Source organism: Dromiciops gliroides, chromosome 3 (genome assembly GCF_019393635.1).
Source record: "Dromiciops gliroides isolate mDroGli1 chromosome 3, mDroGli1.pri, whole genome shotgun sequence".
Taxonomy (NCBI): domain Eukaryota; kingdom Metazoa; phylum Chordata; class Mammalia; order Microbiotheria; family Microbiotheriidae; genus Dromiciops; species Dromiciops gliroides.
Genome location: NC_057863.1, coordinates 331630562 through 331774740, shown reverse-complemented (window position 1 = coordinate 331774740; position 144179 = coordinate 331630562). Strand labels below are relative to the sequence as shown.

The 144179-nt window shown below is 39.0% G+C and overlaps 2 protein-coding genes across 2 annotated transcripts; one reads left to right on the top strand and one right to left on the bottom strand.

The window, feature by feature from the left end:
* Window positions 1-43096: 43096 nt before the first annotated feature.
* GTF2E1 (general transcription factor IIE subunit 1) lies at window positions 43097-75209 on the bottom strand. The gene is made up of 5 exons (XM_043990822.1): window positions 75084-75209; window positions 69578-70057; window positions 51440-51641; window positions 46623-46864; window positions 43097-44293 (listed from the first exon to the last, which is right to left on the bottom strand). The coding sequence occupies exons 2-5, from the start codon at window positions 70023-70025 to the stop codon at window positions 43869-43871; spliced, it is 1317 nt and encodes a 438-aa protein (XP_043846757.1). The 5' UTR covers window positions 70026-70057; window positions 75084-75209; the 3' UTR covers window positions 43097-43868.
* Window positions 75210-75394: 185 nt separating this feature from the next.
* RABL3 (RAB, member of RAS oncogene family like 3) lies at window positions 75395-135601 on the top strand. Its single transcript, XM_043998802.1, has 8 exons — window positions 75395-75517; window positions 89457-89548; window positions 101572-101701; window positions 107408-107522; window positions 121679-121829; window positions 129946-130017; window positions 134490-134528; window positions 135347-135601. The coding sequence occupies exons 1-8, from the start codon at window positions 75472-75474 to the stop codon at window positions 135410-135412; spliced, it is 711 nt and encodes a 236-aa protein (XP_043854737.1). The 5' UTR covers window positions 75395-75471; the 3' UTR covers window positions 135413-135601.
* The last annotated feature ends 8578 nt before the right edge of the window (window positions 135602-144179 follow it).

Here is a 144179-nt window from a genome sequence, read left to right as displayed (position 1 = left end):
AAAGCTCTAACTAGAAAACCAGAAGTTTCTTCCATTTACTAGTCTGGGAGATACATTAAGGGAAAGGTTAAAGAGGGGAGATTTATGCTCTAATATCCAATTTTAAATCTCACAGTTGAGGCCCTCATCACCCCTCACCTAAATTATTGCAATAATTTTCTAATTGCTTTCTCTGACTCAAGTACAATCTATCTACAATCAAGTACAATTACAATCTATCTTATACACTGCTACCAAAATGATTTTCCTTGTGTACAAATCTATGTCACTCCCCTAATTTATCAATACCAGGGGCTCCCTATTGACCCTATGATAAAATATCAAACCTTTTGTTTAACTTCTACAGGCCTTTACAGCCTGGTCCCAATTGATCTTTTCAGCCACACTGAATATTACTCTCTACCCCAGACTCTGATCCAGCCAAATTGGCCTTTTCTCTGTTACACACTCAAGTTACTCCCCCCACCTAGAGTATACTCCCTCCCAGTCTCCACCACATAGAATCTTTCTCTTCCTTCAAGGCTCAGCTTACACACAACTTTCCACAGGAAAACTGTAGAATCATTTTCTGTCCCTTTACACAAATTTGTGTAATATCTGTATAAATTCCAAGGGGGTTATAATCAATTATCCCCTAATCCCTGCTAATCTGAAAGGACACAATATCTTCAGCACTCATGGTACAATGGTATTTGTTTTTTCTTTGTTATAAATTCTTTTTAAGGTTTAATGAAATGTTTTTACTATTCAGTCTCTAAATAGAGTACTGCATTTGAGGTGCTCGGGCCATGATTCATAAAGCTGATTACCTAAAATAGGAAGAAGGAAGAGGAGGAGGAGGAGGAGGGTTTATATAGTACCTACTATGTGCCAGAAACTACACTAAGCTCTTTACAAATATTATCATATTTTAAACTCACAACAACCCTGGGACACAGGTGTTATTATTATCCCCATTTTGCCATTGAGGAAACTTAGGCATGGCTACTAAATGCCTGATATGAGCTCAGATCTTCCTGACTCCAGCCCTACCTCTCTATCCACTGCACCACCTACTATTTAATGAAGCAAGATTAAGTAGGGGTAGCATTAAAAGCCAAGTCTCCTGATTGAAATTCCAATGTTCTTTCTACTATATCCTGCTGCCTCTCACCTGCATAAAAAGAGCTGCCCATCAAGTTTGCTTGGTTATTTGCCATGTGTGCCCCACATTAGAAGCACAACTTATTAAAGGCTTCCTTTCCCCAAAGCCTGAAAGCACAAGCCTGTGATTGGCAATGACAGAAAAAATAAGATTGTTGAGCAGCAACAAGATCCAGGTTGAAGCTGACAGCATGAATATGTAATGGGCATCTTCTACTTTGAAGTCCAGAGGTAGGAGCAGAGAGGGCAGGTAGTAGGTACGACACAAGATTGCAGTGAATTTAATGTGTTATAGTATCTCATCAAAAGGTCAGAAAAATAAGGAAATCAAAAGTGTTGGGAAAAGGGAGTCATAGGATGGACTTGGGAGAATGTGAGCTGGAGGCAAAGTCAAATTAAAAGGCAGAAATGGGTCTGTGGGTGGCAACATGAAACAGTGGCAATGATTGGAAGTGGGTGATAGAGATTGATGGCATGGACTCTAAATGATGAAAAGTGGAGACAGGATAATGAATCAATGATCTGGAATTATCCCTGGGAAGCAAGGAGAAGGGTAACTTTGGCATCTTATAAAAGAAAGAGCTCTGAAATTACAGTAAGATGCAAATGAATAAGGAATCTAAGTATAAAAAGAAAATCATATCATAAACTTAGAGGGAATGGAAGGAAGTACTTTCGCCAATCATGATTAGGAATTAACAATCAGACAAGGGATTGAAGTGATTTCAAAAGGCAAAACAGATATATAACAGATATAAAATTAAAAAGCTTTTGCATTAGGGCGGCTAGATGGCACAGTGGATAGAGCACCAGCCCTGGAGTCAGGAGTACCTGAGTTCAAATCTGGCCTCAGACACTTAATACTTACTGGCTGTGTGACCCTGGGCAAGTCATTTAACCCCAATTGCCTCACCAAAAAAAAAAAAAAAAAAGCTTTTGTGTGAATAACTCGGCATGACTAGGTTAAAAAAGAGAGGTTATTCAATCAAGAAAAAATATTTGCATTAAGCATATATGATAAAAGCTTGATGTCCAAGATGTATAGGGAACTGACAAAAATTTATAACACTGAGTCATTCTCCTATAGATAAGTAGTCAAACAATAAGTACAAATAGTGTTTTTTTAGAAAAGCAATGTAATCAACACCCACACACAAATGTGTTCAAAATCACAAATGATCAAAGAAATGCAAATTTCAATTACTCTGAGTATCAGTATCTCATCTCCGACAAGCAGGAAAAAAATGACAAAAAATGAAAATGCTCAGTGTTGGAAGAACCGTGGGAATGTAGGCACACCAATACATCATCGGTGGGACTGTGAATTAATTCAGTCATAACAGAAATCAATTTAGGGCCATGGGAGAAGTTCCCAGATTCTTTATACCTTTTGACCCAGCCATCTCACTACTGGGAATATACCCCAAAGATGTCAATGACAGAAAAGCCCCACAAATACTATTTATAGAAACACTTTCTGTAGGAGCCAAAAAAAAAAAAGCGCCAGACAAAACCCCTAGAAATAAAGTAGGTGTCAACAAATAAAGATGGCTGAATAAATTATGTTATGAAAATGTAATGGAAAATTATTGTGGCACAAGGTTCAATGAATACAAAGCCATCAAAGAAACATGGAAAGAGTTGAAAGAGCAAGAAAGTAAAACCAGCAGAATAGTATACACAATAAACCTATAAAATGACTATAAAATAAAATACACAATGAATAAAATAACATATTTGATAATCACACTAACAGATATCAGAACTTGCACTGATGAGTCATGCTTCTGATGACTGATATTTGGTCTCTTAACCCTGGGGTGAGTTATTTGACCTCTATCTGCCTTAGGTTTGACCTCAGCTGTAAAATGGGAGTAATAATACCACCTACATCACAGGATTGTGTCAAATGAGATGATATTTATAAAGCTTAACAGTGCCTGGTATATAGTAAGAGCTTAGTAAATGCATGTTTCCTTCTGCTTCTTCTTGGCAGAGGAATGGTGGATTATTGGTGTAGGATGTTAGAGTCTGACAGGTAAAGTTACTATAGTGAATAGTTTTGCTTAAACGTTTGAGGTTTCAATTGGGAGTTGGCTTTGGGGGCATTGTTCTAAGAAAAGATACTACTGGATGTATATGTGTGTAGGGAGGAATTAAAGAATTATCTAAAGAGTGATTGGAGTATAAGAAAAAAATTTTTTAAATATTAAGAAAAATAAGAAGATCCCTGGTTTTGAAGTCAGAAGACCTAGACTCAAATCACACAGTTCTATCGTATACTACCTTTGTAACCCTGGGAAAGTCACTTCTATTTTAGAAGTTTCTGTTTCCATATCTGTAAAGTTGTAGAATTCAACTAGCATTTTATCTCTAACCTTTTGTGATCCTCTCCCACTGAAGAAATGTCAGAAAGTAAGGTCTTGTTGGAAGAGGGCAGTAGCAGATGAGGGATCTGGGGAGAACAAGGTTTGTTTAAGATAAGGAGATGAAAAGGTCATATGTAGGTTAAGGCCAATAGGGAATAATTTTTCCTAAAGAATAGGTCTGATCATATAACTCTCCTACTGAAAAATATTAAGTGGCTACCTATTACCTCCATAATAAAATGCAAATTTCTATGCCTGGCACTGAAAGCCCTCTACAATCTTTCTAGCAACTTTGCAGCTTTATTTCAAATTATTCTCCTTTAAATGATATGTTTAAAGCATTTTGCATACTTCAAAGTGCTATATAAATGTGAATCATCATAATATTCTTCATCATCATGGCTGACATTAAATTATGTGTGCACTCTGTGTTACAGCCAAACTGCACTATTCACTGTTTCTATCACTCAACATACCATTTTCCACCTTTTCTCATTCCCTCAAGAAAATGCCTCCTGGGGCAGCTAGGTGGCACAGTGGATAGAGCACCGGCCCTGGAGTTAGAAGTACCTGAGTTCAAATCCGACTTCAGACACTTGACACTTACTAGCTGTGTGACCCTGGGCAAGTCACTTAACCCCAATTGCCTCACTAAAAAACAAAACAAAACAAAACAAAAAAAAGAAAAGAAAATGCCTCCCACACCTGAGAATGGCCTCTATCTTCACCTCTGCCCCTAAGAATTCTTAGCCTACTTCAGTGCTCAGACAGGTGCTTGGGGGAAATGTTGCGGAATGAAATCTCATCACTGTGCTGCTAACTCAGCCTTAGATATTCAACTCTCTCAGTGTCTTCTCCCCTTTGATTGGAGGACTGGAGGGTAGAGCATTAAACTCCTCCCAAAGTGTTCCTTTATAGAGGGCAGGTTTCCAGCTCACCCTCCACTTTCCATCTGCATTTCTGCCTGATTTTAACTCCATGGAACAAGTTGCCGCAACCCTGATATCTCCTGGTGTCCCCCCCTCTACCTTTGCACCCTCTTTCTATTATGTGTTTTCTTTCCCCATTAAATTGTAAGCTCCTTGAGGACAAGAGCTATCTTGCCTTTTCTTATTTGTATCTCCAGTATTTAGCACTGTTTTTATGGGGCTCTTGGACACATCTTGTTGTATGTTTTTGGAGTCACCCCCTTATCTTATTATTAATGCTCAAGTCTTGAACTATCTGGATTGATTATCACCAAAAATGCCTTCTGATTTGAGTGTCAGAAGATGGAAGGAGTGAGGAAGGAAAAGTTTTAAGATGTAAGCCAATTTGTTATCAATATAGAGCAGGCATTTCAAAGTATGGAGTGGGACATTTGGGGGCAAAGGTTGAGGGGTAGGAAATATGTATTTATATATAGCACCTACATATTATATACCAGGCACTGTACTATGTGCTTTTGTTTTGTTTTGTTTTTTCAGGGCAGTGAGGGTTCAGTGACTTGCCCAGGGTCACACAGCTAGTAAGTGTCAAGTGTCTGAGGCCAGATTTGAACTCAAGTCCTCCTGAATCCAAGGTTGGTGTTTTATCCACTGTGACACCTAAGTGCCCCCTATAAGCCCCCTATATGCTTTACAAATATTATGTAATTTGATTCTTAAAACAGCCCTGGAATATGGGTGTCATTATTTTCATTTTACACTTGAGGAAACTGAGGAAAATAGAGGCTAAGTGACTTGGCCATGGTCACATTACTCTAATAAGTGTCTAAGGATGGATATGAACTCAGATTTTCCTGATTCTAGACCCAGCACTTTATCCAGTGCATCAACAAGCAGGATAGGAATGAAGGAGGGTATAGTTGAAGTGTGGTTCAGAATCCCTAGGGAAAATATGGTTCATCCTTTGCTTTCGAAGAGGACCAATGGCATCATGGTCTTCATGAATTGGATTTAAATGAGGCAGAGTTGCACAAAATTATCAGCTTCACTCTCTTTTCCAAAATCATCAAAGTCCACTAGCAAGACAAAAGTCAAGGTGCCTGGGGATGGCCCAGGATTACCTTGCCCAATTGTGTGTCTGTTTGAGCTCTAAGCTCCACATAGCACTTGCTTCAGCCATCTTTGTGGCCACTGGATCAAGTTGTTCCCATCCACCCATTCCACCATTCTTCATATGCTTGGGGTAGACATTCCCTAACTCACCAATGAGCTTGAGGTCTGTTGATTACCTTCAACCTGGTTTAGCCTGCCTGCTGAGATGGTTTTATCAGTGTGTGGCACTTGAACTAAGCCATGAATATATAGAGGCAATCCAAGAGAAAGGAGAGAAAAGGGAGCAATCAAAAGTGGCAGACAACCTATGTGAGGGTATGGAGGTGGAAAATGGCATGTTGAGAATAGAAAGCAGACCAATTTTGCTGGAATGTGGGGTATTTGAAGGGAATATGAAATCAATGTGAAAACATGGGTTGGAGCCAAATTGTGGAGGACTTTAAAATGTGGAGGAATGTTCTGACCTGTCCTTTAACAATATCAGTTTGGAAGCTGTGTGGAGAATAGAATGGAAAAGGGAGAAGATAAAAGTGAGAAGATAAGTTGGAGACTATTCAGTCATTCCAGATGAAAGGTTAAAAGGGACCAAACTAATATAGAAGCCATATAAGAAGAGAAACAGGAAATATATAGACAGAATTGTACTCCAAATCCCTAATAATTAGAGAGATGCAAGCAATTCTGAGGTACTATCTCATAATATTGACAAAATCAACAAAAAATGGGAAATGACATGTTGGAAAGGTTGTACAAAACAGGCACATTGATGTACTGCAGGTAGAGTTGTGAATTGGTCCAGCCATTCTAGAAGGAAATTTAACTATGCCCAGAGAGTTACTAAACTTTTCATTCTTTGACCCAGCAATACTATAACTAGACCTATATTGCAAATAACTCAAAGAAGAAAGAAAATTACTCATATGATCAAATGAGATAATTGCACATTGTCTGGCACATAGTAAATGCTATGAGAATGTTAGCTATTATTATTATGTACAAAAATAGTTATAGCAACTCATTTTGTGATGGCAAAGAACTAGAAACAAAGAAGGTACCCATAAATTTAGAATGGCTGACCAAATTATGTTATGTGAATATAAGGGAATACTATTGAGCTACAAGAAATGATGAAAGGACCAGTTTCAGAGAAATCTGGGAAGATGTGTGTGAACTGATTCAGAATTAAATGAGCAGAACCAGTAAAACAACATATACCACAACAACAATATTGTAAAGACAAAGACCTTTAAAAGATTTACAAACTTTGATCAATGCAATGACTAACTATAATTCCAGAAAAGTGATGATAGAATTGCTACCCACCTTCTGACAGAAGTAGCAGACTCACAGTACACATGTACTTTTTTGAAATGACCAATGTGGGAATTTTTTTTTACTTGACTATGCATAATTGTTAGAAGTGTTTGTGTTTTCCCCCAGTGGGATGGAAGGAAAGTGGGAGGAAGAAAAAAATAGTTTTGTTCATTGAAAAAATTAATTTTAAAAAAGAATGAGGGGCAGCTAGGTAGTGCAGTGGATAAAGCACTGGCCCTGGACTCAGGAGTACCTGAGTTCAAATCCAGCCTCAGACACTTGACACTAGCTGTGTGACCCTGGGAAAGTCACTTAACCCCCATTGCCCCGCAAAAAAAAAAAAAAAAAAGAATGAGGCTACAAAGAAAACAACGAAGAGACAGAAATGCAGATCTGTTGAATTCTATAGAAAACTAATTTCTTCATCACTGACAGTAGAACATTTTGGGGGGACATCATACGTCCCTTATATACTACATTAGGAAATAGAATTGAGGGGCAGCTAGGTGGCGCAGTGGATAGAGCACCGGCCCTGGAGTCAGGAGTACCTGAGTTCAGATCTGGCCTCAGACACTTAACACTTACTAGCTGTGTGACCCTGGGCAAGTCACTTAACCCCAATTGCCTCACTAAAAAAAAAAAAAAAAAAAGGAAATAGAATTGGCACTAAAGAAAACAAAATTAAAGATGACAGGTGTATTAGACCAAGTATACACATATTTAAGCTAGGAGTAGTAAAATTTTTAAGTATCAAAGGATCTTTTTTCAAGATATTGAGGAGAGGATTTCACTGGTGTAGGGAACTCCCCCCCAAAAAAAAACCTGATCCCCCTCCTAATTTACTGATTTCTGTTGAAATCTTTGCTGCCGTCTTTCCAGTCACAAAAAAACTTGACCTCTTAGTCATCTTCAATGTTCATCTTCCTCATCTGCTGTACCTCATCAGATTATGCTGTTTCATTGAGGAATTAATCCAGGAAGTGTCAGTATGGAGAGAAGTCGACTGAGGGAAAGCAGGTGACTATACTGTCCAAGGCACTTTCTGTCTATCAGGTGGTGATGCTGTGTCCTGAGAGGACCAGGGGGCTTCCCTCACACTAGGAAAGAGTAGCCAAAGCTAGGGCTTGGGGGAGTCTGGTTAGAAGGCAAGAACTCAAAGTTCAAGTTTGACCAGGCCTGGGAGTAGCTCCCAGAGAACCAGAGAAGTGATTGGAAGGAAGAAGACAGGGGTGAGTAGCCTGGATGGGAATGTTGTAGGGCTTCCTGGGAAGTCTCTATAGCACAGAGGCCAGGAGGTGGGTGGCCTGGCTCTGGGCTAAAGTAGGTCGGGGACTATTGTGTTTCTATCTTTGTGCCACCATTACCTAATAATAATAGCTAACATTTATATAGAGCTAACATTTATACAATAGCTAACATTTATACAGAGGTTTGCAAAGCAGCTATGTGACAGCACATGGAGTACTGGACTGGGAGTCATGTTTAAAACTGGTCTCATATATTTACTACCCATGTGACCCTTGGCAAGTTACTTAACTCTATCTCAGTTTCCTCATTTGTAAAATAAGGGTAATAATAGCACCTACCTGTCTCCCAAGATTGTTGTGAAAGTCAAATAGGATAATTTCATTAAGTGCTTTGTGAACTTTAAAGTTCTATGTAAATGCTAACTATCATCATCTTAAAATCACTAAACTGTACACATTTTCTGACCTAATCATCACACAACCAGAATATACTCCAAGAAAGCCAATGATCAAAAGAAATGTCCTGTACATAACAAAATATTCATGTTCAGGATGTTCAGTTGTTTCAGTCATGTCTGATTCTTTGTGACCTTATTTAGGATTTTCTTGGCTAAGATACTGGAAGGATTTGCTATTTCCTTCTCCAGCTCATTTCACAGATGAAGAAACTGAGGCAAACAGGGTTAAATTACTTGACCCGGGTCACACAGCTAGCAGGTATCTGAGGTGGAACTTGAACTCAGGTCCTCCCAACTCCAGGTCTAAGCATTCAATCCATTATTTCAGACTGCCTCAGTGATGGGAGGCTAAGGAAGAATGGCAGGCATAAGCAACAAAGCTCAACAATACGACTTTGAGTAGATGATAAAAATAAAATAGAATAAAAAAATACAGCAATTTGGAGATGAAAGTGATACTAATAATTTTATTTTTATATTTGGTTCTAGGCTTGATGGAAGTGCTAGAAGGAAGGTCCATATAGACCAGGAAGAGCCAGATTTGAACTTCGGCCCTGTGTCAGTCCCAAAGGTAGCTGGTGGTACAGTGGATAGGAAGGACATAGGACCTGGAAGTGGAGTTCAAATCCAGAGACCTGAGTTCAAATTTAGCCCCAGATACTTACTAGCTGTGTGGCCCTGGGCAACTTAACCTCATCTGCCTCAGTTTCCTCATCTGTAAAATAAAGAAATAGCATATTTGGCATACCAAAAAGCTATTTTTCACAGATGTGTAGAAGATGGATTGACATGAGAATCTCCAATCTACCTAACTTCCTCCCAGGGTTGTTATAAGGATCAAATGAGATAATAATTGTAAAGCATTTAGCACAGTGCCAGAAACAAGTTAGCTATTTTGAGGTCTGTTTTTTTTTTTGTGGTAGGTCACCTCTGTTCTTGACCTCTACCTCTTTTTCTATCTAGTATCCTACCATGACCTTCTCTGGAATCTTGTTTAGAGACAGCCTTGCTGGATAAACCCTGAGCATCTTCTTGACTCCAGCATCAACAATAGGGAATTCCTTAGACTGGCTTGAGTAAGATCCCAAGATCCAATCAGTTGCCAAATCTTGTTGTTTCTGTGTAGATAAGCTCTCTGTCATCTGCCCATTTCCCTCTACTTATGTGACCACTGCCCAGTTCAGGCCCTCATCCCCTCAACTGTTGCAATAGCTTCTTAATTGGTCTCCTTTCCTCAAGTCTAGCTCCTCACTCCATTTCATCCTCCAAAAAGTGGCCAAAATGATTTTTGTAAAGTACATCCCTGCTCCAATTTCAGTGATTCCCGATTGCCTCTAGGATCATACCCAAGAGCCTTGGGAATATCATCACCTCCCTGACTCTGGTCCTGCTTCTAGCCTATTTGTATCTCCAGAACTTAGAACAGAGCGTCACACATAAAAAATGTTTAATATATGCCTTTTTTCCTTCCTTCCTTCTTTCCTTCCTTCCTTCCATCCTTCTTTCCTTCCTTCCTTCTTTTCTTTCTTTCTTTCTTTCTTCCTTCCTTCCTTCCTTCTTTCCTTCCTTCCTTCCTTCCTTCTTTCCTTCCTTCCTTCCTTCCTTCAATAATCCCTATAAAACTCATGAACCTTCACTAGAGAATTTGATTAGCCCTTTCATGGTGGTAAAGAACGAATCGGGCATCACATTAATCTACTAGGAGGAGTAATGGAAGCATGGTGTTATCTCCATTTACCAAGTCCCTCTTGGAGGATCATCACAGAACCTTATTCTTTCTCCTGCCAAAGCTTAAAGACTGCTGTGTTCAAGACCCAATGTTACTACTCTATTCAAAAATCTATGATGGGAGCAGCTAGGTGGCGCAGTGGATAGAGCACCAGCCCTGGAGTCAGGAGTAACCTGAGTTCAGATCCAGCCTTAGACACTTAACACTTACTAGCTGTGTGACCCTGGGCAAGTCACTTAACCCCAATTGCCTCACCAAAAAAAGAAAAAAAAGACCCAATGGTGCGCTTTCTTCAGGACCCCTCTTCTCTTTCCTTGTCCCTGTTCCCCCATAGCTCATGCTGGGCCTGAAACTTTTCCTTGTGTGAGTTAAAATACATATATTAATAAATGCCTATTGCTTTTAGCATTGCTGACCTGTCTAACTCTTTTGTGAAAGCCTTTAATTCTCATGTCTGTTAGAGTGGACTGGAACAAGCCTTTAAGAGTAATAATTATTATTATAATGATAATAATAATAGCTAGTATTTATATTGTGCTTTAAGGTTAGCAAAGCATTATATATATATTTTCTCATTTGATCCTCATAACAGCCCTGGGAGTTAAGTCCTATTATTATATCCATTTTATATTTTATTGTTTTATTTTGCATTTTATTATTATATTCTTACAGATGCAGAAACTTAGGTTGAAAAAGATTAAGTGATTTGCCCCCACATCCAAATATCTGAGTCAGGCTAAAAGTTTAGCTCTTCCTGACTCCAGGTCCAACACCCTTTCTGCTATACCCCTAAGCTGCCTCTGTAACATTTCTAGTAGATGCAGGTATTCCCCAAATTCTCCTATTTTATCCATTAATGTACCCCCAGAAGTACTCTGCAAAGTTACCAGAAACTGAAGCCTGTCTAAAGAACTGTGAAATGTACTGGCTATACAGAGTGATATATTTATCAGCCAGCCACCCACCCTCCCAATTAACAGGACTGCCCCACCTGCTCTTTCCTCAACCTTCACTCCCACACCTACACACATACACACAGAAGCATGAGAGCAAAAGGGGGATTATTCCTTTCGATGGCTGCCAGGATCATTCTTTGGCCCTCCCAGGCGGTTCGCTGCTCCAACATAAAAGGCAGCTGGCCTCCAGCCTTGAAGCTGGTGGGGGAAAGCCTGATTAAAGGTTGACTCCACACTGTGCAAATCACCGTGCCTAGCAGTTTGGTCCTGCTGAAAGGCACCGCATGTCAGTCAGGATGCTTGTCATCAGCGCTCCCGATGCTGGGAAGGCTTCCAGCAAGGTACAGACCAGAGAGAAATGGCCCGTGTTTATGCCATCATATCATGTTTGGATAGAATGAGAGTGTGTGTGCTTGTCTGAAGTAGGACTTGACAGCTTGGCATCCCTCTCCCATGTTGCAACAGTAGAAAGTCTAGGGCACAGTGTTAGGTTAGGGCCCTGAGATTCCAGGGCTTATCTCACAGGTGACCCTTGAGGAAGGACAATTCTCTGGACCAGGGGTGACTTGTTTCCTTCTCTGCATTTCTGTGATTTGATTGCCCCAGTGTCTACTCTCCTTTCCCCAATGAAAATACCAGCTCCTCCACTACATGATACAGTGGCAAGAACACTAGATCGTGAGTCTTGAAAGACCTTGAAAGTAGGTGGCCTTGGACACCTACTAGTTGTGAGCAAGGAGGGCAATTCACTTAACTTCTGCCTCAGTTTCTTCATCTATAAAATAGGGATAATAATAATATGTATCTTCCAGGGTTCTCGTGACAATCAATTGAGATAATATTTGAGATGACAGAATTTTATAAACCTTTTGTTGTTGTTGTTTGTCCTTCATTCTCCAAGTGGACCTTAACATCGGGGTGATGTCATGACTTGCACTGAATTGGATTTAAATGAGGGAGGGCTGTGCAAAGTCACCAACCTCACTCTCTCCTCCAGAGCCATCTGGGTCCAGTGGCAAGATATATGTCAGGACGACTGGAGATGGCCCTGGATGTTTAAGGACATTGGGGTCAACTGACCCCAGGGTGACCAGGGTCACACAGCTAGTAAATGTCTGAGGTGATATTTGAACTCAGGTCGTCTTGACTCCAGGGCCAGTGCTCTAGCCACTGTGTCACCTAGTTGTCTCTTGTAAACCTCAAAGCACTATATAAATGCTAGTTGTTGTGATTATGATAATTAATCAACTTTGTGGTCAAAATAACTCATCACTTGATATCTAGCTTTGTGCTGGGGAGTCTCTCTGAACTTACGCAGACTGGTCCTCGGACAGTAGCTACTTACTCTGTGTAGCTGGGTCTGCACTCATATATCAGAATCTCTTAGAACTTGTTTCATGACCTTTGAAAAGCTGGGCTAACCACCCACCACAATGGATTGCCACAAGAGGAAGGATTTAGTGAGTAAAGTGTATATGATTCACAGCCCATCTCAGGTTTAGATTCGTGGATAAGGTTGAATTATTACCAGTAACAGGTATAACCACAGAAGGGCTGCTTAATGTAGATAACAACTCATGCCACATCCACCAGTCCTGATCCAATCTCTTGAAAAGTCCATCATGGAAAGGAAGCAGTATGGCATATTAGAAAGTACACTGGGGGGGGGGGGCAGCTAGGTGGTGAAGTGGATAAAACACTGGCCTTGGATTCAGGAGGATCTGAGTTCAAATCCAGCCTCAGACACTTGACACTTACCGGCTGTATGACCCTGGGCAAGTCACTTAACCCTCATTGCCCCGAAAAAGAAAGAAAGAAAGAAAGAAAGAAAGAAAGAAAGAAAGAAAGAAAGAAAGAAAGAAAGAAAGAAAGAAAGAAAGAAAGAAAGAAAGAAAGAAAGAAAGAAAGAAAGAAAGAAAGAAAGAAAGTGTTAAGGGCTAAAATTCTAGCTAAACTGTCTAAACTATTTAATGAGTGGTCGCCAATAAATTATAAGCTTTAGCAAGAGTTAGGCTTTTAAGCATTTATTAAGGAGAATAAGAATTTGGTAAAGAGAAAGAAAGGCCTAGATTCCTATCTATTAAAGGGAGAGCACATTTCTAGCTCCGCTCTCCGCCAGAGTCCAAAAGGAAGAGCCTGAGACCGAGCGCCCGTCTCTTCCTTCCTCCTCCCACTAGTCCGCGTCACTTCCTGAAGCCTGGTCTTGCCCTCAAAGACCTTTGCTTCATGGGCAGAACTCTTCTACAGTAAGTATCCAGCAGGTGGCGTCATTCCAATCGTTACAGTCCCCCCTGTTGTTCCTCAAGAAACAAAATGTTTCCTTGACGGAACAGTAAAAACAATATAATAACTATTGCTAACTAATAATATGTGAACAACAATATAGAAAAGGAAGAGAGGAAAGTTTTGTCCAGAGGGGCGATTTTTTTTTTTTGTCCTCATGAACCGACGCTTTGACATTGGTCTTGCAAAGGGAGGGCCTCTGCAGAGAATACATGTTACAGATGGTGTATATTATAACAGAAAGAGAAAAAAAAACAACAAAAACAAATCAAAACTGTTCATTTAAAGTCTCTGAAAGTCTTTTCTCAGATGTCCTCTAGGTGTAGTCGTGGAATGGAAGTCTTTTCAGGGGTTGAGGTATGGATGCTGGTAATCAGCCAGGAAATTTCCTACAAAATTGAGCTTAACACAACTTTAAAATAGCTTTGTCAATAATAAAATCAAACAATGAAAGTTCTCAAAAACATGTCTAAGGGAATACAGAATCTTAGTTGTTAACACGTGAAACATACAATAAAACAAAAATTGAACCATTCTTTAAAATTACATTATTATTATAGTCCCCCCTTATGGAGAGTAATTGAGAAGACAATTGCTGCGATATTAATTTTTAAAAATAATTTTTTTATCTTTGTTTCATCACTTTTTGCATCATCTGCCTAATTATCCTCATGCCATTATGAGAAATTAAAAAATCTAATATAATTGGTAACAGGTGTCAAGGCCAAATTCAACACTGTATTTATCATGACACCTGAGATAATTATGGGGGTTACCATAAAAGAACAGAGAAATGATGGGATATGAGCATTCCCACACTTGAGCAATATGTACTGCTCATACAGTATGCCAGGCTTAAAATAGGTGGATGGAATATACGTCCATGCCACCGAACATATTGGAGGAAACTGAGTCAGACTTAATCAGATCCATGGGATTAAGATGGTCCATGGCATCAGGCATATAGGAGGGAGCATAGAAGCCAGGTGTAGAAGTGAGATGGGTGGGATCAATACTTCCAGCCATCTGTACAATATTGTGGGGAAAAATAAAATAAAATATTAAACCAAGAGAATCCAACCTCAACATTAGTCAAAAGCCGTTCCCTCGGCCATACCTTGACTTCATGCATGTCTCCCCTCATGTGACAGTTCAGTGTCTGCTCTTGCATGTATTCCTCTTGTGATTGGATGGCATCTTGGCCAACTGGCATCTGATAACTCAGAATAAAGGCAATTAATGTCTTAAATGATAAGTTCCCATAATCCAAGTCTCATATGGATTTAAAAATTGATGATAATAAATGATTGCAAAAAATGTGAATACATCTTGACTCAGAATATAATATATAATTATGCAACAATTTCAAATAATACCTTTTTTTTACTTAGCATACAATTACTTTTTTGAAAAATCTGAACATATTTAAATACAAGTTAAAGCACAACACAATCTCAAAGACAACTTTTACAAATGTTCCCCTCTTTTTTTTTTTTTTTGAAATATGCTTATCAAAAATAATACTTCTAGAATCAATTTACACTTGCCATGGCAAACAATTTGCTAGGGAAATGCTTTAAAGAGTTTGATCAAATAATCAGTTGAGAAAAAATAACAAAAACAAACAACTCAGAATATGGGAGCACAATACTCCTAGAATTAACATTGTATTATGAAATCAAAACCATCTTGCAATGTTTCAAAATTAGAGAGATGAATAAATAGAAAAAAATACACACGGAACAATAAAAGACAATGAAATTCAAACTAGGGAAATCTAAATGAATATGAACTTAATATTAATAAGAGTATTATAAAATATAAACTTGATCATATGACTATAAAAAGCTTTACAAATATTCTCCTTGTTTTAGAAACTAAGTATAAGTCACAATCTCAAAAGCATGAAAATCTCTATGAAAATAAACCCATACCATTAATTTCAAAATGTATATATAATAGCATAGAAATCCTATGTAACCTCTGAACTGATACTATTACTCTGAGTGAATTCAGAACACTTTTGATTCTGATATCTAAAATCCCCAATACTCATATCAATACCTTGCTGCTTACTTCTACATTTCTGTAAAATATATACCCTTCCATGGCAAAAGAGGCAGAGTCTTGAACTATGTTGATTGTCATTCTTATTCAGCTTAAGTTTTTCTTCTTTAACCCCTCTATGTTGTCTGTCAGTCTTTCCACCATACAAATGCTTTATAAGATTACTAATTAAAGACAAAAGCAGGTTAGCAAAATTATGAACAAAACGAGCATATCTGGAATTTAAAGAGTTTTCTAAGATTGTCTCAAAAGCACAGCCAGGCCAGGGAAGGGCTGAGCCTGAAGCTGCAAATGCAGGTAGAAAAAGTTGAGCATGCGCATCAGATCTCTGGACTTCCCAGGCAGGGGAAGCTATGGGCTTGGCCATAGGAGGAGTAGAGGGTGGGGTCTGGAGAGGAGGGGAGGGACCAGAGCAATTTGAATCAGACTTGATTTTGAACTCAGGCCTGGATTCCTCTTCCCCCACTTTGCCTCCAGGTGCTAGGGGATTAAAAGCTTCTAGAGGGTGGGTCATTGCCTCCAGGCATGCAAAATTAGAGCAACAATTAGTGTTAGAATTGGGAAAAGCTGCAGGAATCTCTTCAGGTTTCTCTGAAAAAGCATGGTTGGGAGAGGGAGTGATATTTCCTTGTGTGAGTAAGTTGCTGGCTCTTTTAACAAAAATAAAAAGAAAAATAGAAAATCCACAAAAACAAAGCATTAACATGATCTTATCTCCCATTTGTCTGGTTAAACAGACTAAAATCAAAAATAGGGTAATTAGGGAGTTTAAAAGGTCCATTCGAAAAAATTTAAAGGGAAAACACAGCCAGTGCGCCAGTACTTAGCAGTTTAAAGGGTAGGGGAAATTTCTTACCCAACCGGAAGATCAGAAGTGAGGTTCAGCTTTCCTCTTCGTGGTCAGCCATCTGTTAAGGCTAAAATTCTAGCTAAACTGTCTAAACTATTTAATGAGTGGTCGCCAATAAATTATAAGCTTTAGCAAGAGTTAGGCTTTTAAGCATTTATTAAGGAGAATAAGAATTTGGTAAAGAGAAAGAAAGGCCTAGATTCCTATCTATTAAAGGGAGAGCACATTTCTAGCTCCGCTCTCCGCCAGAGTCCAAAAGGAAGAGCCTGAGACCGAGCGCCCGTCTCTTCCTTCCTCCTCCCACTAGTCCGCGTCACTTCCTGAAGCCTGGTCTTGCCCTCAAAGACCTTTGCTTCATGGGCAGAACTCTTCTACAGTAAGTATCCAGCAGGTGGCGTCATTCCAATCGTTACAAAAGTACACTGGGACCAGGCATCAGAAGGCCTAGGTTCTAAACTCAGCTGCCCCACTAGTAGCTGTGTAGTTTTGGGAAGTCACTTAGGCTCTCCGGGCCTCAATGATCTCACTTTTAAAATGGGGGATAGGGGGCAGCTAGGTGGCACAGTGGATAAAGCACTGGCCCTGGATTCAGAAGGACCTGAGTTCAAATCCAGCCTCAGACACTTGACACTTACTAGCTGTGTGATCCTGGGCAAGGCATTCAACCCCAACTGCCTCACCAAAAAAAATGAGGGATAGAGAATAATGCCCAGATTATCTATCTTATAGAATAGAGTAAGATCAAATGGGATAACATATGTAAAGAGCTTTGCAAACCTTAAAGTACTATAGAAAAGCTAGCTCTTGTTGTTGTTACTGTGAGGCAGTAATGTATACATATATAATCATAAAGTCATATCAAAATTTAAGGTAATATTGTTATTTTGACCTCAGGTATAAAGATGCCCTTAAGTCCATAAACTTTGATCTTAATAGGGAGGATATAATCTGTTTGGAAGTTCTTGAGCTCCATTATTCTGCATCACTTCTTACCTCACTAATAAGCATTTGCAGCTCCAACATGGTAGCTTGTTAGCACCTGCAAGGCAGGGATTGTCTCACTTTTTTCTGTGTTCCCCCCAGTGCCTAGAACAGTACTTAGCATATAGTAGGTAGGCACCATGTCCCACATAGAGAAAAATGGAACCTGCCTTAATCCTCCTCAATGCCCAGATGGTAAACTGATAGACTGATCAATTTTGTTGAATTTATATATCGGTATAGTAGAAACAACATGGAATTTAGAATCAGGAGACCGGGATGACCTTGGGTAAGTTATTTCACCTCTTCGGGTCTTGGTTGCTTCAGTTGTAAAACAAAGGGATTGGACTAGATGATGTCTGAGATCCTTTCTAAATCCTATGATCTCACTTTTTATTCATTAAATTTTTTATTCATTAAATCAGTTGAAACGAATTGGAGAAAATCCTGAGTAAGGCAGTTTAAATAGACCATACCTTCTGTAAATAAATATATGAATCTTTCTGGCAAAAACAATCCTACGTGCAAAGTGGGATAAGGAAATCCATCCACACGTCATTTCCTCAAATTTCTCAAGATCCCTAAGCAAACCACTGATTTTAGATCTTTGGTCTGGTCTAGTTCCAGAGCATGAGATCCTTAGTTACCTAGTTCTAAAGGGCAGAGAACCATTGCCTCCTGGGCTAAAATGGTACCAACATAATGAGACTCTACTTCTAGATAGGAATCTTTGGGAAACCCTGGAGAAAAGGAAGAAACAGAAATATATGACTCTAGAGATCTGACCAGTCAATGGTTAAAAGATCTATAGCGATAGTATACTTAATAGCAGTGGTTTCTAACTTTTTCACCTCAGGATCCCTTTTGCTGTTGTTGTCCAGTCATTTCGGTTGTGTGCAATTCTTTGTGACCCCATTTGGGGTTTTCTTGGCAAAGATATTGGAGCAGTTTGCCATTTCCTTCTCCAGCTCCTTTTACGGATGAGGAAACTGAGGCAAACAGGGTGAAGTGACTTGCCCAGGGTCACACAGCTAGGAAGTATCTGAGGCCAGATTTGAACTCAGGAACATGAATCTTCCTGACTCCAGGCCTGGTACTCTATCCACTGAGCCACATTGCTGCCCTACTGATGTCTCTTGTAATTCTCAAATTCTATGATTCTGTGATATATGTTGAGCAAGATATCTAATGTGCCCAGACTTTACCTTCTCTTTTATCTTTTTTATAGAATATTCTTTCATTGTTGGCATATTTAGCTAAATGAATGTTGGTTAATTTTACTAAAGAATAAAGAACTCTTTTCTAGAACTGGTTTACAAATAATAATAATTCACATTTATATAGCATTCTACAGATTGCAAAGTGTTTTCTTCACAACAACCCTTTGTACCCAGTGCAAATATTTATTCCCATTTTTTTAAGTGAGGTAATTGGGGTTAAGTGACTTGCCCAGGGTCACACAGCTAGTAAGTGTTAAGTGTCTGAGGCTGGATTTGAACTCAGGTACTCCTGACTCCAGGGCTGGTGCTCTATCCACTGCGCCACCTAGCTGCCACCCGGCATGCTTTTAATATAGTTAACATCCAGTTTTAGTCTCCTCATTTTAAAAATGTACAAACTGGAAAAGAGCAATAAAAATGATAGTATGTAAAATGGTTCTTTGGGGTAAAGAATGAAAGGAGTTGGAATTGCTTAAACCAAATAAGACTCAGGTACCCCTGACTCCAGGGCCGGTGCTCTATCCACTGCGCCACCCTGCTGCCCCTATTCCCATTTTAAAGACCAGGAAACTGAGGCTCTTAAAAATTAAGCAATCTGCCCAAGATAGAGGAAGTAAATGTGAGAGATAATACTATGACTCAGGTCTCCTGAATTATTTTGGATTCTGTCTAAAATAATACATATTTATTATAATAAATCTGCCATCCATAGACAAAATCTTTGGACAACAAATGGTAGGCAACTAGTGATCACAATGAAAATACCACAAAGGATGCTCATGAGGATTCAAGTCGTTGGAGCTCTCGTGACTACTGGGAGTACTTGGATAAGGGAACCCTACGCAGAGCTGATTGCTGCCACATGATTCCATAGCACTTACTCATTTGAATTGGCTGAGACCTTAGCAATTGATGTGATCTTCAGAGTTAGCTGGGCCACAAAAATAGAGTCACAGGAGATAGAAATGGAAAAGTCTGGAATTGAACCCCCTTGTTTTATAGATGAGGCAGATGAGGGTTGGGGCAGGGAGTGACTTACCTTGTGGTCACACAGGTGTGTATCAGACGCCAGGCCTCCCCCATCTGAAGACCAGTATTCTTCCCATTGCATTAAGCTGTTTCTCTGATAGAACATGAAAAGGATCATAGGGAACTCCTAAGGTAAGACTTCTCAACAGCTGAGGGATTGCGACCGGACTCAGTAGCTAAATCACAGGTAGTTGTCTGAAACATCTAGGGATTAAGTGACTTGTCCACTGTCACATAGGTAGTTAGTGACTGAAGCAGCATTTAAACTCAGGTATTTCTGGGGCACAGTGAATAGAGTATGGACTTGTGCTCAGGAAGACCTGAGTTCAAATCCAGCATCAGAAACTTCCTAGATGTGTGACCTTGGGCAAGTCACTTAACCTCTATTTGCCACTGGAGAAGGAAATGTCAAATTACTCTGTTATCTTTGCCAAGAAAACCCCAGAGACAGCCAGATTTTAAAGGGTCATAAAGAATTGGACAGGATTGAACAACAACAATTTTTGGCTTCAGCACCCACACTCTCTCTAATACAGCATCTATGTCAGCCAGTGGGTATTGAGTCATGACTATATTTCATTAACATTTAATGACAGCTATATGTATAAAATCATCCCCTATGAAGTCTCTTCTGCATGGCCTCTCTGCCTCTGGCTCTCTGAGTAGGTTTTAAGTGTCTAGACATCCACAGTGATCTCTGATAGCAAGCCTTTCATGGCTATTAGCAATATTAAAAGACTGAAAAGTCTTTCCGCCGGCTTTAGCATTGCACTTTGGCAGAATTAATGGAAGTAGCGGGAGGAAAAGGTGTCCTCTCACCTCCTGTTACTGTTTTTAATGTATTCCTCTGTTGTCCCATTGGTGGAAAAAACCTTGGACACACAAAAAACAGTGTATAATCTGTCTTCTAATGATAATAATAATTCACATTTACACAATGCTTTAAAATTACCTTAAAGGAAGACTGGCAGACAGCATAGGGTGGTGAAAATCCATCCAGATTAAATGATCTCAAGAGATCTGGTTCCTAGTTCCAGCTTCACCACACCAACTAAGAATGATTGGGGGGAGGAAAATCACTTCACCTCCCTACCCTGAGTTTCCTTCTCTATGAAATGAGTTGGTGCTGGACTTGCATAATTTCTAAGGATCTTTCCCGCCAATGCACACAATCCCTCCTGCATGTGAATCTACCAAGAGAACAAAAGGCATCCAGCAGAAGGACGACTACTGGGGGCTTTCAAAAGATCATTGACAGAGATGGAAAGGACACATGTCCACTTTGTTCTGCCAGGGAACCTGAGCCAGCTGCATTCTTGCCATCTGGAGCCTGCTGGGAGGAAAGGGATATGCTGATATCTTGTTTGTATGTTCCACATGGTCAGTTGGTATGTCTGAAGGGGGGAAAAGGGGGCAAACAAGATAGTGGGGAAGGAGAGCCAGAGAATATGGTGTGAGATAAGGAGGGAAGGTAACAACAAAAAATATATGCACCATGATGGTCCTCTCTTGCAGATTCTCAGATCTGAGGACCTTGTCCTGCTGCCCTCCACTCCGTACCATTGGAGCAGGTTTGGGTATACTGTCTGAGACTTCTCATTTTACAAAACCCATTTACAGGGTTGGGGGGAAAGGGGACAATGAAAGATCAAGAAAGGAAAGAAAGGGGTGTAAAAAGGATTTTTTTTCATTTCACAAAATCTTAATTTAAAAAACATTTAATTTAACACAATGTTTCATTGTTACAAAGCAGGGTTCTCATTGCAGGAGGGCAAGGAAGTCACTGGGAAATGACAGTAATGGAAAAAAGGAAAAAAGAAAAGAGCATCAATAAAGCAATTAAAAATTTTTTTTCCAGGGCAATGAGAGTTAAGTGACTTGCCCAGGGTCACACTGCTAGTAAATGTCAAGTATCTAAGGCTGGATTTGAACTCAGGTCCTCCTGAATCCAGGGCTGGTGCTTTGTCCATTGCACCACCTAGTGGCCCCTTAATTTTTGTTTTTAAATGAAATATAAGGTTGAATATATGCTACCAATCAACAAAAGTTTCATAGAATCTAATGTAGAAGATGGAATGAATCTTAGAGATCATCTAATACAACCTCTTTATTTAGTTGGTGGGGAAATTGAAACTCAAATAGGTGAAGTGACTTGCCCAAGGTCACATCATCAATCAGTGGCAGATCTGGCACTAGATCCAGGACTCCTGACTCCTTTTCACTGTTCTTCTCATTCAGTAACCCTGCCACCTTATTCCTTTCTCTCCTTTCTCCCCACTCTCATTAGCATCCCAGAATTATAGGATTCTGAAGTAGAAAAGATTTTAGGCAGCATCTTATCCAAACCCCCTATTTTACAGATAAAGAAATTGAGGCCAGAGAGGGCAACTAATGTGCCCAAGGTCAAACAGGTAGTAATCTTAGATTCAAACCAAGGTCTTATTACTTCAAGACCAGTGCTCTTTCCATTACAATCCTGTCCATAATTGAGGGAGGAAAGAGGCATCCTATATCTTCTGCCAGGCATGTGCTAGAGCCAGCTCAAACCTGCCAAAGTAATTGTTAAATTTTCAGTGTGAACATTTAGACCTCTAAAGTCAGCAAATCAGGACTTGATTTTTGTGTTGTTGATTATCTATAACTTACAAAAGTGATGAAGAAAATGTTGATAATGAAGATTAAACCCTGTTGGGGGCAGCTAGATGGCACAGTGGATAAAGCACCAGACCTGGATTCAGGAGTACCTGAGTTCAAATCTGGCCTCAGACACTTGACACTTACTAACTGTGTGACCCTGGGCAAGTCACTTAACCCTCATTGCCCCACAAAAAAAAAAAAAAGAAAAATCAAACTTGAGTGTGTCAAGAACCCTCTTTTTGTGGAATACAACTGTGGTATAAGAAATTATAAGCTGATTGGTTTTAGAAAAATATGGAAAGACTTTCATGAAATAATGAATTGAGAAATGTATAGTACCTAGAAAACATTGTGCAACGTAATTAAAGGAAAACTTTGAATGATTACTCCAACTTGAGAATAATAAATACTCAAACCAACTACAAAGGATCTATGAAGGAAGATGCTATCCACCACCAGAGAAAGAACTGATAAATAGAAATATGTATAGTATGGTTTTATACATACACGCATACACATACACACGTGTTTAATTCTTGCCTTCTCTAGGGCAGGGGAGGAAGGGAGGGAGGAAAAACATACACAGCAGAGAACAAAAGAAAACTTAGGAGCACAGAAAAGCAAGGTAGTTTTGAAAACAATGTGTAGTATTTATTACATAGGTTTTTTAAATAGTCTGAAATGGAAATTCTTGATTATATATTGAAATCTCTCTTTAGGTAGTGCTGTGGACATAGAAATGTTCTTTTTTTTCTTTTTGTATTTCAGTTCAAAATGAATAAAAAATTTTAAAAAGAATCCTCTTTTTATGCCCCCTCCAAAAGATGATTGTTAAACATTTACCTTCATACTCTTGTCTATACTTAGTATTGATGAAGATTTGGTTTTTGACACTGACTGGCCCCCTTGTCCCACTACTGAGGATGGAGGAAGAGGTGGTGGCAATAATCCTACTGTTACAAAGGATGAGGAGAAAAGGAATTTGCATCCCTATTCTTTCAGCTCTCAGACCCTTGGCAGTATAGGTCAGAGATCCACAAGAGGAGAAGCCCTCCAAGCCTCCTGGTGAAGAAGCACATGAGTGATTCAGGAAGTAGCAGCTGGTGAAATGGTTGCTCTTTGTTTTCTTTAAAGGGATAGTAGGGCTAGGGCTTAAGGAACAGGATCAGATTGAAAATTGGCAGGTGGCTTTGTTTGTTTGCCTGCAAATGTCATAGTCGCTGGATTAAAGGAGAGCAGACAAATTCTTTCCCAAGAGGGAATAAACCTCTGGCACCCAGCCCAAGAGGCTCAGGGGAGGGCATCTGCATATTTCCCACTCTGAATTTATGTGGTTGTTTCTCTTGTCTAGGTACAAAAGCACCAGCGAAAGTTCCAATGACGTCCTCCTCTGAGGAGAGGATCAATAGGTTTGTCACTAGATGGTGAGAGCCTACTACTGACCAGTGAATAACCAAAGGCTTTGACTCTTGAAAGTCACAGGACTGTCTACTCAAGACCCCCAATGAGGATCACCATCAAAGAAATAGCTTTTACATCTGTGATGATGCAGTTTTAGAGGAAGTTAGAGGGGATGGGGTTGGATGAGATACTCTGTAACATCTTTTCTAGGTCAGAATCCTATGATCCTGGGACCCTTGAGAAAGAAGAGAAAGAAATAAGGTGGCAGGGGTTATCTAATGGAAAGAATGTTAGAAGTCAGGAGACCTGGTCCTAGTCTCACTTCTGCCATTAATTGATGTTGTGATCTTGGGCAAGTCATTTCAATTGTTTGAGACTTAGTTTCCCCATCAATTATATGAAAATGTTGTACTAGATGATCTCCCACATTCCTCTCATCCTCTGTGTTAGATTCTATGAAGCTTTTGCTAGTTGATAGCATACACTCAACTCTATACTTCCTTTAAAAAAAATCTTTATTGATGTTCTTTTCTTATTCTTTCAAAATAAACATTACTATCATTTCCCAGAGACTTCCTCCACCTCCTGCAACAAGAATAAACAAGAGTAGATAGAGTGATCTCCTGACCTGGAGTCAGGAGAACTTCAGTTAAATTTGGTCTTAGACTACAGGCAAGTCACTTAATTTCACCCTACCTCAGTTTCCCCAACTATGAAATGGGGATAATAACTACCATCTACCCCCTAAGGTTGTTACAAGGATAAAATGAAATATTTGTAAAGCAATCTGTGAATGTTAAAATTTGTGTATGTATGCATAATTTTAAGTACTTTGTAAACCTTAAAATTATATACATATATAATTTTTAGTTTTCACTTCTTTCTCTCTATATATAAAATTATATTTCTTTAAAATAAATGATTATATATAATTTATATACAACCTCTCTATAATTGTATATATAAAACCTCTTTACATATACATGTATATATATAATTTTAAATCACTTAATCTCAACCTACCTCAATTTCTCCAACTATAAAATGTGGATAATAATAAATAAATAATGAATGAATGAATGAATGGATAGATAAATGAAATAGTAAATAAATAAAAATAATTTTAGGGTTTACAAAGTGCTTTAAAAATATTATCTTACTTTATCCTTGTGACAACCTTGTGAGGTTATACTATCTATTATTATTCATAATATGGTATTATATAATTATATGACATATAATTATACATACACTATTAAATGCTAGCTATTATTATTAGTTGACAGTGCAGGGCATGAAACTTTCCCTACAGAGGTAACATAAGGTAGTAGACTGAGTAGTATAAGATTTAGATCTGGGAAGACTTGAGTTCAAATCCCACCTCTGTCTGACCCATGCTAGTTCTGTGACCAGGACAAGTCATTTCCTCTCTAAGTTTTTGTATTCTCAGTAATAAAATGAGGATAATACTACCTGTAGTATATATCCCACAGGGTTGTGATGAGGCTCACATGAGAATATCTGCAAAACACTTTGCGAACTCTAAAGGGTTACATCAATATAAGTTATTATTATTATCACTGATGTTTGGAACTAGTTCATGGATTGGGAAGGTTGGTGTCTCTCTTGTGCTTTGCAGGTGGGAAATGAAGGAAAGCTGTTATGAGATAGGAACAAAGTTTTCACTGAAACAAGAAGCACACATTTGGACCTCAGCATGAGGGAGCTGGTTCTTACAGATCTTCAGAGTTATAACAGATAGCTTAATGCATCTCTTCTTCCCTTTCCATTTTGGCTCAATAAGCACTTTATTCCATTATCAGCCCTTACCTCGTCTATCATTTTATCGTGGTTCTTTATGACACTTGGGCCCCAACAGTACAGGGTTATAAGATTACTTGAGAGCAAGCCTTTTCTGAAAATCTTTCTTGTTTCTCCCTCTGGGATTTCAGGCTCCAAGGACAGAGTCAACCTTTAATAGTATTTAATGTGTGCAAGAGCTTTGGAGAAAAAAAAAAAGTGGTAAGTGCTTTATCTTGCAGGGCTGTGGGGAGGAAAGTATGCTGTAAACCTTGAAGTGCTAGGGGGGAAATGGTTTATGCCTTTGATACAAATGTAAGTAGGTTCTGAATTATCTCAATTTCTGAATTCTGAAGATTAGAATTTTGTAGGGTTGTTTTTAGTTAGGAATGTGGGATGATGTGGACGGCTGAAGGAATAGGAGAGTCTTAAGCAACATGGCATAATGGAAAGGTTAACCCCTCTACATACACAAGTGGTCGTATTCCAACCTGTCTTCTCTGATTGATTGCCTCCTCCATCATCTGAGCTTTCTTTAATCTTCAATCTCTCCCTGTCTACTGGTTGCATCCCTACTACCTACAAACATGCCCATGTCTCCTTCATTGTCAAACCCTGCCCCCCCACTTGATCCATCTATTCCTTCTAGCTATTGTCTCATATATCTCCTTCCTTTCATAGTTAAACTCCTTGAGAAAATCACCTATAATCAGTGCCACCTCTTCCTTTTCTCTCATTCTCTAAGGTCTTAACTCCTTGCAGTTTGGTTTGTCACCTCATCATTCAACTGAAACTGCCCTCTCCAAAAATGCCAATGATCTAACCACAAAACCTAAGGTCCTGTTACCAAGCCTCATCCTCTTCACCTCTCTTCAGCCTTTGATATTCTTGCCCTCTTCTCCTTTATACCATCCTAGGTTATCACAACTCTGCTCTCTCCTGGTCCTCCCACCTGTCTGTCTGATCCTTCTCAGTCTCCTTTGCTGAATCTTTTTTGGGAGTGGGGGGCAGGGCAATGAGGGTTAAGTGACTTGCCCAGGACCACACACCTAGTGTCAAGTGTCTGAGGCCGGATTTGAACTCAGATCCTCCTGAATCCAGGGCCAGTGCTTTATCTACTATGCCACCTAGCTGTGCCCTCCTTTGCTGAATCTTTATCCAGGTCTTAGCCAATAACAATGTGTGTCTCCCAAGGTTCTGTACTGGATCTTTTTCTCTTCTTTTTCTATTCTATTTTACATGGTGATCTCACATATGTTTCCATGGTTTTGTGAGATACAGTAACAACCTGTTAAAGTAGTGGACTCTTCTCAGTTAGGGAAAAGCATGCCCATATAAGGAACAGCAAGGCAATATTATCTAGTAAACTAGTCAACTCAAGAGTTTAAGAAAAGTTAAGTTTTTCAGGGTTAGAGGAAGAACTGATAAAAACCAGTTTGAGCTGACTCTTGCCAGTGTTCTAATAAAAGTAGGTAAAAGTTCAACCCTAGTCATTACTGCGCTTGCTTAATAGACTTATTAATATTAACTTCTCCCATGCCTAAAATCTCCAACCCATTTTTTTTTTGCAGGGCAATGAGAGTTAAGTGACTTGCCCAGGGTCACACAGCTAGTTAAGTGTCAAGTGTCTGAGGCCGGATTTGAACTCAGGGAGTCCTGAATCCAGGGCCAGTGCTTTTTCCACCTAGCCGCCCCCTCTAATCCATTTTCAATCATGGGTTGCATGAAGGTGTATGTGGATGGGAGGGGTCACATATCAAGGAGAATTTAGTTAGAGCTCTTCCTAGAAGATTGTGAACCTGAGCCCAGCAATCTATAGTGACTCCCAGGAGGGACTTACTGAGTCAGGGCATAGGATAAATACAGGGTGCCCACTCAGCACTGGCGCTCACTAATTGGTTTTACTGCGGGTGCCCATTCTCCTAAGAATGCAATAAAAGGCTTTTGTCACGCCGAAGTCGCCTCTGAAAGAACTTGTTTTGAGAAGGTGGTCTGCTCCTGTTTCTCACAGTTTCAATTATCTCTAGGTAGATGACTGCTAGATCTATTTATCTAGCTCTAACCTCTCTGCCAATCTCCAGCCTCCAATCTCCAACTTCTTATTGAACATCTTGAACTGGATCTATCCCTCCCAAGCCCACCCCTCTTCCTAATTTTCCTGTTACCTTTGAGGGTACCACCATCTTCTCAGTTTCCCTAGATTCACAACCTAGGTGTCATCCTCAACTTTTTTTTACTAGCCTGTATCCAGTCTGTCGATTGTATCTTTGGAACATCTCTCTTAAATACAGCCCCTCCTCTTCTTTTTTTCTTTTTTTTTGGTGGGGCAATGGGGGTTAAGTGACTTGCCCAGGGTCACACAGCCAGTAAGTGTGAAATGTCTGAGGCCGGATTCAAACTCAGGTACTCCTGAATCCAGGGCCGGTGCTTTATCCACTGTGCCACCTAGCTGCCCCCAGCCCCATCTCTTCTGACAGTACTCCCACCCTGGTGCAGGTCCTTATCACCTCATACCAGGCCTATGGCTAGAGCCTTCTGCTTGGTCTCTCTATCTTAAGTCTCTTTCCTCTCTAGTTCATCTTTCACTTAATTATCTAATTAATCTTCCCAAAATGGCAATCTGACCATATTATTCCTTTATTCAATAAACTATCAACTCCTGAATAAAATATAATATTATCTGGTATTCAAATCCCTTCAAAACCTGGTCCCCACATCCCACTCCGTTCCTTCCACTTTCCAGTCTTCTTAAATCTCATACACTCGTCACGTTCTCTGAAATACAGTGACATTGGTCTTCTTGCTGTTCCTCTCACAAGATGCTCTTTTTCCCAACTCTAGGCATTTTCACTGACTGTTCCCTATACCTGGAATATTCTTCCTCTTCATCTCCACCTGCTGGCTTGCCTGGCTTCCTTCAAATCCCAGCTATAATTTTACTTTCTATAAGAAACTTTTTCTGATGCCCACTAATGCTAGCACCTTTCCCTTTTTGATTATCTCCAATTTATATATTGTCTCCTCCACTAGACTTTGAACTCCCTGAAGGCAGGAACTATTTTTCATCTTTCTTTATATCCTCATATTTTAGCACAGTGCCACATAGTAGGTACTTAATCAATTCTTGTTGACTTACTGAGTAGTCACTTACCCTGATATTTTCATGATTTCCATCCCAAGGAACTATTATTTCCCAATTATTAGGATTCAGATCTGATATTGAATTCCCCCTTGTTGGTTTCTCTACATTTTAAAGAATGAAATCATCATTAAGAAGAGTCAAAAAGTTATTAGATGTTCTGCTTTTGTGAGGGACAGAGCTGTAGTAGATATATAGATAACTGAAGTTTCCAGTCATTACTATATGATATTTCTGTGCTAAGCTGCTAAATATTTCATCTCACCATCTGCCTACCACTGCTGACTTGCTCTTCTGCACCTGGACCAGAACCCTCCACAAAGGTCCTGAGACCTTGTAGTATACACTCAACTCTTTCATTACCCAGTCTCAGTCCCCAGGAAGTGAATCAGTTCATCTTTGGAGCTTCTGTCCTATAGTCTAATCTATTAGATTCATGACTCACAGTATACACAAAGTAGTTCATTTGGTGCACAATGTTGTTCAGTGATTTTAGTAATGTCCCCTTCATTACCCCATATGGGATTTTCTTAGCAAAAATACTGGAATGGTTTGCCATTTCTTTCTCCAATTCATTTTACAGATAAGGAAACTGAGGCAAATAGGGTGAAATGACTTGCCCACGGTGACACAGCTAGTAAGTGTCTGAGGTCACATTTGAACTCAGGTCTTCTTGACTCCAGGCCCAGCACTCTGTGCCATCTAGCTGCCCCACTGATTATAATGGCTAGAGCTAATTAGGCCCTAGATACCTGACCATGTTCCAACTTCATATCCCATCTAGTCATTCAGTCATCTATCCGGGCTATATCATCTACTGTCCCACAACCCCTCTTTGAATAATATGCCCTCTCTTTGTGCCTTCTGAGGCCTAAGCTTGCCAGAGTTCTGGTTTTTCACTTTGCATCTGGTCTTGGTGTTGATTGGCTTTCTCACTGAATTAGTGTCTGTTTAGAAGCAAATACTTGTCCTCTAAAACTCAGTATAGTTTGACCTCACTGAGTGTTTCAGGAAGGCTTTTAATACATTAATATAAAATGCAAATTTACATATCAAAACATTTCCTTACTGACTTCTATTGCAATGTCAAAGATGTGTACCCAAGGGAAAAAAAATTGGCACCAAAATGAAATACAAATCATTTCAGAATCCTAGTATTTACAGCAAGGCCTATTTTGCTTTTATCACTGTGTTCTCTTTTGGCATTTAATCCTCCCAGTTCCTATAGGAGAAAGCATCAGCCCAGCACAACTGAGAAAGACCTGACAGTGAGGAAACTGAGGCAGGAAGAAAGAGTGCTGGATTTGGAGGTCCTGGGTTCAAATCCAACCCATGCTGCTTACCGCCAGTGTTACCTTGAAGAATTGCTTACTTTAACCTCTCTGGGCCTTAAGTTCCCCATCTGCAAAATGGGGTAGATGACTTCTAAGTTCCTTTCCAGCTATCAATCTGTGATCCCATGAGAGGTGGACTCTGGCCTCAGTTTTTCAATTAACTAGTTCCACAACTTGAACTAACCACTTAACCTCAGTTTCATCACCTGTAAAATGAGAAGGTTGAGTTAGATGCTTCATAAAGTCACTTCTACTCACTGATTATATATTTGTTAAATGGACAATGTGGCAGGTAGCTGGTGCAGTGGATAGAGTGCTGGGTGGGCATGGATTCAGGAAGACTCATCTTCCTGAGTTCAAATCTGACCTCAGATAAGTACTAGATGTGTGAACCTAGGCAAGTCATTTAACCCTGTTTGCCTCAGTTTCCTCATGTATAAAATGAGCTAGAGAAGGAAATGGCAAACCACTCTAGTATCTTTGCCAAGAAAACTCCAGATGGGGTCACAAAGAATTGGACACAACTAGACAACAACAAAATAGACAATAAGTCCTCATGAAGTTGATATGTATTTCAAAAGATCCAAGGGGGCAGCTAGGTGGCTCAGTGGATAGAGCACCAGCCCTGGAGTCAGGAGTACCTGAGTTCAAATCTGGCCTCAGACACTTAATACTTACTGGCTGTGTGACCCTGGGCAAGTCACTTAACCCCCATTGCCTCACTAAAAAAAAAAAAAAAAAAAAACCCAAAAAACCAAAAACAACAACAACAAAAAAGATCCAGAGTAGATCTTAACCCCTCTTGGTCTTAGAAGAATATTCTTCCTGAGTTTCCACTACCAAAAATATTCACATGAAGGCAGCATGTTGGATTTGGAGTCAAAAGATTGGGGTTCAAATCTTAGCTCTTCAACTGTCTGACGGAGAAAGTCACTTGGACTCACTTCCACTTCTATAAGATTAAAGCATTGGATGTAATGGCCTCTAAGAGCACTTAGAACTCTAAATCTATGGTTCGGAATTTATTCTACTTTAAAAGCACACTTCAAGTCGTTTTGCTCAGCTCAAAGTTCCATGTTGTGTCAGACACAATTTTTTGTTGAAAAATCTTTCCATTCATTCTTTTGAATTGGTGCAATAATTATCTATCTTTTCTGTGAATTGCTAAGCAGCAGCTTTATTGCTAACATGGGGCCAATTGCCTTGTTCTTATTGTGTGATTTTTGGACAGTGAAGAATGGTAGTAGGCAGGATGATGGTTGAATTGTGCTGGTGGAACCAGGCTAATGATGAAAGTGTCCATGAGTGTTTGAGTGTCTAAAAGAATTGAATAAAGGAGAAAGAACCTCATTTAAGACTGTTATTAAAATTTGGTTAGGATTAATTTCCTGTACGTGATTGGCCATTGGTGGTCTCTTTTCCTTTACCCTGAAGTGTTTCACAGTGGTCATGGTCAGTATGGTACTACAAGGTGCCAACCTTTGAAGTTACATCAGGTACAAAGTGCCATTATGACTACCATTTATCTTGGAAAGAAATTGTTTTTAAAATAATAAACATTTTTATTTAAAGTTTTGAGTTTCAAATTGTATCCCTTCTTCCTCCCCTCCCCTCTTCCCGAGGTGGTAAGCAATCAGATATAGGTTATATATGTGCTATTATGTAAAACATCAACATATTAGTCATTTTGTATAAGAAAACTTGAATAAAAGCAAAACAGAAAGCAAAAAAATAGCATGCCTCGGTCTGTGTTCAATCAATATCAGTTCTTTCTTTGGAAGTGGATAGTCTGCTTCATCATTAGTCCTTTGGGGTTGTCTTGGATCACTGTATTGCTGAGAATAGTTAAGTCATTCATGGTTCTTCATCAAACAATATTGCTGTCACTATGCACAACGTTCTCTTGGTTCTGCTCACTTCACTGTAAATCAGTTCATACAACTTGAAAAGAAATTCTCGAGGCAAAACATTAAAGATGATCAGATATTTTAAAGATAAAGAGGTAAAATAAATCCTATTGTATTGAGGAACTGAAGAGACTGTGCTAATCCTCATCCTTTTGGAATTAAGTATCTCAAGAGGGTGTCGTTTAGGTTTTTTTCTTACATAAAATGGAAAACCAATAAAAAAAAAAATCAACACTGGACTTCTGGGACTATCTTTTGTAGAAAGATAGTTTCCTCCCCCTGTCCCCCATTATAACAGGAATTTGAAGAAATCTGTTTTGTTTTATTTTGGTTTTCCTGGGCTTTGGGGGTTAAGTGACTTGCCCAGGGTCACACAGCCAGTAAGTGTCAAGTGTCTGAGGCTGGATTTGAACTCAGGTACTCCTGAATCCATGGCTGGTGCTTTATCCACTGTGCCACCTAGCTGCCCCCGAAGAAATCTGTTTTGCTAAGAATAGATAGATTTTCCAGATATTTCTTGACTTGACTTTAAAAAACATGCATATGCATGCCAATTATCCTATCTATTGATGTGTCTAATAATGAATGTGTTTACATAAGTACTCTTGATAGGACACTTTTGTTCAGATATTGATACAAAATCTGTTCAGGATTCTTTTGTAAAGTTTCTCTCTCAAAATTAAATGGCATGTGCATTTCATATTTTTAGAAGAAGGAAAATTACCTCCAATATGAGGAATTGTTACTGAATATATTGGTTTACATTTCAGAAGTAATCACTGTAAATCACATTGTACTCTGTGCGTCATGGTGAGACTTTTTGCCTTAGATTGTAAAAAGGTAAATAAAATTGTATACAATATCCCTTCCCCCATTTCCATGTCTAAATGGTACAGTCACATGATGAGTCATTTTGGTTCTGCAATTATCCTGTATATTCAGCAGAACTTTCTGCTTGGAGGAGTCATATTGAGATGCTTTACTACACAGAACTCATCAGCTGACCTAACAATAAGAAGAAGAATTAGAGCTAACATTTATATAGTGTTTTAAGGTTTGTAAAATGCTTTACAAATATCTCATTTGATCCTCACAACAACCTTGGGAGGTAGGTGCTATTATTTTCATTTCACAGATAAGGAAACTGAGGCAAATAGAGTTAAGTGATTTGCCTAGGGCCACATGGCCAGTAAGTTTCAGATGCAGGTTCCTAACTAAAAGCGTGGCATCCTCTCCACTGTGCCACCTGTCGATATAGTTATTTCTCAGATTCATAGTGGATGTGAATGTGCATGTGCACGTGAGTGTGTGTGAGTGTGTATGAGTGTGTGTGTGCAGTTGTTTCAGTCCTATCCAACTCTTCATTGACCCCATTTAGGGTTTTCTTGGCAAATATACTGAAGTGGTTTGCCATTTCCTTCTTCAGCTCCTTTTACAGATAGGGAAACTGAAGCAAACAGGGAGAAGTGACTTACCCAGGGTTATGCAGTTAGTAAGTGTCTGAGGCCAGATTTGAACTCAAAAAGATGGGTCTTCTTGACTCCAGGCCTGCCACTCTCTCTAACTACTGAGCTACCTAGCTGTCCCCATAGGGAGTATAGGAAATCATAATTTAATAATTCACATGTATATGATGGTTTACAGTTTATAAAGTGTTTGCTTTAATGTAAGGTAGGTAATACAAGTGTTATAGCCCATTTTAGAGATGGGGAAAAGCAAGTTTCAGAGAGCCCCAGTCTACATCTGTAAGGGAGCTCAGAGGCCATAGACTCCAGCCCCGTTATGACATAGATGAGGAAACTGAGGCTAACAGGAAGGCTAACACAGGTCATACAGGTGGTCAGTATCAGAGCGGGGCTTTGGGCTCTGACTCCAGAACCAGCACCCTTTCCATTGTGTCACAAGACTTGAGAGTATTAGAGCTGAATTTTGAATCCAGGTTCATAGAAGCCTATGCTAGAGAAGGAAAGGATGCTAGAGGTTCCTCTGGCCCAGCTCCTTTTATAGCTGAGGATACTGACCCCACAGTGAGAGGGAGTAACCTGCCCCAAGTCACCCATCTAGTAAGTAGCAGAGCCTGAATTCAAACCCAGGTACTCTGAATCTCAGGATAGGGATTTTCCCACTATATCAAGCAAGCTCTTAAATGGTAGTGGTGAGGTGCTTCAATGGCTAGAGTGACCAACCTAAAGTCAGGAAAACCTGAATTCAAATCTTGATTTTGATGTTTAATAGCTGTGTGACCATAGAAAAGTCTCTTACCTTGTGCCTGCTTCAATTTCCTCATCTATAAAATAGGAATGGGCAGCTAGGTCGCATAATGGATAGAAGACCAGGCCTAGAGTCAGAAAGACCCGAGTTCAAATCCAGCTTCAGATACTTACTAGCTGTGTGACCCTGGACAAGTCACTTATTCCTGTTTGCCTCAGTTTCCTCATCTGTAAAATGAGCTGGAGAAGGAAATGGCAAGTCACTTCAGTATCTTTGCTAAGAAAACCCCAAATGGGGTCACAAAGAGTTGTATACAACAGAAATGACTGAGCAAGAACAACAAAATAAGTATAACAATAACACCTAGCTCACAGGGTTGTCATAAAAATTGAATTGATAGTGTGATGTTTAAAATCTAAATTGTGGTCGCCTTAAATTAGAAGCTTTAGCACCAGTCCTTGGGCATTAAACATTTATTAAAGCATAGAGGTATTCACAAGGAGTTCAGAAGAAAAAAAAAAAAGTCCTACCTAGCCTAGAGTTCCAGCCTGGTTGGGTTCTTCCTGAAGTCCTCCTCCACGAGCCTGCTTTAATCAGGAACTCTCCAGCAAACTGATTGTGGAAGCTTTTTATAGGTCTGGAACAGAGGCGGTTCTTACACACTGCTGCAAGCTGATTGGTTGGCATCATCCAAATCCATTGGTTCTGAAGGTGTTCTGAAGGTGTGATTACAATCCAGTTAACTTGAAGTAGGCTAATCAGCAGCTAATCACTCTCACTTGATTCAATCAGTCTAGATTAATCTCCAGGTGGGTCTTTGAGTATCTGCTAAATCTCATTATTTCATCACAATAGTATGTATAAAAATGCTTTATAAACTAAATCTTAAAGTGCTATATAAATTTTAGCTATTTTTAGTTTTAATAGCATATTTTGAAAAATCCGACCCATGTGTCCTTGTCCTCTGATAGTCATAGGCAGCTAGGCATCACAACAGAAAGAGCACCCAACATGAAGTCAGGAAGACCTGAGTTTAAATCCAGCTTCAGACATTTACTGTGTGACCTTGGGCAAGTCACCTCACCCCTGTCTCAGTTTCCTTCTCTATAAAATGTCCCTACATGCCAAGGTTGTTGTGAGAATCAAGTGAGATAATATTTGTAAAATACTTTGCAAATCTTTTTTTTTTTTAGTGAGGCAATTGGGGTTAAGTGACTTGCCCAGGGTCACACAGCTAGTAAGTGAATACTTTGCAAATCTTAAAGTACTATATAAATGCTAGCTATTATTATTGTTGTTGTTGTTGTTGTTATAGAACCATTGGGTATTGGAGCTAAAAATGGCCTTAGAATATTAATTTTGAGGAGCAGTGATGTCAAGAAGGTAGTATGAATCCATTAAGAATAAATTGTTCCTGCCTCCCTTTATTTCCTTTTTGGATAGGATTACTATGCTGGTAGTTAAAGGGAATGAACTAAAGACAATACTCTGGATCTCCATGAAACCTCAAGCAAAGTTGCTTACAGTATCAAACCTACATCCTATGATTTCAAATTCATCGCACTTTTCTGATTTTTCTTTGTACTATAGCAGGCTGCCTAGAGTTATTGTATTTTTTTAAAGAAAAAAAAACCCACCGACCTCTTTCAGAAGAGTTATTGATTCTCATTGGAATTTTTGTTGTTGTTCAGGCATTTCAGTTGCATCTAATTCTTTGTGATCCCATTTGGACTTTTCTTGGCAAAGATACTAAAGTGTGGAGCAGCTAGGTGGTGCAGTGGATAGAGCACCGGCCCTGGAGTCAGGAGGACCTGAATTCAAATCCGACCTCAGACACTTAACACTTACTAGCTGTGTGACCCTGGGTAAGTCACTTAACCCCAATTGCCCAGCAAAAACAAACAAAAAGATACTAAGGTGGTTTGCCATTTCCTTTTCCAGTTTATTTTACAGATGAAGAAACTGAGGCAAACAGTGTTAAGTGACTTGCCCAGGGTCACACAGCTAGTAAACATCTGAGGCTGGATTTGAGCTCAGGTCTCCCTAACTCTAGGATTGGAACTTTATTCACTGTACCCTCTAACTACCCACTCGTTAGAATATTAGAAATTAAATACAGATGAATCAAGAAGCTATGCGATTAGTAAAAATAAGCATTGCATGGGAACTCTAAAACTTAATCTACTTCTGAGGTGGTTTTGAAATTCTATTTGGGTGCCAGCAAAAAAAAAAAAAGTATAGATATGAAGCATACAAATAAATACAACCAAATCACTGCTCTTAATTGATTAAATGTGCAAACCTCCTAAGTGAATAGGCTCCCAGCAGGTTTCCGCATTACCAATTCAAACCCCAGGACACTGCCAGTAATGATTTTCAGTCATGAAGAATTTAGGTCAAACTGAATCAATGTTCTAAAGCACTGAGATTAAGAGTTCCCTTTCTTGATCTCTCAAGTCATCTGTCTTGTGCTACTTTGGCAGGGTGGCTTTGTGGTCTAGCCTGGTACTCCAGTTTTGGTAGTCTCAATATTCTGTTTTTGACTCTTCCCGAAACAAGCCACTCATCTCCTTTTGTTTCGTCTTTATAGGCCACAAAGAGTGTGTGTGTGTGTATAGATGTATGTGTGTATGCATATATGTATGTATGTGTATCTGTATATATATGCACATATACATATACATTATCATATCCCCATAATGGACAATTCACCTGTTAAGAGATTGAATGGAATATTATGTTTCATCTTCAAGGTACAAGAAGGGGGAAAGTTATTCTCTCTCATCAAAATGTTATTACTTGTGCTTTTAGATCACCTTTACAATTCCCTCAACTGCAAAATGAGGTTAATAATAGCACCTATCTCACAGGGTTGTTATGAGAAGCAAATGAGATAATATTTGTAAAGGACTAAGCACAATGCCTGGTATATAGTGGGTACTTAATAAATGCTTGTTTCTTCCCACCTTTATTTATAAATACATACTCCCCCACCCCCACCACTTCCTATCCAGAGATGCATCCCTTGTAATAAAGAATTAACAGGAAAAGGGGAAGGGGGGAGGGAAGCCAATCAGCAAAATTAACCAGGACATCATTAATCTGAGAGGATATAAAAAAATTCTACTCTCATAGTTCGTCATCTCTGTAATGAAGAAAGGAAGGTGCATTTTCTCATCTCTTTTGGGGGAACAACCTCGGTCACTTTAATTACACAACAAAAGGAATGTTATTTGCATAGCTTCTATTTGTGTCATTTAGATAAAATGGTGTCTTATCTAATGGTTGTCTCTCTCCTCCTTTGCTCTGCATACAAATATTTGAGAAAATATCGGTTGATATGAGATGTTAAATCCATATCATGGAATCACAGATTTAGAGCTGAAAGGGTTAATCCAACCCTCTGATGTTATAGGCACCTAGGGCAGGATTTAAATCTTGGCTGCAGAACCCACAATAATTTGGGACCAACCTCTCTTTCCAATCCCTTGAGACAGACTTTCTCTCTTGTCCTCCCACACCACACTACATCTCTTGTTTCATTGCCTTTGCCCTGGCCATCCATCACCCATATCCAGAATGCACTCATGCCTCAACCCTGCCTCACAAAATCCCCATTTTCCTTTTAGATACAGCTCAAGCACTACCTTCAACACCAGGTGTTAAATACACAGTTCCTTCCAGTGCAGCGCAAATTAGATTAAAATGTAATTGGGAAATATTTAACAAAGTAAATAAATATACAATAAAACAGAGATGACATTACATTTTATTTATTTTTTTTTTAGTGAGGCAATTGGAGTTAAGTGACTTGCCCAGGGTCATACAGCTAGTAAGTGTTAAGTGTCTGAGGCCGGATTTCAACTCAGGTACTCCTGACTCCAGGGCCGGTGCTCTATTCACTATGCCACCTAGCTGCCCCGATAACATTACATTTTTAAACTAAGTTCAAATGTGGTCGTCAGGGATCCTTATATCTAGAATTTGACAGCACCGCCTCTACATTATGCCCTCCTGACTTCTTCTCTCACCCCAGTGCTCTCTCCCATTAACTACTTGTATTTATTTTGCATATATGCTACACATATTTATCATGCACATGTATGTTTCGTTGTATTGTGTTGTGTTCAGTCATTTTCAGACTCTATTTGGGGTTTTCTTGGCCAAGATACTGGAAGGTTTTGCCATTTCCTTCTCCAACCCATTTTACAGATGAGGAAACTGAGGCAAACAGGGTTAAGTGACTTGCCCTGGGTCACACAGCTAGTAAGTGTCTGAGCCCAGATTTGAACTCAGGGAGAGGAGTCTTCCTGTCTTCAGGCCCAGTGCACCACCTAGTTGCAGTCTGGGCCCCCTCCTCCACCCCAAGAATTTAAGTTCCTTAAGGGCAGCAATTGTTTTATTTTGGGTTTTGTACTTCAGTGCCTAATGCAATGCTAAGTACTGTGAATGCATGACTGTTGACTGATAGTCTAGACTAGAGATGTTAACTAGGATGGTGACTGTGTTAACTGAGTGAAATTAAGAGATTAACACTTGGCAGCTAATTGTACATAGGGATCAGGGAGTATGAGTTCTGGGGAAGCCTGCTTAACGCCCTCTCCATCCATTCATAAAGGTTCTTCCAGGCCTCTCCCATTCATCAGTCATTGTTATGATTCAGCAATACTCCTTTACTTTCTTATACTAAGACTTGTTCAGCCACGCCCCAATCAATGGACTTCTACCCTGCCACTATAAAAAATGCCCCCATGAACACTCTGGCAAATATAGAATTGCTCTTTCACTTCAGTCATTCTCCACTATAGTGGTTAGAAAGCTGGGCATGCAGTCAGGAAGACTAGAGTTCAAATTTAACTTCAAACATTTACTAGCTGTAGGTCTCTGGACAAAACATTTACCTACAGTTTGCCTCGGTTTTCTCAACTGTAAATGGTGTTAATATTAGCACTTACTTCAAAGGATTGGTGTGAGGATCAAATTAGATAATATTTGTAAAAAGTGCCTGGCACATAGTAGGTGCTTATTCCTCTTCTACTCTCAGCCCCAGGGCACAAGCTCAGGTAGATCCCTGGCTCACAGAGAACGAATAGGCCAGAGGCTTTCCCCATACAATTCCAGTCTGTTTTCCAGAACAAGTGGACTGACCCACAGTTCCTTCCATCAACAGTGCATGCCTGTCCTCTAATGGATCCTCCAATTGTTATCTTTGCCCATGTGCTGGGTGCAGCTTCAGGTGATGTTTGTCAATGGGAGCAATCTGGATCTAGCTATACCCCATATGGTCCTTTATTGTTCAGTCATGTCAGACTATTTGTGACTCCATGGACCATAGCATGTCAGGTCCTTCCATCCTCCACTGTCTCCCAAAGTCTGTCCACGTGGTTTAAACAACAGGCGGTTATTTGTCCTCTGAAAATTACCTTGCTCTAGGCAGTTTTCACTCACTCCTCTAGTCCCTCACTGGATGCTGGTATCAACTCGTGTCTTGTGTTAACTTCTCTATTTCTTGCCTCCCCCAACAAAGCTGTGAGCTCCCTAAGGGTTGGCCAGGACCGAGTCATATTTTTTTTTTTTTGCACCCCTTAGGACAGAGCACATGGAAAAGAACTGAAAATGTATTTACTGAATGAATGAAAGTCTAATGTAAGGCTACATTAAGCTCTTCGTTGCTTTGGTCCTAAAGTACATTGCAGTCAGTTCTTTCTTCAAAACTAATAGGAGTTAAACTCTGGTGTTGGTGAAACAAGCTAAAAAGAGGATTTCTGGAATAGAATAATAATAGCACTTTCAAGTTTCCAAATAAATGCTGTCTACATTCTCTCATTTGATCCCCACAACCATCCTATGAGGCAGATATTAATATTATTATGCCCATTTTACACTTGAAGAAACTGGTTGAGAGAGCCTAAATGACTTACCCAGGGTCAAAATTACTAAGTGTCCGAGGCTGGATTTGAACTTAGCCATTCTTGACTCCATGTCCCATCATCACAGGCCCAACTAGCTGTCTGCATATAGTTTCAATTCTTTTTTTCCCTGCTGAAACTTTGGGCTGTTAATGTTCTCTACCCTGACTCCTTTATTTCTCTTCCTCATCAAATATTTATCGAACACTTACTATGTGCAAATGACTCTGCTAGGTGGCTGAGGGATACAAAAATATATGACATGGCCTCTGACTGGAAAAGACTTATACTCTGATTGGCAAGTCAGGACCTTTATAAAAACCAAAAAACGGGTCAATAAAAGGTGACAATTATTAAGGGCCAAGTGAATGGTATAAGACTAAGAGTCTCCAAAGTGGGCTGCATGAGATAGTATATAAGCTGGAAAAGGAAATGGCAAACCACTCCAGTATCTGCCAAGAAAACCAGAAATGGTGTCACAGGGTCATACATGACTGAACAACCTTACAATAGTGTCGAACATAGAGAAAGGTGAGTGTAGCTAGTAATGATCTGGAAAAGAACCAAAGGATGAAGGCATTATGTGGGGACAAACCAATTAGAAGCAGGGAGGGATCCCACTTATTCCAAAATAACCAATCATTGGCCACATCTCATATGCAACCTACCATGCCCTTCATCTATTATTACCCAGCATTCTCCCACCTCTGCTTTACTTAACCCTAATCACTACCCTGCATTCCTGAGAAAACTCCTGATTGCTTCTCTCCTTCACTAGACCTGGGATCAAGTGATAACATAGACCCAGGCACATAGAACAGAGGCACATATGTTATTGGGAATCCCCAGAGAGGGACACTAGCAAGGACATCCTGCTGATTCTTATCTGTCCAGGATGCACTTTAGGTGGGAGGGATTTTTAGGATAGAAATCCACCTGTTTGGATGGCTATGTTGATCAAATTAATTTAAAAATTACTAATAGTTATTATTTACAAGACCAAACACAATTAGTTCAGAGACCATCTGTCTTTCTACCTCAACTCGTGTGTGTGTGTGTGTGTGTGTGTGTGTGTGTGTATGGGTACTCCCTCAAATACCCTAACTTCCCACTTCCTTAATTACTTAATTCCTATAACTCTATCTCAGCTACACAGAGAGGTGGTCACACCTTTGATTTTGCCATGACCCACAAGTGTCCTACTTCCATGTTCATAAACTCCAAAATTCCTTTATCTGATCATATTATCTTACCCTATATAACATCATCTAACCCATTTTCTTCATTCTCACCATAGCCTATAATGCCTTCATCCTTTGGTTCTTTTCCAGATCATTACTAGCTACACTCACCTTTCTCTATGTTCGACACTATTGTAAGGTTGTTGTTCAGTCATATATGACCCTGTGACACCATTTCTGGTTTTCTTGGCAGATACTGGAGTGGTTTGCCATTTCCTTTTCCAGCTCATTTGACAAATGAGGGAACTGAGGCAAACAGGGTTAAGCAACTTGCCCAGGGTCACACAGCTAGTATCTGAAGCCAGATTTGGACCAAGGAAGATAAGTCTTCCTGACTACAGGCCCAGCACTTTATCTCCTAAGCCACCTAGTTGCTCACTACCCCAAGTTCCAACCTTAGATTACTCCTATCTATAAATTTATACTATGCTTTCAACAGGGCTCTCGCTTAAGCAAGGCAATCTTTTCGTACCTCCCTAATCAATTCACCATCTCACTCACTACAGTGGCTTTTTCAAATATTTTCATCCATGAAGCCTCCCCATATTTCCATGCATCTTCCCCAACTTTGCCTCATACTTCCATGAAAAAAACTGAGGTTATTCATAGAGATCACTGATCTAGACAATTAGTGCTAAAGTAATTCAGGAGGTGAAGAATTACTTTTGAGTTGAACAGGCTAGAACAGGCTTCACAGAAGAAACGTGAGCTTTGTCTTAGGATTTAGATAAGCGAAGTGTATTTTGGGGTTAGGGAAATACATAGGTATGTGTTGGGTCTGAAAGCTATAGAGGCCAACCAAATGGGTAGGGAACAGAGGCTTCAAGTAAGTAGGAGATAGATAGGAACCAGGTAATGGCTTCTTTTGAATGTTAGGCTTAAGAATCTGTGGGTTTCAAAACCGGAAGATAACTCAAGAGGCTCCCTATCCAATGCCCTCATTTTAGAAGGAAACTAAGGCCCAGAGCATTAAAGAGACTTACCTCAGGTTTCACAAATGGTAAGAACAACCCAGATTTGAACTCATGGCCTTCAGCTCCAAAGCCAGCATTCTTTCCATAGCACCAAAGGAAACCATTCAAGTTTTTTGAGTGGAGATACCTTTTCCTAATACATCCTCTCCCCCGCAACTGAACTTTTAGCTCATATACCTTCCCCCTTCTCAGTACTCCCATCTCTTCAAAGAGGGAAATAAGCTTCCTTAGCTAGTCTCTGAAACCAAGATTAGTCATTAAAAGTTACGTTTTAGTAATGTTAGCCTGATAGTACCATTAGAAGGGGCGGAGGCAGTTAACATTTTAGTGTGTGACTGTGCTAGTGAAAACCTGGACCCATATAACAGGATGTTTCAAGTCTTAATACAGTTTTAAGTTTTTAAAGCTTAAACAGTATACATTTCCTTATTTTGAGCTTTTAAAGTTTAACACTGCACCAAGACTTTGGGAACACTCTGTACTGCTGTTCTGAAAAGTTTGGCAATAAAAGGAGGGTTCAACATGGGATAATAATTTAAGGAGGTAACAGAGTCAAGGTAAACTTCAAGAGAAGTGGGTTATTTTTCCAGGGAACTAGAAAGTTTTAGGCAGTTTTAGAATCTATTGGTGGCTTAACATTATTGTTAAAATGAACATTTTAATGAGCAGCAAGGTTTAAAGGTCAAGGTACGCCATGTGCCTCATGGCGTAAAGCAAAGTCATTTCTGTAACAGCATTTTCACTGCAGGAACACTCCAGAACAGAAAAGCACTGAACATGGAAAATGAGAAAGGCAGCCGGGCATATGCAGACATTACTTCATGTAATGAAAAACAGGGACCTCACTCCTGAAGAAAACATTTTTTAAAGAAAACTTTATTTTTAAAGGAGATAAAATATTCGTTTGAACCCTTATCCCTGGGTGTTACATTACTAGCAATAACAAATTTTAATTGGTATAAAATAGTTTGAAAATAGTTTTTCAATTCTAACATTCACCCATGTAAATGAAACATCATTTTGAATAGGGTCAAATTTTGAAACACAATCTTTACTGTCCAGAAAGGCCTGTAAAATGATATTTTTAAAAACTGTAAGAGAAAGTGTTACAAAAGTTACTACTCTTATAGGCACCTATAGGAAAGTTTATGTTTATATATACATATGTGTAGACATATATTTTACATATTTTTATAAGTTTAAAACTCTGCATTAAGAAACAATGCCATGCTACATCCCAGGACTATCTGCTGCATAATATCTTTTTGACAAAGAGGTCTGTGAAAATCAAAATCCATACTTGTACCAGAGACATTCCTCGCTTACAAGAGCAAGAAATTATGCCCAAAAAACCAAAACCAAAAACAAAAAAACTGAGGAGAAACACTGACACTGTGGTGACAGACAAGGAGACAGATAAATTTTCCCAGTTTGTATAAAATTCCTGTTATCATCTTCCCTTCCTTCCTTCCTTCCTTCCTCCTCTTTTCTGTTTTGGCACCCTAAAGTCAAATTCCTACCCTTGTCCTGATTTGTGTGAGATGAATATTTTCTTTAGACTAAACATCAGGAAATAGTTTGAAAAATACATTCTCTAATCTGGGCCAACATGAAAGACCCAGAAGAAGTTTCAGGCAAAGTGGTCCTCAAACATACGCTGTCCCATTGCAATATAGACATCTTTCTCTTCTGGAGTCATCTGCGCCACTAACTCAGGTCGCTGGCTCACTTCGCTGTAAGAGAACGAGCGTCCAGCTACCATGACAACTGGATCATCCGCCACCTCCTCAAACTCCTCCTCTTCTTCCTCGTCCTCTTGGTACATCGAGACAGCTGCAGATGGACGGGGTGGAGAGTCGTCGTCTGATTCACTCGTCTCACTCTCTGAGTCACTGCCATTTGCAGTAGTTAGAGGAGCAGCTGCCCCAACAGAGCCCACTGCTGCTGAAGGCGTCTTCTTCTCATGGATGAGGAGGGCCCGCATGACCTCCTCATTATCGTCCAGCGCCATCCTGCCTTCTTCCCGTTCCTGAAAAGTGTCTATGTCTAATCCACCTTGAAAGAGAAAACATAAAAATGAGGACCTTCAGAAGTTGCTGGTGCATGTGCCCACTCCCTGTGAGATGAATCCAGAATTTGTGAACTGCCTTGCAAGGGGAAGAAGCAGCTCATCACTAAATGGAGAAGGCTCACACTGGTCTGGGACTGAACAATGACTATTAGCAAAGCACTTAGAGCCTTCCAACAATGGAAGGCGCTTCCAAGTGCTTTAGTACCATCAGCAGAGCTTCTCTGACCATTCTGTCACTTTGTGAATTTTCCTGTGCAAATATTTTGCTTCATCAATAATAAAAAATTTTTTTATGATTCAATGAAGTTAAGAGTAGAAGCTACTTGTTATACATCTGCTATCACTACGAAATACCTAATCGTTTAATGAAAAGGCTGGTATCCAGGCAGCTCACAAATGGTGGTCCAGTTGAAATGTACACCAATAGGACTTGATTTATCTTTCGTTGCCTTAAAAATAGGCCACTTCTAAACATCACCAGTGCCTACTGACTCATATAATGACTTTCCTTTCAAAATGTGGTCACTGTTCAGATGTGCTAGTTTTTGAACATTCCCCAGCAGGGCCAGCTGTACATATTGCTAGAAATAGGCATCCATCTATACAGTATGATTTGAGGGGCACTATAGAGTCTTTTAGGGCACAGCCCTCTTCTGCTTGGTGCAAAATTTTCTTCCTCGGCTTGGTCAGCAGAGGCAGGCCTACGTAAAAAACACTCAATACTCAGGAGGGCCTTGGATGAAGGGCTGCTTTCTCTCATTATCACATAAGCAAAGATTAACTAGTTACCCAGACATTTTAGAAAGCACTGAGGAGGTGCTAGATTGCAGGGATCCCCCAAAGGGGTGTGGCACTGCAGACTTCCCCTACTTGAAATGTGGCCCTGTTCACCAGACTCCTTAAGGCTAAGGCTGACCTGATCAGTAGGAATGATAGTTAGCTGAAGTGAAGTAGAACTGTGGTTGTCAAGGGAACCCTTTTCTGACTGAAACAAGAACACTGTGGAGAACCATCACCTGCTGCCCAGGCACACCCCCTCTACCCTTGTCTATATACTATAAAGGAAGACTAGGTCATAATGGGAAGAGGGAGGTGATTTTTAGTTGCCTTTAAGAAAGAAAACCAAGTAGTATAGGAATAATTAGTGGTAATTCAGCCCAGGAATCAGTGAACTGCTGCCAGGAGTGCAGAAAGCTCTAGCCCCAGCACCGTTTTTCTGGGACCCCTTACAGACCTGAGTTAGCCTTATTCCCATATTAGTGGGCGCACCAACCCCCAAAGTCTCAAGAACAATAGTACCTTTGGATTCAGTTACATAAAGGGCACGTACCACTGGAGTTCTCAAGGTCTGCTGTACAGATCACAGTATGGGTAGCACAGTAAATGACAATGGGTAGTATTGATTTAGCACTTTAAGGTTTGAGCCTCACCACAACAACCATGAAGTAGGTACAGGAGAGGGAACTGAGGCTGAGAGAGGTTAAAGGATTTGCCCAAGGTCACACAGCTAAGCAGGATTTGAACTCAGGACTTTCTAAGTCCAAGTCCAGAACTCTTTCCACTATACCACCCACCTGCCACTAAGCATATATCATCTGGAAATTACTAAGTGAAATTCCTAAAAGAAGGCAGCGACTGTGACCCATGACTGGACCCCATTCCCAAGATGTCTCTCTTTAACTGGGCTTTGAACTGTACTGCACATCTAGTATGGATCATGAGGCACCTGCTGGTGCAGTGGATACATCAGTGGACCTGAGGTCACGAAGACCTGAGTTCAAATCCAACCTCAAATACAGACTAGCTGTGTGACCTTGAGCAAGACACAACTTCTGCCTGTCTCAGTTTCTTCATCTATAAAAGGGGATAATAACAGCATCTACTCCCCAGAGCAGTTGTAAGGCTCAGATAAGGTAACATGCAAACTTTAACGTACTACATAAATGTTAGCTGTTGCCAGAAGAAGACATGGATGGCAAATAACTTCAGGAGTCTCAAGACAAGGAGGAAATGTTTCTAGTGCTAAGTACGAAAAATTTCAAATTAACTTCAGGATTGTAGGGTACCCTCCCTAAAACTACAAACAATATTTTAAAAAGAGAAGTAAATAACCCTACTTGTTGTTTTATCAGCTTGTTTCTGGGGAGTACTATACATTTTCTGAAACTTGCCTCCTTCTCCTCACTTCCTATTACAAAGAGGGTTGATTTGAAAAGTATATACAGCAAGAGAAGGCAGCGATGAGGCCATACAAGCTTACTGGCAAAACATTCTCAGCGGCATTTAAGACAAAGACATATTTTAGCCTCTTACCTTCCTTTATCTCCTCAGTGTCATAGGCTCCCTGGACTGTGCTCTCTCTCAACCAAATAGGTCTCTCTTTGTTAGGTTTCCCTTCACCTGCTGCCCGATGAAGCTCATCTTGGTCCTCCATGCTGATGACAACATTCTGAGTGTACAAGTCTTCATAGGATGGACCCTTGGTAGTCCAAGCTTCCCGGTGATGTCCGCCTGCAAGGCCAGCAGCTCCAGCAGCAGCAGCGGCACGTTCCTTGCTATGCAAAACCAAAGAGGGGAAAAAAGTTAAAAAAATAAACCAAACCTCACTGCATAAACCCTGATAGGAAGGTGGATGAGGCACAACAATGAGAGGGCTAAGTATCTACTGTAAAGTTGTGGGATAGCGGCTCTAAGACTTTCAAGACAATCTACTAAGTTGAAGAGAACCTTGAAGTGCCTTTATGAGATTCCACCCATAAAGCGGAGTCAGAGTTAAAAGGCTCTATTCAGAGCTGGTCTTTACTGGATTCTAGGGGTAGCTACACTCCACTGATTTCTCATTGCTTTCAGGGCCCAAAATACAACTAACTGTTCAGTGAATTCTGCCCCTAAGATTTACTATATTAATGCAAAAAAAAAAAATAAAAAAGTAGGTGAAGAGGTAAACACAGTTTTAATTCAGTGTCTCGTTGATGGCTATACTCATGAGGGAACCAGAGTCTTTGCTCATTTAATGAGGCATGAGAGCTGACCAGAATGCCTCATGAACTACTGTGATTGCTGAAGAGATTCTAACTCTATGTCCTGGTTCATTACCTTGGAGTTCGATTTCACTCTTCCCCCCTCTCATGTCCTATATCTAATCAGCTGCAAAGTCCTAATGTTTCTAACTCTGCAATCTAATCCTAATGTGAGCCCTCCTGTCTATATAGCCTCACTACAACCATTAGACTACTGAACTATCGTAAATACCCTGTTTAATCCATTATCCAGACTGCTGTCTGAGTAATTCCTAATCTAGTGCCAGGAGCATGTCACCCCTCTCTTTAAAAACTTACCAGTTTCCAATGCCTCAAAAAATAAAATATACCCTCCTGATCCTAGCATTGAAAGTCTTCCACAAGCTAGCTCCAACCTACCTTCCTGGTCTCATTTCATACTGCAAGCTATTTTTAAATGAAATGCTATTTTATTTTTACAATGTTGTTGTATAAATTCCTCCAATGTATTTTATATTCCAATTAAAGAGGATTAATTTCTACCCTCCCATCTTCATCCTGCTTTCATCTCCAGACTCTTCCTTGCTCAGTCTGCCACGTGATGAGTGGGCCCCCTTCTTCTCCATCTCTAAGATCCTCCCTTTCTGTAGGGCCAAACTCAGATGGTACTTGTTCCATGAAGTGTTCCTTAACAGACATCCTTAATACCCTGTGAGCAGTCTTTCCTCAAATTCTGGTAGCACTTTGCATGGACCACACTTTTGTATTTGTCCCATTTTTTCTTGTACCAATCATTTATACACTTGTTTTTCCCTCCATTTAAACAAGCCTAAATAGACTCCTTGAGCACCTATTCCAGCAGTCCCTCTTAAAGCAGGAGCTATTTAATGAATGCTTACTGAATTGAATGTTGTTAAGGTAAAGAAAAGCAAGTGATTAAATAGACATTCAAGGAATTTGGAAGAAGAGACTAGAGGTGAGGCAGGTCTTCCAGTGTGAGTGACTTTCCTGGTGTGCTTTATTATGAGATGGCAAGTGTCAAGTGCTCTGTAAACCTTAAAGCACCAGAGGCAGAGATACAAATTTTATTATCCTTGAACTTGGTACATATGTGAGAAGAGAGATGTTTGGTAGATGTCTCTGTTACACCGAGATTAAATTAATCACTAACCTTTGTCCTCTCTCTCTTTTTCTCAACTGAAGTCCTTGGGAAAAAAAAAAGTATCTATAACTCGGTGCCTTTGCTTTTGCTCTTTTAAATCCTCTGAAATCTGGCTTCCTGTCTCATCATTCAATCAATGGTCTTGTCTCAGGTCTCATACTTCTTAACCTTTCTGCAGCACTGGACTGCTGTCTGCTCTTTTCCCCCGGGATCTTGATAACACTCCTCTCTTTGGGTTCTCCTCCTACTTGTCTGACTTCTCCTTCTCAGTCTCCTTTCTCACATCATACCCAAGAACTGTGGGTGTCCCTGAAAAACTGTCCTCACTCCAAACCCTCGTGTGGTGAGTTCAACTCCTATGGGTTCAATAATCATCTCTGTACTGATGATTCCTAGATCTTTATTTCTGGCTCTATAGCTAGAATCGCAGTCATACATCAAACAATTGCTTAATGGATATTTCAAACTGGATGTCCCTGACACATCTCTAAGCCGACACGTCCAAAGCATTACCTTCTCCCTCCCCCCAATATTGACACCTTTACCTAACTTCCCTATTGCTGTAGAGAGCACTGCCATCCTTCCAATCACCCAGGTTTACACCCTTGGTGTCTTCCTCAACTCTTTACTGTTACCCCATGCCCAATCCATTGCCAAATCTTGTCATTTACACCTGGACAACATCTCTCCTATATGTTCTCTTTTCTCTACTCACAAGACCACCACCCTGACTTGGGCCTTCATTAGCTCTTACTTGGTCTTATTGGTCTCCCTGCCTCAAGTCTCTTCTTTTTTCCACTCTATCTTTAGGATCGAATGAAAAGCCCTCTGGTGTTAAAAGCTCTTTACAACCTGGCCTTTCCTATCTTGTTACCTATTATTTCTCTCCACATACGGGACAGTCTAGCCATGCTGGCTAACTTGTTCTTCACAGAAGGCTCTGTCCACTGCCTTTGTTCCTTTACCCTCATTGTCTCCCATGCCCAGAATAGTCTTTTTTTTTCACCCCTGACTCTTAGAATCCCTGTCTTCTTTCAAGACTCAGTGCCACCATCTTCCTCAGGGGGCTTCCCCACCTACTGTTAGTGCCATCTCCTCTAAGATTGCCTTCCATCTGTAGATGTTGTCTCTACCATTAAAATGTAAGCTCCTCAAAGGTAGGAACTGTCCTTGAGCATATCCGAAGGCAGTAGGGAAGAAACCAGTTAGGAAGAAGTTGAAGATTTAGAGGAAGAGAGGGAATGACTGGGGGGGGGGGGGGGAGGGAGAATCTGTTAGAAAAGACAGGAGATAGAATGATTGGCATATGTAGAGGGGTTGGCCTTGACAAGGTGAAGAACCATCTCATTGTTTGAAGCTGGAGAAAAGGAGAGAGTAGGCGATGAGGTAAAGAGAAGTATAAAAGAGGGAACCCATGGCATGAAGAGTTTCTCAGTAAAGGAAGAGGTGAAGCCTACAGCTAAAAGAGCAAAAGAAGTGTGGGAGGTTTAAGGAAAGAAGAGAAGATTTGGAATAGTTTCTGTGAGGAGAGAGACAGGACATGAACTGGGGAGGAATGAGAATATTTCCTTTGTTGTAGTGAAGACCTAGTTGAAATTGGGTGACAAATTTATAACTTACCACCCCACCTGCATGGTTGTATGACTACCTCCAACACTATTCAATAGCATATAAGTAGAAGCAAAGGCAGTAATTGGTAGGAATAATCCAGGCCTGGGGTTTGGCAAAGGATAAATGGTCAGTGGACAAAGAGGGGAGAGGTTCGAGAGTAGAGGACAGTATGGAGGGAACTGGTTAAGTACAGGGCCAAGACTGAGAAGGGAAGAAAGTGAAGTCAGAGCATAGGCAATGCCCTGAACAAGGATGAAGAGGTGGAGGAATTAGAATTTGTGATGAAGGTGATAGCTCTACTACTAGTCCCTCCACTATGTCCTTTGTAATTCCCATCTGTGGTGAACAACTTCCCCTCTTCTCCCACATCCTGGATCTTTTCAACAAGGCTCCCTTCCCCTTTTGGAATTAAATTAATACTACTTCTTTTCAAGCTTTCTTCTATGGAAGTTGCTTATTCCAACTCCCCATGATCCACAAGGCCAGGAAGAGGAAGCAATAGGCAAACCCCTAAGTCCCCCATGGCAGCTTCTAGACCACTATTCTGCTAACACTGATTCACAACCTCTCCTCCAATGAAGTGTGCAACACCTTTCCATGGAAATCACCTGGCTTCCCTGACGATGCTCAGCACCTGCATCTCAGGCTCCACCTAAGTATGACCGTTCCTTATGGCTATCATCCACAATGGTCCTGGTTTCTCAAACTCCCCAAATACAAGGGCCTACATTCTTTTCTAGAGTTTACCCACCCCATAAATAAGGGCACAACTTGGACTTTGTCATCCCTGATATTAGCAGTACCTCCAAAAAAAGGAATTCTCTATGACCTGCTATCTTTCCAATTCTAACTCCAATAAGGCCTGTTTTTTTACAATATGTCAACAAAAAAAGACCAACAATGTCAAATGCTGCAGAGAGATTGGAGGATGAAAGCTAAGGAAAAACGTTCAATGTAGTAATTAGGAGAGCACTGGTGATCTGGACACACTCTGTCTCCTTAGTCTACAAGTCAGGCCAGCTCTCTGTTGGACCTTCCTAACCATCCTTATACCTATGGTCAATGATTATCTAACTCCTTGTCTCTACTTCTGTTCCTGTGCTTCAGATGACTTTCCTCACTTTGAGAAGATCACAGAGCCACAAGATAACAATACATTTCTTTCTGTGATGAATGTAGGAAAATCAGCACTGGGAGACCCTGCCAAATAGCTAAACAAAGCCACAACTCTCTGAGAGTTAGGGAAATCAATTAGCTATCCCCATTGGATAGTTTCTTAGAGCTGCAGAAGTCCAAACACTGAAGACAGACTCAATGTGAGAGTACCTCTAGTAAGGGCATAAGTACTGATAACCCACCTTTGTTTTAGGGCTGGGATTTCCGTGGGTTCTGGCTCAAGGATTTCGTAGGCCAAGTTAACATCCTCAGTCTCCCGTAGCAGAGCATAAATGGGCTCGATCTGTTCATTAAACCTTGCCACAACTGTTCGAGCATCTTTTTTGGGCATTGCTGACTCATCCTCCTCCACTTCTGCTTCACAAAAGGTACAACGGAAAATTCCTACACAGACAACAAAAGCTTGTCATTAGTGAACCAGAGACACCCAGTCAGTCTCTCTGTGGTAAGATTTTCAAAAAAAGCAAATATTTGGGTTCATTTTAAACTCAAAACCAAATTCCACGCCCAGTGCTCCTTTCTTTCCAGACATTCCACAGGTAGTATTTAACCACACAAAGAAACATCAGTTATGCTTTGGACATAGGTCTTGCTGGAATGGGGAAAATGCTTCCCTATTCATTACTAGATTTTCATTTCTTGAGTTCAAGTCCTTTCCACTTATGTTGGCTCTTTTTAATGGAGGGATCAACACAAGGTTCTTGACAGGTTAACTTCATTAGCATTAACTGTATGCAGAGAATTGTGCTAGGGAGGTTCTGGATGAGATACAAAGATGAATCAGAACAAGACTGTGTCCTCTCGGAACTTTCAACTGCATAGGCCAGATACCACACATGCAGGGAACCAGAAATCAAAATAGAAAGTCAGAATATGGTAGTTGTTTCTTAAGAAGTACTGTGATGGAACAGCTAGATGGCACAGTGGATAGAGCACTGGCCCTGGAGTCAGGAAGACCTGAGTTCAAATCCGACCTCAGATACTTGACACTTAACCAGCTGTGTGACCTTAAACAAGTCACTTAACCTCATTGCTCAACCAAAAACAAACAAACAAAAAACAAAACAAAAAAAAGAAGTACTGTGATGGCTCACAGTGTAGGATCAAAGCTAAGAACACAATAGTTTGCTTATACTCTCAGGAAGTCTGAAACCAATTCTCTTCATTTTTATTCCCTTCTGTCTATTGTCTTAGAGACTACTTTATTTCAGTAAATTCGTCAAACTTAATTTGCAAATTTTTAAAAGAAATTTTACACACACACACACACACACACACACACACACACACACACACACACACACACACATACACACACAATATCTCCTATTTGTGTGGTCAATGCTACATCATTCTGCTCACTTTAACAATAAGGAAGTTCCAATGAATTAATTCGATGATATTTCTATCTAAATGTGTCAAACATCTGGTTCATTCAAAGGAAGACCACCACCACCACCACCACCAATTTATATTGTTTACAGAGGAAACCAGAAGGTCATAAGCTGCCACAGTTTGAGAGTGTTTGGAGGCTGGTGGTGACCACACATGAAAAAAGTAGTAAAAAAAAACAAATCATAAATCTAGCCTCACCAGGGATGGTCATTGTCCATGGACCTCAGATTGAAGTGCTAAATCACTGTCCTGGGTTTAGGTCCTAAAGCAGGCTGTATTTAAAGAGTAAAAGTAGAGTTGTGGTACAATGAAAGGAGGGCTAAACTAGGAATCAGGCGACTCAAATCCAGTTTTAAGTCTTGGGCTCTAGCCCTAAATTCCTTGTGACTATGGGCAATTCACTTCAAATCTCTGCCTCTCAGTGTCTTCATCTGTATAATGAAAGAATGGATTAGATCTTGGTCTCTCCCAGCTCAACAATTCTGTTTACTATAAACTTAGACAAGCTACTTTGGAAAGCCAGTACTTTAAATGACAAGAGAATGGAATAAATTAGCCCTACAATCTACCTTTCCCTTTTAACAACATAAAAACCCCCATTTACATGCAGGTTGGAGCTATCTGCACTAGAAGCTGTCAAGTTTTACTCCAAGTTTTTCAGTGAAATATATTTGATCATTGCTACTAAGATGAATAAATGAAAAGAACTAAGACAACAGACGCTAGTAGAAGACATACTCTATGAAATATAAAACAATAAAGACTAATTTGATAGACCTCTTACAGCAAGTCAATCTCCATAACTTGAGGAAAACATTGAGATGATTAAAAACCCATCTTAAATAACATTTATTCATACCGAGTCTCCCTCTTGAGGCCATCCTAATCCTTCCACCCTTATACACAATCTGTCATCAAATCCCACTCTTTTTAGCCATTTCCCAGGCATCATTTGTCCTGGCCCACATTATTTGTTGCCAAATTCCAACCTAGCTCCACTCTCTTCCAACTCTCATTCATCCTACACACTGTTTTAGGACTAATTCTCCTAAAGTACTGATTTCAAATATCACCCCTCCACTCAAAAGCCCACTTGGTAGCTTATAAATAAGATTAAGCTAAAACCCAAACTCTTCACTCTAGCATTCAAGGATATCTGTAATGCGGTCCACTCTACCTAGCTAAAATTAGTGGGTGTAATGGCCAAATATCCACTGTCTTTTGTTCACTCCCACCTCCATGACTTTATTCATATTATTTCCCCTCCAGAAATGACTCTCTGCCTTTTCTCTTCCTATTCAAATCTGTCTTTTAAAGGCCTTCTTCAGCTCTTCTCTCTCTAGCTCTAGTCAAGATGGTGGAGAAAAAGGCAGTGAGCTCTTGAACTCAATGCACAATCCCTCCAAAAAAAACTCCAAATAATGCCATAGGACAATCACTGGAGCAGCAGAACCCACAAAAGAATGGGCTGAGATCATTTTTCCAGCTAAAGACAACTTAGAAGGTCAGCAGGAGGGGGCTGCTGTACTGAGACAGGAGTGGCGCCCAACCTAAAGGTCACATTGACACAGATCCAGACCCAGGCAGGCTTTGCCAGAGAAAGAGACCCACAGAGCCTCTGAATCAGCTGTAGTGCCAGCATGATCTAGAATTAAGCTCACAGTTTGGTGAGAGGGCTGAGCAGTTGGCCAAGGGGAGATCATAGGTGTCTCTGCTGGCGCTGAGGTGGAACTTGAATGTTTCACCTGTGCTGGGAATCATATAGATTCAGGAGAGATAATTTCAAAATTATGGGATTATCTGAAAACCATGATCAAGGAAAGATCTTAGACATCATCTTCCAAGAGATTGTCAGGAAAAATTGCCCTGATAGTCCTGAAAAAGAAGGTAAAATAAAAATTGAAAGAATCCACTGATCACCTCCTGAAAGAGATCCCAAAATGAAAACTCCCAGGAATATCATAGCCAAATTCCAGAGCTCCTAGGTCAAGGAGAAAAGATTGCAAGCAGCCAAAAAGAAACAATTCAAGTATTGTGGAGCCTCAGTCAGGATAGCACAAGATCTAGCAGCTTCTACATTAAAGGATCAGAGGGCATGGAATATGATATTCCAGAGGGCAAAAGAATTGGGATTACAACCAAAAATCACCTACCCAGCAAAACTTTGTATAATCTTTTGGACAAAAAAAATGGGATTTCAATGAAAAAGAGGACTTTCAGGTATTCATGTTGAAAAGACCTGAACTGAATGGAAAATTTAACTTTCAAAGAAGAAGCATAAAAAGGTAAACAGGAAAAAGAAATTAAGAGGGATGTTAAAAGGTTAAGCTGTTTATATTCCTACATGGGAAGATGATACATCTAACTAATAAGAAATTTCTCAGTATTAGGGCAGATGATAGAAATAAATTTAGACAGAAGGCATAAGTGGGAATTGATTATGAAGGGATGGCATCCGTAAAGCATTTATTTTTTGTTTACCTTTTTTTGTGTGTGGGGTGGTTGGAGATGGGTGACGTGCCCCGGGTTGAGCAGTGGGTGTGTATCTTGTGACTGGGGCCAGATTTGGGCTCAGGTCCTCCTGGGTCCAGGGTAGGTACTTTGTCCACTGTGTCACCCAGCTGCCCCATGATGACATCTTTAGGGTAAAATTGAGGGGTGAGAGGATTGCACTGGGGGAGGGGGAAGGGTAGAGGCAGAATGGGGTGAAATCCCACATGAAACAGTAAAAGGCTTATGGAGTGGGGGGGGGGGAAAGATGGGGGAGGAGACAGGCTGCTGGCAGGAATGAACCTTACACTCATCAGAATTGCCTCAAAGACCTCAATCTCATCAGAGTTGGCTCAAGGAGGGATTAACATACACACTCAATAGGGTAGAGTAATCTATCTAACCTTGCAACAAAGTAGGAGGGGAAGGGGATAACAAGGGATGGGTGAAAGAAGGGAGGGCAGAGTGGGGGAGGGTACGGTGAGAAGTAAATCCCTTTTGAGGAGTGATAGGAAGGAGGATAGGAGAAGATAGAAAATAGAGTAAATATCATGGGGAAGGGAATAGGATGGAGGGAAACCGTTAACAATACTAACTGTGAAAAAGAGAAAAGGAAAAAAATTATACAAAAAATATTTATAGCAACTCTGTGGTGGCTAAGAATTGAAAGTCAAAGGAATGCCCATCAAATGGGGAATGACTAAACAAGCTATGGTATATGATTGTAATGGAATATTATTGTGCTGTAAGAAATGACAAGTAGGATGATTTCAGAGAAACCTGGAAAGACTTATATGAACTAATGTATAGTGAAGTGAGCAGAAGCAGAACATTGTGCCCAGTGGCAGCATTATTGTTCTATGAGCAATTGTGAATGACTTAACTACTCTCAGCAATACAATGATCCAAGACAATCCCAAAGGACTAATGAAAAAGCATACTATCCATCTCCAGAGGAAGAACTGATATTGATTGAAGTATGCTATTCTGTATTTTCTTTTTTTTACTTGAGTCTTTTTGTATAAAATGTCTAATATGGTAATGTTTTGCATAGTTGTACATGTATAGCCTATATCTGATTGCTTGAAGCCTTGGGAGGAGGGAGGGAGGGAATGAGAAAGGGATAAAATTTAGAACTCAAAACTTTAAATAAATAAAAGATTAAAGACCAACTTCAAAAACAATCTCCCCAATGAATACCTTCAATAACTTGACTTTATCACTCTGACTTTATCAACTACACGATATGTTTACACATCTAACAATATTTAACTGAGTAGCATATGACAGTGGAATAAGAATCTGAGAGAGACAAGTCCTAATTGGGTTCCATGACGCTGAACCTGAGTTATCATCAGTCCTCCTGAGCTTTTTTTCTCATTTGTAAGATGAAGATATTGCTTTACCATGCCTGCTTCAAAAGGCAACATATTTACATGTATATCTACTTATTGACTAAAACAGCCTCCTATATAAAATAAATAATTTTTTAAAATTTTCTTCCCTCCCGCCTCCATCAGAAAAGGGAAAACAAAACACCTTTAAAACAAATTAAGGGGGCGGCTAGATGGCGCAGTGGTTGGGGCACCGGCCCTGGATTCAGGAGTGCCTGAGTTCAGGTCCGGCCTCAGACACTTGACACTTGCTAGCTGTGTGACCCTGGGCAAGTCACTTAACCCCCATTGCCTGAAAAAACAACAACAACAACAACAAAAAAACAAATTAAGTATATATTCTCACACTGTACATGTCCCAAAATATGTTTCCTTCTGCATATCATTTCATCACCTCTATCAGATGGGCAGCATTTATCACCGGTCCTCTGGGATACTGGCCAATTCTGTTTCTACCAGTTTTCTTAGGTTTTTTAAATTTTGTTTTTAAAATGTTGGTAGCATCTATAGCATGCTAAGCAGCTAAGTGGCACAGTAGAGAGGTCAGGAAGACAGTTCAAATCTGGCCTCAGATACGTACTAGCTGTGTGTCCCTGGGCAAGTCATTTAACTTCAGTCTGTCTGTTTTCTCAACTGTAAAATGGGAATGATACTAGCACCTACCTCCCAAAGTTGTTGTGTGAGGCTAAATGAACTCTTTGTAAAGTGCCTTGTAAACCTTAAAGTACTGTATAAATACTATTATTCAATAAATCGTTCTTTTGGTTCTTCTCACTTAACCCTGTCACAATTCAAACAAGTCTTCTCTATTCATGTATTTCTGAAAATTGTTTTCATTATTTCTTACAATACGAAAATATTTTAAAACATATAGGACCTTTTCCTTTTTCTTTCATCTCTTTGGGGGTGCAGTTCTAGTAATGGTCATATTGGATCAAAGGTTATAAGTACTTTTAGGGCAGAGTCTCCACTTGCTTTCCAGAATGGCTGTGCTAATTCATAGCTAAATGCCTGATATACAGTATTGATGTAGCTATTTTCTGGCAACTCCTCCAACATTTGTCATTTTCCCTTTTTGTCAAGTATGTTGATCTGATGAGTGTGAGATGAAGTATTCTTTGCTCACAGGCCTATGTATCTTTTGGAATATTAGTTCCCCTAGAGTGGGAACTAATAAATCTTATGTTATCATGACTGTGGGTCACCAATAATGTGGGGTTTCTAGAATTGTCCAATCTGCAAAAAAACCCACTAAGGTGGAGCCCTGAGTCAATTGCACTTTATTAAAGGGTCCACGGTCCCCTCCAATGAAGTGAACCTCAGCTCTTCCTCATGATCCAAGATTCCCATTTCTTCCAGGGCCTTAGTTTTATAGTGCTTGATACCTGGATAATACAGGTGGAGCAGACTGAAAATAGTCTTACTGGTAGATAGACCTTGCCCCATGACCCTCTAGGACATTTTACACAATCTGCAGAATCCCATTGTCTGACAAACAGGAGAGTGAGTAGACCTTGACAGACCTATCTTGACCTTTCAGGAGGCTCTACCAAGCCAATGAACATATCCACGGGCTGAGCTGATAAACAGATGTCAAAACATCTACATGGGCAGATGGGCCAGTAGAAAGGCAAGTCACAGGACTGCAACCAGGGTCACTCGTTGGCCAAGTGCTCATGATCATGACAGAGGGGCAACAAAAATAGCTGGGGGGCTTTCCATGTAACTGATTCATCTCTGCCATGCTGGGCTTGGTCACCATAACAAAGAAAAACAAGGGTAGAGTCCTCTAGTTAGCTTCCTATGATTATGCAAGTGAATTTGCAATCTGTAATACACAACTCCGAGGCCTACTATGAAAACTTATATGGAATCATGTCAAACCAATTAATACTGACTGGAATAAAACAGGACTCCAATAAATCACCTATGAGAGTTCATTGGTACTGGAATTCTTCTGATGGATTGCAGTATTCTTCTCTTTGACCTGAATCTTTGTATTTTGGTTATTACTGTAATTGTAGCTAGGTGGCGAAGTGGATAAAGCACTGGCCCTGGATTCAGGAGTACCTGAGTTCAAATCCGGCCTCAGACACTTGACACTTACTAGCTGTGTGACCCTGGGCAAGTCACTTAACCCCAATTGCCTCACCAAAAAAAAAAGAAAGAAAGAAAGAAAGAAAGAAAAAGGAAAAGGGAAAAATAAAAAAGGAAGTGACGTTTGCCCATGGGTACTGTCTATGAAGGCTACCAGCCAATCAACTTGAGGAGCCTCCCATAGGAAGTGGATGCTGGCAGAGGGGTTCTGGCTCATTTGGTTTCTGACCTTGCCATGGTGGGCCAGATGATAAAGTCTCTTAGAAATAGTTAGATTTTTACCTTTCTCTCTGATCCTAATGCTCTTTAATAAATACTTAAACACTTAAATACTCTTGCTAAAGCTTATAATTTATTGGTGACCACTCATTAGATTTTAGATGGTATAGCTAGAATTTTAGCCCCTTACATTATATTCCTGGAAATGTTCAATTTGAGATTTCCTTCAGGTGGTGATCAGTGGATTCCTTTTACTTTCACTTGGTCCTCTGGTTATACATGTGTCTAAGCAGTTTTCTTTCATGATTTATGGGGGGAAAAAAAGACATACCAAGGCTCTCACTCTCTTTTTTTTTTGTCACAGCTAATAAACAGTCTAATGATTAAGTTATCACTCCTTGATCTGTTCTCCAAGTTAGTTGTTTTTTATATGAGATATCTGATATTTTCTTCTTTTTCCCCCCAATTATGTGACTTTGTTTTAATAATTCAGACTGTCTCATTAAGTCATAAATTTCTGTTTGGCCCATCCTAGTTTTCAGGGAGTCTGTTATTTGGGTATTGTTTTGTGCTTTTTGTGCTAAGCTGCTAATTCTCTTCCCAGGTTTCCCCTCCATTGCTCTCTTTTCCCCCAGTTCTTTCCCCCAGGCCTCTCATTTCATTATAACATCATAATCACTCTTTTGGAAAAGCTGTGTTTTTCTTTAAGGCATTGCTTGTAGGTGTTTTGGAGTTATTCCCTTCTTGGTATCCTGAGTATTCCTGCCATCATTTTAATTCTTTTTTTTTTTTTTTTATATTCATCTTCCAGAATTGGAACGCTGTGTTAGGTCTAAGTGCCGTATGTTTCTAGAGGGACTGTAAGGGCCATGTATGATCTTTTTCTGCTGCTGGGGGTATAAGTAACTGTGTTGTAGCCCTATTCTGGAAGAGGTGGGGGGGGGGGGAAGGGATACTGGCTTGCTTCTGTTCCACAGTTCTTGAATTTGTTATTTGCTTGTAGGTCAAATCTGTGATCCTTTGCAGGATCTTGGTCTAACATTGAGAGAGAGATCTTCTTTGGGAGGAGCTGAGCTGCCCTACCTCCCTCTATCTTGGCTGGTCTCAACAGGATTTCTCCATCTTGATTTTAGAGCAGAGGCTAGCAAACTATATCCCATGGGTCAAATTCAACCCATTGCCTGTTTTTGTACAGCCTGTGAATTGTATAAAAACAGGTGGTGGAGCAGATTTGGCCCACAAGATAGTTTGCCAACCCATGCTCTAGAAAATCAATAATTCCTCAAAACTTTTCGGTCTGATTACCCATTTGTGGAAATCCCAAGAAGTGACTGGGTATTTAGCAACTCTTTCAGCAAATGAACAGAGTAAACTAAAGGCAAAGAAAACAGGCCTCTGATAGAAACTGTGCCAAAAACTACTCATACTTATCTGTGGAATTCATCTCATCTATCTAAAATCTCCAATTAACAGAAATGCCTATATGATGTTAAAGATGTTTCTATCATTCACTCAATGGTGCTACAATTTTCTTGTGCAATGTTTTCTAATGAATTGTGAGACCATGGCAATTTGGGTCACTATTCAACAGAGATTAATTTGTCTAATCTTTTTAAAAATTTTTCTTTTAAAAACAGACTTTCCTATTCCACCACAGAAGAGAGAGCAGTCACCCTCAGCTTTATTCTCCTTTGGGTGTTGTCCAAGTGCAGGGCATTTTCAGTGTGGTTCAGTTAGAAAGATCTAGAATAGTCTATTTAAGTCTAGAAATATACCGTCATTACAAAATGCCAAAGTTTGGGGAATGCAATTAAGTGAGCTGCTCCTGAACCCTGCCTTGCTCTACCTCAGCCTCTTGTTTTTCTATGGCCTTGAGAAATCCAGTCTTTGGCCTATATTTGCCTGGACCCCAATTCAGACCCAGTCCCAACTAAACCCAGAAGAGGATCCAGTCCAAGCCTGTTATCTACTCTTTTACCTTTAACTACTGCTCTCATGTAAGGATTAAACCCTACCATGGAAGGGTTAAAAGTAGTTTTCTGATATGAATGAAAGATAAAAGTATGATTAAAATGGCAAAAATAAATCTTTTCTACATGACATCTTCTGATCTCTAATAAATAGGGACAGAATATAAATAAAATTCCCCATTAGCATGTTAGTGTTCTCAGATAGTATAGAATATATTTAGCAACTTTAGAAGAATGACTGGATTTCTATAGTATTCGTTACAGGGGTACATACCTACAAATTCAACTCTGAAATTACTAGTCCAGGAGAAACTCAATATACTGATTTTCCTTTATAATCACCATATTTCATGGATAATGAATTTTTATGTTTTAATATGCAAGACAATTTTTTTGGTTTCAGACCTCTTCCCTTCCCCAAGCCTTACTCCAAACACAATCTATGAACTCATAATTATCAATAATGACCTCATAATTATCAAATCCAGAATTTTAGTAATGTCTCAATGCTGACCATTCTATGGATTTAAGTTTAAATCATGGATCTCTAAATCATTTAACTGCTTTGTGTCTCAGTTTCTTCATCTATAAAATGAAGTGGTTGAACCAGACAATGGCTAAAGATCTGTTCCAGCACTAAATCGTATGATCCTTCTTGTAACTATCTTTAATTGAGACACTATACCATCCTTCTTCTGTGACCTTCACTGTGCCTCCTTTCTCTCTAAATGTGGGTGAGCTTCAAGGTTCTCTAATCATCTCTCCCTATGATTTCCTCTTTTGAAATCCTGCAGAATTCCAGAGACGGGAGAAGCCTCAAATAGTCACAATCATTTGGATGCCTGCATCCTTTATTCAACATTCCCAGTAACTGCTAATCCATTAAAGATGACTCCAAAGACTTGGTGAATAGGAAGATGGTGGTACCATCCAAAGAAGTAGGGAAATTGGTTAAGTCTGGGGAGCCTGGGAGTTAAATTCACTTTTGAACATATTTATAGTTAGAAGATCTGATGAATCTAATAGGCAGTTGAAAACACAGAAGTAGAGCTGAGGAGAGATTAGGAAGGGCTGGCGTCATCTACACAGGCAAATGCTGAAGCCACAAAAAAGGATAAAATTGCTAAGGAAGGGAGTATATAAACAGAAAAGTGAGGACAATGCTTTGGGGGACAGAACCAGCAAAGAAGACTGAGCACTCATCATGCAGAAATAGGAAGGAACAGTGATATGGAAACAGGGAGAAGAGATTATCCAAAGAAATAATCCAAATTGAAGATTTTCAGAGTCAAATACTGAAAACAATTGGATGAGAAAAATCCATTAGATTTAGTAACTGGGGGGTCGCCTGTAACCTTTAAGAGAACAGCTTAATTTTAGCCTAGTACACTGAAATATCCTATCCAAAAAAAAATTGTTATAACTATATATTCTGCAAAAAAAAAGGTAGGTGTGTGTATGTGTGTGTGTGTGTACACATATCTACTATAGGTCTAAAATTAAAATATTAGATATAGTGCCACAAAATAAAATTTTGGCCTTAGGACATGATTTTTTTAAAAAAATCAATATTAAAAATGCAAAAGGCTTAAAACTGCACACTTAGAACTATGACATGAGTGTTAATGCTTTTTCATGTTATCTGTGGTCTCAATGATTTCAATGTATCATAAAGACAAATGGGCTGTTGTTTATGTTGCCTCTCATTCTTGCTACAGGACCAGCCTACCTCCATTTTGTCATGTCTTTCTGATGATACTATCTACAATATGTTTTACAAACAACTTACAGTTGGTGTGATATGCTACAGCCTATTTATACTCAAACACATGTCTCTCCATTGCCCTTTGGGGGACCTACAATTTTGATTCCTCAAGAGATTTTTAGTTCCCCATGACTCACCCCATATTTCATCACCTGAAAATTACTGATATGGGATACATGCATTATCGGTGATGGAGAAAATAGTCTTATAAGAAACCGTGAAATTTCTTCCCTTTTAAAAATCTGTTGTCTTCTTTAAATTTCTTAGGTCTCATTCTTAAATGCTCTTAAAGTGAACTAACTGATTATATATGAAAGCCAATTAAGAATTTTCCATAAACCTGATTTCTCCTTTAATACCTCTCACTGTTTTAAGAGGCAATACAATTACAATTACTAATACAATCTTCCCCCAATCCTCCACAAAGACCCTATTCTAAAGCTTCATCATGAAGTGGAGCTGACCCCAAGTTCTCAAACACTTTGCCATTGGAACACAAAGTGACAGGTTTAATCACACTGAACAAGATTTCTAGGGCTGGTAACAGAGAAAATCTACTTTCTGATGATCAGCCTAGATCAGCATAGAGAAGCTTATCATCAGGAGGCCAAACAGCAACTTTGTCTATAGCAATCCCTGAGACAACCATACCAACAAAATAAAAATCATCCTAAATTCCACCCAGCTTCCTTTTTCTTCTCAGACCCTAAAGAAAGAGTGGTGGTGACTATGGCTGGAGATAAGCAGCATGGATGGTATGCAAATTCTTTGTTCAATGACCAAGGAGATGACATAATACTAGAGTAAATGAATCCTATTAAAAGTTGGCTTCCAGGAGGGACAGCTAGGTGGCACAGTGGATAAAGCACTGCCCCTGGACTCAGGAGGACCTGAGTTCAAATGTGGCCTCAGACACTTGACACTTAGTAGCTGTGTGACTCTGGGCAAGTCACTTAACCCTCATTGCCTGGCAAAAAAACACCAAAAAACAAAAAACAAAAACAAAACAAAAAAAGTTGGCTTCCTCACTACAAGTAAAATCCAAGACACAAGGAAGATAACAGAGAAATCAAAGAATGGCTTTGCACATTCTCTTCAGAGACACCATCTTTATGCTGAGATGCCATAAAAACCACTGAAGATGCAGTAATCTTAACCTCCGAGATCCGAGCATAAGTGAGACCAAGCAGGATCAACTATCCCAATCAAAAGCACAGCAGAGGGCAGAGACAGATTCTAGCATCAAACCCTAATTTAAACTAAAACCAGAAAGAAGTAAACCAAAGACCAGTTATCAAAAATTATTATCTAGAGACTCCCCAAAGAAGAGAGTAACTCTATAACAATTGCAGACAGATACTGAAATGAAAATACAAATTTTCTACAAAGATTACATGAATACCTGGAAAAATGAAGCAAGGGAAAAAAATTAGTGACAAAAACGTACACTACAAACTTCAAGATATATAATGGTCAAATTTAACAATTTCAATGACAAAAACACAGTCTACTAGTAACCAAACTATAGACCTTCAAATAGCTTAAGATGCTTCTGTAACCATCAGAAATCACAGATGTGAATAGAATGATGTGTTCTTAAGAGTAAAGGAGCTTAAGATGCAACCCAAGGACATCCCCTGCAAATCTGTGCCTAATCATCAATGAAACAAGATAGACATTCAATAAAAGAGAAGTATGTGAAGTATTCCTAACCTCCTCCCCCTCTAAGAACGTGAGTCAATGTTATTTACACTCACACATACACACACACACACACACACACACACACACTCGGTGTACAGTCATTCCCACAGAGTATGCACAATAAATAATTCTCTATTTGTTGACTTAGCTACCTTTGGTTAGAATATAAGTTCCTTGAGGGTAGCACATTGCCTGGCACGATAGGTACTTAAGAAATGTTTGTTGGTTTATTGAGCTTTGATTTGAACCCACATACCAGAAACTGATTGTTTCCAGTGATTTTTGGAAAGAATAAAAACTTACAGAATTGTTGTTGAGTCATTTTGGTCATGTCTGACTCTTCATGACCCCATTTGTGGTTTTCTTGGCAAAGATAGTGTTTCACCAGAAATTCCATTTAAAATAACTATAGACAATATAAAACATTTGGGAGTCTACCTGCCATGGCAAACCCAGGAACTATATGAACACAATTACAAAACACTTTTCACATAAATAAATCAGATCTAAACAAGTGGAAAAATATCAATTGCTCATGGATAGGCTGAACTAATTTAATAAAAATGACAATTCTACATAAATTAATTTACTTATTCAGTGCCATACTACCAAAAATTATTTCATAGAGCAAGAAAAAATAACAAAATTCATCTGGAAGAACAAAAAGTCAAGAATATAAAAGGAATTAATGGGGAAAAAGAAACAAAGGAAAGTGGCCTAGCTGTACCAGATCTAAAACTTTATTATAAAGCAGCAACCATCAAAACTCTTTGGTGCTGGCTAAGAAACAGAGTGGTGGATCGGTGGAATAGGTTAGAAACACAAAACACAGCAGTAAATGAAGATAGCAGCCTCCTGTTTGATAAAACCAAAGACTCTAACCTCTGGGATAAGAATTCACTAACAAAAACTGCAGGGAAAACTGGAAAATAGTATGGCAGAAACTAGGCATAGACCAACATCTTATACCAAAGACAGTGGTTGACCAGTTCCTTCTCAGCTCATGTTATAAATTAGGGCTAACAGGGTTAAATGATTTGCCCAGGATCACATAGCTGGTGACTAAGGTTGGATTTGAACTCAGGAAAGTGATTCTTTCTGACTCCAGGCCCAGCACTCCATCTATTGTACCATCTAGCTGCCCCCCAAAAAGAATACTACCTTTTTTGGCCTTCCAAACCTTGAAAAGACTCAGGGCAATATTGAGAAGCAACCACCCAATCTCAGCATGCTAATCAACAAGGGCTCTACTGCAAACCCTCCTCATAATTCTAAGGACAATTATAAGAATAAACACACTTGACACTGCCACCACCTTGGTATATAGGTTCTTGTCACTTCAAGCCCAGGCCACTGCAACAGCCTGCTGGTTGATCTCCTTATCTTAAGTCTCTCCCTATTCCACTACATCCTTCAATCAGCTGTCAAAGTGCTCTTTCTTAAGTTAAAGTCTGACCAATTCCAGCCCCCACCTTGCCCCTCCATTTCAATCAACTAACTTCAATGGCTCCCTAGTGCCTCCAGGAGTAAATATAAAAGCCTCTGTTTGGCTTTTAATGTCTTTCAAACGGGCCCCCTTCACACTTCTCCCACCCCTCCATATACCCAGTGATTCACCTCCCATCTCTGGAGTCTGGGCATTTTTGCTAGCTGTACCCTGTGCCCGGAACTTTCTCGGTCCTCATTTATAGTCCTTGGTTTCCTCCAAGTTTCAGCTAAAGTCCCACTTTCTACAAAAAAGGGCTTCCTTGTCCTCCTTAATCTTAGTGCCTCCCCTCTAAGATTACTTCCTATTGGGCAGCTAGGTGTCGCAGTGGATAGAGCACCGGCCCTGGAATCAGGAGTACCTGAGTTCAAATCCAGCCTCAGACACTTAACACTTACTAGCTGTGTGACCCTGGGCAAGTCACTTAACCCCAGTTGCCTCACCAAAAAAAAAAAAAAAGATTACTTCCTATTTACCCTGTATATATGTTGTTTATACAAAGCTATTTGAATGTTATCTCCCTAATTAGACTATGAGCTATTTCAGAATAGGGCCTTTTTTTTTTGCCTTTCTTTGTATTTCCAATGCTTAGCACAGTGTCTGGCACATAAAAGGCATTTTAAAGGCTTGCTGATTTGACTTACAAACCAATAATTAAAAGCCATTTACATAGATTCAGACCCCAAAAGGTGCAGTTCAGCTTTTAATAGTGGTAGAGTCTCCATACATAGAAAAAAATGTTTCTTCCTTTGGACAAAATCATTCTAAATTTGGACTAAGAATCTAGGAATTGGTGAAACAGGATGGGATCTGGCTTTCTCTTCCTATTAACAAAGTGCTGCATATCCTACTAGTCAATTTCTCATGTAGACCTGGTTGAAAGTCTAGCTAATTAAAAAAAAAATGGGGGCAGCTAGATGGCACAGTGGATAAAGCACCGGCCCTGGATTCAGGAGTACCTGAGTTCAAATCCGGTCTCAGACACTTGACACTAGCTGTGTGACCCTGGGCAAGTCACTTAACCCCAATTGCCTCACACACAAAAAAATGTACATTTATAATTTAAAAAAAAAAAAAACAGTTAAAGGTTTAAGGGCATAACATTTTAAAATCATGTTTCTTATCAAAAGACCAAAAATGTATTGTTTTATTTACGCTTTTACTGTGTACAAAGTGTACTGTACTAGACTCTGAGATAGTTAAAAAGTTTAGAAAAGATACAGTCAGTCTCATGGGCTGACTCTAACACTATCTAAAAGTTCAGATCCCAAATATCCCTGACTTACCCACTAACGTGGGCAATGCTCACATCTAAATGACTCAATAAGTATCCATTTCAACTAATAACTTTTCAGGCATAGAAGCAAAATTCATCTGAAGAGGGGAACCCCTCCCACCAATGTTTTAAAATGATTTAATTTCTAAAAACGAAACCTACATCTCTATTTTTAAACAGTCATGAAAATGAAACCTACATCTCTCTTCTTAAATATATAGTCATGTTGTATCAAACAAAGGAAAATGATTAAATAATTACTGCTTAGTAATGACTGAAATCACAATTTAATTAAAAATCCACCACAGTCCACTATTCTATTTCCTTTTATTTGGTCCTCTACAAGGACCAATCAGTATTCTCAAGTATAACCCTTCATGTGTGTGTAAATACACACAAGTGAGTATGTGTATATCATATATGAAGATAAAGACAATAATTAAGTCATCACTTAAGTCTTATTTGGTTTAAGCAATTCCAACTCCTTTCATTCTTTACCCCAAAGAACCATTTTACATACTATCATTTTTATTGCTCTTTTCTGTTTTCCAGTTTGTACATTTTTAAAATGAGGAGACTAAAACTGGATGTTAACTATATTAAAAGCATGCCGGGGGGCAGCTAGGTAGCGCAGTGGATAGAGCACCAGCCCTGGAGTCAGGAGTACCTGAGTTCAAATCCAGCCTCAGACACTTAACACTTACTAGCTGTGTGACCCTGGGCAAGTCGCTTAACCCCAATTGCCTCACTAAAAAAGAAAAAAAATTGATGTCCGGGCAGCTAGGTGGCACAGTAGATAGAGCACCAGCCCTGGAATCAGGAGTACCTGAGTTCAAATCTGGCCTCAGACACTTAACATTTACTAGCTGTGTGACCTTGGGCAAGTCACTTAACCCCAACTGCCTCACTAAAATTAAAAAAAAAAAATTGCCGAATACAGTATATAGATATATCTCAATTATGCAATAGTTATGATACTAAACAAATTTTATATACATCAATTTAAAGGTATTATGGGAGTCCTAAAGAAAACCAATAATCCTGGTTACCTTAATTTATTTGTTTTAAATTCAGATCTTTGCACATCTTAACTGTGTAAAGAGAAATTCTTAAAGGTCTTTTTATATATTCTGAATCAGAAATTGCATTTTCAGATCCTAAAAAATAAAACATGTTCTACTTACCTTTACCAAAGACCCAAGAAGAGGTAGCACAGGAGGTGAAGGGAGGTGGGGGGAGTTTTGAAGTTAGAAAGACCTTGGTTAAAGTCTTGCCTCTGACTTAAAAGCTGGGTGGTAGTGGGCAGCATCTAAATTTCTCAGACAACTTTCCAAGATTATAAGTTTCAGACAAATGGAAGGAATGCTCTATACTTAAGACAAAAAAACTGAACTGAAGTGTTGTATTAAATGACAGTTTCTGAAATCCAAATGGTTTTAAGAAATTTTTTTTTATTCTGTCCTAGTTTCTCAACTCATACCTTTTTAGCTAATTCTACTAGTTGACACTTAGCAATTTATGAATATCTTTATTGAGAAAACAAGATCAAAAGCTTCATTTGCTATAATTATAAATAACATAAAAAGTATGATGAAGCCATTCCTACTGAATTTTGTTATTTCCTCTGTCCTCTACATGAAAAAAAACAAAACCAAACAGTGACTCCCCAGTTATTTTAGGATGAGAAAAATACTTGCAATTTCAAGGCATATTTCCTTCTCTTGTGATCAGGTGGATGGCATGGAGCTCTCTGGACATCTCTGTTGTCTCCTCTCCTCTAATACTGTTAAGCAAAGTTTTGTTTCTAAAGGCTCTATCACAGTAGTGCCCTCCCTACTCTCCACCCCCATTAAGTACCTGGACTTAAGTGATTAATTCAACCCTTAAAATGGGGCTTCAGTTACTAGTGTTAGGACAAGAGGCAACACAGAGCAGCCCAGATAAACCCTATATCTGGGTAGTTGGTGCCCCAGAAAAGAACAGAATGACAGATGGATCCAGAAAAAGGAAGGTCCAGCTTCTGTAGCTTTCAGCTGAACTATACCCTCTGCTTTCAAAAAAGGTCAGACCAGGGCAGCTAGGTAGCGCAGTGGATAGAGCATCGGCCCTGGATTCGGGAGGACCTGAGTTCAAATCCGGCCTCAGACACTTAACACTTACTAGCTGTGTGACCCTGGGCAAGTCACTTAACCCCTAATTGCCTCACTTAAAAAAGAAAAAAAGGCCAGACCAACAATTCAGTGAAGAAATGAAGTTAAACTACACACACACACCCCCCCTGACAATTATATTTTCAAGCACATATACAAAAGGTTCAAACTGGGATACGCTAAGAGATAGCATTTTAGTGTATATGTATGTGTATATTTGCTGGGGGGGGGAGGGTTTATGGGCAGGAAGATAACGGGAAGGTAAAGAAGCACGGTTTCATGTTCTAGAAAATGTGGTAGTTTTCTAAAAATGACATTATTTCCCATTGTAAAGCATGAATACTTGAAAATGTATGTAAGAGGTATTCTGTTACCTGTCCTGAGATCAAAGAGCTGATTGGCTTCCAAGTCTGTAAAAGTACTAAAGCAAATGGGACATTTGAAAGAAGCCCGATTCGTGGAATCTCTCTCATCAGTTTCAATCCTCCTCCTCATGTGGTCTAGCTTATATTTCACCACATTAACCAAAAGACGATAATTTATAAAGTAGTAATTATGGCGAGTAGTCTTGCCATCCGCAGCGGTCTCTACCCTCATTCTGCATTTGATGAACTTGTCGCCCTTCAAGTTGTTCAAAACTGATCGGAGTTGTTTCCGATCAAACTTTAGCAGCTCCAACATGTCCTCCTCCTTCACACAGGGGTTTCGAATCAGGATGTCCAAGGCCAAAGCATGTTCAATGCCATAAAACCCTCGTACCACATATTTAGCAAGCCTTTTCAAAGATGCTGGCACCTCTGTGAGGACATCTGGGTCAGTCATCTTATGCAGAAAACCAGCACTTTTCAAATATCCTGTATTAAGAAGAAGAAGAAAATAAATTAATCCAGGCATAAGGAGAATTTAATTGCTTTAATTTAGGGATAATCAATTATTGATCTTTTGGAATATAAAAGAAAGGAATGTGGCAATTAAAGATGTGTCCGAAGGCATCAAATGAGAAATACCTTTTAGTCATCTCATATTGCACTGCTCATATGTAGAACTTGTGAAAAAAATACCATTAAAATAATTGTGGCTCATGTATTAACATCTACTACAAAGAACAAAGTAGGGAAATCCCACGAAGGCCTTGACAAGAGCCTCTAAATCCTAGCTTCTTTAACTGTGGGTCCATACTCCATATGGCACTATGTAACTGAATGTGGGGGTCGCAAAAAAATTGGCAACAGCAAAAGGTTATGTATACCTATTGTATATACCTATATACCGGGGGTCATGGAAAAAATTTCTCAAGCAAAAAGATGTCATGAGTGGCAAAATTTTAAGAATCCTTGCTCTAAATAAACTATATATTTTCATACTCAATCTTAAATTAAGTATTACATTTTAAACCTGGTAACTTCAATGCAAACTGGGATGTAGAAGAAGACAGGGAGAAAGAAATGAGAGAGATCAAAGGTTGTGAAATTATAGAGAAGAGAGTGGGGGGAGGGGGTTTCATTTCCCCACCAAAAACAAAATTGAATGTTTTAGGAGATAGAAAATGACTTGCTATTAATATTGGTTCACTTCTGAATCTATTTTCTAGCAGAATAATGACTAGAGTACTGGACTTATAGTTTAAATCCTGCTTCAGACAATTTACTAGCTGTGTGACCTTGGGTAAATCATTTAATCTCCCTTGGCCTAAGATTCCTGGCCTGTAAAATGGGGATAACAGTACCTACCATACAGGGTTGCTTGAGAATCAAATAAGATAATATAGGTAAAGCATTTTGCATACCTTAAAGCACTATATAGAACATAGCTATTACTGTAAATATTCAGACTACTAACAGTCTATAGATCAAAATACCAAACTAAAATAAAAATAAGATAGTTTTCATTTAACACCCCTTCAACCTGACCTATTTAAACAAGCTATTGAGACTGAAAAGTGAAAAATGGATAAAAGAAGAAACTTCAACCCAAATTATCACTATTTTCTATGGAAGTCCAACTGATATAAACCCATTGTTGTGACTATAGAAACCAAAAGAGCCTAGAAACTGCCTCATTTATCAAATAATTGATTTCCTTGCCAACTGGAAAGAGATGCTAGCCAAGAGCAAAGCCACTTTAGTTGTTGGACTAGGAAGAGTAATAGAAAGCTTGGTTAAAGACCCAAATAAGCAAAATTACTTAGAATATTTAAGGATGAAACTAGACTGAGGAAAAATGGAAAAGACACATAAAAATTCTTATAACAAATGCTTTTCACCACAAATGGGAGAGGAGCCTGTGTATTTGAACTCTTAACATCACAATCCCTGAAGTACTACATGAAGAAATAGAAAAGGCACTGAAGAAAACAGATGAGAACAGTAGAGACCAAGAATACCCAAAGAAGTTTGTTTGTTTTTAAATCATAAAAGTATTTTATTATTTTCCAGTTAAATGTGAAGACAGTTTTCAACACTTGTTTTTTATAAGATTTCAGAGTTCCAAATTTTTCTCCCTCCCTCCCTTCCCTCCCCCCTCCCAAAGACAGAAAGCAATTTGATATAGGTTATATATATATATACAATCACATTAAACATATTTCTGCATTAGTCATGTTGTGAAAGAAGAATCAGAACAAAAGGGAAAAACCTCAAAAAACAAAAACAACAAAAAAGGAGAAACAGTATGGTTCAATCTGCATCCAGATTCCATAGTTCTTTTTCTTGGATGTGAAGAGCATTTTTCATCACGAGTCCTTTGGAATTGTCTTGGATCGCACTGCTGAGAAGAGCTAAGTCTATCACAGCTGATCATTGCACAATGTTTTCCTGGTTCTGCTCACTTCACTCAGCATCAGTCCATTTAAGTCTTTCCAGGTTTTTCTGAAATCTGCCTGCTCATCATTTCTTATAGCACAATAGTATTCCCTTGTTCAGCCATTTCCCAATTGATGGGCATTCCTTTGATTTCTAATTCTTTGAGAAAGCTGCTATAAATATTTTGGTACATGTTATCCAAAGGAGTTTGTGACTGGAGGCAACACAATTTTGAGGTCACTGAAGAAGAGATTCCTGAAGCATGGAAAGAGGGGAGAACACCAAAGACTTGGTTTTGCTTTGGGTTTTTTTTGGTGAGGCAATTGGGGTTAAGTGACTTGCCTAGGGTCACACAGCTAGTAAGTGTTAAGTGTCTGAGGCTGGATTTGAACTCAGGTCCTCCTGACTCCAGGGCCAGTGCTCTATCCACTGCACCACCTAGCTGCCCAACACCAAAGACTTGGAAAAAATTTTTGGAACTTACCTAAAAAAGGCAACTGGAAAAATATCAACTCAGACTTACTTTTCCACATTTACAAAAATTTTGAGAGCATAATCTATACATGCAGCAAAGAAAGTAGTTTTTCTTTTTGCATAGAGAACAAATGATACCCTTCACTCATAAAACTTGTATAAGTTTCTGGTTTTAACACATGAAGGTTAAGGACTCATGAGCAAAATAAAAAATGAAAATAAAAGATAATTAGGAACTAAATTATGTAACAAATTATAAGTAATTTATAGGAAAGGGGACTCATTGAACCCTAGAATAATCAAGAAAGGCACTTTAGAATAGAGCTACAACTTGGGCTGAGCCTTGAATGTTACTGGGGAATACACCTGTAAGGGATTAGAAAATCCACCCCTAACCCTTCTTGGGAAATCCTGAGGGAAAAAGTACATAGTCAACTCCTTTCTGGGAACCTGGCTCATCAGTGTGAGAGGGAGTTGGGAGAGAGCCAAGGTGGGAGGGGGAGCAGTGAACTACACTGTGTTATCTCAATTGCAATGGCACTTTCCATATATCAACAAGTTGACTCCTCACATCCTCTAAGCACACCATGCCTTTTCACTATATTTGCTACCTTGGCTCATAAGTTCTCTTCACCTATAATATCTCTGTCCAAAGCTAAGCCCAGATGAAGTGAAAGCCTCTCCTGTCCATTTTTCCCCCTAGGAGGTTAGTGGCAACACAGATGCATATAAGTAAAATAGATTTTTTAAAAGTTAATAGATTCTCGGGGCAGCTAGGTGGCGCAGTGGATAGAGCACCAGCCCTGGAGTCAGGAGTACCTGAGTTCAAATCCAGCCTCAGACACTTAACACTTACTAGCTGTGTGACCCTGGGCAAGTCACTTAACCCCAATTGCTTCACTAAAAAAAAACAAAAAACAAAACAAACAAAACAAACAAACAAAAAAAAAGTTAACAGACTCTCAAGCACATTTTTATGCCAAGGGGTTATTAAAAGTTTACCTTATTTCCATTAGTCTCTGTGACAATCCAGGAGGAATTAGTGCACTCCTATGACGTAGTGGATAGTAGATCACTAGCCTGACTTGGAGTCCAGAAAGAGTTCAAATCCTGCCTCAAACACTCACACAGATGTGTGTCCCTGGTCAAATAATTTAACTTTTTTGTACCTTAGGTTTTTTTCATCTGTAAAATAAGAGACTAGATATTCTCTAATGTCTGGCATTTTTAATTTAAGTAAGCACTTTAAAAAGTTTTAAGGGAAAGCTAGGTGGGGCAGTGGATAGAGCACTGATTCTGAAGTAAAGAGGACCTGACTTCAAATCTAGTCTCAGACACTAACTGTGTGACCCTGGGCAAGTCACTTAACCACACTGCCTCAAAAATACATTTTAAAAAATGTTTTTAAATCTTTATCTATTCTAAGGTCTTTCTAATCTAAATTTGTCATCCTATGAATTCCCTCTTTCTCTCTAAGGAACTTCCTCTAAAACCATATTTTAATTACTCATCCAGAACTTAGCATTGTAGGCAATAAGGCATGAACTGAACACTAGTGCTCACTTAGAACTTACTCGTTCTATGCCATAAAGGGACACTAGGATCCTGGCTGTTCCTCCCACCGGGAAATTCCATCTCCCTACTGAAGTGTTTTCATTGTGTGTCCCTTAGCCTGGAACTCTCTCCCTCCTCATCTATGACTCCTAGACTCCTTCTAGTCTTGGCCTCTCCCAGGCCTCCTTAATCTTAGGTCATCCCCAATTTATCCTGTTTGTATCTTGTTTGTACATAGCTGTTTGCATGTTGCCCTGCATTAGATAGTGAGCCCCATGAGGCCAGGGACCTTCTTTTCCTTTTCTCTGTACCCCACTCAGGGCTTAGCCTGGCACATAACAAATGTTTAATAAATTATCTACCTCTTCCTTCGAATAATTTGTCAGTTTAATAAGTTTTGGTTTATTAGGCCCTACAATGTGGCAGGGACTGGGCTAAGCGCTGGAAATATCTAAGAAAGGCCGAAAACTAGTCTCTACTCTTGCGATAAATCTAATTTAACGCTTTACGTGTGGAAACCACTAAAACTTTACCTGGTCCAACTTTTCCGAACTACTGGGGACTGAACCAACACCCCCTCCCAGGTGGGCTTCTTCCCCTCCTCTCTCTCCACATCGTGAGAGTCCCCTCCAAGCAAGGACTCGCGGCCCGGCCAGAAGTGAAAGCCCCCAGGACTAGGGGCTCGGATCCCGACTTCAATATCCCTGGGCAGGGCAACTTTCACCTCTGTGAGCCTCAGTTTCCTCATTTGTTAAATGAGGGAGCTGGACCAGCGATTCACTCAGTGACTGGCCCCTAGAAGGCCTCTGATACAGGCTCAGGGACTCGCCTAGACGAGTCCTCAGGTTCCTTCCCGGCTCTCCCGGCTCGGGCCCTGAGGCACGCTGCGGGTGAGCCCAAGGAGAGAACGGGGCCCCGGGGGAAACAAGGGGCCCAGGGAAGAAATCCGGCCGCAGGGAAAGGACCAAGACGTAAGAGGTACCAGGGGGTGAGGTGAAGAAGGGAAAGCCTGGTACGGCAGAGAAACTGGAGCTCGGGGAGCCCCACTCACCAGAAACAGGCGGCAGAAGCCGGGAGCCCCACGCTCAGCAGGCGAACCAGGGGCCGTCTACAACAAAATACATCACCAGCGCGACGCCGGCGACGCCGAGGGCCCGCCGTGCATCCTTTCTTCCGCTTCTAGCCCCGCCCTCCAGGCTCTAGCCCCACCCTCTGCCTCGGACAGGCAGTCTCCTCCTCCCAAGAAAGCCTGCTCGTAAGGATACATCTAACCAATCGATGCTGCGAGAAAAAAAAGATGTCCTATTCCTATTAGCCAATGAAATAGCGGAGAGGGCGGGTATGGGGCGGTGCCTTGTTCAAACAAACTCTGTGATTAGCAGATTCTCTATCAACCAGCCCTAACCAGGAAGGGCTTGTTGTTAACCAGCGGCGACAAGATGGCGTCGCTGGATCGAGTGAAAGTGCTGGTGTTGGGGGACTCAGGTGAGTGACCCTGCTTTTGTACCCTGCTCCCAACCACGCCGTGGGTCCCAAAGCTCGATTCTTTTCTCATGGTTCCTGTTCCCGCCTTTAAGCTTTTCAGCTGGAATCAGAGACTCCGTGGCATCGGAAAACTACATTTCCCAGCGGGCCTAGCTAGGGAGATGGTTTGTGTGGGCGGGGTTCCCAACTTTCCGAGTTCCCAAGCTTTTTGGCCGACCCCTAGTTCTGCCTTTCTTCTCTGGGCTTTTTGGTTCCTTTTTTCTAAAACTGGGTGAACGTCTATGGGGAATTGTTGGGGGAAAGGGTCTGTATCATTGGAAATTACAGCCTCACCAATGACAGCATAAAATCGTCAAAATACCAAAGTCTCTACCCACAGATAACCTTAGCACTGCCCTTAATCAATCATTCAGCATTTATTAATCACCTACTGTGTGCTGGAGATATTAACAAAGAGGCAAAAGACAGCCCCTACCCTTGGAGCTTACAGTCTAATGAAAGAAACAACATGCAAACAAATATATACGGGATAAATAGTAAATAACCGAGAGGGACAAGGCACTGAAATTAAAAGGGTTGGGGAAAGCTTCCCATAGGAAGTAGGATTTTAATAAGGAAGCCAAAGAGGTTAATAGTTGGAGGGGAGGAGAGAGCTTACTGCTTTATACCTCAATTTGTGCGGGTATTATAGACTTATTTTAGGTTCTGCAAAAAAAAAAAAAATTAAAAAAATCAAAAACCATTCCAGCTGGATCCAGCCTATGAACTGTAGTTTACCGACCCTTGTGTTGGGAAAGGGAGCCTTGACTTGTAAATTAAATTTCACATCAAGTGGATCTATCACCAAAAACACCACTAAAATTCACACTTTACATTGCTTTCATTCCTTCTGTTTTTTCCTTCTGTCCTATTGACCTACAGCCCTCCACAGTTTTATTGTTAAGTCATGACTCTACCCAAACCAAACACTTGATTCTCTATTCCATTAATCACCTAACAATACAGTCTTAAACTAGCATGGAAAAGAGCTCTAGATTGATTGGGCCTGGATTCAAATCTTTATGTTGATTCTTGGCTTCAATTCCTTCATCTGTAAAATGAGGGAGTATTGATAAATGAAAGGAGTCAGTATGGTACAGTGGAAAGAATGCATTGGCTTTGTATTTAAGAAGCCCTGCTCTCTGTGGTTTGGTTTGTTTGTTTTTTTGAGGACCTGCTTTCAAACCCCATTTCAGAAGCTTGCTACCTGTGTAACTTTGAGCAAGTCTCTCAACTTGCCTGGACTGTTTTCTTGTTTGTGAATTCTCTATGACAAGATGTACGGATGTGATCCTATCATTCCTGAAGACCTGTTCCAGATCTAAGTATGTCATCCATCTGATTTTATAAAATTAAAATTTTTTATTTTTTACCAACAAAAAGCTTTCTACTAAGGAAAAAACCCCAAATTTTAGCTTACCTCTCTCATTTCCTCTTACTATTCTTGCAGAATAGCTACTCCAGGTTCAAGAGACTCTGGATTTGCATCTCCTTGAAACAAAAACTCAGAAGCCTCTACTGATGTTGCTATTTTTTCCTCTAGTTAGCCTAAAGACACAATTACTTTGAAGGAAATACATTTAATAAAATAGCATAGTAAGAAAATTTACAATAGATCATTTTCCCCACATCCCCCCTTCCCCCAGTAAGCCCAAGGCATATACTCTCCCACACATACACACATTATCAGTGGAAAGAATGAGAAAGTGTAGAGATCATATTTGAGGAGCCCACACTTGGGTAATACATATTGGGAGGCAGCTTACCCTTCTAACACCTCTGGGCTTCTGCTGTATTCTGGTCATGCCCTACAGTGCTTCTCACTGAGTCTGTGTTGGTTCACTGTACTCACTGCCTCTACTCCCTGGTTGCAGCATCTCTACAGGACTCTATCAGATGCTATTTGACTTCAGTCTTTTCTAGCTCCAGTTTCTAGCACAGTCCTTGGATACTGCTGTGCTTTTTGAAGAAAGAGCAGAAACCATTATATTAGAAAACCTCCCCCATCCTACTTTTTTAGTCTCTAACCTGAGGCTTATTGTGTCTCTCAAGCTGGAGACTCTCAGCCCTGTGGACTGCTTATTCCTCAGCTTTAGTCAGGTCTTTGCAAAGTGAATTTTACAGGCTGAACAGCCTGGTCAGAGGGAGAAATGGTGAAAGGATGGTAGAGTCAGGATCAACAGAACTTATATTTGTTCCATGAGTCCTGGTTTCCATAGTTCAATGTTCCCTTCATAAGGCATATAAGGATGCATTTGCTATCTCAGATTTTTATAACTACAAGAGTAAATAGATGTAAGTGAATTGATACTGTTTGCTAATATGAATGAGTGAATAAACATTCATTAAATACTTAGTATGGGCAAAGCACTGGTAATACAGATAGAAAAGACAGTCCTTATTCTCAAGGAGCTCACATTCTACTATTAGGAGATTACTTATATATATGCATGCTATGTGCATGCACACACATGGATGGGGTTTCAGATGCAAGTGTCAACAAGTCACATGAAAAGGCCCAATGGTCTTAAGGGTACAATGACAAAGCGTTTGGTAATGGATCTTTTTTAACGCTATTTTCATTGATAAAGCCATATATGTATCTGATGTTAAACCATTTGATGCTGCCAGTGACTTCAGTAATTAGAACTTTGTCTCCTGGGACTTCGGTCGCTCTAGCTGCTGAGGTGAAGGCTGCTGGACCTGAAGAGACAGTTGCTAGGGGGCTTCTCTACCAGGGTTAATTCCCTGCATGCTGTCTTTGTGTGCCAGGCTAGAAGTGGGACTGGTGGTCTGGAGTATGGAGCTGAGGAACACTGCCATTCCTGGGGTTCTTAGCTTCCTAGCTCTTCAGTGGTAGTGTTGGTAATGGTGGGATTTCCACAAGGTATTCAACCCTTGATGATGACTGCAGCAGCCTAGCTGGTGCCCTGGGGACCTTGCTTTCCTGGGACTAGAGAATTTATATGTATGAGTAGCTATGTTGGTAATTGGAGGCACTTTTGCCTTCAACATTAGAATCTCTGAGAACCCCACCCTACCTCCCTCCTTGGCCTGCTTACCTGGGTTTGATTCACAAGTAAGAACCTATCAGTGAAAAGTTGTAGGTCAGGAGTGGTGGCATATACTTTTTAAAAACATTTTTTTTTGTTTTATAGGATTTTTAGTTCCAAATTTTTCTCTCACCCTCCTTCCTCCCCAAGACAGCAAGCAATCTGATATAGGTTATATATATGCAATCACATTAAACATATTTCTGCATTAGTCAGATTGTGAAAGAAGAATCAGAGTACAAGAGAAAAACTTCAAAAAAGGAAAAAAAAATCAGCCCCAAAGTAGAAACAGTATGGTTCAATCTGCATTCATAATCCACAGTTCTTTTTTCTGGATGTGGAGAACATTTTCTATCATGAGTTCTTTGAAATTGTCTTGGATCATTGCACTGCTGAGAAGCCAAGTCTATCACCATTATTCATCATACAATGTTGCTGTTACTGTTTACAGTGTTCTCCTGGTTCTGCTCCTCTCAGTCAGCATCAGTTCATGTAAGTCTTTCCAAGTTTCTCTGAACTCCTGCTCATCATTTCTTACAGCACAATAGTATTCCATTATGTTCATATTCCACAACTTGTTCAGCCATTCCCCAACTGATGGGCATTCCCTAGACATCCAATTCTTTGCCACCACAAAGAGAGCTGCTATAAATAACTTTGTACATGTGGGTCCTTTTCCCTCTTCTATGATCTCTTTGGGATACAGACCTAACAGTGGTACCATTGGGTCAAAGGGTGTGGCATATACTTTTAATCCTTGCTACCAGGAAGGCAGGTGAGGTTGATAGATCCTTGCCTTCAGAACTATAGTGAGCTATACCATTCAGGGTATGAATAAGTATAAGTCCGTTGATCCCCAAGGAAGCATGGGGCGGGGGGGGGGGGGGAGTGAGGCACTCTTCATCTAAGGAAGGGTGAAGGAATTGGTTGCTATACTTGAAGCAAGATTGGGAGGACCAGTCTCCCTCCCCCAAAATTGTAAACCCTTCTAAGTGAAGGCTCTATTGTTCTCTCTTTAGGGGGAACAAGCCTCAGCACTGTTTCTACTGGCAATGGCAATGCTAGAGACAGAAAACTTCTTAGGCTACCTTGATTGCAATTTTACGGTTTTTTCTTACTTCCCTAAACTGTTGAGGTCTTCATCTTTCCAGAATTCTCAGCTCCAGTAAAGCTGTTTTCTTTGTTGCAACCTAGTCCAACCAATAAGAGATTGCTACAGTGGAAGCAGTACTACTGAGGATGAACCTGCCAGTCCCATTTTTGCTGTTAAACAGACAATTGCTGCCTTGGAACCATTGGGAACTAGAATATTGAGACATCCTTAATGTACATCAGAGAGGAGAATGGTTTTTGCTATAAAAAAGGAAAGCAGGAGTACTAAACACAGGTGCTAGTACCCTTTTCCCTCACTCCCTCCACCCCACCCCAAGCATCTTCACTGCCCAGATGGTAGAAAGTTATCTCTGGTGCTGTAGCCCTCCTGAGCTTCTTGGGAATACCAGCCAGTAGTACCCTGTGAACCTTTTGGGGAACTTCCTAGTTCCTTTTTTCCTTTGCTGGCCAATCTGAGACTTGGGAGTCTGCTGTCTCAAATCAAGGCACCTGAGCAACATCTCATCTCCAACTATCCTGAGACTTCTGGTGGCTACAAAGAATAGACTTCAATAAACTTCCTCAAGATTTATAAGCTCTGGGGCAGCTAGGTGGCACAGTGGATAGAGTACCAGCCCTGGAGTCAGGAGTACCTGAGTTCAAATCTGGCCTCAGACACTTGACACTTACTAGACTCTGGGCAAGTCACTTAACCCCAATTGTCTCACTAAAAAAAAAAAAAGATTTATAAGCTCTGTGCTTGTGATACTTTTCTTTCTTTCCTGGATGTGGTAGTTGGTTTATCACAAAATAACTTATTTAGAATGCATTTGCTGCTAGATATAGAAGGTAACATGAATAAGAAAATCTGATCAGTTCTCCTTTTCAGTTAGTTATATTCTATGAAGCCCCAAAGTTACCCTTTTGCATTTGGAAAAAGGAATCGGTTACTAAAACAAGTGGAAAGCCAGAAAGTTGCTTTCATTAACCACTAGGGTAACTTAATTCCATGCTGGAGTAGGGTAGGGTGCAAAGCTATAAAGCCTCAGGGGTATAGGCCACAAGTCTTCTTTCTGTCCATGGGAGAGAAAGCCAGAACAGGGTGCTGCTTAGATTTCCTTCCAATTTCAAGGGCATACTGGACAACTGGTAGGAGCATTGGCTTCAAACTGCGAAGAGAATAAGTCTCAAGGTTGATCTTAACAGGAGGGGAGATTAATTGATTCAATAGTCCACGTAAAGCTTTTCTGTGTGGGGCTCATGACCTCACAGGTGAGTGGGTGAGGCCAGTGATGTGTGGGTTGGAGCAGTGATGTCGCAGGGCAGGCAGAACTTGAATGTGGATGGTTCTGGGTGGTGGTTAGTATTTTGACAGGTGGTATATTAACCGACCTTTGTGACAGCTAGTAATCTGAAGTCATTAAAAGCTCTGGATAGTTTCCCAAATGGAATCCAACCCAATTTTTTTTCTATTTATTTCTGGGCCAAATCCACTATCTTATTTGTAGTACTAGGACAAAGTAGTCCCTCAGTATATATAATTCAATAGTCTGCTTGACTAGCTCCTTGTTACTGGACAAGGTGTGTCTTTTTATCCACTTTGGCTTCCCTTTGTGTATTTGCTATGGATTTTACTGCAGAGACTTTATGAGATTCTGAGGCTCTGTGCATTTAGGACTTTGTCCTATGGCAGCATTTGGGCAGCTTCCCCATCAATTCAGAATTTTTAAATTTGGACATTGTACAAGACATCCGTGACATTACCTTGTTTATACTTAATGTTCATACCAAGCAGAAAGCTGAAAAAAGTATGCCCATTGTTGTTGCCACTGTCATTTTGCCAAGAACCCTCAAGATTACATTTTATTAGGAATCAATTTTTAAAAACAAAATGAATAAGCATCTTTTCTCCTCCATAATATTTTGGAAATGAGCTTGCTCTCTATCAAAATCAGTATTGCCTTTGACTACCATATTTCTCTGGTGAGCAAAATTGTTTCCTGACTGAAATAATTTCTAGATTCTGCCGACTTGTTTTGGTTACTGTTTTCACATACGTAAAAAGTCATCTACACATGGTGATAGTTCGCTACATCTTAATAGTTGTGTTTTGTTGGCTCAGAGTGTAAATAGCAGTTGTTTCTGTTCTGACCAGAAACCCTGAGGGTCTCCCCCTCCCAGATTATTTTGGTTTGGTTTGGTTTGGTTTGGTTTGATTTGGTTTTTTGAGTAGGTAAGAGGTCATTTTTTTTTTTTTGCCTCATTTCTTACCTAGCTTTAATCACTGAATGGGTGTTGCCTCAGACAAACTGAGACCTGGAAAGACCTTAGATTAAAAAGGCCAAGGTCTCCCATTACATCCAGGGCCATTTCCAGGCATCCTGATCAATATCTTGCCACTGGACCCAGATGCCCTGCCTCACTGAAATCCAATTCACTTGCAAGTCAAGACATCACCCTCTTGATGTCATTTGTCCTTTTCAAGAACAAGGACAAACAACAAACAAAAGTTGTGTGACCTGAGTCAAGTCACTTAACCCCTCTTTTAGCCTCAGATACCTCATCTGTAAAACCTAATTCTAGAGCACCAGCCCTGGAGTCAGGAGGACCTGAGTTCAAATCTGGTTTCAGACACTTGACACTTACTAGCTGTGTGACCCTGGGCAAGTCACTTAACCCCCATTGCCCTGCAAATATATATATACATACACACACACACACACACACATATGTGTGTATAGATATATATATGTGTGTGTGTGTGTGTGTGTATATATATATATATATTATGTAAAGTGAATCACAAATCTTAAAGACCTAAAAATGCTAGCTATTTAAAAATTTCTCCCTTCTACACTTAGTGATCTCTTTAGCTCACATAGGGTCCATTGTCTCTCTGCTGATGACTTACAAACCTAGCCCTTGTCCCTCACCTGACCTCTAGTCCTCCATTACCAACTACATCCCTATCACCTGCCAGATATTTGCTGAATGCCTAATAGATATTTCAAATTCAACATATTTAAAAGAGAATTCATTCTTCCCCCTCCCCAACCCACTTATTTTCCGAACCTCCTTATTTCTTTGAATGGCATTACAATCTTCCCATTTGCCCAGGTTTGGAATCTCATATCCATGACTGTTCAATACATCTAACAATAAACATTTATTAAGTACTTACTGTCTATTGGAAACTGTGCTAAAGGCTGATAGATACTAAGAAAAAAGTGAGCAAGTACCTACCTCAAGGGTGTTACATTGTAACAAGGGAGACCACACCACACCACTGCACCATCTAGCTGCTGTGTGTGTGTGTGTGTGTGTCTGTCTGTCTATCTATCTGTATCTGTGTTTCTTTCATTTTGGGAGGGAGTGCATTAGCAGCTGAGGTCATCAGGGAAGGCCTCATGTAGAATGTGGCACCTGAACTGAGTCTTGATGCAAAGCAAGGATTCCAAGAAGTTGGGGGGAAGAGCTGTCTTTTAGGGAGCCATGATGCTCAAGCACAGAGATGGAGAGTCATGTGTATGGAACAATAATAGGCCAGGCTAGTATGGCTAGATCTCAGGGTGCATAGAAGGGAGTTATGTGGAAGAAGAGACCAAGTTGTAAAAACCTTTAAATACAAAGCAGAAGAGTTTGTTTTTAATCTTAGAAGTCATAAGTAGTCACTAGAATTTTTTGAGTAGTCAGAGGAGGTATGAGTAACATCAGAGCTGACTTTTGGAAATCACTTTAGTGTACATGGAATAGGGAGAGGCTTGAGGTGGGAAGGCCATCATCTAGGTGAGAGGTAATGAAGACCTGAACTCAGGTGGTGGTCTGAGTTAAGAATGAAGGACATGGGGGAAACTAGGTGGCGCAGTGGATAGAGCACCGGCTCTGGAGTCAGGAGTACCTGAGTTCAAATCCGGCCTCAGACACATAACACTTACTAGCTGTGTGACCCTGGGCAAGTCACTTAACCCCAATTGCCTCACTAAAAACAAACAAACAAACAAACAAAAAAGAATGAAGGACATGGGTAAGACCAGATAGTAATGCCAAGATTTGGGAACTGATTGGATATATGGGGTGAGTGTAAAGATGATGATGAGGTTGTGAACCTGGATGATGGGAAGGATGGTGTTGCTCTCAATAGCCATAGGGAAGTATGGAAGAGGGGATGGGTTTGGGGAAAACATAATGAGTTGCGTCAAGATAATGGAACTCAGGGGTTCACCTGGAGATCGATCTAAACTGATTGAATTGGGGAAGAGCGACTAACTGCTGACTGGTGTACTAGATTGTAAGAACATCTGGCTGGTACTTAAGAAGGTAATTGTTCTCAGAAGCTAAAAACTTTGAACTTTACATCGAGACCATCTTCAGGTCCAGTGAACCAATGAATTTGAATGACACTAGCCAATCAGCTTGAAGAACCTCCCATTTCTGGGAGGGGAACATGAAGGAGGAAGCGGACGTTAGTAAGAGGGTGCTTCTTCCTTTGGCTGGAGAGATTTGCGTGGTGGCAGGACACCACAGGGGAGTTTAGGCAAGGATTTCAGGCTATAAGAAATCTGTTCTCAATCTTTCTCTTTCTTTTACTATCTTTCAATAAACCCTTAAAAAACCTAAACTTGTTTATCAGTGATTTTAGTCAGTTTCCCCCCAGAACTGGGAAGACAGATTAGAACCCACATTTAGAATTTTAAATTACACAGACTTCAATTTTGAACATGTTAAGCTTGAGGTATCTCTTGGACATTCAGTTTGAAATGTCCAATAAGCAGTTGGTGAGGCAGGATTGGAGCTTAGGACAGATAGGTTTGGGAATCATCAGCATAGAAAAGGTAATGGAACCCATGGGAACATGAAGTCACAGAATGAGAGTGCAATGAGAAAAGATAAGAAATCCTAGAACAGTGGGTAGGTTGTGGATGATGAATTATCAAAAGAGACAGAAATAAATCAGAAATGTAGGAGTAGAACCAAGGAGAGAAAAAACAGTGTTTTGCAAACCCTGAGTTTATCCAGGAAGAGAGGGTAGTCAACAATGTCAGATGTTGCAGAGATCAAAAAGATTGAAGATTGAAAAATGGCTATAGATTTGGCGATTAAGAAATCATTTGTAACTCTGGAGAGAGCAATTTCAATCGAACCATGAGGTTAGAAGCTCGATTACAGAGGGATAAGAGAAAAAGTGAAGGCACCATTGTGTAGATGACTCTACTAGCTTGAGATAGAGAGGAGAGATGTAGAATGATAGCGGGGTTAGTGAGACCTAGTTGGGTGATTTTTTTTTTTTAAGGATGAGAGAGATTTGGGAGTATTTGTAGACAACTGGGAAGGAACCAAAGATTAAAGATTAGAGGAGAAAGAGGGGTGAAAATGGGGTCAGTTTTTGGAAAAGATGGGAGGAGTTGAGATCAAGAATATATGTAGAAGGGGGCAGCTAGATGGTGCAGTGGATAAAGCACTGTCCCTGGATTCAGGAGTACCTGAGTTCAAATCTGGCCTCAGACACTTAACACTTACTAGTTGTGTGACTCTGGGAAAGTCACTTAACCCTCATTGCCCGCGCAAAAAAAAAAAAAAAAATATATATATATATATATGGAGAGTACAGCCCCCCCCCCAAAAAAAAACCCTATGGCAAAAAAGTGTGTGTGTGTGTGTGTGTGTGTGTGTGTGTGTGTGTGTGTGTGTGTGTGTGTGTGTAGGAGTCAGCCTTGATGGGAAGTCATCTCTTCATTAATTTAGTATGAAATGGTTTTAAGGGATTGTCTGATGAGGAGAGGGGAGGAGGCAACTCTTGGTGAATTACCTCAATTTCTTTTTCTTTTCCTTGCTTATTTGTAAAGTGGGGGGGTACTATGGGAGGTTTGAGGAGAGATTTAGAACAGCTGGTGTGGGTAGTGGGTGAGAGAATCAATTAGGGAAGAGTAAAAGGATGGTCTTACCATAATAAAGGTCCATTTTGAGATTAGGTAATATAATTTTGATCGGGGAGTGGGGTTAATGACTTCTAGCTCCCTTCAGGAGCATATGATGAGCAAAGGCAATGGATGAGGAGAGGAATCTAGGGTTGTGGTTTTACAGGGTATAAGCATGGGACAGAGGATCAACAGATTGAAGACTATAAGGTGCTGGCAAATTGGACTGGTTCCAACTAAAGGGTTGAAGTTGTGAAGGGAGAATAATGTAACTAGAGAAGGAATAATGGCCTGGGTGAGGCGGGTAGAGTTTGAAGGTCATGGTAAGAAAGATTAGGTTTGGGAAGAACAAGGTATAGGTAGTTGGTACAGTGGATAGTATACTAGACTTGGAATCGGAAAGGTCTGAGTTCAAATACTGCCTCAAACACTTGCTATCTGTGTGATCCTGACCAAGTCATGTAACTTCTCTGTCTCAGTTTCCTTATCTGCAAAATGGAGATACTGATAGCATCTACCTCTCAGGGTTATTGTAAGGCTCAAATGAGATAATAATTATAAAGCATTTAGCATAGTGTCTAATACATACTAACTATATAGCTATATAACTGTCAGCTATTATTTTTATCACCATCATCACTATTATTTTACATCTCTCAGCATCATCTGTGTGTTTGCAAAGACTATATCCCCCATCCCTTCAACCCTCCAGCATAAAATGACCTCCTTTGTCATCAAATCCCTATGGTGTATTCATGGGCCAAATGGTAGTGGAGGTCTTTTCTGTAGCTTTGGGGGAGAGGGGTTGTGTTGGTGTTCCCACCAAAGTTGCTCTGTATTTACTTGTATATATTTTGTAGCTCTTTCTCTGTATGCATCATATTTCCCTCCAGTAAAGTGTAAGCAACCTTGGGCATGGACCATTTAATTTTTGTCTTTAAATCCTCCAGCTTCTAACACACAGTGGGCATCTTATACTTAGTAGCCACTCAGTAAATGTCTGTCAAATTGACTCGTCTTTTATCCAGTTTCCATTTTTCAGATTTTACAGCTTATTTAAGTTAGATAGATAATGCTGTGAGTCTTAGTAAGTGCTTCTCCTTTTTTCTCTAACCAAGCAATGATTTGACTGCACATAGATTGTTGATTACAAAATGACACCAGACATTTCCTATCAAAAGGCAGCTTCCTGTTTGATTATTTCATTTAGCGCTTGCCCATACTCTGCACCTGTCTTTTAGTATTCATGCTACCCCTTATATAAGTGACCTTGAGCAAACCACTTATCCTCTTTGAGCTTCTGTTTTTCCATCTTCGAATCAAGAGGATTGGGATGGAAGATTTCCCATCCTTAAATCTGATGTACAGAGGAGAGGCTCTTACTGTTCGAACTACTTTTGCTACTGGGCTTCTCCCTTTTACTTTGAAGTCACCAGGGACTAGGCTCCTGAATCAAGATGATTTTATCAAGGTTTTCATAGAATTTCTCAACTTCATCCTCTGCTCACAGATGGCCATCCATTGTTATAGTCATCATGTGCATTCCAAGGCAATGTGACCGAGTGGTCCACGAAACAGTGCTTCTTACTGTTGTAGGCACAGGGGCAAATCTTTCTCCTCTACTTTGCTACAATTTCATGTCCTCTGATTTTATTTAAAACAAGAATATTTACATGGATGAAGTTCAGCTCCTCTAGTAATATGGCTGATTTAATCGTTGGACAAAGTTTGCAGGTTAAGTGCTCTTCAACATGTCGGTGGATCTGCCGTTCCTTTAGTGGGAGTGAAAACTCTTCACGCATGCAAATTGCCAACTATCCCCCTTCTCATCATATTTGATTCTGGTTTTGAGTCTTTCAGCTAAATCATAACTACATAGGCCTCACAGAATTTAGAACTGAAAGGGACCTTAAAGATCATTGGATGAGGAAACTGAGCACCAGAGAGGTGAAATATCTTGCTGTCGGGCACACAAGTAGAATATTGCAGTCAGGATTCAGAACTGAGTCTTAAGACTTCAAATTCGGTGTGCTTTCTGCTGCACCACCCTATTAGAGAATCCACCCAACCTCACTGAAGGCTTTTCTCTATTTCTTCCAATAGTTCATGTATACCAGTGTAACACTCAGTCTGTCCATGTTTGATCCCTCACCCCTCTGACTTGATCAGCCCTCTTCTTTTCCACCAAAACAATCTTAGTCTGATGCTTCATGGTTGAGAGGTAACCTTGGTTTCCCAAAGGAGTGCAAGCTCTGTAAGGTTCTTCAAAGCTGGAAAGACTTGGACTATGAGAAATAATCTGTCATTTTAGGACTAGTCTAGCTAAGAACAAAGAGATTCATCACCAGTAGGTTTTCCAATAGGTAATGAGATTTTTGGCCATGGTGACCCAGGTTTGAAAGTGTGTGTGTGTGTGTGTGTGTGTGTGTGTGTGTGTGTGTGTGTGTGTGTGTGTGTGCAAGATGTCTACTGGGCAGCTAGTGATATAGAACCAGGATTCAAGGGTAGAGATTAGCACTGGACATACAGTCTTCTGGAGTTATTTGTAAACCATTGACAATTGAACCCAAACCATCAGATGCAGTCACCCCAGGAGAGAGTATAAAAATAAGAAAAGCAGGCTTGCAACAAAACCTGCGGAATTCCCATTCTTAGAGGGACAGGAAGATGATCGGCCGTTAGAGGAGATTTTAGAAGTAGAAGAACTAGAGGAGATCAGTGTCTTAGCAGCTGGGAGATGACAGAATCCAGGAGGAACAGCAGTAAGCAGTGTTGGAGAATGTAAATAGGTCAAGGAGGCTAAGGACTAAGGGGAAAAATAAGCATTTGGATTTAGCAATTAAGACATCATTGGAGACCTAAAGGAATCAGTTTCTTTTTTTTTTCTTTTCTGTGTGTGTGTGTGTGTGTGTGTGTGTGTGTGTGTGTGTGTGTGTGTGTGTGTGTGTGTGTGGCAATTGGGGTTAAGTGACTTGCCCAGGGTCACACAGCTAGTAATTGTTAAGTGTCTGAGGTTGGATTTGAACTCAGGTCCTCCTGAATCCAGAGCCAATGCTCTATCCACTGCGCCACCTAGCTGCCCCTTAAGGAAACAGTTTCAATCATATGGGAGGTTTAGAAGCCATATTGTAAGAGAGATTGAGTGAGGAACAAGTTGAGGCAGTGATTTGACACTATTCATTCTAGAAGTTAGGCTGAGGAGAAGAAAGATACAGGAAGCTAGCTTGAGGCAACAGTAAGGTCAAAGGCAGATATTTTCTTTTTGTTTTGTTTTTAAATTTAGACCATTGCATCTTGTTTATAGGCAGTATGGAAGAAACCAGTAAATAGGGAGAATTTGAAGGAAAGAGACAGAGAGAAGGAGAGAAGATGGAGCTGGGGAAGCTGAAAGGGGAGGTAATGGGGCAGCTAAGTGGTGCAGTGGATAAAACACCGGCCCTGGATTTAGGAGGACCTGAGTTCAAATCTGGCCTCAGACACTTGACACTTACTAGCTGTGTGACCCTGGGCAAGTCACTTAACCCTTATTGCCCCACACCCTCCCAAAAAAAAAAAAAGAAAAGAAAAAAAGAGGGGAGGGAATGGTTACTGAAGTAAGCTTTTGAAGAAGTTGTGTAGTGATAAGATAAAGGGCACAAGTAAAGAAGTTAGTCATGACAGGGAGATGGGATAGAGATGGATATATACAGTTATAGGGAAATTTTGAGGTATTAATTAAGAGAGGAAAGTTAAAGATGGATGCCTTTAATCTCCATAAATTAGGAGGCAAGGTTTTGTTCTGAAAGGTATGAAGATGGATTCCAATATACACACGAATTGAAGTATTTATATCTTTTTCAGGTGTTGGGAAATCTTCACTTGTTCATCTTTTGTGTCAAAATCAGGTGTTGGGAAATCCATCCTGGACCGTGGGCTGCTCAGTGGATGTCCGAGTATGTAGTCTTTAGATTTTAGTTTTTTCCAAAAAACAATGTTTACATAAGCTAAGGAAATGAATTCTTTCAGAATTCATTATATACCTTTAAATTCCAGGGTCAGGGGGCAGCTAGGTGATGCAATGGATAAAGCACTTGCCCTGGATTCAGGAGGACCTGAGTTCAAATCCAGCCTCAGACCCTTGACACTTACTAGCTGTGTGACCCTGGGCAAGTCACTTAACCCTCATTGCCCCACAAAAATAAATAAATAAATTCCAGGGTCATATTAAACTGTACATAGGTTAAGTCCTATCACTTTTTGATAAGGGCTTGGCTGAAAGTGCTATACAATGCACATCTGTTTTGGTTTATTATTGGACCTGCCAGGTTGTGTGGCTTGGGGTTGTAGCCTTAGTTCCTGGTCCTTGTGTCCACACCTGGAGTTTTTGATAAGGCTGAGAGGCATATGCAATTGCTCATATGATAGAATACAACCTTGGTTTGTTCCACACAAGTAGTCCTGAGATCCTCTTAGCAAAGATATCACATAATAATTGGGTTGCTTCTGTTGATTTGGCCCTTTCCTGCCATGAATGAAAGTGAAGGTTTGGGAATAGGAGAGTAGGGAGTATAGTGGATGTTGTTTTAATATCTTGCTATTTATATCTTAATTATGAACTACTACCAAAAAAATTATGTGTATTAGCAAGCATAAGTGAAACTAATTTTGTTGTAAGTTTTATGTGCTTACAATACAGAAAGCTTGAACAAATTAGAGAGAACATGGAATACAGATGCCTGTTCCTGAACCTTGGTTTCCAGAAGGAGCAGAGCAGAATAATGTGAATGATCCCAGGGTCACTCCAAAATCATGGAAAGGTAAAGAAGGCCCTAATGTTTCCTTTAGCTTCACCGGGTAAACATGCAGCCAACCTCATAGAGCATAATCTTTAAAATAGAGGTTCTAGCCTCCCCCCTCCCACAATGATATGTTTGAGATCAGCAAGGGGAAAGGGAGGAAAGGTAGTAGACTAAAATAACCCTAAAGTTAATTAGAAGCCTGCTGGAGTAACAGCAAGTCTTATGAGGGGGGTGACACTACTGGCCTTAATTTAATAACTTGGGTGGGGTAGGGTGAGACATGGCATATTCAAATCAAGTTGGAGATCTAACTAATTAAGATTTGAATTATATGGGTAGAGTACAGTCCTTCTAGTTAAGGGCCCAAAGAAGACAGATTAAATTAAAAGGAATTAGCTCTTCATAATTACTGACCTTCATTTTTACACTTAGTTTGATTTCTTTCTCCATTACATGGAAACAAAAAATCTTTAACATTGATTTTTTTAAATTTTAAGTTACAAATTCTTTCCCTCCCTCCCTCTCCCATCCTTGAGAAAGCAGGAAGTTTAATATAGATTATACATGTGCAGTCATGCAAAACATTTCAATTTTAGCTATTTTGCAAAAGGAAACAGACCCCAAGATACTCAAGAATAATAGAATTTTTAAAAATATGATTCAATCTGCATTCAGATTCCATAAGTTCTTTTCTTTTTCTTTCTTTCTTTCTTTTTTTTTTTTTTTTTTGGCAGGGCAATGTAGGTTAAGCGACTTGCCCAGGGTCATACAGCTAAGTAACTGTCAAATGTCTCAGTCGGGATTTGAACTCAGGTCCTCCTGAATCCAAGGCTGGTGCTTTATCCACTGTACCACCTAGCTGACCCTTCCATCAGTTCTTTCTCTGGAGATGGATAGCTTTTTTCATTCTGTCTTTCAGAATTGTCTTGGATCATTATATTGCTGAGAATAGCTAAATCATTCACAGTTGATCATTGTACAATATTGCCATTACTGTGTATGATGTTCTGGTTCTGCTTACTTAGCTTTGCATCAGTTCATATAAGTTTACTAGGTTTTTCTGAAGCCATCCTGCTTGTCATTTCTTATAACACAGTAATATTTCATTGTAATCATGTACCACAGCTCGTTCAGTCATTCCCCAATTGATGGACATCCTCTTAATTTCCAGTTCTTTGCCACCACAAATAGAGCTAGTATAAATATTTTTGTACAAAACAGTCCTTTTCCTTTTTCTTTGATCTCTTTGGGATATAGAACTAGTAGTGATATTACTGGGTCAAAGGATATGCACAGTTTTATACCCTTTGGGCATAGTTCCAAATTGCTCTCCAGAATTGTCGGATGAGTTCACAACTCTACCACCAATTTCAGTGTCCTTCTTTTTCCACCTCCCCTCCAACATTTGCCATTTTCCTTTTCTGTTACCAATCTAGTAGGTGTGAGGTGGTACTTCAGTTATTTTAATTTGCACTTCTCTAATCAACAATGACTTGGAACATTTTTTCATGACTATAGATAGCTTTGATTTCTTCTTCTGAAAACTGCCTTTTCCTTAATTATTAACTTTTAAGAATCCATGTTATGTGGAGGGAAGAAATTAGACTTCTCAGAGCTACACCAGGGATGTTAGAAGTGCTTTGTAATTGCCCCTCCCCCTCCCCCTCCCTATTACTTAAAATGTACATAGCAGGCAGCTAGGTGGCACAGTGGATAAAGCACCAGCCCTGGATTCAGGAGGACATGAGTTCAAATCTGGCCTCAGACACTTGACACTTACTAGCTGTGTGACCCTGGGCAAGTCACTTAACCCTCATTGCCCTGCAAAAAAAAAAAAAAAGTACATGGCACTGAAAGAATAGGACTTACAATCTTCTTTAGACTTCCCAAAATAAGAATCAGTGGACACAGAGCTAGGTGTTCTCTCCATTATAAACTCCAAGCATATAAATAGGAAGAAAAGCTGCAGTATCAATAGCCTATTTGGCTGATTATTTTAGCCTATTTGATATTCACCAGTTCCAAGTCATATCTACAGTCTGTTGAATTACTTGGTATAGTGAAAATAGCACCAACCAGGAGAACATTGTACACAGTAACAGCAACATTGTATAATGATCAACTGTGATAGATTTTTCTCTTCTCAGCAATACAATGATCCAATACAATTCCAAAGCACCCGTAATGGAAAATGCTCTCTACATCCAGAGAAAGAACTATGGAGTCCAAATGCAGATCAAAGCATATTATTTTCCCATTTTTTTTAATTCTTTCTTGTAGTTTGTCCCTTTTGTTCTGATTCTTCTTTTACAACATGACTTGCATGGAAATATGTTTAACATGATTGCACATGCATAACCTGTATCAGATTGCTTGCCATCTTGGAGAGGGGAAAGAGGGAGAGAGAAAAATTTGGAATTCAAAATCTTATAAAAAATGAATGTTGAAAACTCTCTTTTCGTGTAATTGGAAAAATGCAATATTATTTACAAGAAAAAAAACACCTAAAAAAAAAGAAAGAAAGAAAATAGCAGCAAAGTAGGACTTAGGAAACCTGGGTTCTTGCCACAAATGCCTCCAACTAGTTGGGCAAGTTGCCGAACCTCCTCTGGCCTCAATTCCCTCCTCTATTAAATTGGAGGGTTGGCCTAAAAATATCCCTGCTAGTTCTAACATTCTGTAGTTTTAAGATCTATTTTGTTTTTTTGGTAAGAATAGAGAGAGCTTGGGCTGAGCGGAAAATTATCCTCCATTCATTCCTGCATCTTATAATCTAGATCTGGTCATTTCTGCCCTGCACCTTTAAAAAAATTGCATTTCTCTAGGGACACAAAGTGTAATTTTTTGTTTCAGGACTCTTCAGAAGAAAATCATTCTATAGAAATTTAAGTCATTTTGACTTGTTCTAACAAAATTAACACTTTTTTTCCTTCAAAAAGAATTTGACTTTACAATACTTCTACAGAAGTACCTTGAAATGACTATTTTTTGGAATAGTTTTATATTGCCATTACTGCTCCTGTTTTATTAGAGGCTGTGAGTGGGGCCCTCTGGATTGTAGGTGGATCCATTAAAATGTACTTTCCAAAGCTGCCTTGGAAATAGTTATGTCACATTTAACTTATTTTTGTTCAACTGAGATGCCAAGTAAATATAGAAGTGAACAACATGATGAAGGGCTGAGTTTTCATTTCAAGAGGTGTGATCAATGAGTTGGACATGCATTCTTAAGGTAAAATTACTGAAATCTTTGGATTAATGTTGACTATGAGGTTGGTTCAGACCTCAAAGAGATGGACCCAGAGAAATTAACCTTCTTTTGCAGAACTTCTTCATTTTGGAAATGATACAAGTATAGCCCCTTTAGTTGTATGATAACCAAACATACAGAATTTAGTTATTTAAGAATTTATAATATAGGAACAGACATGACATGGAATTTAAATTTGCCGTAGTGGAGTTTTGAAAACCTACTTTATTCATTCAATTCCAGATAAGAGAAACAACATTAACCTGACTGTAATAATCCAATGTAAAAGTTTAACCAGTATAATTTAATTACCAGAGCAAAGATACCAGAAGAGCTCAGAAGAGAGGGGATTGCCAGTTTTTCCTTCCTTCCTTCCTTCCTTCCTCCCTTCCTCCCTACCTCCCTCTCCTTCCTTCCTCCCCCCCCCCACCACCCTCTCCTTCCTGCCTTCCTTCCCTCCTTCCTCCCTTCCTTCCTTTTCCTTCCTTCCTTCCTTCCTTCCTTCCTCCCTCCTTCCCTCTCCTTCCTTCCTTCCTTCCTTCCTTCCCTCCTTCCCTCCCTCTGATTCTCCCTTAGGATCCCATTCCAATGTTTCATCAATGTAACTGTTAAGAAGTCTCATGTTCGGGGGGGTCAGCTAGGTGGCGCAGTGGATAAAGCACACTGGCCCTGGATTCAGGAAGACCTGAGTTCAAATCCAGCCTCAGACACTTGACACTTATTAGCTGTGTGACCCTGGGCAAGTCACTTAACACCCTTTGCCCTGCAAAAACAAAACAAAACAAAAACAAAAACAAAAAGAAGTCTCATGTTCAATTGAAATTACTTCTCTATGCGTCATGAAGAACCTGCAACTTCCTCATAAAATTCTTCAAGAATATGAATACTTGCTTGTTCACTGTCTCCACTCTCTCATTTCTCTTTTCCATTTTTGTCCCCCACCATTCTCTTTCTACCTCCCTCTTTTATTAAAATATAAATGTTCCGGGGCAGCTGGATGGCGCAGTGGATGGGGCGCCGGCCCTGGAGTCGGGAATACCTGAGTTCAGATCTGGCCTCAGACACTTGCTGGCTGTGTGACCCTGGGCAAGACACTTGGCCCCAATTGCCCCACAAAATATATATATATATATATATATATGTTCTTTTTTAATACTAAAAACTTTTAACATTGTAAACATAAGGAACAAAAAAGAAAATTGTATCTGACACTATGAACTGTTATTACAGGGATTTTTTGTACACTGAAGTTGACAAATTATTAAAAAACCTGCTCTGTTTGTCTATGTCCTTTGCCAGACTTCCTTATGCTCTCATGCATATTTAAACAATATCTTAGTAAGGCGTCTTTCTTTGTTTTCTTCCTTCTTTCCTTTTTTCCTTTTTTTTTTCTCTTTTTTTTGGAGAGAAGAGGACAACGAGGACTGATTAGTTTTTTTAAATGCTTCTTAACTGAGAAAATTAAAATAAAAAGTAAAAAAGAAATTTGTATGAACTGATTGATGTAAATAAAGAGAGCAAGAAAACAATAAACACAATGACTAAATAACGTAGGGTGGTTTCTAGAGCCAAGGATTCCTAGATTTCAAGGGCTCCATGAACTTGAACGGGGAAAAAAGTATATATTTCATTGCCATTAGTTTCTTTTGTCAATCTATGTATTGTATGCATTTAAAAACATTATGTTGAGAAGGGTCCAGATATCCCATCAGGTTGCCAAAGGAATCCATGACACAGAAGAGGTTAAAAAAACCTTAAGTTAGAGGGACAACAGATTAATTGAAGGTGAAAGGTTTTTTCCTCCCCTCACAAGATAATTGTGTTAGTGGTTCAAGGTAAAGAAGAAAGAGTCAATGGAGGAGAGTTTGAAAAAATAATTATAAAGATGAGTTAGATGATAATATCCCTAAAGAAGTTCAGGGAAATATGAAATTTGCACCAGACAAATTTGAGGTGGAAAGGAGGAGGGAAAACAGTCTGGGCACAAAACCAAGTGTATCCAACTGAGGGTTAATAGACAAGAGTGAATTGAGAAGAATTGCGTACCCCAGTGGGCACTGAAATACTGTCAGGGAAGCATAACAAATATCAGTGTAAGGAAAATAGAGAGAGATGGAAGCTTTCATCAGTAGTGATGACAGCCATTCACTTCTACTACCCCATCACTGATATAGTGCTTCCTTTGCTCTGTCTTTCCCACAAAAGGATTCTGACTTTGCCTGTCCCTGGAAAGGGAACTTAAAGTGTGAGCCAGCAGACACAGTTCCTGGACCAAATGTATTTGGTCACCACTTGCAACAGCCTGTGTTCTTTATTAGAGTATCTTTATTTTTTTTGTGTGAGGCAATTGGGGTTAAGTGACTTGCCCAGGGTCACATAGCTAGTAAGTGTCAAGTGTCTGAGGCCAGATTTGAACTCAGGTCCTTCTGAATCCAGGGCCGGTGCTCTATCTACTGCACCACCTAGCTACCCCTCTAATTTCCTTTAATAAATTAGGGGTTTTTTTTTCAAAATTACAAAAAAAACTTATGACTTTAAATGGAACAAAGAAATCATGATTACATCAGTAGATGCAGAAAAAGCTTTTGACAAAATACAAGACTCATTCCTATTAAAAGCACTTGAAAACATAGGTATAAATGAATTTTTCCTTAAAGTAAAAAGAAGCACCTACCTAAAACCATCAACAAGCATTATTTGTAATAGTAATAAGCTGGAAGTTTACTCAGTAAGATTAAGAGTGAAACAAGGATGCCCATTATTACGAATAGTATTCAATGCTAGCAATAAGAGAAGAAAAATGGAATCAAAATGGGCAATGAGGTAATATCTTTCTGCAGATGATATGATGTTATACTTGAAAAATCCTAGAGATTCAACTACAAAGCTAGTTGAAATAATTAATAATTTTAACAAAGTAGCAGGATATAAAATAAACCCACATAAATCATCAGCATTTCTATATCACCAAAACCCTGCAAGAAGAGATACCCCATTTAAAATAACCATAGACAGCATAAAATACCTGCAAATATACTTACCAACACAAACCCAGAAACTCCATAAACATAATTATAAAACACTTTTTATGCAAAGTCAGATTAAATAATTGGAGAAATATTAGTTGTTCATGGGTGGGTGGCACCAATATAATAAAAATGACAATTCTATCTAATCTATATATTCAATTAAATTACCAAACTAAATCACCAAAAAATATTTTATTGAACTAGACAAAACAATAACAAAATTCATTTGGAAGAACAAAAGATCAAGAATATCAAAGGAATTAATGAAAAAAATGTAAAGGAAGGAGGTTTGGCAGTACCAGATCTTAAACTACACTATAAGGCACTAATTATCAAAATTATCCGGTACTGGCTAAGAAATAGAAAGGTAGATCAGTGGAACAGAGTAGACATATAATACATAGTGGTAAATTATTATAGTAACCATGTATTTGATAGTTGTAAAGATTTAAGCTTTGGGGATAAGAATTCACCCATAAAAATTATTGAGAAAACTAGAAAACAGTCTGGCAGAAAATAGATACAGACCAACATCTTACACCATTTGCCAAGATAAGGTTAAAATGGATACATGACCTAGATATAAAGAGATATTATAACAAAATTTGAAAAACATGGAACATATTACCTATCAGACATCTAAATGGGAGAATTTATGAATAAATAAATAACATTGTGAGATATAAAAATGGATAATTTTGATTACATTAAATTTTAAAAGGTTTGTATAAATAAAACTAATATATCCAAGATTAAAAGGAAAGCAGAAAATTGAGGAAAAAAATTTATAGACAGTTTCTTCAATAGAGGTGTCATATCTCAGTTATATAGAGAACTTTGTCAAATTTGTAAGAATATGAGTCCCCAATTAATAAATGGTCGAATGGATATGAACAGGCAGTTTTTTTATGAAGAAATCAAAGTTGTCTATAGTCATATGAAAAAATTCTCCAAATCATTATTGATTAGAGAAATACAAAATTAAAACAACTTTGATATATCATCTCACATTTGTAAGGGGAAAAATGACAAATGTTGGAAGGGATGTGGAAAAATTGAACACTGATACACTGTTGGTGGAACTGTGAACTTATCCAACCATTTTGGAGAGCAATCTGGAATTATGCCTAAAGAGTTATAAAACTGTATACTCTCTTTGACACAGCAATACCTTTATTAGGCCTATTTCTCAAAGTGATCTGGGGAAAAGGAAAAGAACCTATATGTTCCAAAATATTTATAGCAGCTCTCTTTATAGTGACAAAGAACTGGAAATTGAGGAGATACCCATCATTTGGGGAATGGCTAAACAAGTTATGGTATATGATTGTGATGGAATACTACTGTACTGTAAGAAATGACAAGAAGGAAAGACTTTCATGAAATAATGAAGAGCGAAATGAGCAAAATCAAAAGAATATTGTATACAGTAGCAGCAATATTGTTCAAAGAATAACCATGAATGATCAAGTTATCCTGAGCATTATAAATATTCAAATCAGCTACAAAGGACCTAAGAAAGAAGATACTATCCACCTCCAGAGAAAGAACTAATAAATAAAAGTATAAATAGTATGATTTTACATATGTAAGTGTATGTGTCAAATGGTGGCCTTCTCTAGTGGAGGGGCAGGTGGAGAGTAGAGGGGGACAGTTTGGAACTTAAAATGTAACCAAAAAAATTCAATTTAAAAAAAGGACAAAGATCTCACCTATTTAATACTAATTTAGTGTTTAATAAAAAATGTAAGGGTCTTAGCAAGTGAGAAGATTCTTAATAACAGCGGAATTTTAGACTGAAGATGTTGGGGAGCCTCTTCTCACTTGATGAACAGCCCATCTGTGTGCTGCTTGTGAAGAAGTACTGTGCCATTCCAAAAATTTCTGTGGGATCTTTAATGACCATAAATTTCAAGTCCTCTGAGACCCATCTTCTATAAAAAGAACATTTCTTTTAGTTTTGCATTGCTTCTTATGTTTTTGGGATAGCAATGACTTTGAAGAAGGTGCCACTTACTATGTCAACAGCAGGCTTTCTCTTTGAAATTACTCACACTTGTGAAATCAAATGTAATCTCACAGCTCAGTGTTAGCGCTGCAAGGCACTATTTAGTCATGTCATTTAAAGTCTGTTCAAGACAGGAAGTATTTATGGATCAACTAACTACTATATGCCTAGAATATGCTGTGGAGGTTTCAGTGGAAGCATGTGACATGGTCCTGCATGCAAAGGATCTGTACCTATATCCCACTGCATGTATTTGGAGAGTTGGAGGGGAGGTGTACATGAAAGAATTTGAGAATTAGATAAGGTACTATCTAATAAAGTACCAACTTGAATATCATACAATCTTAGTTATCTAGAACTCACAGTCAAGGAGTTATTCCGAATGGTCAAATCATCTAGATAACAAGTGCCAATACTTTTCCAAAATTGTAACCATTTAAGATGTAAAATTTACTTATATGTATATTTGGATATCTTCATAAACAGAGGATAATAAATCTATTTTAACCTTACATTAATAACACAGTTATCACAATGAACATTAGTTGTTATACTGTGATGCAATTATAATAATCCCTCATATTTGCATAGCATTTGATAAATTTACAAAGTACTTTCATTTGAGTGCGTTATTTAATTTTACAGAATCATAGGCTTTTAGATTTGGAGGTTGTCTACTTCACTCCAGTAATCTAAACCATATGAATGTCTTCAGCAATAAAACAAGGACTAATAATAATAGCTAGCATTTATATAGTGATTTAAAAATTTACAAAGTCCTTTATAAATCTTTAATTCATTTGATTCTCACAACTCTGTGAGGTTGGTGCTATTATTATCCCTGTTTTACAGATGAGGAAACTGAGGGTTAGAGAAGTTAAATGAATTGTTAAAGTTCATACAGCTTATATGTGTCTGAGGTGGAACTTTTCAAAATACTTTTTAAAAGCATTTTGAGTTGGGAATCTTTCTAATTCCAAGTACAGCATGCTACCTCAAAAAGTACTATCAATTTTATTTTTCAAGAGCTCTAATTCTTCTCTTCCTTTATATTGAGCCCAGATTCCATTTTCCCATGACTTCTTCCCATTGATCACAGTTCTGTTTCAGCACCAAGCAGAATAAGTATATCGTTCACCATGATTTCTGATCTATCCCACCCTATGTTTTTCCCCAAGCCATCACCCTGATATTGACTATATTCTCCACACTTCTCCATTTCCAGGGCTTGGGTGAACCAATTCCTATTTATGTTATTCTCTACACTCTAATCCCTTATCCCCTTGTCCCAAACCTGAAGTAAGAATTCTTTTCACTAAGACTTAATGGGACTCGGGGGCAGGTAGGTGGTGCAGTGGATAAAAGCACTGGCCCTGGATTCAGGAGGACCTGACTTCAAATCCAGCCTCAGACACTTGACACTTACTAGCTGTGTGACCCTGGGCAAGTCACTTAACTCCCATTGCCCTGCAAAACAAACCAAAACCAAAAAAAAAAAAAAAGATTTAATGGGACTATTGCTTTTTTAAATTTTTATTTTGATTTATGAAATAAGACAACCATTTCTATAACATAGTATAATTTTTTGAAATGGTGATTGCACACGAAACTGCAAATCTGTTATGTATAACTTGCTATTCCTTTTAAATATATAATAAAATTATCATGTAAGTTTTTTCCTTCCCCCACCCCCACCCTAGAGATGGCTACCATTAGATATAAATATGCATAGATATGTAAGATCATTCTATGCATACTCCTATTTATCAGTTCTTTCTCTAGATGTAGATAGGAGTTATATGTTATTGATAGCAAGCGGTCTTCAAGTATTTGAAGAAATATCACATAGGAGAGGGATTATACCTGTCCTGCTTGGCCCCAGTCCATAGAATTGGATACAGTATTGAGACTCCCAGAAAAGCTATCCAAAGGTGGGATGGTCTACCTCAAGAGCCAATGGGCTCCCAGTCACTGGAGGTCTAAAAGTGGAGGTTGGATGTCTATTTTCTCAGGGATGTTGTAGGGGAGATTCCTTCTCAGGGCTTAGACTCAGTGAACTCTGAGGGCCTTCGAAAGTCTGATGATGTAGGTTTCCCAGAGAGGTCAGGTTGCCAGGTAGAGGTACACACAGGAGAAGTTGCCGGGTAGCTGAGTTGTGGAAAGATGAAGTTGACCATGTTATCAAATACCCAAGAATGCCACGTAATATAAACTTCAAGTGTTTTGAACCTAGTGTGTCCATAAATAAATTTATTACCTTTCCCCCAACACCTGTTGCCCTTCTGATTTCCATCGTCTGTCCCTAACACCACCAAATCACTCCTTTCTGTCTCCCATACCTTTTAACATGGGTGTTCACCAAGGTTCAGTCTTTGCCCTTCTTTAAATTCTGTCTCTTGGCAATTTTATTTGCTCTCATAGCTTCAACTTATCGCTTATGTGATCCTTTATTTCTAGCCCTGAGATACATGATGGGAGAACTAAACTCCAGATCCTATTTTCTATGTTTGAAACCTGGATTTTTTTTTCTTTTTGGTATAAGGAAACTTACTCACCTGTAGTGGTGATTCTATTGCATACACTAGAAAGAAGCATAAATCAAGACTATGTAGAGAGGCAACAGGGTACATCAGAGCCGTAAGATCAGGGTTATAGTCTTGGTTCTACCATTTAATGGTGGTAGGACCTTGATCAAGCCACTTAACCTTGTCTTTACCTAGTTTTTCTAATTTGTAAAAGGGAGATGATGACACCTGCCCTGCCTACCTCATAGGATTATTATGAGCATCAAATGACATGGTATATGTGAAAATGCTCAGTAACCAAAAGGTATTATATGCATGTGAGTCATTATTTTGTAGTTATTGTAATTCCTTATTTGACCTTTCAGGTTCATGACTATAAGGAGGGAACACCAGAAGAAAAGACCTTCTATATTGAATTGTGGGATGTTGGAGGATCCGTGGGCGGTGCCAGCAGTGTGAAAAGCACACGAGCAGTATTCTTCAACTCCGTAAATGGTAAAGTATTTGATTTTTTCACTCCCCAAGTATGAATGAGACACCTACCCAATGTGCACTGGGAGTGGGGATCATCTGACATGGAACAGTAGGTGACCTTAGCGGGTTATAATCCATTCAGTAAGGAATGCTTGCTCACCAAATACCTAACGTATTTGGTTTGAATTTGCAGCTCAAGGACCAGCACAGTTTTGTGGATCCCGAATTTCTCTACATATGTTATAACATCAGACCATTTACGTTGCCTCAGTACTTCCATCTGTTGTTGTTCAGTCATTTTAGTCATGTTTGACTCTTCATGGTCCCATTGGGTTTTTCTTAGCAAAGATACTGGAGTAGTTTGCTATTTCCTTCTTCAGTTCATTGTACAGATGAAAAAGCTGAGGCAAACAGGATTAAATGACTTGTCCAGGGTCACACAGTGGTAAGTGTCTGAGACCAGATTTAAATTGAGGTCTTCCTGATTCTAGGCCCAGTGCTCTATCCACTGTGCCACCTAGCTGTCCTTACTTCCATCTGTATCATTCTCATAACTATAACTTGAGATTAAAATGAGATTTAGTTCTTTTTTAAAAATAAATCTTTATTGTTATCTTTTTATACCATCAAAATTTTTCCTAGTATTCCTCTCCAAGAGACCTATGCCATATAACATTTTAAAAAAGGAAAAATATGGGAGAAAGTCAGCAAAAATGATTAATGTGTTGAAAAAACATGTGCCGTATACCACACCTGTGGTGGACCTACCATCTCTGCAGAGAAGTGAGATGGATGTGCTGTGAAATTCAATTCTTAAAAAAAAAAAACAAAACCAGAAACTTTCCCGTGAACCTTCTAGATCCCATCTCATCTCACTCTTCCCCTTCACTGCCAAACTTCTTGAAAAAGTTAAAAAAAAAAAAACAAAAAACATCTGATGCCTCTAAGTCCTCATCACTTGCTCCCTCTTCAATTTCCTTCCTATTTCAGTCTGGTTTCTAACCCCACCAACTCTCACAATCCCACAGTACACTCAAAAGTCAGTGATGAACCTCAGTGCCAGATCTGAAGGCTTTTCCCCCCCTTTACTCCTCTACAGCATTTGGCATTGCTGACCACTGTTGATCTTCCTTCTGGATTTTTTTCCCCCTCCAGGGCTTCAGAAAGACCCTACTTTAGTGAGACTTCTATAGCTCCTGCTCTGACACCCCTTAAATGTGGCTGTTCTCTAAGATTTTGTCCTTGTCTCTTTGTGCTCTTACCATACTTCTACTCTAGTGGTCTCATGTCTTCTTGGCAGATAACTGAGCCCTGAACCCATACTTCCAACTGCCTAGAGAATATTTTCTTAGACGTGTCTTTGCCAGCAGCACTTCAAACCCAGCATTTGAGCTTCTCATCTTTCCTCAAAAAGTACTACTCCTGATGGTATTTTTTTTGTCAGTAGACTGTCATTTACCCAACCTCTTGTGTTTGAAACCTTATCCCCGACTCTTCCCTGTCCACATGATACATTTAATTAGTCTAAAAATCCTATTTATCTAACTCTACAAAATAGCTTGAATCTCTCCTCTCTTCTTCATTCCCATTGCTATGGTCTTCTTGTTTCCAGTCTCAGAATTCACCCTCTAGTTTATCCCCAATACTTCTGCCTCATTAATTTTCTTTATGCATGTCATTCATTCCTCTCTTAAAGCCCTTCAGTGGATCTCTGTTGACGACTTCTTCTTCTTCTTCTTCTTCTTCTTCTTCTTCTTCTTCTTCTTCTTCTTCTTCTTCTTCTTCTTCTTCTTCTTCTTCTTCTTCTTCTTCTTCTTCCTTCTTCCTTCTTTCTTCTTTCTTCTTCTTGGCAGTGAGGGTTAAGTGACTTGCCCAGGGTCACACAGCTAGTAAGTGTCAAGTGTCTGAGGCCGGATTTGAACTCAGGACCTCCTGAATTCAGGGGCAGTGCTTTATCCACAGCGCCACCTAGCTGCCCCCTCTGTTGACTTCTAAATGAAGTTCACTTTAAACGTAGCATGCAAAACTTTCCACAGTATGTCCCACCCTACCTTTCCAACTTTATCTGTTCCCCTTTGCATACTTTGTACTTCATACATAGGTTCACTGCACTATTGGTTATCCCCTATATAAGCCCCACACTTTCTTACCTTGGTTAATGCTATTCCCAATGCCTGGCCTATCTTTCTTCTTCTCTAAACAACCAAGCCCTGCCTTCCTATGATGGTTGAATTCCTATTTGTCCTTTGAAGGCCAGCTCAGATGCTGCCTCCTTCATGTATCTTATCCTGATTCATCCAGTCAGTAATGATCCCTTCCTCCTAACATTTCACAGTCCTGTATGCCTCACTTGCCTTTTGCTGTTTATTTTATAATATAGTTATTTATGTATCTCTTCCTTACATAGATTGTCAGTTCTTGAAGGTCAGAGACTGTCTTATCTAAAACTGGTACCTTTACCAGGGACTATCACAGTGCTTTGCATATGTTATTAGACACTATGTTGTTGTTTTATTGATTTTAATGGGAGCCAAAGGTACCCTGAAACTAAATTACAGCTTATTGACACAGGTGCGCTGACCGCAGTGCTTCACTGACCTATAGTTACCCAAGTGTCACTGTTTTCCCAGGAGGTATATAGCCCTTTGGTAGAATATATAACTCTTTATAGTACTGTGCCATAGCCACATTCAAATATCATTTATCAAGGACCTACTGAATGTATAGACTTAGAGAAAAATGCTGTAGGGGATACCAAAAAAAAAGTAAAGGACAGTCCTTGCCCTTTTATGAACTTACATAAGAACATAGGAATTACCACATTAGATACTCCATGGCCCACCAATCAGCCTCCAGCAAATGACAATGTCTAATTGGACCATTAAACTTGCATGGAGCCACTATAACATAATAAGGCAGCAAATTAAGTATCATGGTATTGAGACTTTTAGAACTACTGAGCAGAGATAAAACAAGACAATAACCAAAGGATAAGCTTCTTTTTTATGTCAATTTGGAGTTTTCTCTTTATTTTATTTTATTTTAAATTTATGGGATAAAACAAGCATTTCTGTAACATAGTACAATAAAAAAGATGATTGTATATGGCACTGCAAATCTGTTATGCACAACTTGCTATTTCTTTCAAATATATGACAAAATTGTTATGTAAATTTCTTTTTTTCTTCTTGTACCTACCTCCCCTGTCCTATAGATGGCTACCATTAGACACAAATAGATATTTCCATGTATATATTTGTGCATATATGTATGTGTATACATGTATATATATCTATATGTATACACACATATGTGTAAAATTATTCTATAAATACTTCTATTTATCAGTTCTTTCTCTGGAACAGATAGCATTTTCCTTCATATATCCCTTATAGTTAATTTTGGGTATTTATGTTAGAAAAAATAACTTATTTGCTCGAAGTTGTTCTTAAGCTTCTTAGACAAAAGCTCTTAGAAGGAATACTCTTAGAAGAGGTGATTTTTTTACTCTGGGCTCCACAGAAAGTGATGAGCTTGACTTTTGTCAGATTGTTAAAATGAGTTATCACATTAGTCTGACTTGATAATATGGACACTTGGATATATGGTTTGTTTTTAACCATTTGTGGTATATCCACTTTGGGAACTCCCAGTAAGTAACTTCCTCCAGTGGTACAAGCTAGCACCTTCTTTGCAACATACAGGTGAGATAGCTACCTGGGGCACTGAGAGTGACTTGCCCAGGGTCAGGGGGGAGATTCAAACTCAGGTCTTCCTGACTGCTCACTCTCTGTACACTATTCCTTTCTGTCTTTTCTTAAGTCACAGTAGGAGCTAAATAGATGTTTGAATTAAACTGAATACTAAGACCCACATTCAAATCCTGAAAAACTACAAAATTCTTATTAGCAAAGCATATGGTCCCGGTTTCAAAAAAAAAGAAACTGGTTTGGATGTGCAAATCTGTCTGTTTTTCTCCTATATTTTTTGCAGATGAAAGAGTAGTTTCTGGATTTGTTTGTATTTGTTATTTTTGTATGCCTTTTATCCCCCTTAAAAAGCAAGTTCCCCAAGTTCAAGGACAGTTTAGTTTTGTCTTTGATCATGCTTTGTATCTAGGAGGCACTTAAAGTTCATTGAATCGAGTTATTTCTGTTTGTTTGAATCTTTAATCTTAGTCAACAGAAAAGTCCCTTAATATCTTTTTCTTATTCTTTCATTTTGTTTTTTGGCATATTTCCCCAAATGCATACACTTGTTCTTCTCATTCAGATCTGTTTTTCAGCTCCAGAGTCATAAAAAAGCAGTAACACATATGTTGAGTTTGCTATAATGAGATTCAGCAGTGATCTGCAAGCCTGCCTTAGACAAATGGCATAAAAGCAAGTAATTTTGAAGATCAGAAAGGGTTTTGCCCATTTGGAATTGATGGTACCACTGTATCTGGAGGGTATGAGGTATTTCAGTTTTTTGATCCTATTCTGGATTATGGACAAAAGTAGAAAAATCTGGGAGTTGAGATGTGTTACCAACTTGGTGTATTCTTTTATATATCTTCAATATGATTTTTCAATCCCTCAAAAAAATTAGGCAGAAATCGAATTTCTAATCAGCAATATCTCTTTCCTATGAATTACCATCCTTCCTATAGCCACTAGTTATCAGTGATCTTTTTTTCTTTCCCTGCCTTCCTGGGGAAAAGAAACAAAAAACAAAAACTCGTTGCCAGTTTTTTAAGGACTCTAACTGATTCTGCTTTTTGACTAATTCTACTTTTGCATATTTCTTAGTTTCATTGATCCTATATTCTAAATTTTTCAGATTTTTCTCACAAATCCACTAATATTTATACTTAGATTTTTTCTTCACCTTGTATACACCTTTTTCTCTTTTAATTCAACTCTGAAATATTGTCTTACTACAGAAAATGTCAGTTCTAAATGTAAGAAATTTTAAGAATGGACTTTTTTAACTAATTTGATTCAAGTTGAATGCAATATTAACTAAACAAAACTAAAGAATAACAATCTCTTTTCCATCTCGACCCCCTTCTTCCCTTTTCCTCCCTTGGCAGCTTGCAAAGAGCTCAGCAGTTAATGTCAGAAGACCTTGACCCTACTATCAGCCCCAATGCTTTACTAACTCTGACCATGGCCAAATCATATAAACTCCCTGAGCTTTAGTTTTCCTATCTGTTAAATGAGTGTAATACATATCCTAACTCCCACACAGGGTTGTTGTGAGGAACATGCCTTGTAAACCATATAAATATGAGCTATTGTTATTCTTATAAGCCAGTAGCAAATTAATAAGGTTTTGTTTTATGATAGCACTTTTAAAAAATATTGTGGTATTAGTAGTACCTATGTATGGCATAATGCTTTAAGTACCTAGTGGGTACTCAGTAAATACCCTTTGGGTACAAATTCTTGATTTCAGCCTTTTCTGGTTCTCTCATGATGAGGGGGTCACTGCAGCTATTGAATGTCATTGCCTTAAACCTCCCAGATAAGTGAAGCTATAAAATAACGATCCAGTTACTTAAGGAAGAGATTTTAAATGGGCTTAAAGCACTTTTTTTGTGAAGGAACCTTTTTTTAGTTTAGCATGTTGAATCAGATACTAGAATTCTCAACTCATGAAAAAATTTCATATTGGAATTAGTGAAGTTTAGGAACAAAAGGAGACATGAAATTACTAGTATTTTTTTTTCCTGTTGCATTTTAGGCATTATTCTAGTGCATGACTTAACGAATAAGAAGTCATCTCAGAATTTGTATCGTTGGTCATTGGAAGCTGTCAACAGGGATTTGGTCCCAAGTGGAGTGTTAGTTACCAATGGGTAAGTATGTAGTTTTTAGACAAGAAATTACTTGAACTTCAGATTGTTATCTTCCTTACCTGTTGAATTACAGTGTTGAGATAACTTCAAGCATATGCTCTGCAAAAACATTTATACAAGGCTGATTTTAAGGCCTTTTAAAATATATGAATATATGAGTTATATGAAAATAAAATAGATGTCTTATGACCAACAAAATGGAGTATAGACATTAGTTGGTCATGTCACCAACAAGATGAATGACTAGATCCTCTCAGCCCCTCAGACCTTTTCAAAATAGGAATTAGGCGCAAGAGATAATAAAGCAATTTCATCTGTCTCCATGGTCTAAGACACCAGGGACTCTAATGAGGTAACAATTCATTGAATTAATAGCAGAGAACTAACAAGCTCACTCATCATCCATTGTCCACCACACTCTGGCAAGGTTACAGAAGCTAACCCACAAGCTTACAATAAAACTTCTATCCTCTCCTCCCTCCTCCCAGTGCCACAGAAAACCAAAAGCCTGAAGCTTGTTCTGCCTGGGATTATAATGCAGTAGCACACTGTGCTAAAATTACACTCACCCAGAGAACTGAGGAATAGAGGGAACTAGAGCAGGACATGTATGTGTGACTGTGTAATCTATAGGGGAAAAGCCCAATATCCAGCTGAGATCAGTTCTGTCACTCCAGAAGTCACTTGGGGCAGATATCGAGGCTGGTGAAACAGGAATTTTCCAGTGTGGGAGAAGGCTAAGATAGCTTTGAGGTCCAACCCCCAGAGACCATCAAAGGGGAAGTTGTTGGAAAATGAGGGGAAAAGACTGAAATTAGTAGAAATCTCAGGAGGAAGAAAACTCAATTAAAAACCTTGAACACAAACAGATAAACCGACAGGGAAGGTGCTAATAACAGAAGGAAACGTGGCCTCCAGATCAGCTAAACAAGTCCAGAATTCTGTGAATAAATATTGTAAGACAAAGGAAAATTAATCCATATCTGATGAGACAGAAGAACATGTGTATTCCCAAGAAAGTATGGAACCATAGCAAGAGGTTTAAAAGAGAAATAGGAATTGGAAAAACATGAGTTTTTAACTTACATAGCAGAAATAACTGACAGAATAGAAAAATTTGAATCTAAGGTGGCAAGTCTCACCAAAGAAACAAAAGAGAGACTAGCTGAATGGGAATGAAGGACAGTCTGGAAAAGGAAAAGCAAAAAGCAATAATGTTAAAAGAAAACACTGTCTCCATAAAAGAACATGTTAAGGATTACAGACAACATGACAAGTCAGAGAATCTGAACACCATAATATAAGAACCATTACAAGAAAAGTGCCTAGAACTTACAAACAGAAGGAAATGGGGGTGGGGGGTAGAGTGCTAATCAAGAGAATCAACAAATGACCAAAAAAAAAACCCCAGTGCTACAAACTCTAAGACAAATGGTCTTGAAATATAACAATTCCAATAACAAATTCTGCAAGTGATCAAGAGACATGCCTTCAAATATAAAAGAAAGGAAATTTGAATAATAAGACTATTTTGCACACACCATAAACTACACGGAGGAATGAAATATGTTCCAAAGAACAAAAGAGCTCAAGGTGCAACCCAGTATGATGTACCTTGCAAACCTGAGCCTAACCAATAGTAAAAAGAGGACATTCAATAAAAAGGAAATAGAGTTTTTCTAGAAATAAACCAGGACTGAACCAGTTATTTGCTTTGCAAACACTCCAGATGACAGATGTGCAGGAAAGGTAAATAAATATCAGAACCAAGCATAACAATAATAGGAAGACCATTAAGAGATTTCTTTCTAAAAGTACACAAGGCGATTATAGTGAAAGCAAACAGAAGTGATGGTAGAGACACAGACCTGAAATGTCATGGATTAACAACTGCCTTAACAACACTGATCAGTGTTAGTTTTTTGTTTTGTTTTGTTTTGATTGTTTGTGGGACTAAATTACAGAATTGGAGAGTGCGTAAAAAGGGAGAAGGGAGGAAGAGAGATAGAAGGAAACGTGATGAAGCCTAATCTAGGTAAAGGTTAGCAATCAAGAGAAAACTGTCCTCTGTGAGGAAGAAGAGAGCCTACAGGAGAATGTGAGTGAGCAAGCAAAGGGAGCAATTGAAAAGGGGGGAAATGTTTCAGTGGTGAAAGGGGATCTCACTGAAGAATACTCTAATGGAGGAAGAGAGATATTCTATAAAGGGAGATGGGAACCTTTGGGTATAATCTGGGCATATGGGTATAATATCCAGGGATTTAGAGCTTAGAGAGACCACTCAGGCTGCTTCAGGAGAAGTAGAATCATAGGTTCTGGAGGCAACACCCACAAGAGGAGGAGAGCATGTACCTAGGGAGAGGTCATGGCAAATGGCTGGGGGTGGGTGGGTGGTGGGGATTGCCATGAAGAGCAAAGGTTAATAATTAACTTTACACTCTGGAATATAGGAATATTCCTACCATTGAGCAATAGACTCTCTGTTACTTGTAAGAATCAGTTTTTCTAAAAGTACACTGGGGTAAAAATCTACAAGGCCATAACCTAGAAACTCTGTAAAAGAAGAAATAAAAAATATATACTTTAAAAACTTTAACTCCATGAGGGGTACAGAAATTAAGGAATGACTAAAAAATATAAAGGCTATGAATCAAAGAATAAAAGTCTGGAAGAGACAGAAAGGGAATATTAATAATGAAGAGAATAAGAGAAATGCTTTTTTTTTTTTTAGAAAAAAGCTCAGAAAATGAAATCTTAAAAACTAAATAACAAAACAAGTTGATGGGAAGGAAAGAAAAAGGAATTTTACTTCACTACTTACCTAAAAGGAGAAAAAAAAGTTGAATAATTAAATACCTGGATAAATGGAAGAAAGAAAAAAAGAAACAATAAGTCAAGCAAAACTCCAAAAATAGGGGGAAAGGTAACAAAAAGAGAGCTGGGAGAGGTAAAAGTGGAACAGAGTTGCCTTAAAATAGATTAAGCTAAAATACCTAAAGATTCATTGCACTTTGTTTACAGAGAAAGTAGAGGGAAAAATCCTCATTTGGGGAAAAAAACAACCCTAATATTAGAGATAAATAAAGGGGACTATAAACCTAAATCTCATAACCTTAAATGATAGATTTTTTTAAATCCAATAAAATGAAACAGGGATAATTTGGATGAGAAAACAACCCCCCACAATTTGTTGCTTTTTTATAAGAAACATTTTTTTTTTGATTTTTTGGTTTTGGTTTTTTTTTTTTGCAGGCAATGGGGGTTAAGTGACTTGCCCAGGGTCACACAGCTAGTAAGTGTCAAGTGTCTGAGGCTGGATTTGAACTCAGGTACTCCTGAATTCAGGGCCGGTGCTTTAACCAAAGAAACATTTTTAAAACAAAAACATACACAGAACAAAAATGAGGATTGAAACAAATTTTACTACACATCAGATGAATCCAATAAAAAGCATAAGTTGCACTCATTCTATCAGACAAGGCAAAAACAATGTTAGAAACTTTAAAAGAGATAAACTACATTATACTGGAAAGAGCTATAGTCAACAAATCAATATCAGTATTAAATTGATATGCTCCAATTAACTAAATTCACAAAGAAAAATGGCCTGAATTACAAAAATTCATAGTCCCAGTACTAGACAAGTTATTCTTAAAAATGGAAAAAAGGAAGCACCATATGGGATTCCTTCTAGGAGAAAAATATAGTTCTAATATGTAAATCTGAGAAGGATAATGCACAAGAGAACTATATATGAATGTCACTAAAGAATGTTGATTCGGGGGCAGGTAGGTGGCACAGTGAATAAAGCACTGGCCCTGGATTCAGGAGGACCTGAGTTCAAATCCAGTCTCAGACACTTGACACTTACTAGCTGTGTGACCCTGGGCAAGTCACTTGACCCTCATTGCCCCCCCCAAAAAAAAAAAATTAATGATTCAGAAAAATTAAATAGAATCTAGTCAGACAGTTGACAATGAATCATCTAAGGAAACTATTCATGATAACCGAGTTGGATTTATGCTAGGGATGGTTCATCACTAGGAAAACAGTCTACATAATCAATCATATTAAAGCAAAAACATCCAGAACCACGTGATTATATCAATAGATGTGGGAAAAGATTTTGACAAAGTACATTAACTTTATGCTAAAAACTCTACAAGGTCTAGATAAAAGAGGAGTTAAACCATCTTAATTTTTTGATGATATGATGGTTTACTAGAAAATACTAGGAAATCAGCAAAGATACTGAAACAATTGAAAACTTCATCAGCATTGCAAACTACAAATAAGCCCTCCAAAATCAATAGTATTTTTATATGATAACAGAATCCATGAGGCAATAATAGAAAAGGAAATCCCATTCTAAGTAACTACAAAATGTATAAAATATCTGGGGATCAGTTTAACAGAGCATACAAAATACATGTATAGCTTTGGTTACAAAGTGCTCTTTAAAAAAATAATAAACAACTTAAACATCTGAAGGAGTATTCAGTACTTATAGCTGGATTGTGCTAATATAGTAAAAATGACTATGCTACTAGAGTTAATTAGTCTTAGTGTTTTACCAATCAAATTACAAAAGGGATAATTTATGGAATCCAGCATAATAAAACCAAAATTCATTTGGAAAAATAAAAGATCTAGAATATCAAAGAAAATAATGAAAAGATAGACGTGAAGGAGGAATAGTACTTCCAGATCTCAAACTGTATTGTAAAGCAGCAATCATGAAAGCTATGTGTTGTTCTTTAAAAAATACAGAGGACAATCAGTGGACCAGATTAGACAAGAGAGAATCAGTTAACAAAGGAACTCAATAGTTTAATGTTTCATAAACCAGACAACATATTTTACTTAGGAAAGAACTCCCCAGCAGATAAGAACTGCTAGGAAAACTAGGCTTCAACCAAGAGTTTACACCATGTCCCATAATACAGTTCTAAGTGGATACATGACTTTAATATTTTAATATTATACCATAAAAAATCAGAAGAAAATCAGCACATTTACCTCTCACAACTATTGGCAGGAAATGCATTCTTTGTTGTTTTTTGTTTTTTGGTGAGGCAGTTGGGGTTAAGTGACTTGTCCAGGGTCACACAGCTAGTAAGTGCCAAGTGTCTGGGGCTGGATTTGAACTCAGGTCCTCCTGAATCCAGGGCCGGTGCTCTATGCACTGCGTCACCTGGCTGCCCCCAGGAAATGCATTCTTAACCAAACAAGGGATAGAAGCAACCATAGAAGATTAAACAAATAACTAATATTTTGATTACATGAAACTGGAAAGCTTCTGCACAAATAAAATTAATGTACTTAGGGCTAGAAGAGAAGTAGTGGAATGGGGGAAAAAATCCTTACCAAATTTCTCTGATAAGAGTTGGGTATCCAAGTAAATTATATATAATATATGGTTACATAGGCTATGGCCCCCAACCCCTTCACACTTCCTTTTTCCTAACCTGGGAAGATTGGAGACCACATTTGCCTGTTGTTAATGCAGACAGTATAGCCAAGCCAGAAACTGAGAGCCCAAAGGGAGTCAGGTCATGATGTCATCACGTGGGAGAATTTTAATGAGGGTTTGAGGAATACATAGAAAAAGAGATATGTACAGGTGGTAAAAATGAGAATGAGGAAGAAGATGGAAAGTTAGGGAAATATTGAGTCAAATAGAAAGCAGCAGAAGGTGATATAGTTCACTGTACTAAGTTCTCGTAAGCTTACTTAAAATAGAGTTCCTGTCTTTGTGAAACTAGTCTAATATGGGAATAGGAACCTATAATATATCTTATAAGAGAGCTGCAAGCAAAATATGTGAGATTTCCCCAGTGATTAGCAGTCAATTCATATGAACAGTTTTCAAAAGAATTGCAAATTAGAAGTGACTAAATAAAAACATACTGCAAATCAATAATAGTGAGAGAAATGCACATTAAAACAACTCTGTTTTACACCATGCAATTTGGCAAAGATGACAAAAAAAACAACACCAAGGGGTTTGGGGGGAAAGAGTTATAAGAAAGCAGACATACTAATACATTATGGTAGAACTATAAATTGTTCCCTCCATTCTGCATATAAATTTGGAATTATACAAGTTACTGAATACTCAATATCTTTTAACCAAAGGAATCTCACTACTGGGCTTATGCACCAAGGAAATCAAAGACCCAAAGGTCTAATATATGCATAGCCAGATTCTTTACGGTCACAAAAAAGTGGAAACAAAGTGGGTGCTCATTGATTGATGAATGGATAAAAATCCATTATATGAATGTAATGGAATATTCTGCAGTTGAAAAATGATAAATATGAGGGATTGGGAGAAACAGGGAGAGTTTTATGAGAGAGTTGTCTGAGAGAGGGAAATAAATAAGTAGAACTGAAAGATCCCATAAATACACATTGATCACAACATTGTAAATGAAAAAAAAAATCACTAAAAAGAAGTTGAACTCTGAACAATTGAAAAAAATTATGAAGGATCCAGAAAAAAGATAATGAAACATACCTTGCCAGCTGAGAGAAGTTGTACCACTAGGATAGAATGTTGTGTATATGGTCAGATGCTATCACTGTATATAAAATATTCTTCTTTGTCAAAAGGTGGCATTCAGTTTAGTCAGGGAAAGGGCTTTTTTGGATGTGGAGGTCTTTTTCCCAGGGGTGACTGATGGAATGACATCAGTAAAATGTATTTTGGAAAAGTAAAACGTAAGGTAGGAGAAGGGAGCAGGGAGAGCATTATTTGAAGGAGATAATATTTTTGTCAAAAGGATTAATAGGAATTTTTCAGGTGTCAAGGAATGTAGCCAAGTCACTGAGTTCATTCTTACCTAGTTGTCAGTGTCCAAGAGACTTTAGTAAAGGTTTAACAGGGAGATGGGTTATCTGAGATTATTTGTCATAGACTTAATTTTTGGTAGGGAGTAAATAAGGAGAATGTGTATATGATATGAGGGGAATAGGTATCAGGAACTAAAAAGGAAACGGGGAAATTGAGGACAAACACAACACTTCAGTGATTAATAAGGCAAATCACAGTTTCACACCTTGTCTTTCAAATCAGTGCTGATGTTGGAAGTAAGAGTCAAAGGTCTCTAGCAGTAATTAGCTATGATGTGATAAGACGGGTGTTAATGTTTTTAGAAGGTAGATTACAAACAGTAGAACTCATTGATGTGTAAAGGGTGGCCAATCATGAGGCTTTCAAATTTCCGAAAATTATTGTTTGGTTTAATGTTTCAGTAAGTTTGGCTATCCCTGATTCAGATATAGGGAGGGAGGAAAGAAGGAAGGAAGGAAGGAAGGAAGGAAGGAAGGAAGGAAGGAAGGAAGGAAGGAAGGAAGGAAGGAAGGAAGGAAGGAAGGAAGGAAGGAAGGAAGGAAGGAAGGAAGGAAGGAAGGAAACTAGGAAACTAGGAAACTACTCAATTTGGCTGTATTGACTTTTTTTTATTTAATGACACAAGCCAGCCTGAGTTGTCTTGAAATTCCATTTCTGCTGACTGAGTTTTTACTTGTAACATTTTTTTTAATCCACACCTGGCTTATCTTTCATACATAGAAAGAACTTAGATAATGTGGTGCTCCATCTTCCTTTCCAGGAAAATGAAGCAACATTTATATCATTCCTTTGCCTTTGGATTAATTCAGTAAATAACGCTTTTGCAGACCCCAAGGATACTGATGTTTTCTGATCATTTTCTTGGAGCTTGGGTATCAATACAAGTTTGCTTTCTAGTTTAAATTACCCCCCTTTTCCTATTTAATATATGTCCTGGTTTTATAAGATAATAAATTTAGAGCCAGAAGGGAAGAAATAGTCTAGTCCATCTCTCACCATTTTATAAATAAAGAAACAGGCCCAAAGACCCTTAATAACTTTTTCAGGACCACAACAAAAGTAAATGTCAGAGCTGGGATGTGAACATTGGCACTTTGACTCCAAATCTAGTTCCATTGCACCCCTTCCCCGCCCCCCCCCCCATTTGCTAATTTTTTTTTCCCCTTGCCCAGCTGTATACTCAGGCAGAGGTCATCTCTATTTGGCTTCCTTTTCTTTGTCATCTCTGGGTCTAGGTGTTTTCTTAGTATATTCTCCTTTTTCAATAGGTACAGATACACAGTGACAAGGAGACACATCCTTTCTCTGTGATCTGTCCCTTGTGCATTCTCAAAATGATACCTGGCAGCTTGTCACTTTCCCCTATGGCACAGAGATAAGAGTATCCATAGGGGGGTTTGGATATTCTCAGAAGCATAATGTGCATTGCCCACCTTGCAGCTATACTGCAGAACCCTTGAGCTTATACTTTCAAATACCAGGATATCTCCAAGTAGCTGTGAAAATACTCCATAACTGAAATTCCAGACATAATAAAACCCTCTTCTGAGTCAGCATTCAGGAATAACAGCAGCAAGAATTAACAGTTTGTATAGTACTAAGCATGTGCCAGGCACTGTGTTAAGCATTTTTTTTTTTGGTGGGGCAATGAGGGTTAAGTGACTTGCCCAGGGTCACACAGCTAGTAAGTGTCAAGTGTCTGAGGTCAGATTTGAACTCATGTCCTCCTGAATCCAGGGCCAGTGCTTTATCCACTGCGCCACCTAGCTGCCCCCATGTGTTAAGCATTTTACAAGTATTATCTCATTTGATCTTCACAGCTCTGGGAGATAGGTGCTGTTATTATCTCCGTTTTACAAATGAAGAAACTAAGGCAAATAGGGATTAAGCTACTAGCCCGGGGTCACACAGCTAGTGTCTGAAGCTGGATTTGAACTCAGGTCTTCCTGATTCCAGACCCAGGGTACTCTATCCATTGCACCACCTCGCTGCCCAACAATGAGTAAACAATAAGATGCCTGTCAATCATTCTGCTTTCATTGGCTCAAGCACTTTGACTCTAGGTCATCTCTAGGGCCCACAAAAGTCTAGTAGATCTGTATTTCTGAAACTTTGTTTCATTGATCAGTCTATGAGGTTTCATTTGGTTTAAACAGGCTTATTGAACTAATTTAATTTATATCATTGAATGTACTACATAATCCCTTGAATGTATATGGGTAGCCTGGCAAAATCATGTTGGAGGGGTGGGGCAAAATATTGAGGGTTTTTTTTGTTGTTTCAATTTTCATTCTAGATTACTAGATAAAATCAGTAAGTTTAAAGAGACCTAAATGTACATAGTCAAGATGCTGATGATGAAACAAAACATTTATGAACACAATTCAAGCACTAAATCCTAGAAGAAATGCAGCTAAGGTAATAGTGATCTCCAGTATATTTACTTTGAGTGTTCCTGGTGTACACTATATATTAGTTACTAATATATCAAAATCATTTAGTAGTTTTTCTAAAAAGTATGAAGGAATTTACAAACAAAATACTGAAAATTTAAAATTTAACCCACTAGAGCCAAGCTGTGTAGCACACAAATTATTTCCAGTGATTTAAAAAAAAAAAAGAAAAAAAAACTCTCGGCAGTTGGTGGTTGTCCTTCATTCTTGAAGAGGACCAAAATGACATCATTATGTTGGGGTCAGGTTATAGTGTGTCTTGACTGACTGATTAGACAAGTACAAGTTTAGAATGCTCTACCACATGTTGGGCACAAATAGTCCATATGAACTTTTTAGGGTGGAGCCGTCTCTAAATTTGTGCATCTCACATTTCTCTTGAGCTACTGCAATTTTACTTTGCTCATAGAGCACAGTACCTTCTTTGATGTGGGCACACCATGCTTGGTGGTCCTTTACGAGCATCTCCCATGTCACAAAATCAATGACAAAGTTCTTCAGAGGAACGTTGAGTGTCCTTGTATCACTTCTTCTGACCATATTGTGAGCATCCTCCTCCCATGGGTTTTCTGTAAGTCTTTTAGGCAAGCATACATTTGGCATTTGAACAACGTGGCCAGCCCATCAGAGCTTTGCTCTTTGTAGTAGAATTTGAATGCTTGGCAGTTTAGCTTGAGAAAGATCTGTGTGGAGCAGCTAGGTGGCTCAGTGGATAAAGCATGTGCCCTGGATTCAAGAGGACCTGAATCTTGACACTTAATAGCTGTGTGACCCTGGGCAAGTCACTTAACCTTCATTGCCCTGCAAAAAAAAAAAAAGAAAAGAAAAGAAAGGAGAGAAAGGATCTGTTTCCAGTACCTTAATCTGCCAGAATCTTCCTAAGACAATTCAAATGAAGTGATTGAGTTTCCTGGCATGACGCTGGTAGACTGCCAAGGTTTCACAGTCATACAACAATCAGGTCAGCACAACAGCTCTGTAGAACTTCAGTTTGGTAGGCAGCCTAACAACTCTTCTCTCCCACACTTTCCTTTGGAGTCTCTCAAACACTCCACAGGGTTTACCAGCAGGATAGTTCATCTGCATCTAAGAAGGCATAGTATCCAACTCTTTCAAAAGTAAGTAAAAGGAAAGCTTGGAGAGATGCAGGATTCTTAGTTCAGTAAGAAAGCAGATGAAATTCAGTTTCATGCTGATAGTAATAATCCAAAGCACTTTTATGATGATCTGAATGCTGTTTATGAGCCAAAGACTATGATGCAACTCGGCTACTCAGTGGTGATGGAGATACATCGATGAGTGATAAGTACATGATCTTGGAGAGATGATCTAACACTTCCATAGTGTTCTCAACAGACCATCATCAAACAATGCTGAAGCTATTGACCATTTACCTCAGGTTGAAGTCAATCCCTCTCTAACCAAATTTCTAACTTAGCAGTAGTGAACAGGGACATTAATTCTAAATTCTCTGATTCTTTAATTCTCCTTTTCCCACTTTCTTTGAGATCGTCTCAAAGAAGCACTATTTTAGTAGTCCTATGATTGCTCACTGGGTTCACTGCTGATTCCTTATCTAATCTCAGTTGACTCACCCCTATATAACCATTCTCTTATTCTTACCTGATTGACTATCACACCCCTTCTTTCAAACTTTCACTTCAAACTTCTTATTCCTTCCTATACCTTCAACCTTGCTATACCTATACCCATACCCATACCTATACCTATACTTCTCTTCCATTTAGCAGAAAACTTGTTATACTGGAAAATCTTAGAGGACAACCATGCTAAGTTTTCTCTTCTCCACTATTCCATACTTTTGTTCCAGTCTCTGATGAAGAGTTGGCCCTTCTCCTCAACCACAATAGCTCTTCTACTTTTAGATCCTTACCCATCTCTTCCAGGAGCTTGCCCCTTAAATCAATTTCTCTCTCTCTCTCTCTCTCTTTACCTTTGGTCTTTCCCTATCCACTAACTCATTGACTTTACCATTGAGTTCAAAAATGCCAGTCTCTTCCATCCTTAAAAATTTCCACTTGATTCTCAAGTTACCTTTGATCTCTTTTCTTCATAGCCAGACTTTTAGAAAGGGCTGGCTACACTTATTGCCTCCATTCCTCAGCTCTGACTTGTCTCTCAGTCTCAGTATTTTGCAGCCTGAAATTCAAGTCTTACCAACTCCCTGAAACTGCTCTTCACTCACATAGCTACCTCTCTATTTAAGGCCTTCATCACCTCTCACCCTGTACTATTGCAGTAGTCTCCTAATTGGTCCTTCCATCTTAAGTCTCTCCATTCCAGTCTATCTTCTGTACATCTGCCAGGTTATTATTCCTGAAGCACAGATCTGACTATATCCCTCCCTTCAAGGACCTTCAGTGACTCCTTAGTACCTTTAGGATTAAATATAAAAGCCCTTTGTAGTCTGGCTGATTTCATATCACTCTCATATGTACTTTTCATTCTAAGAAACTGACTTATTGCTTATTCCCTGTACATAATATTCCTTCTCCAACTCTGTGCCTTTGCATACAGTGCTATCTGTACCTGGAACACTGCCTCACCACCACCTCTTAGAACCCTGAGTTTCCTTTAAGACACAGCTTAGATGCCACTTAAACAAGACCTTTCTTGACCCCACTAGTTGTTAGTTTTCTCCCCTATTAAACTTCATTGTCTTTACTTTGTATGTACTTTGTATTTCCTTTTCTATGGTCATTTGTTTCTTCTTAGTAAAAAGTAAACTACCTAAGCACAGGCATAGTTTCATTCATAATCTTTATCATCCAGGACCTAACAATGCCTGGCATATAGTAGGTTCTTAAAAAGTGCTTAAGTTGAATTGTGTTTAATTGAATTAGTTTATGATATTATTAGATTTGTTTTGATTGAGTATTAAATTTAGTTGAAAATGTCTGTTTTAACTCTGACGTACTACCTGACACCTATCAGATTGGCTAATATGACAAAAAAGGAAAATAATAAATGTTGGAGAAGCTGTGGGAAAATTGAAACACTAATGCATTGTTGATCGAATTGTAAACTGATCCAACCAATCTGGAGAGCAATTTAGAACTATGTCCAAAGGGCTATAAAGCTGTGTATACCCTTTGACCCAGCAATACTACTGTTAGGTCTTTTTCCCAAAGAGATAATAAAAAAGGGAAAAGGACCCACATGTACAAAAATATTTATAGCTGCTTTTTTTTTTTTGTGGCGGCAAGGAATTGGAAATTGAGGGGATGCCCATCAATTGGGGAATGGCTGAACAAGTTGTGGTATATGAATGTAATGGAATACTATTGTGCTGTAAGAAACTATGAGCAGGTGGATTTCAGAGAAACCTGGAAGGACTTACATGAACTGATGCTGAGTGAGATGAGCAGAACCAGGAGAACATTGTACACAGTATCAACAACATTGTGCATTGATCAACTATGATAGACTTGACTCTTCTCAGAACACAGTGGTCCAAGATAGTTCCAAAGGACTCATGATGGAAAATGCTCTCCAAATCCAGAAAAAAAAAAGAACTGTGGCATCTAGATGCAGATTGAACCATACTATTTCTATTTTTTTTCTTTTTTGAGGTTTTTCCCTTTTGCTCTAATTCTTTTTTCACAGAATGACTAATGTAGAAATATGTTTAATGTGATTGTACATAGAAAACCTATATCAGATTGCTTGCTGTCTTAGGGAGGGAAGAAAGGGAGAAAAATTTGAAACTAGAAACCTTATAAAAAACAAATGTTGAAAAATATCTCTACATGTAACTAGAAAATAATAAAACACTTTTATGATTTTAAAAATGTCTGTTTTAATCATCCCTGTGTGATTCAGTACTATTAGTAGTATGATTTAAAAGATATTTTTAAAAGATTTTGTTGTGACAGCTCTCCCTGTTTTATTTGAAGTGAAAGGTCCTTCTACTAAAGAGATTTGTTTAAATTATTGAAGTCGGTGGTTATGAATTTGTACATAAAGATATTTAACATCAGGGGCAGCTAAGTGGCGCAGTGGATAGAGTACCGTCCCTGGAGTCAGGAGGACCTGAGTTCGGGTCTGGCCTCAGACACTTGACACTAGATGTGTGACCCTGGGCAAGTCACTTGGCCCCAATTGCCTCACCCAAAAAAAAAAAAAAAAAGATATTTAACATCCCTGTTAGGCCCTCAGTTGTTAAAGTAGCTCCAGAAACTTGTAGTTATAGCTCAAAAAATTAATGAGTAAAGAAATGGGACTTGGTAAGTGGTGGAAAAGTATCAAGTGATTTGTAAAAACAGACAGTATAATGGCATCAAAGGTCAGATACACACATAAAAGAAAAACATGCTCATGGAAAGAAAGATGACTTCATAACTGCTGCTTTAAAATTAATACACAATATTTTTACTTATAGTCTACAAATAAAAGTTTACAGTCATATTTACAACATAAATATGGCTTATTTTATTGGTCTTCATTCTTATTTTTTATGCATTTGAATATTTGTGCTTATTGAAGGAAGTTGAAAGTATTTTTAAACAAACAGGTAGATGGGACAGGTGGCAAGAGTCAATTGGGGGGAAGCTAGGTGGCGCAGTGGATAAAGCACCGGCCTTGGATTCGGGAGGACCTGAGTTCAAATCCAGGCTCAGACACTTGACACTTACTAGCTGTGTGACCCTGGAGAAGTCACTTAACCCTGATTGCCCTGCAAAATCCAAAACCAAAAAAAAAAAAAAAAAAAAAAGTCGATTGGTAGGTAAAATGATCATGGAATGTGTGTGTTACCAGTAAAATAAACAAAGAATTTTTCTATTAAAAATCTATCATTTTCTCTTCTTCGTTGTTATTTGTAACAGGGACTATGACCGAGAACAATTTGCTGACAACCAAATTCCCCTATTGGTAATAGGAACCAAACTGGACCAGATTCATGAAGCTAAGCGCAATGAAGTCCTAACTAGAATTGCTTTCTTGGCTGAAGATTTCAATGCAGAAGAGATTAATTTGGTGGGTTATAATAATAGCTAATATTTATATATTATAATAATATAATAGCTAATACTATACAATATAGAACATATATAATAATCTATAATACATAATAATAGCTGCTATTTATATGTTGCTTACTATATGCCAGGCACTGTGCTAAGGGTTTTACAATTATGATTTCATTTGCTCCTCACAACAACCCTAGGAAGTAGGTGCTATTATTATATCCATTCTATTTATAAGAAAGTTGAGACCAACAGAGCTTAAGTGACATGTCCAGGGTCACACAGCTAGTAAGTGTCTGAGTCTGGATTTGAACTTACCTTTGTCTCATGACCAGTTCTTCTTTTCTTCTATCATATATTTCCCTAATAGCATCTTCTGTCCTTTGAAATTTCTTATTAGTTCCTAACTTTCCCCCTCCATATGGTGCAGACAGTACTACTTGAACCTTAAATTATTGTCTACTCCATCTCCCTCAGCTTACAGATGATGAAACTGACTTAGAAAAGGAAAGTACTGTGTCCCACCTAACTTACTGGTAGAGACATGACTATACCCTAGGTTTAGTTAATAGCTTCCTGGCTATTATTCTTTCATCAATAACCTGTATGTTTAAGGCAGCTAGGTGGCGCAGTGGATAGAGCGCCAACCCTGGATTCAGGAGGACCTGAGTTCAAAGGTGGCCTCAGACACTTGATTACTTACTAGCTGTGTGACCCTGGGCAAGTCACTTAACCCTCATTGCCCCCCACACACAAAAAAAATAATAAATAACCTGTATGTTTTAGATTTTTTGATCACTTACAAGCCAAAGGTTATTTACCTGAGTAAGTTCATTCTCTTTGTGCCAATTTATTAGACAGTTAACCCTGCTTGCTTTCTAACACCTATCATGGTACATTGTATGTATTAGGCTTTTAAGAAGCATTTATTCTATCAAATTAACCTGATGTAAAGTGACCTATCTCAATGATCCTGACACTATCCACTGTGATAATTCACTTGTGCGTGATGAAAATGATAGGCTTACTCTAATGAAGAGAAAAGGAAACTAAAAATGATTAGGTGTTTAGAGTAGGGGGTAAGGAGATTCATGCCACTGAATGCTATGGATGGTATCACTAATTCTGTGCTTCAGTTGCTCCTGACTTGAGTGAGTCAATTAGTTACCTCAGCTTTAAAATCTACTGTGAAGGGCAGCCAGGCATTTCGAAGAAATGAATCTATCCTAATCATTTAAACTCCTGTATAAACATTGGAATGCTTACATAAGCTTTGAGGACTGAATATCACACAGTGGGATTACTAGACAATCTGAAAGTTATTAGTTTTTCCCATGCTGTAATATACTGCGGATTACTGAGTCCCATTCTGAGCCAGTTAGTACCATTCAGGTTTACTGCTAACAGTACCATATGATACTGTTCCCTTTTAGTACAAGCAATGTCAAATGGGGAAGAATGCACATACACTACTCCTTAACCTTGGCCAAATGCATAGTAAGGAGGATACATATTAATGGTAATGATGGCTCTTTGCAAATCATTTACCTCCAGTTCATGCCCCTTTATCAAGTCCCTGCAACTAGATCATCTTCACCTTAGCCCATTCTCTTGAATTCTTTACATTCTGTTTTGCTGTGGAGTGTGGGCTCTTCACTTTAGGAATAGCAGTGCCTCAAGCTAAAGTTGACTCTTAGCCTTCCTGTCTCCTTCATTTGTCACCATGGAGGATTTGGTAGAAATGCACTGGACTTTGAAATATCAGAGGGCAGCTCCTGTGTAGAGTACATCACGTCCTGGTACTAGCACTTCTGAAATTACTCAATTTTTTAAGTGCCCAGAAGAAAAATGGACTAAATTGAAATCAGAATTTGTTTTATTCCTGTGGTTCCTTTTGATTTCAATCACAGTGTTTTTGTGTTAACAGTGCCTGTAGGTTTCCCTGATTAGCCTAGAACATGTCATTTGTCATTCTGTAACAAGGACGGAGCCACTTTTACATGGTTTTAGAATCTGTAAAGCATACTCATCTGACAAGAGTTTGAGTGTCTCCAAAGAGTTCACTCAATAAAAAACTTTGGACTTTTGACAGAGGCCATCCTCTGAAGCTGATTAATAACAATAACTAGGAGAGGGCATTGAGCAACAGGAAAATGAAAATGAGGGAAGTTAACACCAAGAAAATAACACAATTAGAAAGAAAAGTCACAGAAATTTTGGTGCAAATAAGCAGGTTCAGGGTCACCCAAACAGGAAAACCTAGACATTTGAATGCCATTATATTTTTGTTGATGACAAATCTATTGAATGATAAGTCTTCTTAAACCAGGCAAAAACAAAAAGGAGCCTGATAATATAATTATATAATTTAAACAGAAGATATATTGTAGTACATTATTTAAAGATATGTTTATATTATAAGCAATGAAAGAAATCAGAGTACAGTTTGTACATGAGTCTTTACTCAAAGCACTTGGACATACTTCCTTTAGTAATCAAAGATTTGTGATTTCATCTATGTGAGGAATCAAGCCCTCCCTGCCTCAAGACAGCTTAATGAGTTACTATGGCTAAAAAAATTGTCACATGGTACCAAACCTTCTATGATGAACTTTCTCAGACTTAACCAGGCTGATTGCAGACAACAGACCTATCTATTGTCATCCATTGATCTAGCCTGTTCTTAGGGCAACATAAAGTATATTTTTAAGCCCATACTCTAAGCCTTGCTCAGCTGGAAGTATCTGCCAGAGCTTATGTCCTCCTGGTATAACTCTCAAGACTACCACAATGAGGCATCAAAATAGGATTTTATACTCATATCAAGTAGGATCTTGTTTGGACACCTTACCTGGTTAATTTTGTCTTTTTCACTTAGGCAAGTGTTAACAGCTGTCCATTTATAAAACCCTGCATTATCACAGATTCTTGACTAGAAAGCATGCATATATGTATGCAGAACTACTCTAGAAGGTTCTTAGGGTTATTATTCTGACTTGGATGTATTTTAAGACGAGGTTTTCAAAAAGCTTATTATTGTCCGAATTATGGTTTTGGATTTGCAAAGTCTCTTTTTGTACTAGGTACTTTGAAATTCCAAACAAAAATTATTTCAGCCACAGAAAGTAATTGTCAGAGTGATTCTTTTAAGATTAATTTTTAGTTAGTTCATGCAGTTTTATGCAAAAAAAAACCTCATTCTCTTTTATACTTTATAACATGTTTTGAAGACCATGCTGTATTCTTTTACTACTATTATTCTGTAAGCTTGGCATCAACTTTTGACCAAAAACATAAAGATTTAGCCAGTGAAATTTGTTTCATAGGTAAAATAGGTGGTTATAAATGTGTACTCTATGAGAAAGCATCAAATGGGCCTGAAGGTCAACAGAACAGAATAGAGCAATGACTACTCAGAAAAAAATGATTATATTAATTTCAAAGAGGTCATTTATAGAATCTGGTCCAGAGCTATATAAACCTCACCCCTTTGATAGATTCCAAAATGTAGATACCCTAAAAATTATATCATCCTCATGCTAATGATAATATAGGCTTCACCGAGAATTAGAAAGCATCTTAAAGAAGGGAAAAAAGGTTCTCTTTCAGGGACACATCTATGAATACCCTCGACTGCTCTAACCTCCTCAACTCCACCCTGGAGGTCAAATAGCTGTTAGTCTTCCATCAGTGGAGAATGGGCATTTTAAGACCTTGCTACTACTAGTCAATTTTTTTTATTCCAAAAGCCCAATTTTCTCTGCCTGACAATCACAACACATCTTTTTCCCCCCCTTCTTTAATTTTGGGTTAAACAGCATTCTAATCTACTGCATTATTTGTATGAGTAGCTATCATTTGCTTATTTATTGTTAGCAATAATATCACTATCTCTAGGCATTTGCCTAGAGATTCAGAAACATGTTTCTAATAGGTGGGAAAATCTTCAGCAGTTGTCCTCCAGTGCTCTAAGTCTTAACTTCTAAATTTCTTATTTGTTCACTTGTTGAGAATATATTTGTTGGACCTACCAGATACTGGCACTGTGGATAATACAAAAAATAGGGTCATAAGTCCATAGTTCTTGAACTGAAAGGAACCTATAAGTTCCTGTTGTTCACTTCCCTCATTTTACAGATGAGGAAACAGGCCCAAAGAGGTTAAGTAAATTACATTAAGTTGCAAACGAAGTGAGCACCAGAGCTGGAAATCAAGCTCATGTCATGTCCTGTGGCTCCAACGTCAGTGCTCCATGCTGGCTCCTCTACCTTCCCCTTTCAGGATGTCATCTAAAATTTTAAAAAACAACAACAGGGGTGGAACCAGGATGGCAGAGTCCAGACAACTCAGCTAAGCTCCTTGAACATTCCCCTCCAAAAAACTCAAATCAAATTCTAGGGTGGCAGAGCCAAGAAAAAGTTACAGTGAGACATTTTTCCAGTACAAGACAACTGAAAGGGTCAGTACAAGAGGGTCTGTGACACCAGTCAGCCTAGAGTACACACATGCCACAACAGCACCAGCAGCTTAGGGAGCTCAGAGCCCAAAGGTGGTATAATGATTGGACCGCTGGTCAGAAAGAGATTATAGGGGCAGCTAGATGGCGCAGTGGATAGAGCACCGGCCCTGAATTCAGAAGTACCTGAGTTCAAATCCGGCCTCAGACACTTAACACTTACTAGCTGTGTGACCCTGGGCAAGTCACTTAACCCCAATTGCCCCACAAAAAAAAAAAAAAAAAGAGATTATAGGCACTTAATACTTACTAGCTGTGTGACCCTGGGCAAGTCACTTAACCTCAATTACTTAAAAAAAAAAGGAAAGAAAGAGATTACGGGGGAATCCATTGCTGGCACTGGGTGAAAGACCCTGTTGTATTGCCTCTATTCAATTCTGGGTCATTTCTGGACAGAAAGGAACACAACTGCTTGCAGCCACAAGGGAAAAAGAGCCCTGGTAACAGTTACAGGGTGGAGAGGAGAGCTTGTGGTTGCATACACAGGATCAGGAGCCCTGGTCTCAGTTCCAAAGCAAAAGAAGCACCAACATTTATAGCTTTAGGAGAACAAGGTACTTGGTTGTAGTTCTAGGGCCAAGAGTAGCACTAGTGCTTAATAGTTGTGGGGAGCAAGATCCCTTCCTAGCACAGGCTAGGTCACAGAGCAGTGACCATACTTCTCCTTGGATCATACCATCTTGGAAGCACTGAAAACTAGCAAACACATCCCACCCCCAAACTATCTCTGAAAATAGCAACATGAAAAACCTGAAGCTTGGGACAGTGCTCCTTCCACCTCAGGAGTAGAGCCTAACTTTAACTTAAGTTAAAAGTCAAGAAGTAAGCTGAAAAATGAGCAAACAATAAAAAAGAACCTGACCATAAAAAGCTAGTATGGTGACAGGGAACATAAAGAAACAAACTCAGAAGAAGACAACAATGTCAAGACAGCCATAAGCAAAGCGTCCAAGGGGGAAAAATGTGAACTGCACCCAAGTGCAATAAGAATTCCTGGAAGAGCTCAAAAAAGGAGTTTAAAAATCAAATTAGAGAGGTAGAGGGAAAAAATGGGAAAAGAAAAAAGGGTGATGCAAGAAAATTATGAAAAGAGAGTCAACAGCTTGGTTAAAAAACACCACCTTTGGCCAAATGGTAAAAAGGCACAAAAATCCATTAGAGAATGACTCCTTAAAAAGCAGAATTGGCCAATTGGAAAAAGAGGTACTAAAGTTCAATGAATAAAATATTTCCTTAAAAATTAGAATTGGGCAAGTGGAATCTAATGATTCCATGACACATCAGGAAACAATAAAACAAAGTCAAAAGAATAAAAAAATGAATAAATGTGAAATATCTCATAGGGAAAATGGACCTAAAATATAAATGGAGCATGCATAATTTAAGAGTTATTAGACTACCTGAAAGCTATGATCCAAAAGAGAACCTAAACACCATATTTCAAGAAATTATCAAGGAAAACTGCCTTGATATCCTGTATCCAGAGAGTAAAATGGAAATTGAAAGAATACACTGATCACCCAAAAGAAATCCCCAAATGAAAACTCCCAAGAAGATAGTTAAATTCCAGAATTCCTTAAGCAGAGGAAAACTTCAAATAGCAAGAAACAATCCAAATAATGTGTAGCCAAAGTCAGAATCACACAGGATTTAGCAGCTTCCACATTAAAAGAGTGGAGGTGGGGGAAGCTAGGTGGTGCAGTGGATAAAGCACTAGTCCTGGATTCAGGAGAACCTGAGTTCAAATCCAACCTCTGACTCTTGACATTTAATAGCTGTGTGACCCTGGGCAAGTCACGTCACTTTACCCTCATTGCCCCTCCCCCCCCCCCCCCGAAAAATGGAAGGCTTGGAATTTGATATTCTGGAAGGCAAAGGAACTAGGATTACAACTAATAACCTATACAGCAAAACTGAATGTAATTCTTAAGGGGGAAAAATTAATATTAAATGAAATAGAGAATGTTCAGGCATTCCTGGTTAAAAAAAACACCAGAGCCAAATGATACAAGACTCAAGAGAAACATAAAAAGGTAAATATCAAAGAGAGAACATAAGGGAATCAATAAGGTTAATAAATAAACTATTTACTTTTCTATATTAGAAGGTGATACTCGTCAGTCCTAAGAGTTTACCATTATTAAGGCAATTAGAACAAATATACATACACAGAAGGGCACATATATAAGTTGACTATGATGGGATGATCTCAAAAAGGGTATCCCCTTAGTTTCCAGTTCTTTACCACTACAAAAAGAGCTGCTGTAAATACTTTTGTACATTTAGGAACTGTTCTTTTTTTGATCTCTTTGGAGCATGGGTCTAGTTCTGGTATAACTGAACCTAATTTCTGTCTTACTAATATCCAGTTTTCCAATTTTTTTTGTCAAATACTCCTAGTTGTCATTTCCATCATATTGACTCATCCAATTCAAAAGCAACTCATATTTCTCTACTTATTTAGATCCATATTCATTTCCATAAATAGTATTCTCGAGTTGTATTTATAGAGTTCATATGTGTATCTCAGTAGATTGACTACCAAATATTTAATACACCAAGAGGTAAATTCTTAACCTGTTGCCTTCAGTCTTTTATTTTTTATTTTTTTAACACACCTCTTCTCTGAGGCCCTGTGCCCTTTGTAACATCAGACCTACACATAGCATCTTGAATCTTTGGAGGAAGTATTTATGCTTGTGTCTGGTGTTGCATTGGATCCAAGAACTTCAAATGATTTCTTTCATGTCACAATTGATTGTGGGTATATATTCTGAGAGTATTAGAGTAGAGGGCTGGATTTGAAGGTTCTTATCTAGTAATGATTCTATTTCTAATTTCCAGTGTCTCCTTAAATTAAATTAATCCGGTCCTTAGTGCCTTCAGTGTGCATAGTCCCTGACACATGGTGGCTATTTTTTGTTTGTTTGTTTTGGTTTGGTTTTGTGAGGCAATGGGGGTTAAGTGACTTGCCCAGGGTCATACAGCTAGTAAGTGTTAAGTGTCTGAGGCTGGATTTGAACTCAGGTACTCCTGACTCCAGGGCCTGTGTTCTATCCACTGCGCCATCTAGCTGCCCCCACATGGTGGCTATTTAATACACATTTGTTGACTGATTCATTCTTCATTCAAAAAGTGCTAATATTATAACCTACCTCTCTGTGTTATTTTCTGTATTTACTGATTCAAGGAGGACATAGAAATGATTGATTGATTGATTGATTGGTCACCAAAGAATAGATAACTCAACCTTTCTCTAACACCTCTCATGATTCATTGTTCTCTGGGTTATTAATTGTAGTTTAAAAACCACCTATAGAAACTATTTGTAAAAGTATAATGTACTCTATATAACCTATATCATATTACTTGCTGTCTTGGGGAGGGGTGGGGAGGAGGAGAGGGAGGGAGAAAAATTTGAAACTAGAAATCTTATAAAAACAAATGTTGAAAACTATCTCTACATGTAACCGGAAAATAATAAAATACTTTTATAATTTTTAAAAAAGTATAATGTACTCTATTGAAGGACTTAATAGTAATCATTACAACTAATGAAGAACTTTTGTTGAAAAATATGAATTACTGCTCCTCATATTCCCTTTTCTAGGACTGCACAAATCCTCGATACCTTGCTGCAGGATCTTCCAATGCTGTCAAGCTGAGTAGATTTTTTGATAAGGTAAATTTTCTTTTGTGCGATCTTTTCCAGTATAACTAGGAGCCTGGGGATTTTGAGAGTTAAGGACCTAGTTCACAGTGTCCCTTTATTCCTTCAGGCTGAACTTAGCAACCTAGGGAACATCTGCTGTTTTCTTTCCTTATCTGTGGTTATAATTGCTCAATGCCTGCTGAAGTATTTGTGCCATCGACAGCATCACTATGTCCACAAAGGATCACTAATGACTCCCAGAGTTGAAGTTTTTCATTTTTGTCATTTTAAGGCAACTGACCCCACTTTAAATAGTGTGCATTTTCCAGCTTCATATACACATTCCTTAAAAACAGATCCTCACCTGATGCTAATACAAGTTTGATTTGCTAGACTGATTCTAAGGATTTATTAATCCCAGACACACATAATTTCTAAAGTAGTTGCTACACATGAAGTTTACTTCCTGATAATTCCCTTTCAAAGACTTTTGAATACCAGGTATTGACCTAATCTCAGAGTGTTGAAATGGGATAAAAATGTAGCATGACTCAGCATGCTCGTAAATTAGGGCACCGTTTGTCTTTGCCTAGACAAAGTCACATATCTGCAGTGCTGCTCAAGTGCTATATGTGCAGTGTTCTTATAGCACATTAAGAAAATCTAGACAGCAGAATGAACTCTTTCCTCATCTTTACTTCCCAGAATTGGCATCTTATTTCAAAGCTCAGCCTTGGTACATTTCTTTTACCAGGCCTTCCCTCATCCTCACAAGTGAAAAAGGTTCAATCCTTCTTTAGACTTTCTTGGGACTGTTTTTCTGGATTTCTTCTTAGCCCCTAGTCTCATGCCTATTTGTATCCATGTGTTATCTCCCTATTATATTATAAACTCATAAAATGCAGGGACTGTCATTTTTTCATATTCCAGCAACTAGTTCTTAGTATGTATTGACTGAATGTTTCTTGAAATAGTTTTTACCCTTTCTCATCATACTGCACTCTTCCCTATCCCAACCTGCTCAAGAAGGTAGGCCCAGCAGAGCCTGGGTAGAAATCACTGCTGTCTCTTATTTGGTAGCAGTTCTTTTGGGGGTAGAGGAGGAGAAAGAGGTGGAACACTTGGTATGAGAGTCAGGAATATGAAACTCTTTTTCCCTACAACTTTCTTGTCTTGGAATGCCCCTTTGTCTTTGTATCTCTAGTACCTTATATGTCTTGCACAAAGCAGACATTTAAGAAATAGATATTAGATTCGATTGGATTGGATTGGATTGGATTAGGACTGGATTGGTTTGATTTATAAGATCCCAGGAGAAGGTGAGCAAGAGGTGAAATTTATGGGGTTAAAACATCAACCAGTCAATTAATGAATATAATCACATGTTGGTCACACACACACACACACACACACACACACAAAATCTTCTCTGCAGCGAGATTTATAGAGTAAGAATATTCCACTGCCTTCTCATTTCCCATGTGATCAGAAAGTACTTCCTGTGACATAACTCTGATTTAGTTCCAGCCTATGTTCTCTCTGGCACATAAGAAAATAGGGTTGGGGAAACTTGAGCTTCCAGGCTTTCTCAACCCCAGAAAATTTGGGGTTTAGTATTGGATTAGCAAATATTTTTGTTATTGAACTTAAGAATTGTCATATGGATTGATTCCTTAGATGATCTCACCAAGTACTCATAAAGTCACTAGATATATTTTGAACAATATTGTCACGTGACAGCAAAAAGCAATTCAGGAGGAAATTACTAGGTTGCACCTAGAACATTTGGAAGTGAAACCAGAAGGAGAAAAATGGGTGCAAAATAGAACAGATCTACTAGAATTTCTATTTATTTTCATTGAGATTCCATAGTTCAGCTACCAATATGGCACCACAAATATAGTACATGGTATGCAGTATGCCAGGTAAAAACTGGCAATGGTGCTTAAGAAAATATAGGAGGGGCAGCTAGGTGGCGCAGTAGATAGACCATCAGCCCTGGATTCAGGAGGACCTGAGTTCAAATCCAGCCTCAGACACTTAACACTTACTAGCTGTGTGACCCTGGGCAAGTTGCTTAACCCCAATTGCCTCACCAAAAAAAAAAGAAAGAAAGAAAGAAAGAAAGAAAGAAAGAAAGAAAGAAAGAAAGAAAGAAAGAAAGAAAGAAAGAAAGAAAGAAAGAAAGAAAGAAAATATAGGAAAGTGTGGCTAGACTTGACCAAGTATGTCCAGAAGAAATTTGTGTTCTAGGGTACACTTTAACCCTAAAGATATTAAAAGATTTTTAATTTTAATTTTGTTTTGTTTTGTGGGGCAATGAGGGTTAAACGACTTGCCCAGGGTCACACAGCTAGTAAGTGTCAAGTGTCTGAGGCCAGATTTGAACTCATGTCCTCCTGACTCCAAGGCCAGTGCTTTATCCACTGCACCACCTAGCTGCCCCCTTTAATTTTAATTTTTAAGAATTTTAATTTTCACCAATTCTCAAGGTATCTCAAAAAAGGAAATATTGCAAAAGAATGAGAAAGATCACAAATAGTGGTTTTATGCAAAAAGGCAGCTAAGAAGATAATTGTAACTACAGACCCATATGCTTGCTTTCTCATCTTCATAAAATCTTTGAGAGCAAACAATGCCCATAGTAAGGGTATCCTCAATGAATGCATGAGAAAGGAACAGGCAGGATTTAGAAGGTGGTTTTCTGTAGATTATCACATCACTATGGTTACACAACTGCCTGCTATAGAGAGTTATAAAAAGTATATAAACTCTTGTTTCATTTCCTAATTTTAGGAAAGCATTTGACTTTGCATAGTCTTGACAGTTCACCTCAGACAAAGTTCCTCTCACATATACCTCAGAATCATACAAGAATCCATGACTGATGTGACCACAGAAGTAGCTTAGTTTCAGCATGCTGCTGAGTACTTACATCAAAGAAGGTATTAAAACACGTTGATCAATATGTGTTCAACAGAGGTGTCATCTGTTGTTATGGATAACATCCTGTGTAAAGTCCAAATGAAAGAAAGTTGGACTCTAGTTAGTGAAATGTCCACATGTCCCTTTTTGCAGTGACAGAGCCCTTCAAAACTGCCTCGGAGAAATCCATAACAATGCACAATTAATCTATCCCATCTTCCTCTCTAGAGAGACAAAAGTAGATGAAAAATGCATGTGGTTAGACAGGTAGCCCATAAATATGCTTGGACAAGCAATGCCGGTGGGTAATGATCTGGGCCGAGGATTGAGTTGGGAGGGAGCTATCAGGCTGGATGGTATTTAGGAAATTGCACAGTGATTTCAAATTGATCACCACTGAAAAACTATTGAATTACCATTGAATGAATGAAACCAGTGAATGCCATTATTCTCGGAGTAATGCTGTTCACTGATGAATTATCATCTCAAAAGAATTCAAAGGACAGATGGAAATGGAAAGATGCATGACAGGCAAGCAGACTGCAGTATATTACCAGCAGTGGCTTGTACATGAGGAGTTGCATGAGGGGTATTACTTATATCGCTGGAAAAGAAAGCGTACTGGTCATATAGCAAGAGTAAGAAACGGGGCAGTTAGGTGGCACAGTGGATAAAGCACTGGCCCTGGATTCAGGAGGAACTGAGTTCAGATCCAACCTCAGACACTTGACACTAGCTGTGTGATCCTGGGCAAGTCACTTAACCCTCATTAATCCACCAAAAAAAAAAAAGTGAGTAAGAAACAGCCAAAGGATGGGTCCAAGTGGTACACAGGCATCCTTGAGGTACTAAAAGAACAAGTAGAATTTATGGAGAAATGCAGACATAATCAAAAGGGATAGAGTGGGGTATGATCTTAACCACCATGTAGGCAGTATACACAGATGAAATCACAGATCCATGTAAGGAGCAGTATAGAATTTCTGCCCTTAAATTTTTAACTTAATTTTCCCAGAAGGATTTTTATACCATGATTACTTAAGTTGTCATTCCCATGGAGAAACATTTAGCCCCTACCTGAGTGCTCTTGTTACAGTAAAAGTCTAGCCACTGCAACGACAAAGGTCAATATTAATTATTTTCAGATATTCTCCATAACATATTAAGATAATACGAACATTGTAATAGGATGTGTTATTTTCAGTTGTTTCTTCACTAATAATTGATTTACACAGATCCATCCACATTCTCTTACCTGGACTTCTTTGTAACTAAGGATACACGGTTGTTAATGAAACATCTCAATTAAGAGTTCAGTCTGTGGTCATGAAAAAGATCATAACTAACTGTACAAACGGAGATCGAATTCACAATCTTGACCTGATTAGCTCTGTGTTCTAAGCTAACTGGCAACAGACTTCCCTTTCAATTGTATGAAGCCTCTTAATTATAGATTAATTAAGAGCTCTTAATTGTGGATAAGCCTTTTAATCCCCTGGGTAGCCATCACAGTTAACCACATTTTCCAGATATGTGTATTTTGCATTTGCTAATTGCTATCTTTCTGTTCCCAACAGGTTATAGAGAAGAGATACTTTATTCGAGATGGTAACCAGGTCAGTGACCATCTTTTTTCTTTCCATAAAACAGGGCCCATAACAAAAGTTAAGGTGATAGGTTTTGCCTTTTATGATGTATGTTGGCTCTGGAAATGTTTTCCTGAATCTTAGGTATTAAATGGTAATGACCACCATAATGATTCTCAGAAGACCTGTATCATTAAACCTTACCCTTAGATTTGAAATAGTTTGATTTCTAGGGGAATTATAAAAACACAAAGTGACAGGGATTACTCTTGGCCCAAAAGAAACCACATGTGCTGTTTTCTTCTAATCCTGGCATTAAGGAACAGGCTACAATTCATTTTAACAGGGGCAGCTAGGTGGCCCAGTGGATAAAGCACCGGCCCTGGATTCAGGAGTACCTGAGTTCAAATATGGCCTCAGACACTTGACACTTACTAGCTGTGGGACCCTGGGCAAGTCACTTAACCCCCATTACCCCGCAAAAACCAAACAAACACTTTAACAGGTTACAATTCACTTTAAACTCTAATAGAATAGTTAAATAATGTTCAATCTTGACCTTGAAATTCTACTGTCTTAATTTAGGTTATACTGTTATTAAAGGAGTTTACCTATATATCTTTGGTTACTATACTTTGGCAGCATTTTTACCTTACCTTATTCTTAGAGTTTGATTTTCTTAGCAAAACCTCTCCTATAAAGTAGTTCCACAATATAAATGTGTGAATGTATCTCCGGGTCATTTCACTGTAGAAAACAAGAAATAAGAGAGAAAGACAGACATGTTATTAGGGATAGGGGTATGTTCCATCTACTTTAGACATAACTTTTTATCTTCCTATCTACAGATGCCTGGCTTTCCTGACCGAAAGAGATTTGGTGGAGGAGTTCTAAAGAACCTTCATTATGACTGAAATATACTCATCCTTTTAAAGATTGAACAAGAGGGAACAGATTTTCCCTTCTTAATGGGCTCCAGGGGCAATGTATTGGCTGTTAGAATGCCCAGCCTTTCATGCATCTGTCTTAAGAATTCTATTCATCATACTTCCCCACTAATGGAAAAATAAAGGGAAATGATAATAGGGGTCATTCCTTCTCTATCCCTGGCTTCTGTGAATTATCCAGCCATTTGGAAATAGATGGTACTATCAGGTTTAAGCACCAAGCTGCACTGACTTGGTGCTACAGTGAAAATTTACCCTTGCCCAGTACAAAATGGTTTTTTTGTGTGTTTCATCTAAACTTGAGTATATTTTTAAATGGGTATGTATTGTTTTAAACTCTTAAGAGTAGAAGTCATATTAGCCGGTCCTTAAATTGTTTTTAGTAGCTAGCTATCACTGGCTTTTTGTCATTTTCAAAGAGGAATAGCAGAATTAATTATTTCTTCACCCCAATCACATCCTCTTCACGATAGTAGTCTTGTCTGCTTCCCCTCCTCTTCCTCCCAAATGGCTCAGTGACTAGAAGAGGCTGACTAAGAGCTGCAGTTAGATATAAATACAAATTAATAATACATGGGCAACAACAGTAACAGAAAAATTAAAAAAATTGGTCAGAAGTTGGCAGCTCCCCAAATCCTATAATCATTGAGCTCTACCTGACTGCAGTCCTCACTGAAACCTATTTGGGAATAAGCAGGAAGCATTTGTAGACCAGCAAAAAAAGCAGCGAGTGACTTCCAGCCCCTTCACTTTTTATTTATTTGAAGTAAAATTCAACTCTGAAAGAGTAAATCTTAGTTCACTCACATGTACTCGGTGAATTAGGAATATTATTTTTGGTGCCAGCAATGGAGGATTCACTGTGAGAGAAGTAAAAATAGGCTTTGCAGACACACATTCACTGGAAGTAGATATGAATTATGGAACAAGATTCTTGGCTTTCTTGATGGCCCAATAATTGGTTTAGGATCATGTCAGTTTTTTGCACAGCCTTCCTTTTTTGATTTTTGCCCATCATTTTCCCTTGTTGCAGTGAATCCTGATTTTGCTGCCTTCCTCAGAATCTCCTTGATTGACCCTCTGTCCTCTCCCCGCCTCCAGTGTTCATCTCAGCTTCAATTATCTCCTTCCTCCCATCTCTCTCCATGATTTTTTAATTAAGTTCCCACCTCACAGCTTCATTTCCTCATTGTAAAAATAAAGCATTCACACTCCAGTTTCTTCTCTATCTTATTCTCCCATTTTAATTACATTTCAACACTTAGTCAGTCCATAATCAGAAGAGAAGAGTTTACAATAGGGTTTTACGAGACAGGCTTGGAGACCACCTGTCACTACCACTTTAATCCCATAGTTCTGGCCACACTTGAAGAGGGGTTGGTGATGGGAGGCAGGGTGTGGCAGAGCTGCATAACACCCGTGCCACATGTGGATTTTGGCATAAGTGTTAATGTTGTGTCTGGGACTGGGCATTGTTTGTCATAGATTCAACAACACCTGGGCAGCATTCTCCTTCCAAATGTGGCACTCATCTTTCCCGTGTAAAAAAAAATTAAGTAACATCCTTGTCTCTCTTTCCCTTCTCTCAGTCATTGATGTCAGGCATTATCTCTCCTCATTTTAAATTAAAGTCCATTCCAGTTTATCCCCCCGAAAAAACAAAACGCAAAAATACCTTCCCAGAGGCAGTGCTTGCTATCTTCCTTTTACAAAATGAATGAACTTAATTCTTTCTCACTACCCCAACTACATCTTTTTCAAAATAATCTACTCCCTTCACACCAAGAAATGTGTGGCAAGTGTAAGTTGTGTCAATACAAGACTTAATGTAAAGAGAGAGTTTATGTTAGATGATTTTGAATGCCCTGATCAGGGATGGCCTGAGGCAAAACTGAAGGAGGTAGTTGGGCTTTGGATCTCTTCCCTGTCAATTTCATTTTTCCTCCTTCCTGCTTTATCCAACTCCCATAAGCTTCCCCAGGCAACTATCCTATGTCCATTCTTGCTTTCAGCCAGATGTCAGCTGATTCTTGCTAAGGGGTGAGCTCATGATTTAACATCTGCGGGGAACTTTTGAAAACAAGAAAGCCTTCAAGACCCAAAGGAATTAAACTATAATAGTTAAATGGCAAGGTGATATTTCTAGGCAGGAGTTGCCTGTACTATCTAGTTGTTAATAAGGTTGGCCCTGGGACTGGGATCATAGAGCAAAGCATGCCTCTTCCCATCCATTTACTCCTTATCAGAGCATTCTCCTGTTGTGTCTCCAGCTAAGACTGCCTCAAACGCAGCAAGGTCATGTTTGCAACATTTAAATGGGTGACCTGCTGGCAATAGGTCCCTTCCCCATTACCACTGCTGCTCCATCTTCACATCTAGCTGGAGAAGAACAACTACCACCCTTTTCAGAAGAGGATGAAGATTTGGCACACTACCTCTGAAATGTTGCCAGTACCTCTACATCTCACCTTCTGTTTAGCCTGGTCCTTGATTCACTGTATTTTTTAGAATTGCCTCTTTCATAGGGATGGTTTTATTAAGTAGTTGAGTATTTCCTTTTTTTATTTTATTTTTTTGGTAAATAGCATTTTTCCCCAATTACTTGTAAAGATAGTTTTCAGTATTCATTTTTTATAAGATTTTGAGTTCCAAATTTTTCTCCCTCCCTTGCTTTCTATCTCCCCAAGACAGCAAGCAATCTGATATAGGTTATGCATGTGCAATCATGTTAAACATGTTTCCACATTCGTCGTGTTATAAAGAATCAGAACAAAAGGGAAAAACCAGGTAAAAAACAGTGAAAACAGTATGCTTCAATCTGCATTCAGACTGCATGGTTCTTTCTCTGGTTGTCCAGGGCCTTTTCCATGAGTCTCTTAGAATTGTCTTGGATCATTGTATTGCTGAGAAGAGCTAAATTCATCTTAGTACATCATAGCACAATGTTGCTCTTACTGTGTACAGCTTTCTCCTGGTTCTGCTTACTTCACTAAGCATCAGTTCATATAAGTTGAGGTTTTTCTGAAATCCTGCTCATCATTTCTTACAGCACAATTGTATTCCATTGCAATCATATACCACAACTTGTTCAACCATTCCCCCATTGATGGACATCCCCTCAACTTCCAGTTTTTTGCCACCACAAAAAGAGCTGCTGTAAATATTTTTGTACATGTAGATAGATCCTTTCCCTGTGTGAGAAAATATTAATAATGGATTTCTAGGAAAGATCCAGATATCAGTCTAGTTGCTATCTCCCCCTAACCCCAGAAAGTTTTAATTCAGTGCCTGGGATGTGCCCAGGTGAACAAAAGGATTGATTGATTGATTGATTCTTTCATTTAGCTAGGGGAAGAAGCATACCTAGATATTGGAATTTGCCCTTTTTGCATGCTCTAGACAACCCTCAAGTCATGTCAATCAATGGAACCAAATGATGCTATAGCCAATTAGCTTACATCAATATATGGTGACCCACCTCTACCAAAAGAGAATAAAAAGCCTTGACCACAAGAGGCTTGCTCTCGAGGTTTTCCCCCTTGGCTCAGAATGCTGTCTCTTAAAGGTATGTAATTGTTTAGGCCTGTAGGCCCGAGGCTAGTGGGGAAGCCAGGGAGACACAGGGTTGATACTTTACTAATATGTAATATTAATCAATAATAAATACCGCCAAAATGGATACAATAGCCATTAATATATAACTAGTAATAATTTTAGAAAATACAGTTTAGCACAAATAATTTAAGAAAATGTTAGTTAGTTAGTTGACTTTCCTTAACTATTTTTACTTGTTATAACTGAGGAATCGAGGAGAAGTGCTATGATAAATTTGAAGAGGGAGAGATCCCTTGGGGGATGAGGAAGGGTGTCAGGGAGGCATTGTGGGAGATATGTATTTGAGAAATCAAGGGATACTTCCCTTAAATGAAAGGTGGGAACCCCCAGCAGGCCAAAAGGGGAATGTGAAGTGTGAAATACGCTTTGCAGACCGGGAGGGAACTAGGTGAGTAAAAGCTGTTGGAGGGGAAATTATGTTCCCAAGTTCCCAGAGCTAATGACTGGTTGCAGCCAGAATTTGAATTTAGGCCTCCTGTCTCCTAAGTGGGTATTATTTCAACTATACTGAGCAGCCTCCCCATCATACAAGTATGCAAATTCAGTTTGTTGTTGTTTGTGACCAACTCTTTAAGACCCCATTTGGGGTTTTCTTTCTTTTTGTTTGTTTATTTAGAATTTTATTTTTCCAAATTACATGTAAAAACAAATTTTAACATCATTTTTTTTCAAACTTTGTGTTCCAACTTCTCTTCCTCTCTCCCTCCCCACCCCCACCCCCCCCCAAGAGCTCAGGCAAATCAATATAAGTTATATATGAGTAGTCATGAAAAACATCTCCACATTAGCCAGGTTGTGAGAGAAAACAGACAAAAACAAAACTTCAGATTAAGGAACTATCAAAAAAAAAAGCTTCAATCTGTTTTCAGATTCCATCAGTTCTTTTTCTGTAGAGGGATTGTAATTTTCATAAGTCTTTAAGAATTATCTTGGATCACTGAATTGCTAAAAATAACCAAGTCATTCACAGCAGATCATCTTACACTATTGCTGTTATTTTGTATATAGTACATTTCACTCTGCATCAGTTCATGTAGGTCTTTACAGGTTTTTCTGATAGCATCCTGCTCATCATTTTTGTTTGTTTGTTTCCAATAAAGTAACTAACAAAAAAAAATTATGTTTCAATCTGTATTCAAATACCATCAGTTCTCTCTCTGTAGATGGATTGCATTTTTCATAGGACCTTTGGAGTTGTCTTGGACCATTGCATTGCTGAAAATAACCAAGTCATCCAGAGCAGATCATCTCACAATATTGCTGTTATTTTTTTATACAGTAGATTTCACTTTGCATCAGCTCATGCAGGTCCCTCCAGGTCTTTCTGATAGTATCCTGCTCATCGTTTTTTTATAGTAAACTACATTTATATAGTACTTTAAAAAGAGATTTCCTTACAATGAACCCATGAGGTTAATTATTGCAACACCAGCAATAGATAACTTTGGTGTATTCTTTCAATTTCTATTTTACTTTCTGCTTCTAGAATATCAAAGCAATTTCCCCTGACAATCTCTTGGAAGATGATGTCCAAGCTCTTATTTTGATCATGGTTTTCAGGTAGTCCAATAATTCTCAAATTATCTCTCCTGGATCTATTTGCCAGGTCACTAGTTTTTCCAAGAAGATATTTCACATTGCCCTCTATTTTTTTATTCACTTGGATTTGCTTTATTGCGTCTTGGTTTCTCATAAAGTCCCTAGCTTGTTCAATCCTAATTCTTAGGCAATTATTTTCTTCAGAGAGCTTTTGTATCTCCTTTTCCATTTGGCTTTTCAAGCTGTTGACTTTTTTCTCATGACTTTCCTGCATCACTCTCATTTCGCTTTCCATTTTTTCCTCTACCTCTCTTACTTTATCCTCAAAGTACTTTTTGAGCACCTCTATGGCCTGAGACCAATTCATATTTTTCTTGAAAGCTTTGGATGTAGGAGCCCTGCCGTTGCTATCCTCTTCTGAGGGTGCACCTCGATCTTCCTTTTCACTAAAGAAACTTTCTATGGTTTGCAGCTTTCTCTGCTTGCTCATCTTGCCTGTCTTTTACTTGACTTTTACTTGACATCTTACAGTGGGGCCCTTCTTCCAAGATACTCTGTCTCAAGCTTCAGGGGGGTGATCCCAGGTGTTACCATTTAAGGAAGGGCAGGTTCTTAACTTGCCTGACCTGTTCTCTGGTCATAGATAACCCCAGGCCAACTTGCTTATTAACCAGGCAGCGAAACTTTGTGTGCTATGGTTGTTAGTTCTAATGAGCCTGTTCCTCTCCCCTACCTGGTCCTCCCACTGCTCAAGATTTCTTCCTGGTTCCCTTCTGGGGTAGAACAGCTCAATTCCTCCTCAGGTCCCGCAGACACCTCTGTATTTTCCCCCCTTGTCAGCCGTTCTGCCCTTGCACCAGACCATGAGCTTAGTTCCAGAAGATGACGGTGCTGCAGCTGATTCAGAGGTAAGTTTCTCTGTCACAGGCTGCTTGGGGCTGGATCTGTGTTGGCGCAAGTGTGGGGTTGGACTCCACTCCCAGCGTGGTACCCCATCCTGCTGAACTTCTAAGTTGTCTGGTTGGAAAATTATCTCAGCCCTTCTTTTGGTGGGTTCTACTGCCCCAGGAGTTGTCTTATCACTGTGTTTGGAGTTTTTTGGAGTAATTGTGTCAGGAGTTCTGAGCCCATTTAGGGTTTCCTTTTTTTTTTTTGGTGAGGCAATTGGGGTTAAGTGACTTGTCCAGGGTCACACAGCTAGTAAGTGTTAAGTGTCTGAGGCTGGATTTGAACTCAGGTCCTCCTGAATCCAGGGCCAATGTTCTATCCACTGCACCACCTAGCTGCCCCCATTTGGGGTTTTTTTACAGAAGTGGTTTGTCATTTCCTTCTCCATCTCGTTTTACAGATGAGGAAACTGAGGCAAATGGAGCAAGGGACTTGCCCAGGGTCACAATAGTAAGTTGTCTGAGGCCAGATTTGAACTCAGTAAAATGAGGCTTTCTATCTGCAACCCCAGCACTCTATCCATTGTACCACATAGCTCCCTTGCTCAAATATAGTTACTGTATCTCAATCTTGTTCCAAAAATAGATCATGGCCAAACAAAATGGCTACTCAATTGAAAGGGAATCAGGAAAGTACTAGATAAAAAGTATGTCTTTTTCAAATAGAACATTGTATTTACATTAGCAAAATCACACTTCTTTGGGCTAGTGGCCAAAAGGAGGTTGGGGGTGGAATAAGTATATTATTCTAGAATTGTATGCCATAACAATATTTAATATTAAATGGAGTAGCATGGAATGATGGATAATGTACTGAAAGTCAGGAAGAGCTGGGTTCTAATTCTATAATTTCCTAGTGTGAACAAGTCACTTAATTTATCTGAGCTTCAGTTTTATCTGAGGGCAGCTAGGTGACACCATAGTGCACAGTCCCAAGCCTGTAGTTGGAAAGAATCTTCTCGATGAGTTCAAATAAGACTTCAGACACTTAATAGCTGTGTGACCCTGGGCAAGTCATTTTATTCTTCCTCAGTTCATATGTAAAATGAACTGGAGAAGGAAATGGAAAACCACTCAAATATCTTTGCCAAGAAAACCCCAAATAGGATCATAGAGTCAGAAATGACTGAAACAACTCAACAACAGTTTCCTCTATGTGTCTTGGCTGATAGGTTGGTAGACCTAGAATCAAGAAGACTTAATTTTAAGTCTGGCCTCATAAACTTCCCAGTTGTGTGACTCTGGGCAAGTCACTTAACCTCTATTTGCCTCAGTTTTCTCAGTTGTAAAATGGGTAAAATAATAGTATGAATCTTGGAGGGTTGTCGTAAGAATCAAATGAGAGAATATTTGTAAAACGTTGAGCACAGTGCCTACCACATAGCAGGTGCTATATAAATGCTTATTCCCTTCATACTTCCCCATCAGAAGAGGGAAAATATCTATAATCTTGTGATCCTATACCCTATAGTCTGCACTAGCAGAACTTTGAGACTTGGATAAGAATGTATTAGAGGGCTTCATAAATCTTACAGTGCCAGCATATAAACGCTAGCATAGAGACCAGAGACAATGCTTAGCTGAGGCTGAAGGGAGCTGTTGAGTAGCAGCAATTTCTAGCCTTTCCCTACCCATTGTGGTTGACCTGTATTCATCTCTTAGGAAAGCCTGACAGCTGATTAGGGAACCATGCTCCCCATTCTCACATTCATGGGTTCATCACCCTTACCCAGGCTACTCAAGGATATTTACTCTTGCCTCTAATGCAGTGTTTCTCAAGAAGAAGAGAAGGAGGAGGAAGAGGAAAAGGAAAAAGAAGGAAGAGGAGGAGGAGGCAAAAAAGGAACCCAATGTACACTATAAATCTGGTATAGGACAGGCCATTTATTGCCACATAGAATGCATATGTTAGCAAAATGATTTAAATAGAATTCAATATCTTAAGTTATTATTACTGATAGTCAGCTGGAAAGTACTAGTACATGACTGTTCTAACTCTTTGAAGGTTTGGGTTTTGGGGTGTTTTTTTTTTCTCTCTGTTCTTTGGTGAAGGCTGTGACCTTGAGAAATTCAGGTCAGGAAAGTGAGCCCCTGGATGTCTAGAAGCTTGAATCCATGCCACGTTTTACAGACAGTCAAGCCTAATGAGGATCTGTTGTTGTTTGTTCTTCCTTGTGGAAGAGGACTGTGACTTCAGGGTGTCATGACTTGTGGTAAATTGGATTTAGTTTTGTTTTTGGTTTTGTGGGGCCCCCACTTCTATAACACTGGCTTTTTTTTTTTTTTTGGTGAGGCAGTTGGGGTTAAGTGACTTGCCCAGGGTCACACAGCTAGTAAGTGTCAAGTGTCTGAGGCCGGATTTGAACCCAGGTCTTCCTGACTCCAGGACTGGTGCTCTATCCACTACGCCACCTAGCTGCCCCTGTGAATTGGATTTAAATGAGGGAGGACTGTGCAAGGTCACCAACCTCACTCTCTCCTCCAGAGCCATTTGTGTCCGGTGGCAAGATATATATCAAAACGACTAGAGATGGCCCTGAATGTTTAAGGCAAGTGGAGTTAAGTGACTTACCCAGGGTCACACAGCTAGTAAGTGTCTGAAATCACATTTGAACTCAGAACCTCCCAATGTC

Excerpts from the sequence above, each read along its gene's own strand:
- RABL3 (XM_043998802.1), top strand. The coding sequence starts at position 75,472 with ATGGCGTCGCTGGATCGAGTGAAAGTGCTGGTGTTGGGGGACTCAG. Across the intron at positions 130,018-134,489 it reads TGAGTAGATTTTTTGATAAG|GTTATAGAGAAGAGATACTT; the intron begins GTAAATTTTCTT and ends TGTTCCCAACAG. Across the intron at positions 134,529-135,346 it reads TTATTCGAGATGGTAACCAG|ATGCCTGGCTTTCCTGACCG; the intron begins GTCAGTGACCAT and ends TCCTATCTACAG.
- GTF2E1 (XM_043990822.1), bottom strand. The coding sequence starts at position 70,025 with ATGACTGACCCAGATGTCCTCACAGAGGTGCCAGCATCTTTGAAAAGG. Across the intron at positions 51,642-69,577 it reads GCTCTTTGATCTCAGGACAG|GAATTTTCCGTTGTACCTTT; the intron begins GTAACAGAATAC and ends TTGTCTGTGTAG. Across the intron at positions 46,865-51,439 it reads ATCCCAGCCCTAAAACAAAG|CAAGGAACGTGCCGCTGCTG; the intron begins GTGGGTTATCAG and ends GGTTTTGCATAG.